A 144179-nucleotide genomic window follows, 5' to 3' on the forward strand; every position below is an offset into this window, starting at 1 on the left:
CGAAATAAATGGCTTTATTATTATTTTATTAATATTAGATTTGGATAGGAGGTGTATTAAATTAAGTTATTTAATACTTTTCATATTTTGAAGTCGGTTTTTTATACAAAGTTTTTTTTTTTCCTTTTTAGTGTCGCTAATAGGTCGGTTGTAAACTAGAGTAGGATTTTTTAAAATAATAACAAAAAAATATAACATTTCGTTGCTTCTTACTATCAAATATTGCATAGTACTTTTTTAGATAGCTACCTTAAAAAATGTTGTCTAAAACTCTATTTCACTTTTTTTTGATGACGTGTAACCTAAGACCCACTTATAGGGACGGGAAAATCATAATTTATATATAAATAAATTCCCATGTTTACAAACTGCGTCGTCCGTTTAAAACACTCGCAGTTATGAAATATGCCGGCAAAATATAAATGGTCTTGTTACTTTATAAAGTGCAACAACATTAGATAGACAATTCAAACGCCGTGTACAAAATTCCGCTGCAAAATGTAGTTTTCAAAAAGAAAACTAAGGTGGCCATGAATTCTGATGTTCAGGACTCATGCGAACTACAATTGGTATAGAGAGTATTACGTAATGAGTATTCTTATCATAAGAAAGTATAGCCCTGAGAGCCCAAAGGCCCTATAATGCCTTTAGAACAATATTGTGATATAATATTAAATATTTATTGACACTGACAAAATAATCTTTCTGTTGTCTTTGTCTTTCTAAGAAGAATTATTTGAGGGTGGAAATGTCACTCAAGTTTGACAGTTGCAAATAAATAATTTGAAGATTTTTTTATTATGTCTTGATGAAAAATTTGAAATTCAAAGTACTCGCTTTTCCTTTTATTTGTACCTACCTTTTTTTAAAGGCTATGACTAAAAGCAGTGTATATATAATAGTTTTGATATGCTAAAATTATAAAATGCGTGTTTATTAACAATGGGCAGTTAACAAATCGGAATAAGTTGATAGGAAACCTCATTCTCGCAAGTTCTTTAAACAATAAGGTGGTAAAATGAAATGTAAAAATGAAAAAAATATTTAAATATGTCTTATGATTTACCTGGGTACGCTGCCGTGACACGCTACACTCGTGACGTGCATTGTGATTAATAGTCTAAATTTGTCTTCGGGGCTTACTAATGAACATGGGCCGATTCGGATCCAGCACACGCCAGATCCAGCCATGGCACACATTGATATGTATTATGCTTTTATCTTAAGACTTCATGGTACCTGATTACTGAAATAAAGTCTGCTTTGTCCAATATGTTTTATATCATGGTCACCCTACTGGTAGAAAATATAGCAATTCAATGAGTTGTCAATTTGCCCAAGGCATATTTTTTAACAGTGAGCTTGTTTTAGAGTTTGTAAACGAACGACGCCGTTTGTAAAACGCTAAATTATGCGATTTGCCTGCGACATTTTCATACTATATCATTAAGTTTAAACTATTCAGCCTTATTAATAGAATCTTAACAATAAGCTTACCAGTAGGAGGCTCCTTTGCGCGGGATGCCGGCTAGATTATGGGTACCACAACGGCACCTATTTCTGCCGTGAAGCAGTAATGTGTTTTGGTCTTAAGGGCGCCGTATCTAGTGAACTTACTGGGCAAATGAGACCTAGCATCTTATGTCTCAAGTTGATGAGCGCAAGTGTAGTGCCGCTCAGAATTTTAGGTTTTTCAAGAATCCTGAGCGGCACTGCATTGTAATGCACAAGGCGTATCAGTAACCATCAGCTGAACGTCTTGATCGTCTCGTCCCTTATTTTCATAAACAAAAAATAAACATCCGATCACATAAATTTCTCTAAAAATAAAGGTCATCCTAGTGTAATCAAATTAGAAGGTATACAGGGCATGTGTAAATTAATTGAATGATTTAAATTAACTTGTTTCACCCAAGGGCGTGTGAAACTTTGCTCCTAAACTTGTCTAATATTGTATATGAAACATCAAACAACACTTCGTCCGTAATATAACCAACCCTGCTTTAGCTTGAATGAATTTTGCCCTTGGATTAGTTAAGCCTTGTTTTATTATATTTATAAGATATTTATGTAGAACGTAGCTCGATGGATCATATTATAGATTATATGTGTGCGATTTAGTAATATAGCACATAAAATAATTGATTTTTATATGAAAATTAGGGATGAGACGAGCAGGACGTTCAGCTGATTGTATTGGTACGCCCTGCCCATTACAATGCATTGCCACTCAGGATTATTAAAAAATCCAAAAATTCTGTGCGGCTCTACATTTGCGCTCGTCACCATGAGACATAAGGTGTTAATTCTCATTTGCCCAGTAATTACACTAGCTACGGCGCCTTTGTGACCGAAACACAATAATGCTTACACATTCCTGCTTCACGGCAGAAATAAGCGCCATTGTGGTACCCATGATCTAGGCATCCTGTACAAAGAAGCCTCCCACTGGTTAGCATTGAATCTGATGTTGGAATCTCGTAAAAATAAAACATATAATCAAAAGATGAATATTTTGATCACATCTTAAAAATTATCAATTTGGAAATGATTTAAAAGTTTTTAATTTCTGTCTGCATGTCAGGTATGTTTGAGTAAATTATTTCATTGTTAGGACCTGTGGTTAGGACGTACTCAAATAGATAGCTGATGTTACAGTTTAAGGGTTTCACGTTCAAGTACCATCCTTGACAATATTTGTCAAAAATTTGTCAAACTCCCCTTACATTTTTCATTACTTAAGCATTAATTATATACAATGTTATCTAATGATGAGTAATTTAGTTATAAGCACAAATGTTTATTAGTAACTAAAATCATGTATCAATTAAAACAATAGGGAAGGATTTCACATGTATGTAGACCTACTTGATGGTAAAAATGTCACATCTGTAAAGTCTTTTTCAATAAGACATATTTTACTGAAATTTTGAGACAACTTTCTGAGACAAAGTTGTTGCACCAAAATAGGTAACCAATTTACAAACTTTGCAAATTAGTCTGTAACTCCGACCGGGTTACTCGCTCACCTTCATAATAATAGCATAGTTCGTTAACTCGTGATTTAGAAATTGCTTCAACAACAAAGCCTCCTTCTACTTAAAATCTAAGTGAAGATTTCTTACAACTTTGTAAAGGTTCAAGAAAAAATTTAATTAACTTTGTTAATTATATCGCGATTCATTTTTGCCTCTTTGTTCTTAGTACATGAAAAGGAGTTTTATGTGAATGTCGTGATTTCTATTTAATAACTTATAATGCAATTATACATTTAATGAAGAAACGATTACCGAAATATATTTACTGAAATCATTTGCGAGTTAATGAATAACACGCTTATTAATAAAGTATAACATGAAAACAAAATTTTACGAACGATGCGGGATTCAAACGCGCGACTTCTCGTGTTCCATGCGAGCGCAATTCCAATTGTGTCAACCGTACGAGAGATGTATCGTTGATAAAATCTTGTATGCTTTGTTCAACTCTCAGGTTGTGTTCTCTACAGGATCTACTTTACAGTTGATAACTGCTTAACCCCAATATTTGCATAGTAGGAAAATTACTTGAGATGTCGCTCCTGCAAATCTAAACTATTTTTAATGTTTTTAAGGTTAAATAACACTGTTAAGTATAGCACATTATTTATTCAACACTTAATTTTTACCTCTTTATTTATTTGACACTGGTAAATAACACTATTAATTTTTACCTCTATTTATTTGACACTGTAAAATAACGTGGTTAATAACACTGTTAAATAACATGGTTTATAACACTGTTAAATAACATGGTTAATAACACTGTTAAATAACATGGTTAAATAACATGGTTAATAACACTGTTTAATAGCACTGTTAAATAACACTGTTAAATAACATGGTTAATAACACTGTTTAATAGCACTGTTAAATAACACTGTTAAATAACATGGTTAATAACACTGTTAGATAACATGGTTAATAACACTGTTAAATAACACTGTTAAATAACATGGTTAATAACACTGTTTAATAGCACTGTTAAATAACACTGTTAAATAACATGGTTAATAACACTGTTTAATAGCACTGTTAAATAACACTGTTAAATAACATGGTTAATAACACTGTTAGATAACATGGTTAATAACACTGTTAAATAACACTGTTAAATAACATGGTTAATAACACTGTTTAATAGCACTGTTAAATAACACTGTTAAATAACATGGTTAATAACACTGTTAGATAACATGGTTAATAACACTGTTAAATAACACCTTTGATTTTACCTCTATTTATTTGACACTGTAAAATAACATGGTTAATAACACTGTTAAATAACATGTTCTCGAGGAAAGGTGATGCGACCTTAGAACGGGTCCACATATAACGAATGACAGCGGAAGAACGATGGAAGGAACGAAAATCATTTACTTGGTGTTTTGAATAGCGCAGAACTAATTTGGGCTCATTGTTTAAATCCAATATGGCCGTCACTTATAGCTAGACATCCGTCCCGAGGTTCTTGGAGTAGCTTAGATCGAATTAAAAAATGTAAATATATACATATTATATTGTAGGGTTCCGTGAAAAATTACGAAGTCATTTTACGATCATTACTCATATTTCCGCCTTCCTGTCTGAAAAAGTATACCTTTCTCATTTTAGTCCATTCGTACCAGTGGGCTAGTTATATATTTTTTAGTGGTTATTGGCTTATATATTTTTTTAATTTTAATATTCGTCGGATAGACTTTGGATACCACAACGGCGCCTATTTCTGCCGTGAAGCAGTAATGTGTAAGCATTATTGTGTTTCGGTCTGAAGGGCGCCGTAGCTAGTGAAATTACTGGGCAAATGAGACTTAACGGCATATGTCTCAAAATGACGAATGAATGGTTTTCAAGAATCTCGTCCCTTATTTTCATTAAAAAAAAAGTAACATTTTGTTAGTATAATAAAAATCTGGTATATTATAATATACCAGATTTTTATCTCTCTCAGTTCTCTTTCAGTCTCACTAATTACTTATTTAGAATTATTCGAGAGCTCTTGTGTGTGATTACGTCACAAACAATGGAAAAAGTAAGTATTTCTTTTATAATGTCAGACCCTTATCATGGCATCGTGACGTGAACAATGTGAGTCAGATGGTCATTTACTTAGAGATATTAATGTGCTGCTTAAAAAATAATTCACGCGTATGTGTTTTACATTTCGATGTAATTAACGTGAGGACATATGAAGTTTAAGGCCGTGTGTCCACCGCAACCGGGACGTCACCGAGAGCGAAATTATTTCTTGCCGAGATCAAGTTGACATGACGGTGATCGTTTGTCCACTGCGACGATCTCGGTGGTTTAGTCAGTATCAAAGAACATGTAAACACTACCTAATAAGAGGCGCGACTGCCTAAGTTAAAATTGAAATTTAGTTTAGTATGAAACGTGCATTGATTTGGCTTAAGTTTGAAATAGTTATTACAATATTATGTTGACGAAGTATAATCTGGCTAAGTTTGAAAGCGAACAGTTGCAAGACAGTTGCTTAAAACGTAGTGGATTTCGGCTATCTCCATTTTCTACGAGATTACTGCCGTCATCTGTCAATCTATCATTGACTGTAGGTTTCATACAATAGAGCAATTCGTTTTTTTCTTAGAGAGTTTCGCTAGGCTGTTCAGAATGCTGTAGTTTTTGTGCGTAGTGATAGTAGACATAAAATAAACCAAGGAATTGCTGCGTTTAACTTACTTGTATGTATATGTAGATGGACACGTTAAAACGTTTTTTTGTATTGCCGCTACTTTGGCCCGTCATAATCTCGGGCCGAGTTCTAGCGGTAGCGCCGTACTAACCCGCCGTCATCTCATCTCTTTTTCATATCATATCATCTCTTTATCAGTGATGTCTTGGTGACGGAGGCGCTGGACAAACTGTCTTAAGTTTTCTTGAATGTATAAGTGTGGTATTATACATATATTTATTATAGGAGGTCTCGTTGGATCTATTTTAGCCCGGTACACAAACATTTTACTAATACCAAGCGTATGGAGAATTTTGAAATTGAATTTGGCTCCATACCTACTTCGTCTAATGCATTCACAGCGATTCGGTTCTCTTTATCACCCCACATTATTTTAATATAGCGAAATATTGTACAATGTATTGGCGCTAAGATGAGAAAACTCAATGAACACAACAAATTCCAAATTCAAATGTAATATTTTGTTTATTTTTAATTGTAATAATATTTATGGCGTATATCTTGTTTGTATTCGTAATATGTCTTAATTTTAGGAAGTAGCGTTATTCATAATGATTCTCAATTATTGAAACTAGAAGCATCACGCGCACTTTGTGTCGCATACTAATTGTCAAACTAGGAACTATTGGCAGCTTATTTATACTTACTTTAGTTTAGTATGGTTTTAGTCAGTTACCATTCTATTCTAGATTATTATTGAATTAATTTTATTTTCAATACTTATTATCTACTGTAACATTTATGGTGTCAAACATCTTTTGAGTTATTAAATTTTTAGAATTAACATGGATGTTATAGTATTGTGTCCTATGGTATATGGCTATGGGGCAATGCTGCCGATACCAATACCATATTTGTGCTGCAGAAGAGGGCTATTCGCGCTATTTATAACCTTGGTTCTAAAGAATCATCGAGGGCAAAATTTAAAGAAATAAACATCTTGACGGTTGCCTCTCAATATATTATTGAGTAGTTTTTGACTTTCAATAAATGATATAATATCCAATTTAGAATAAAAATATTTGAATTTGAATTTAAATGTTTTGTCTTTGAAGGTAGAATGAATAGCAATCTGTATCACCTGTAAATATTTATCGTCTTTATAATGTGGTATAAACAAATATTATGAGATTCTAATTATATACTATATTATGACTGAACTTCAAATGTGAACGATGATCGTTCGTTTTATAAAAGCATCGCTCTCTCATTCAAACAAATTCAGAAGGATATTTTCCGTCGTTATTCTGACTCCTCTATTATTGCTCCATCGGGTCAAGTTATTTTTATTTTAACTTCCACAACGTTGTAAAAATGTTTCGCTGCTATTATATTGTTATCACGTGGTCGAAATGAATAATAATCATGATATTCTGCTATACATTATGAAATTTGAATAATAGTTGTTTATTATTGTGTAATAAGGGGTATTAAAACATGAATGTGGGCTTAGATAATAGCATCAGATGAGTGTTTTCATACCTAATTATCAACAGTTTGATGCAAGATTTATACCATAACATCATCCAAACGAGTGTTGTAATGAAATTCAGTACAACATAACAACATTCGTTTGGATGATGTAATGGTTAATAGGATAATGGGTGTTTTAATGTTGGCAATAAGCTAACTGTTTTAGAATCTTTAATAGAGGATTTGAAGCATTGTTGTAGATAAACTTATTTTCGACATGGATTTCAATTCTGTTACAGACGCACCCTTACCAATTCCAAATATTCAAACCTTTCACCATCATCGTTATTTTGCTTGAGATTGTTGGTTGTTATGATTATTTTTCTACTCCTAAAGAGGAGTAAAGTAAAAGACTTTTTATTTGTCATTTCATACAGCCATAATCAAAGAGGATGTAAATACTATAAGAGGCCGAATTGCCTTAGTAAAAAATTGAAAGACGAAGTATAATCTGGTTAAGTTTGAAAGCGAGAACGCGGACAGTTGCTTAAAACGTAGTGGATTTCGGCTATCTCCGTTTTTTACAAGATTATAGCCGTCATCTGTCAATCTATCAATGACTGCACGTTTCATACAATCGAGCGAATCGCTTTTTTCTAAGAGAGTTTCGTTAGGCTGAATAAAAGTACATACATGATTAAGTCTTTGCAAAATTCGCTATATGGCCTAAAAAAGTATTGTTTACCGTACTACAATGTCGCTTGAAAAGCAGAGTTGTTTGGTGCCACAGAGAACTTAATGTAGGTTAAGTATAGTAGGTTCATACAAATAATAGGTAATACGTAGTACATGGATGGTCTATGCGTCAACTAGTGAACGGGAGCTGCTTTTGGTGCCAGATAGACCTGTTATACTATACATATATATTGTCAATGTTGGATGCAATTGCGGACATTCGCCAATCTAGCAAATAAATTTCATAATCATTTTATGATAATTTTCTTCTTATAATACCTATATAGTTTGGTATTTTAAAATTTCTTTCTTTATACTATTGTCAAGCATATTGAGGTTACCTGTGCTCTATCGTACTCTATGAGGCTTTAAACACGCCTCTGTGCTCGATAAACCGACTGTGAAATAGTTGGGTTTTCGAGTCAACATACCTTCCATAGACACCCACGATCAATCTTTATAGTAGCAATAATAGGGTATATTTACCCTATATTTCACGTCTTCAGATCCCCAAGATCATGTCAATACTTGAAGTTGAAACAATGTTGAATACTTGAAATCCTCGACTAATGGTCTAAATAAATCATCTACCATTACTCTTGTACTCCGTTTAACTTCACATTTTTTGTATAGATATAATATTATAAGAATTATAATAAATATGATATATGATAGTAATAGTAATAAAATCCTTTATTTCAACCAACGAAAGGTTATAATGTGTTAGTACCTAACAAAGCAACTTAAAACCTATCATCACGGGCAAGATACACAAAACTATAATAGAATAGTCGGGGACCCAGTGCTCTGTGAACGGCATTTTGCGTGCCGTAAAGACGTCGCTTCATTGTGCGTCCTCTACCGCATTTATCACGGGGAGTGTTCCGAAGAGCTGTTTAACGCAGGAAACATCCTGCCACCGAATTTCAGCTTCGCATGACACGCTACAAATGAGAATATCATCCCCACCGTCTGGATGTGTGGCGTTCCTCCACAGTGTGATTTTCAAGGAGCTTTCTTGCACGTACTACGAAGCTGTAGAATGAGCTTCTTTGTGCGGTGTTTCCGGGATGATACGACATGGGTACCTTAAAAAAAGAGCTTATACCTTCCTTAAAGGCCGATAACGCTCCTGCCATTCCTCTGGTGTTGCAAAAGAATGTGGGCGGCGGTGATCACTTAACACCAGGTGACCCGTACGCTCGTTTATCCTCCTTTTCCATAAAAAAATTAAATATCTGGCAGAATTTTCTTGCTAGATAGCTAGGCTGATCAGTTGATTCAAATAGCTTCCACCGCTTGGGTTTCCACTAGCTGTATTGAGGCGCGTAGATAGTCGAATACTCTTCATTAAATAACTTCTGCCCAGTAGCAATTTTCGTCCACAGACAAATCAAAATCTAGTAAATATTCAACTCATTTCAATTCAAATTCAAATCAAAATACATTTATTTTCTCTTACAATAAAAACTTAGTAAACACATGTTATTAAAATCTATATTTAAACATTGTTTCAATTGTGAGAGACCGGTGCTTGAAATAGCTAACGAATACCTGTGCTACAAGTCACCGGGCCCCCAAAGAATATGGAAATCAAGTAAAGGATACAAAGTATAAATGAAAATAAATTTATATAATAAAATAAATTTATTATAATAAAACTTACCTACAAAAAGAAAACTTATTATTACATCTTATTACTACATTAATAGAATTGCGTTCAATTTTATTAACTTTTAAATTTAATCTATCATGCAATTCAATAGTTCCTATCGTCAATGAAAAACAAAAAGATTTTATTCATTCAATTATTTCTGCCACAGAAATACAAATGCTTTGCCAAATTGTCTACAGTTGAAGTGTTTCAATTAAGAAAGCAATTACAAAACCATTTTGTTTTACGACGTAGCGCTAATTAGATCTAGCACCATTTTAATGTTGCCCAGAACAGCTATTACCATTATTTATTATATCAAAAGTAAGTTATTATCATTTTAAATTTATCGCTTTACTGTACTAAAGAACAATATAGTACTAAAAACAAAATATTATAATATTATTGAGTTTACTGGACTGTAAGTTAACTTAATATATTTTTGTTTATTTTTCAATCTTTAATCCACTCAAATTTTATGACTACTTAGTAGGACTTCCATAGTAGCATTAATAAATTAATTGTTTTGTTATCTATAAATACAAACAAACAGTATATTTCAAATTGGGTATATTTTATTCCAAAGACCAAAAATATCTATGGCACAAAAATGCTAAGTAGTATAGATATACCTAATATTTTAAGCATTTTGCCAGATCTGTGAAATTTATATGAAATGAATGGAAAATATACAGAGTTATAAAAAAAACATTTATAGAACAACCATATTTATGTGAAGACTCATGAAAATATTAATATACAATTATTTAATATTTATAATTATAGTAATGTAACGCTGAAATCGCGAGCGACAACTTCCCAGAAATTTTATTGCATGCTTTGTTTTGAACAATAAATGAAAAAAAAATAACTCGTTAGATCCCATAACAATATTTTAAGTTTTTGTCTGAGTGATAGTTTTCGCTAATGTCAAAAGCGACATAACGTGCGAGAGAAATAAATAATATTATTAGAATTCGGCTACTAATCTCGTTTAAGGCGCTATAGTCCTAAAAAGTAACATTTTAAAAAATCTACTAAAATACTACTACAAATACTACGGTTCCAATTTTTTGACATGTTTATCTTCATTTCTTTATCTAAATTATCGCTGTTTCGAAAACACGATTACGAAAAAAATCTCGATGGATTTATTTTTTGAAAAAAAGTCTTTTTTATTTGAATTGTTTATATTAGCATAAAACTATGATAGTAATAAACACAAAACTTATTTTATTCGATAGTTTATTAGTATTTATAAGTTTTCACTATGGGATTTATCAATACGCTTTGTGAATTATTTTATATTAATTTTTTTCGTAATAAACCAAACGCTACGCCTTGGTTGCATGCTCGCTCAAGGTAGCAGTACGCCCGTGACCACTGTCAAGGAAGTTACTGTATTCGTGTCTCTCGTGCTCACATCACGTAAGATTTTAGCGAACAAGTACAAAGCGGGAATCATAGAAAAAAAATAATGATTTTGCGACAGCGTATTTGTTGAAATATATAGGTAAATGTAAGTCGGAAAGTACTAAAATAAAATTTACGTAATATTATTTTGAATATTATGCCACGCGGGATTTTTGTATATATGTACTTTAGGGAAGAAAGATAAATCCAAGATGACCGCCGCACAAAATTATGATTTCAGCAATATGGATATCGTGTCCGAGGTTCTCGGGGGTGCAGAGAACGATTTTGGGATCATTTTTGAAATCCAAGATGGCTGCCGCACAAAATTATGATTTCAGCAATATGGATATCGTGTCCGAGGTTCTCGAGGGTGCAGAGAACGATTGTGTGATCATATTTGAAATCCAAGATGGCAGCCGCACAAAATAATGATTTCAGCAATATGGATATCATGTCCGAGGTTCTCGAGGGTGCAGAGAACGATTGTGTGATCATATTTGAAATCCAAGATGGCAGCCGCACAAAATTATGATTTCAGCAATATGGATATCGTGTCCGAGGTTCTCGAGGGTGCAGAGAACGATTGTGTGATCATATTTGAAATCCAAGATGGCAGCCGCACAAAATTATGATTTCAGCAATATGGATATCGTGTCCGAGGTTCTCGAGGGTGCAGATAACGATTTGTGATCATTTTTGAAATCCAAGATGGCCGCCGCACAAAATTATGATTTCAGCAATATGGATATCGTGTCCGAGGTTATCGAGGGTGCAGAGAACGATTGTGTGATCATATTTGAAATCCAAGAGGGCCGCCGCACGAAATTATGATTTCCGCAATATGGATATCGTGTCGGAGGTTCTCGAGGGTGCAGATAACGATTTGTGATCATTTTTGAAATCCAAGATGGCCGCCGCACGAAATTATGATTTCCGCAATATGGATATCGTGTCCGAGGTTCTCGAGGGTGCAGATAACGATTTGTGATCATTTTTGAAATCCAAGATGGCCGCCGCACAAAATTATGATTTCAGCAATATGGATATGTGTCCGAGGTTCTCGAGGGTGCAGAGAACGATTGTGTGATCATATTTGAAATCCAACATGGCCGCCGCACAAAATTATGATTTCAGGAATATGGATATCGTGTCCGAGGTTCTCGAGGGTGCAGAGAACGATTACGTGATCATATTTGAAATCCAAGATGGCAGCCGCACAAAATTATGATTTCAGCAATATGGATAACGTGTCCGAGGTTCTCGAGGGTGCAGATAACGATTTGTGATCATTTTTGAAATCCAAGATGGCCGCCGCACAAAATTATGATTTCAGCAATATGGATATCGTGTCCGAGGTTCTCGAGGGTGCAGAGAACGATTGTGTGATCATATTGAAATCCAGAATGGCCGCCGCACAAAATTATGATTTCCGCAATATGGATATCGTGTCCGAGGTTCTCGAGGGTGCAGATAACGATTTTGTGATCATTTTTGAAATCCAAGATGGCCGCCGCACAAAATTATGATTTCAGCAATATGGATATCGTGTCCGAGGTTATCGAGGGTGCAGAGAACGATTGTGTGATCATATTTGAAATCCAAGATGGCCGCCGCACAAAATTATTATTTCAGCAATATGGATATCATGTCCGAAGTTCTCGGGGGTGCAAAGAACTATTTTGGGATCATTTTTGAAATCCAAGATGGCTGCCGCACAAAATTATGATTTCAGCAATATAGATATCGTGTCCGAGGTTCTTGAGGGTGCAGATAACGATTTGTGATCATTTTTGAAATCCAAGATGGTGCCGCACAAAATTATGATTTCAGCAAAATGGATATCGTGTCCGAGGTTCTCGAGGGTGCAGAGAACGATTGTGTGATCATATTTGAAATCCAAGATGGCCGCCGCACGAAATTATGATTTCCGCAATATGGATATCGTGTCCGAGGTTCTCGAGGGTGCAGATAACGATTTGTGATCATTTTTGAAATCCAAGATGGCCGCCGCACAAAATTATGATTTCAGCAATATGGATATCGTGTCCGAGGTTATCGAGGGTGCAGAGAACGATTGTGTGATCATATTTGAAATCCAAGAGGGCCGCCGCACGAAATTATGATTTCCGCAATATGGATATCGTGTCGGAGGTTCTCGAGGGTGCAGATAACGATTTGTGATCATTTTTGAAATCCAAGATGGCCGCCGCACGAAATTATGATTTCCGCAATATGGATATCGTGTCCGAGGTTCTCGAGGGTGCAGATAACGATTTGTGATCATTTTTGAAATCCAAGATGGCCGCCGCACAAAATTATGATTTCAGCAATATGGATATGTGTCCGAGGTTCTCGAGGGTGCAGAGAACGATTGTGTGATCATATTTGAAATCCAACATGGCCGCCGCACAAAATTATGATTTCAGGAATATGGATATCGTGTCCGAGGTTCTCGAGGGTGCAGAGAACGATTACGTGATCATATTTGAAATCCAAGATGGCAGCCGCACAAAATTATGATTTCAGCAATATGGATATCGTGTCCGAGGTTCTCGAGGGTGCAGATAACGATTTGTGATCATTTTTGAATTCCAAGATGGTCGCCGCACAAAATTATGATTTCAGCAATATGGATATCGTGTCCGAGGTTCTCGAGGGTGCAGAGAACGATTGTGTGATCATATTGAAATCCAGAATGGCCGCCGCACAAAATTATGATTTCCGCAATATGGATATCGTGTCCGAGGTTCTCGAGGGTGCAGATAACGATTTTGTGATCATTTTTGAAATCCAAGATGGCCGCCGCACAAAATTATGATTTCAGCAATATGGATATCGTGTCCGAGGTTATCGAGGGTGCAGAGAACGATTGTGTGATCATATTTGAAATCCAAGATGGCCGCCGCACAAAATTATTATTTCAGCAATATGGATATCATGTCCGAAGTTCTCGGGGGTGCAAAGAACTATTTTGGGATCATTTTTGAAATCCAAGATGGCTGCCGCACAAAATTATGATTTCAGCAATATAGATATCGTGTCCGAGGTTCTTGAGGGTGCAGATAACGATTTGTGATCATTTTTGAAATCCGAGATGGTGCCGCACAAAATTATGATTTCAGCAAAATGGATATCGTGTCCGAGGTTCTCGAGGGTGCAGAGAACGATTGTGTGATCATATTTGAAATCCAAGATGGCCGCCGCACGAAATTATGATTTCCGCAATATGGATATCGTGTCCGAGGTTCTCGAGGGTGCAGATAACGATTTGTGATCATTTTTGAAATCCAAGATGGCCGCCGCACAAAATTATGATTTCAGCAATATGGATATCGTGTCCGAGGTTCTCGAGGGTGCAGAGAACGATTGTGTGATCATATTGAAATCCAAGATGGCCGCCGTACAAAATTATGATTTCCGCAATATGGATATCGTGTCCGAGGTTCTCGAGGGTGCAGAGAACGATTTTGTGATCATTTTTGAAATCCAAGATGGCCGCCGCACAAAATTATGATTTCAGCAATATGGATATCGTGTCCGAGGTCATCGAGGGTGCAGAGAACGATTGTGTGACCATATTTGAAATCCAAGATGGCCGCCGCACAAAATTATTATTTCAGCAATATGGATAGCGCGTCCGAGGTTCTCGGGGGTGCAGAGAACGATTTTGGGATCATTTTTGAAATCCAAGATGGCTGCCACACAAAATTATGATTTCAGCAATATGGATATCGTGTCCGAGGTTGTTGAGGGTGCAGATAACGATTTTGTGATCATTTTTGAAATCCAAGATGGCCGTCGCACAAAATTATGATTTCAGCAATATGGTTATCGTGTTCGAGTTTCGCAAGGGTGTAGAGGACGAATTTGGGATCATTTATGAAATCCAAGTTGGCCGCTGCGTAAAAATATGATTTCAACAATATGGGTATCGTGTCCGAGGTTCTCGAGGGTGCAGAGAACGATTGTGTGATCATATTTGAAATCCAAGATGGCAGCCGCACAAAATAATGATTTCAGCAATATGGATATCGTGTCCGAGGTTCTCGAGGGTGCAGAGAACGATTGTGTGATCATATTTGAAATCCAAGATGGCAGCCGCATAAAATAATGATTTCAGCAATATGGATATCATGTCCGAGGTTCTCGAGGGTACAGAGAACGATTGTGTGATCATATTTGAAATCCAAGATGGCAGCCACACAAAATTATGATTTCAGAAATATGGATATCGTGTCCGAGGTTTTCGAGGGTGCAGAGAACGATTTTGTGATCATTTTTGAAATCCAAGATGGCCGCCGCACAAAATTATGATTTCAGCAATATGGATATCGTGTCCGAGGTTATCGAGGGTGCAGAGAACGATTGTGTGATCATATTTGAAATCCAAGATGGCCGCTGCACAAAATTATTATTTCAGCAATATGGATATCGTGTCCGAGGTTCTCGGGGCTGCAGAGAACGATTTTGGGATCATTTTTGAAATCCAAGATGGCTGCCGCACAAAATTATGATTTCAGCAATATGGATATCGTGTCCGAGGTTCTTGAGGGTGCAGATAACGATTTTGTGATCATTTTTGAAATCCAAGATGGCCGTCGCACAAAATTATGATTTCAGCAATATGGATATCGTGTCCGAGTTTCTCGAGGGTGTAGAGAACGAATTTGGGATCATTTATGAAATCCAAGTTGGCCGCTGCGTAAAAATATTATTTCAACAATATGGGTATCGTGTCCGAGGTTCTCGAGGGTGCAAAGAACGATTGTGTGATCATATTTGAAATCCAAGATGGCAGCCGCACAAAATAATGATTTCAGCAATATGGATATCGTGTCCGAGGTTCTCGAGGGTGCAGAGAACGATTGTGTGATCATATTTGAAATCCAAGATGGCAGCCGCATAAAATAATGATTTCAGCAATATGGATATCATGTCTGAGGTTCTCGAGGGTACAGAGAACGATTGTGTGATCATATTTGAAATCCAAGATGGTAGCCACACAAAATTATGATTTCAGCAATATGGATATCGTGTCCGAGGTTCTCGAGGGTGCAGAGAACGATTGTGTGATCATATTTGAAATCCAAGATGGCAGCCGCACAAAATTATAATTTCAGCAATATGGATATCGTGTCCGAGGTTCTCGAGGGTGCAGATAACGATTTGTGATCATTTTTGAAATCCAAGATGGTGCCGCACAAAATTATGATTTCAGCAAAATGGATATCGTGTCCGAGGTTCTCGAGGGTGCAGAGAACGATTGTGTGATCATATTTGAAATCCAAGATGGCCGCCGCACGAAATTATGATTTCCGCAATATGGATATCGTGTCCGAGGTTCTCGAGGGTGCAGATAACGATTTGTGATCATTTTTGAAATCCAAGATGGCCGCCGCACAAAATTATGATTTCAGCAATATGGATATCGTGTCCGAGGTTCTCGAGGGTGCAGATAACGATTTGTGATCATTTTTGAAATCCAAGATGGTGCCGCACAAAATTATGATTTCAGCAAAATGGATATCGTGTCCGAGGTTCTCGAGGGTGCTGAGAACGATTGTGTGATCATATTTGAAATCGAAGATGGCCGCCGCACGAAATTATGATTTCCGCAATATGGAGATCGTGTCCGAGGTTCTCTAGGGTGCAGATAACGATTTGTGATCATTTTTGAAATCCAAGATGGCCGCCGCACAAAATTATGATTTCAGCAATATGGATATGTGTCCGAGGTTCTCGAGGGTGCAGAGAACGATTGTGTGATCATTTTTGAAATCCAGAATGGCCGCCGCACAAAATTTTGATTTCCGCAATATGGATATCGTGTCCGAGGTTATCGAGGGTGCAGATAACGATTTTGTGATCATTTTTGAAATCCAAGATGGCCGCCGCACAAAATTATGATTTCAGCAATATGGATATCGTGTCCGAGGTTCTCGAGGGTGCAGAGAACGATTGTGTGATCATATTGAAATCCAGAATGGCCGCCGCACAAAATTTTGATTTCCGCAATATGGATATCGTGTCCGAGGTTATCGAGGGTGCAGATAACGATTTTGTGATCATTTTTGAAATCCAAGATGGCCGCCGCACAAAATTATGATTTCAGCAATATGGATATCGTGTCCGAGGTTATCGAGGGTGCAGAGAACGATTGTGTGATCATATTTGAAATCCAAGATGGCCGCCGCACAAAATTATTATTTCAGCAATATGGATATCATGTCCGAGGTTCTCGCGGGTGCAAAGAACTATTTTGGGATCATTTTTGAAATCCAAGATGGCTGCCGCACAAAATTATGATTTCAGCAATATGGATATCGTGTCCTAGGTTCTTGAGGGTGCAGATAACGATTTGTGATCATTTTTGAAATCCAAGATGGTGCCGCACAAAATTATGATTTCAGCAAAATGGATATCGTGTCCGAGGTTCTCGAGGGTGCAGAGAACGATTGTGTGATCATATTTGAAATCCAAGATGGCCGCCGCACGAAATTATGATTTCCGCAATATGGATATCGTGTCCGAGGTTCTCGAGGGTGCAAATAACGATTTGTGATCATTTTTGAAATCCAAGATGGCCGCCGCACAAAATTATGATTTCAGCAATATGGATATCGTGTCCGAGGTTCTCGAGGGTGCAGAGAACGATTGTGTGATCATATTGAAATCCAAGATGGCCGCCGTACAAAATTATGATTTCCGCAATATGGATATCGTGTCCGAGGTTCTCGAGGGTGCAGAGAACGATTTTGTGATCATTTTTGAAATCCAAGATGGCCGCCGCACAAAATTATGATTTCAGCAATATGGATATCGTGTCCGAGGTTATCGAGGGTGCAGAGAACGATTGTGTGACCATATTTGAAATCCAAGATGGCCGCCGCACAAAATTATTATTTCAGCAATATGGATAGCGTGTCCGAGGTTCTCGGGGGTGCAGAGAACGATTTTGGGATCATTTTTGAAATCCAAGATGGCTGCCACACAAAATTATGATTTCAGCAATATGGATATCGTGTCCGAGGTTGTTGAGGGTGCAGATAACGATTTTGTGATCATTTTTGAAATCCAAGATGGCCGTCGCACAAAATTATGATTTCAGCAATATGGTTATCGTGTTCGAGTTTCGCAAGGGTGTAGAGAACGAATTTGGGATCATTTATGAAATCCAAGTTGGCCGCTGCGTAAAAATATGATTTCAACAATATGGGTATCGTGTCCGAGGTTCTCGAGGGTGCAGAGAACGATTGTGTGATCATATTTGAAATCCAAGATGGCAGCCGCACAAAATAATGATTTCAGCAATATGGATATCGTGTCCGAGGTTCTCGAGGGTGCAGAGAACGATTGTGTGATCATATTTGAAATCCAAGATGGCAGCCGCATAAAATAATAATTTCAGCAATATGGATATCATGTCCGAGGTTCTCGAGGGTACAGAGAACGATTGTGTGATCATATTTGAAATCCAAGATGGCAGCCACACAAAATTATGATTTCAGAAATATGGATATCGTGTCCGAGGTTTTCGAGGGTGCAGAGAACGATTTTGTGATCATTTTTGAAATCCAAGATGGCCGCCGCACAAAATTATGATTTCAGCAATATGGATATCGTGTCCGAGGTTATCGAGGGTGCAGAGAACGATTGTGTGATCATATTTGAAATCCAAGATGGCCGCCGCACAAAATTATTATTTCAGCAATATGGATATCGTGTCCGAGGTTCTCGGGGGTGCAGAGAACGATTTTGGGATCATTTTTGAAATCCAAGATGGCTGCCGCACAAAATTATGATTTCAGCAATATGGATATCGTGTCCGAGGTTCTTGAGGGTGCAGATAACGATTTTGTGATCATTTTTGAAATCCAAGATGGCCGTCGCACAAAATTATGATTTCAGCAATATGGATATCGTGTCCGAGTTTCTCGAGGGTGTAGAGAACGAATTTGGGATCATTTATGAAATCCAAGTTGGCCGCTGCGTAAAAATATTATTTCAACAATATGGGTATCGTGTCCGAGGTTCTCGAGGGTGCAAAGAACGATTGTGTGATCATATTTGAAATCCAAGATGGCAGCCGCACAAAATAATGATTTCAGCAATATGGATATCGTGTCCGACGTTCTCGAGGGTGCAGAGAACGATTGTGTGATCATATTTGAAATCCAAGATGGCAGCCGCATAAAATAATGATTTCAGCAATATGGATATCATGTCTGAGGTTCTCGAGGGTACAGAGAACGATTGTGTGATCATATTTGAAATCCAAGATGGCAGCCACACAAAATTATGATTTCAGCAATATGGATATCGTGTCCGAGGTTCTCGAGGGTGCAGAGAACGATTGTGTGATCATATTTGAAATCCAAGATGGCAGCCGCACAAAATTATGATTTCAGCAATATGGATATCGTGTCCGAGGTTCTCGAGGGTGCAGATAACGATTTGTGATCATTTTTGAAATCCAAGATGGTGTCGCACAAAATTATGATTTCAGCAAAATGGATATCGTGTCCGAGGTTCTCGAGGGTGCAGAGAACGATTGTGTGATCATATTTGAAATCCAAGATGGCCGCCGCACGAAATTATGATTTCCGCAATATGGATATCGTGTCCGAGGTTCTCGAGGGTGCAGATAACGATTTGTGATCATTTTTGAAATCCAAGATGGCCGCCGCACAAAATTATGATTTCAGCAATATGGATATCGTGTCGGAGGTTCTCGAGGGTGCAGAGAACGATTGTGTGATCATATTTGAAATCCAACATGGCCGCTGCACAAAATTATGATTTCAGGAATATGGATATCGTGTCCGAGGTTCTCGAGGGTGCAGAGAACGATTGTGTGATCATATTTGAAATCCAAGATGGCAACCGCACGAAATTATGATTTCCGCAATATGGATATCGTGTCGGAGGTTCTCGAGGGTGCAGATAACGATTTGTGATCATTTTTGAAATCCAAGATGGCCGCCGCACGAAATTATGATTTCAGCAATATGGATATCGTGTCCGAGGTTCTCGAGGGTGCAGATAACGATTTGTGATCATTTTTGAAATCCAAGATAGCCGCCGCACAAAATTATGATTTCAGGAATATGGATATGGTGTCCGAGGTTCTCGAGGGTGCAGAGAACGATTGTGTGATCATTTTTGAAATCCAAGATGGCCGCCGCACAAAATTATGATTCCAGCAATATGGATTTCGTGTCCGAGGTTCTCGAGGGTGCAGAGAACGATTGTGTGATCATATTTGAAATCCAAGATGGCAACCCCACGAAATTATGATTTCCGCAATATGGACATCGTGTCGGAGGTTCTCGAGGGTGCAGATAACGATTTGTGATCATTTTTTAAATCCAAGATGGCTGCCGCACAAAATTATTATTTCATCAATATGGATATCGTGTCCGAGGTTCTCGGGGGTGCAGAGAACGATTTTGGGATCATTTTTGAAATCCAAGATGGCTGCCGCACAAAATTATGATTTCAGCAATATGGATATCGTGTCCGAGGTTCTCGAGGGTGCAGAGAACGATTGTGTGATCTAATTTGAAATCCAAGATGGCAGCCGCACAAAATTATGATTTCAGCAATATGGATATCGTGTCGGAGGTTCTCGAGGGTGCAGATAACGATTTGTGATCATTTTTGAAATCCAAGATGGCCGTCGCACGAAATTATGATTTCCGCAATATGGATATCGTGTCCGAGGTTCTCGAGGGTGCAGAGAACGATTGTGTGATCATATTTGAAATCCAAGATGGCAACCGCACGAAATTATGATTTCCGCAATATGGACATCGTGTCGGAGGTTCTCGAGGGTGCAGATAACGATTTGTGATCATTTTTGAAATCCAAGATGGCCGCCGCACGAAATTATGATTTCCGCAATATGGATATCGTGTCCAAGGTTCTCGAGGGTGCAGAGAACGATTGTGTGATCATATTTGAAATCCAAGATGGCCGCCGCACGAAATTATGATTTCCGCAATATGGATATCGTGTCCGAGGTTCTCGAGGGTGCAGATAACGATTTGTGATCATTTTTGAAATCCAAGATGGCTGCCGCACAAAATTATGATTTCAGCAATATGGATATCGTGTCCGAGGTTCTTGAGGGTGCAGATAACGATTTTGTGATCATTTTTGAAATCCAAGATGGCCGCCGCACAAAATTATGATTTCAGCAATATGGATATCGTGTCCGAGGTTCTCGAGGGTGCAGAGAACGATTGTGTGATCATATTTGAATTCCAAGATGGCAACCGCACGAAATTATGATTTCCGCAATATGGATATCGTGTCGGAGGTTCTCGAGGGTGCAGATAACGATTTGTGATCATTTTTGAAATCCAACATGGCCGCCGCACGAAATTATTATTTCCGCAATATGGATATCGTGTCCGAGGTTCTCGAGGGTGCAGAGAACGATTGTGTGATCATATTGAAATCCAAGATGGCCGCCGCACAAAATTATGATTTCAGCAATATGGATATCGTGTCCGAGGTTCTCGAGGGTGCAGAGAACGATTGTGTGATCATATTGAAATCCAAGATGGCTGCCGTACAAAATTATGATTTCCGCAATATGGATATCGTGTCCGAGGTTCTCGAGGGTGTAGAGAACGATTTTGTGATCATTTTTGAAATCCAAGATGACCGCCGCACAAAATTATGATTTCAGCAATATGGATATCGTGTCCGAGGTTCTCGGGGGTGCAGAGAACGATTTTGGGATCATTTTTGAAATCCAAGATGGCTGCCGCACAAAATTATGATTTCCGCAATATGGATATCGTGTCGGAGGTTTTCGAGGGTGCAGAGAACGATTGTGTGATCATTTTTGAAATCCAAGATGGCCGCCACACTTAATTATGATTTCAGCAATATGGAGTACCTCGGAAACGATATCCATATTGCTGAAATCATAAGTTTGTGCGGCGGCCATCTTGGATTTCAAAAATGATTCCAAATTCATTCTCTGCAGCCTCGAGAACCTTGGATACGATACCCATATTGTTGAAATCATATTTTTACGCAGCAGCCAACTTGGATTTCAAAAATGATCCAAATTCGTTCTCTACACCCTCGAGAACCTCGGATTCGATACCCATATTGTTGAAATAATAATTTTGCGCGGCGGCCATTCTGGAATTCAAAAATGATCCCAAATTCGTTCTCTGCACCCTCGAGAACCTCGGATACGATACCCATATTGTTGAAATCATAATTTTGCGCGCCGGCCATCTTGGATTTAAAAAATGATCCCAAATTAGTTCTCTGCACCTTCGAGAATCTCGGATACGATATCGATACTGTTGAAATCATATTTGTGCGCGTAATATAACATTTCTCTCATACGTCGATAAAAAAGATTTACTTCAAAAATGCATAAAAAATATTATCACAGTAATTCCGTACTCTAGCACAACTGTAAGTTTTAAAAAATATTACGCGGTCCTTCTGGGGCGGCGGTCGTTGACCCGCGTCGCTCGGTTCATTCTCAGCCATGCCCGACGCGCGTGTCCGTGCGTACCTATCGAATCTAACGTTCGCGCAATTTTTACCTAAAGTGTTGGGAAAACCTTGCCTTAAATGAAAGTAATAACACGAAACGGACTGTCTAGATATTATTTGAGTAGGGCATAAAGTGATGAAAGGTTTCTTAAACGGCATCGTTAATCGCTTAAAACAACAGAAAGTTCAGCTTGTTATTATTACGACAAATACCGCATTATTAAGCAATATAGCATGGTTAAGACGGCATTTATATTGCTTTCCAGAACATAAGCTTGCGCTTTTTTACCATAAAAATTTGTTTTGTTTTGTTGCAACCAGACAAAGGGAAAGGGCTACCCTCCGCGATAACGATGGGTGGGAGGTGGTGAATGCTCATGCATACCAACGCAGCCTAAGTCTGCGTTGGTGATGTGGGCCTCGCATACCTAACCTCATTGTCCTACCCACTAAACCCCACCTGAGGTTGGCTATGGTCTAGTGCCCGCTAAGCCTTCATCGAAGGCGAACTTCTATTGGGGAGAGAGAGACACATGCGCAAGCGGCATTCCCTATGGAGTATCTGTTTGTACATACAACCGATTATAAAAATAACGAAAACTTTGTAATCAAGACAAGAAAATAAATTAATTTCAGATAAAAACATTTCCAATATATAAAGTAGAAAAAATTGGTGTTAGGAGTTTTTAAAACCTGGACATAATGGCATAACATTTTGAAAATGCTAGATTTCTAAAGCTAGATTTGAATCAGGCCATTTTAGAGTTTCAATTATTTATCTATAAGAAAATCAGATTCAAAGTCAAAATTAACAGAGGTTTTTCCAAGTTCAAGTATAGAAATTAACGTTTTTATTTTAGAATTTGTATAATTCCTAATAACCTAAAAACGTCCAATTTTTGTTTTAGTTTCCGGTGAGCTAATATTACACAATGAACATTAAATAGCACAATGACAAACTGTTTCCCAAGCAAGCGTTTATCCGAGTGTCGGTTCCATTCTGATTTTCTATTTTTTGCGTTAGCAGTTTTCCAAATAATTCAATTTTCAATAACTCTATTGGCTTATTCTTGAGAATCCAACAAATAGTATGATATCTATATATATAAAAGGAAGTCGTGTTAGTTACACTTTTTATAACTCAAGAACGGCTAGACCAATTTTTATGTTGTTTGTTTTTTTGGATTTCTCTTAGTCCGGAATAGGATAATAAGTAATAAAATATCGAAAAAATCACGAAAAAATATTATTATAAAAAATAATTATTTTCTGATACATTTTGTATGGATTGACATTTTGATGACATCTCGAGAATGGAAAGAATACAATGAAGTTTTTTGTTAGTTTCACGCTACATGAGTAATAAAATACAACTGACAGTGCACGTCATGTTATTCAAGTTGACTGGTTGGTGTGTTTGTTTCGAGTGTGCGAGTGATTATTAGCTTATTGTGCCGATATTATCATTAACAATGTTACGACTAAGACGATCAAATTATTCTTGACAAAGACGTAATGCAACTAGGATTCGAAACACTGCGAATGATAGGACTGAAGCAAAGAACCACGTTAGTAAGGATCGACGTCGTGGTATGAATCACAAGAGCAAAGCGTAGCAGCCCGTAAAACGGATCGGCTGGCAATACGAAATCGTCCAGTAAAACCTCAGAGATCAACAACTTATAGACTTAGATAATTTTCGACGCACAAGAAGAAATTTATGAATTTTTGCGTTTTGATACGATTGCAGCACTTATACTGTACTGTAGTACTGCTTGCATACTAGCTTTCACATTGGGCCGATGGACTTTGTTTGCGAGTATTCTGCGGAGAAACGCAAGAATTGTGCTGCCATTTTCTAGAAAACACTCAAAAATACAATGTTTGTTTCCCAATGACCTCATTTGGGAACACATCTAAGAATGGGGATTTAATCCGACATTGAAGGTATTTATTTATTTATATACACACAATACAGTAGAAGAATAACATACCTACTATACTTATTCCTATGTATCGTGTATGCTAATTCTAAAAAAAGTGTTTATAAATCAGTAATACGGGTTTTGCTTTTGATATTGTAGATATAAGAACAGATGATTCACCATCGTATTCACCACAGCTTACATTTTTACAATTATACTACATGGGCAACATGGACAAATAACTTGATCGATGTCAAGAGACCAATGCAGCAATGATAATAGCAATTCTTCAGATCTGCAGCAACAACTTAATGAACATTTTACATGTTGAGTTAGCCCGCAAATATTTAATTTCCGATCCGTCTCGCATTCGCACTGACCATTCAAACCTTAAGGCCAATCCTTGAAAGTTTGTGGTCTGAATCAAGACAATCCATCCCATGTTCAATCTATATATATATAAGAGATTTCCACGTATATAGTCACTCATCACGATATCTCTGGAACCACTAGAGCTAAACCCTTGGTAGGAATATTCTTTTCACCGAGTAGAGGTCAGCTAAGAACGGATTTTCCAAAATTCCATCCGCAAGTGTCGGGTCAGCTAGTAAATAAAATAATATTATTGTAAAGATTTAAAATTTGTTATAAATTCGATCGAATTATTGAGGCCATCAGAAAAATTAAGTTCAAATACTTTTATTTTTCAAAGTCAAAAAACAGCACTTCTTCGTCCTTCACTCCCCTCACTTTCTTACGCGAGCTAGACGAGACCAACTAGAACACACCCAGAATAACAAAAATACAAGATTTTTCTAGTATTACTTAAAAATTTACATGAAAAATGTGAAATAAAATCACTTATCATAAAAATCTTTATTATTTATTAAATAATTCATTATCTATGATCATCATTTCATTGTATTTATGATTTAACTCATGCTTGTGCATATTTATTGTTTAATGTAACTGAACCGAGCAGAGCGTATATTATATATGACGTCAGACGAGCGACACAGCACCTCACGCTAATGCCAAAGTTTTCCAATTTAACTTCATTTAACATTAAGAATTACACTACGAGTACAAGTGCACTAGCTTCTACTTCGGCCAGTGAACGCCTATAATATGCGTTCACTGATTTAGGCACACTTACATAGAGACAGTATATTAAATTGGGTACGAATTGAATTAGCAATTACTAAACATTAATTGCCAACGAATATACACGTTAGAGTGAGTACATTAAAAAAAGTAACAAAAAATCTTCTTCTCAATTGGTCAATCTTGTCAGCGTAATCGTGGCCGCTAAGATGATGCGATAGTAGTCGTCGTTGGTCTCCTTAGTGTTGGGTCGCACTGCCTCCCCCGCGATGCCTCTCCACTTCTGGCAGTTTGTAGCATTGCGGGATCACTCCACCACAGTTTTCTGGGTCTAGATTAGATCCGTCCATCGCATGGGTGATTATTCACACAGGTCGTCCCAATTTTTTCGCTCCACTTGGCCCTTCACTACCAACCGCTCAATCGATCCTTAATATCAGGAGATGTGGCCAAAGAATTTCAGAATTTGTAGTAGCATAGTCAACGATAGCCTTTCTTTTATCTTCAGTTCTTACAGGATGGCATTGTGAGTTCGGAAAGCCGTTGGTTGGTGTCTTAAATTTCGAGTACCGAAAATACCTTTAATATGAAAACTATCAACAACGGCTAGTCTTAGGTCCTGTGAGTCACGGAAATGCTTTATTCAGATGGTCATTGAGAAACATCGATCGGCGTCATTTAGGGGTATCTTTCGTTACTCGGCATCCAAATGTTGGACTAACATCCTGACCTCACTGGAAATTTAAACAGTCTATCATTATTTTAAATGAAATAACGACAATTTATTTTACAAGAGCAAAGAGCACAAGAAAGTTTGGCTCAAGATATGAGTGTATTATAGGTTAGGTTCAGGTTTGGTCTTAATAAATAAGTGAATTGATTAGCATCCGAACTATGTAGTTATTTGTAATCATAGTCATTTTTATACATAGGTAGGTATTTTCTGTCTGGTGCTAGGTGTTTCTAATTCATTTGACTTTGTTTTAAATTGTAATAATGTTCTATTTTTAAATTCAAAGTTGTACCTTTCACATAATAATATATCAAGTTTAATGTAAGAGTTACGTAATTGTTCTTTGTAAATTGTTAGTGACTAAAATCCTATAAATGCTCATAATTATTTTGACAGTAGACAGATAGTTGACGCTTGAGTCGTACCAGAGAGCGAGTACCTTGTGCTTACGCTTTTTTCACAAAAAAAAATTGTTTATTTATAGCGTATAAATGTTGGGACAGTTACAAACATGGTCGCAATGGCTCAAGCGGAAGATAAGCGCTGAGCATGCATAATATGTGTGTCAGCATACGCCGAGCTTGAGCTTATTTGCGGCTAACGTACCCAGTCTTTGTAATATATATGTTATGTTTTATTTATAATTTAATTTAATGATTGTTTTATATTTAGTGATTTTTAGCAGCAAATAAAATATTTCATTATTATTAAATATAACCCGGTTTCTTTTCACTTTGAATATACCTTATGTTGTTTTTCTATAAGTTTAGGAAGATCATTTATATAGATATGGAAGAGGAACGGTCCAAAAATAGACCCTTGTGGTACCCAAATACTAACATAAGATCGAGCGCAGTTCCTTTTATGCCATGGTAACATTGCTTCCTGGCCAGCGCTGAATGCTGAACACAATCAAAGGCCTTAAATAAATCACAAAAGATACCAAGTGCATTCTGTGATTCCTCTCATCAATAATATCAATCAAAAATATTCTTAATCAGTTCAACACCTGCAACCGTTGTTGAACGTCCTCTGGTAAAGCTAAATTGTTTCTGAAATACTTGAACATAAGCCTCCATAATTTTTTATAAAAGTTACCAGCAACATACGCATTTTCACTTTTATTTAACTATATAAATATATTTTAAAACTATTGTAATATAATGTAATATGTTATACCCAATTATTATATCTCAAAAATGCGATATCTGAATATTTCGCGCATATTGAACAAGAAACAAAAAATATATGTCCGGGATTTTTAAAGTAAACGGCCATTACAGAAAACCGCATTTCGCGCCAAACCTAAAGTTCTCTGGCCTTATTAAGTGAGCAATAAATTATAAAGATATGTAGCAGCCAGTAGGGTGTTGGAGCGAAACTTCCGCGCTGTGAACTTTTATGAGTCTCACCGTGTTACGACACGCGGGGGAGTCAGTGGCTTAACTGAACGACTAGTTATAGATAAATGTAGATTTTACTTTCTCAGTCATACAATCACTTTGGCAGAAGATATTTTTTGTGGACTATATTTATAATAATAATTTATGTTCTTATAATTATATCTGACTGTATTGTATGAACATTTGAGTGGGCCATAGTAGCCAAAATAAAGAATTCTGATTCAAAAAATAAATATTATCAACTATTTATAAACCTACATTATACAAAAAACACAATTACAGCAATCCAGTTAGCAACGAAAGTAATACTGACTATCGTCTACAATCCGCTTTGTGATTGATGCAAGACTTTGTTTAATTATTTTACTCATTATTTTGTAAGCAGTACTGCGTGTGTGACTGCCTATTTTATATTTTATCTCTATTGACTCGTGCTGATCTTCACCTGACTTATGGTAAGTGTGCTATGATCGGCACTACAATTGCGCTCATAATATGTTAAGTCTTATTGGCCCAGTTATTTCACTAGCTGGTCTCTGAAATGGAAACACAATAATGTTTGCAAGGTATTTCATAGTAGAAAAGGACTTTGCTTTTGTGGTTTGGTAGACACTCAATCATTTTCTCAAGTATATTTCAAGACATGAATTCATCGAGAAATATATATTACGTGTATAAATATTTTACATAATTTCTCAGTCGTAGCACCAATTAAAAATAATAAATAAATAACACTTAGCTAGTTTCGTAAGTTTGACGTACGTGTCTGGTACCGTCCTCTAGTGAACATATTTTTACCGTGTACGTGTTTGACGTCCTTATGCGAGTTGGGGCCGATTCTTTCAATATTCAGATAAATTAACAGACAACTATCGAGAGAATAAAATTAACTTGCTGTTTATCTAACGATCAAGAGATTTGAATTTTTTATCGCTTTTTATCCAAAGAATAGTTGTCTGTGGTATTTTCGAAGGAGTTGAAACACATAATATGTGCGAGCGAGATGGACGTACATATCATTTAACGCAAAAGACAGAGAAAGGATGTTTGTTTGACATTAGACGTTTATCGCAAAAATAATTATCAATAAACCTCGAATTCACTTGAATGTTCAGTTTGTAACATATTTAATATGCATTTTGGTGGTTCTTAGTGCTTAAAATGAACGAAAAAAAAAATGACCGTGCTAAAACCTTCAAAAATCCGAAGTGAGCCACTTGACCGAGCTAGTAATAGCTGTAATACCGTTCAGTTAAAAAAAAAATAAAAAACTGACTCCGTGAAAGATAATAGCTGCTGTACCTGTTGAAATTATTCTTATGTGAGTGCCATCCCAAGCGGCAATGAATGTTGGAAAACCTGGTATTATATAAAATCTCTCTTGTATGGACAGGATGTCTTCTCGAGTTCTAGGTACTTAAATGAACAAAACTTGTTCGCATTGATGCAATGGCGCCTGTCTCCCTCTTTACGATTTTGCAAAGTGTGGAGAGCTATGTATTAACCCAAAATATCCAATTGCCATATAAAAACTACCAGTTGCATAAAAACATAAGGTTAGTAGTTGATGCATTGGACATAATGTTTCCTGAAACAATGGGTAAGGTATAGGTACAAAAAAAAACATTTTATTCTTAAATGTTGTTCTACATAAGAAATTCGATTGAAGCTCTCCTGTTAGGAAACACATTACACGATTAATAAACGATCATGTATGAACTAAAAAAGTAGATAAGTAAGTACTTCTATAACCTACCTAGATAGATATTAAGCACAGAATACTTTTGATATTAAACCATGGCGTACCGAGTAAGTCAATCGAAAGTGAGTAATCCAAGTGAGTCAAACAGACGCAATTAGAAATACGCACGCCTCATCCGATTTCTGGTTTTAGGAAGTGCTATTTCCCTTTGAACTTAATAGAATAAAGGCGAATAAGGTAGGTTGAACAGGAAGATTCAAACTCTCTATACAAATAATGTATGTAGGTATGTATCATTAAAAATACTACAAACTTTTGCTTTTCATATTTAATTTTATTCTCAATCAATGAGAGTCAGTAAGCAACAGTATCTTTTTTTAGATGAAATCTCCTGCAGCACTCATTATCATCCCAGATAATGTCGTGGTCTGGTCACTCTCTCACAACTCTGGTTATTCTGTCCGGAGAGTTCACAGAGTAGAAGATTTTTTCGTCAATTGTCTCAAAAATATCCATTGATTATATTGGACACGAGAATTTTATATATTAGAAGTAACTAGAACATATTTTGCACAGCAAAGGTATCCTTTTAGATAAATCCGTCCCTGTTAAATACCTGCCTTTTAAATTACATGATGAAGTAATATTCTTCCAATTTCAGGAACGTTCGCAAAAATTAAAGGTAATTTATATCCCAATGTACACAGACGGGGCCCGTTCAAGCTTTATTAAACAAACAAAGTAATGAATTGGCGATCCCTCGTAAACAAGCATGCGGAAATTTGAAACTTTAATATTTACACTGAGGCAATAACGAAACAGTAAAGGTTTCTGTATAGCAAGAAAAATATTTACAAAAGCGATATATTTCGGTCGTAAAAGCTACTACTATAAATATGTAATCAGTTAGTAATTCAGTAAATATATGTAACTATAGTAAAATTTAAAGTTTCAATGAGATATCAAATCAAGAGATCCGCAGGTGAACCAAAGTCACCGACATAGCACAAATAATTGTGAAACTGAAGTGGCAGTGGGCAGGGCACATAGTTCGACGGACAGATGGCCGTTGGGGCAGTAAAGTCCTCAAATGGCGACCAGGAACCGAAAGTCGCAGTGTTGGTTGGCTCCCCACAAGATGGACCGACGATCTGGTCGAGATCGCCGGAATACGTTGGATGAGGGCAGCGCAGGACCGATCGTCGTGGAAATCTTTGGGAGAGCCTTTGGCCAGCAGTGGACGTCTTCCGGCTGATATTGATGATGATGATAGTAAAATTCGTTTAACTAGGTTAGATCATTTGTTACGTACCCCAGAGGTATATTGATTTACCACCAAAGTATTCAGATAATATTTAACTTTACCCAAGAGTATTTGAAGTTGATTTCTGGATGAACTAAATGGGTACCTTCGTATAACTCCCGCGGAAAGTAGAGATAAGACGAGCAAGATGTTAACCTGATGGTGAGTGATACGCCCTGCCTTTTCCAATACAGTGCCGATCAGGCTATTTGATTGAACCCAAGATAACTGTAAGTGGTTTTTTACGAAATTAAGGGACGAGACGAGCTGGACGTTTAGCTAATGGTAATTAATACACCCTGTCCATAACAATACAGTGCCGCGACGATTCTTGATATATATCACAAATATCTGAGTGGCACTACAATTGCGCTCGTCACCTTGAGACATAAGATGTAAAGTCTCATTTGCCCAGTAATTTTACTACGCCGCTCTGAGTTTTTGGGTCTTTCAAGAATCCTGAGCGGCACTGCATTGTTATGGGCAGGGCATATCAATTATTAACATCAGCTGAACCTCCTGCTCGTTCCGTCCGTTATTTTCATAAAAAAAATGGTCCAGTAGAGCTTGGCATGGCCGTTTTGAGCTTGCTTCGGAGCATACTTATAATATGGAATTCAAAATATGTTATAGTTAATATACAATGTCAAAGTCCCATAATTTATTCAAAAGTACATCATTTTACCCTAATGGAAGCATAAAAGATTTTCCTGCAGCATCCGTGGGTCTTGTATGTGTACACAAGAATGGCTTTGTATATTGAATATTAGCGGTTCATCGATTTTCAATTTGTATGAAGCATACAGCGGTGGAGTGGTACAACTAAGGCTCAAATATGTAAAGGCCGGCTACAGCTAGCGGTACAAAAAAATAAACAAAATATTACATTTGAATTTGGAATCTGTCATATTTATATGATTTTTCATCTATTGGCCCCAATATAAGTTTTCTCATTTTGGGGCCAATAGATGGTACAATATTTTGCGATATTAAAATGGAGTGGGGTGACAAAGAGAACCGAATCGCTGTGATTGTATTACACAAAGTAGGCATGGAGCCAAATGCAATTTTTAAAATTCTCGATACACTTGGTATTAGCCTAATTTGGAGCCTCAAAGACATTCCGTACGATTTGCAGTGAATAATTTTCCCATGGAATGAGTGCGTGCTTATATTGATAACTCGCCTTAATGTTTAAAGGACCGTATTGCAGATAATGGAGACTTTTATATTTATGTAATAAACTAACACACTGACGAACTCAAGAGTAGATATAGTTAAGGGCTAAATTCGAAGGGCAGTTCTAGATTTGGCTATTCAAACCGCGGTCTGACGTTTTTACGTTTACGTTTACCAACACCACCACCTTACGTTTTACAACAAAAGCGTGTTTCGGCCTTTAGCTTACAAATTTATTTACAGAGTGGCTACCTACCTTACCGTAATCATAAAAAAAATATTTTAATATTAAACTAAATAACTGAAATTCTGAAATTATCAAACAAATAAATTATTTGTACATTTAGAAAACAAATTTTTAATCAACCTTACGTGGGCGCTATTCACCTACGAGCTTATAAACTAACAATGTGTGTCTTAAGATGGAACTCTAGCTCCACATACATTTCAATAAATTATTTGAGTCATATAAAAGCTTTCGTTGTAATGTTATCCTTAATGTGTTGCGGAAGATGAACTACACAGAAACACCACATTGCAGTCGAATAAGTTTTCCAATCTAACTTTGTTCCCATAAAGAATTGCTTCCTGCTTGCTTGGTTGCAGCTGTAGTTTGTTAGTTAAGAAATCTACTGTTTTTAATGATCTTAGGTGATGGAACGACAGTTTTTCCCACCTGATATTAATATAAATGATATTATGTCAATAACAGAGATAATATGAACTCAGGCGTATCACAGCACAAATCAAAATATTAAGCCGATGCCATTTGATGCGATCAAAATCAAATCAAACCAATTCAAAATCACTTTATTTATGTAGGTCACGGAAATGACACTTATGAATGTCAAAAAAATATTTTTCTTATTGAATCTACCGCTACTTCGTATAGGGTTTAGCTAATGAGAAGAAGTAGCAAGTAACTCATTGCCACTCTTTTATATCATGATATACATTTTCTTCGATTTACAAATCATTTCAATTACAATATAATATAATACGCAAAGTGATGCAACAATCATCGATGCAATGATCAAATTCGCCTATTATAAAGTGCGTGTAATTAATCCTTTTACAAAACTTCCAGCGCTGTTAAAGATAGCACACAAAATAGTATTGCTATCTTCAATATACATAGCACCTGGGTATTTTATTGTACAAAGTGAAGCTTAGCATATCGGTTCATTTTTATTTCGTTACGTCCTATTTCTATTTAGTTTTACAGTTAATTTTTTATATGTTAGGTTGTTTGTGAATTTTAAAATATGCTATTTATGATTCTTTTTCTAATCGACAGACCTAGAAATCATGTTCAATGAACTCGCAATAGCAAGTCAAAAGGTCGGACTGTCATTGAACACAAAGAAGACTAAAGTTTTGACTAACGGAGTACCCCGAAACATAATTGTAGCAAATAAAACAATAGAATATGTTAAAGAATACGTTTACTTAGGACAAGTAATGTCATTTGAAAATAATACAGAGAAGGAAACACACCGACGGAAAACTTTAACCTGGAGAAAGCATTGGCGGTTAAAAGAAATAATGAAAAATAATACAATAAATATAAATATTAAAAAGAGACTTTTTGAAGTAGCAGTACTACCGTGTCTTACATATGGTTGGCAGACGTGGTCATTAAGGCAAGAGGACGAAAAGAAAATTTGTGTATGTCAGCGAAACATGGAAAGGAGTAGTTAAGGTTGTCCGATAAAATTAGTAATAATATAATAATAATAATAATAATAATATTGACACACTTTTTACACAAATTATCTTGCCCCAAGTTAAGCATATATAGCCTGTGTTATGGGTTACAAGACAATGACATATTTAATACAATATACTTACTTAAACATACATATAAACATCTATAACTCGGAAACAAACATCCATATTTATCATATAAATGCTTGCACCTACCGGGATTCGAACCCGGGACCTCTATCTAGCTTGGTAGGTAGGATCGCTAACCACTCGGCTATACAGTAAAAAATCCGACAAAAATAGTTGATGCACAGAAAAGAATAAGGCTACTTAAATGGCACTGGGCAGAACATATTTTTAGGATGGAAAATAATAGATGGACGAAGTACTTTGTAGTCATAAGAGAGAACCACGAGAGGAAAAAAGGGAGACCACGTAAGAGATGGAGAGACATCTTCAACAACAGATGGATCCCATTGGATGCGGACGGCACGAGAAATAGATGTTTGGAAGGATTTAGGAGTGGCCTACACTACACAAGCGACTACTACTTTTAAATATTAATAAAATTACAGCTACCTATTAAATTTATTAAAAATCATATGTGTTTATAGTTCAAACTAAAGTAAGATGTAAAATATTGTTGTAGTAGAAAAATAAAGGCTATTTTTATTTTTTTATTATATTTTATTTATTTATAATTATTTTGGTTTGGATTATTATTATCTTTCTATAATATCAGGTGTGTTTAAATTTTGTGAAACTTTTAAAACATCTTTGACAGATTTATTACGTACATCAATTATTCTAATTACCAATGCATAGCGTCTTGAACTCGCGAATTTTTTACCGAGAGTAATTAATTATATAAAGGGCATAATATTAGCATTATCCTTAATTATTTCTTTACATTTTCTGATATTCATAGCGTTTATTTGTTCATTGTGTTTCTGGTGATCATTACAGGTCTACCTACCTGAATATTTATTGTATGTTGTTTACCACCACGTACATTTGTCACCGGGCGGGCGGTCACCCTTCCAGTTTCCTCACAGATGGTGATACTATTAACCTCCGTTCATGGTAATAGCGTACAATTTATTTCAAGATAACTGATCTTCTACATGGCTATATTTCGGAGATGAGCTTATGAATAATTTTGAGAACGAAAGATCTTGAATACTAAAATAATAGCTAAATAGTGAAATCACCACACCCAGTGTAATATTTATTTACGAGAAGAAGTTATAAGACGATCAGATAATATTTATAATTTAAAGGTACATAAAACATCAGTGGCGCAATAGGTTGAAATTTTTACTCTCACCACCGAGCTCCCGGTTCAATCTTAGCCTGTTCGATTTTCGAAATCATATGTGCGTTCAATTTCAATGCTTTATAGGGTCTGCAACGCTCTTGTGATTCCTCTGGTGTTACAAGTGACTATGGGTTGCGGTGATCACTTACCATTAGGTAACCTCGTCTTCTGTAAAAAAGTACACCTGAAAGAAAATGATATGCCTTTCTTAAGTTATGCTAAATCGCCATTTGAATCAATTATTTACTTAAGTTCCTGTATCCCCTAGCTGGGGATACAGAAATTTTAAATTTATATTATATTAAGTTTTTTAGAATTAAACTTTGCTATAAAAAACCCCTATTGATCTTATTTCCTAGAATATATATAGTAGATAATATTAGACGATAATGATGCATGGTTCTTGTCATGTTCTGCGCAGGTTATCAAAAATTGTACAATACATAGTAGAGGTTATACTAAGTAGGCTTAGTTGTTGTATGTTTTAAAAAATGTCACTCCTGTTGTTGCCACTCCCTCTCGTAAATAAATATATCTCGTAAATAAATATATTTCTTTGTTACAACCGCGCTTTGCACTAAATTTTTTTTGATATATATAACCACTTTGGGGAATAACTTAGGGACCCTTATTTTTAAAGCATATTCCCATCTCAAAGGCAATGCAACTTGACATCTTGACCTGTAGTATTATAATAAAGTTTTATTTTGTTTGGGCTTGGCACCGACATCAAACCTATCAATAAGTAACACAAACAAATTATATTAATATTAAAGGTAAGTTTTGCATAAGAGGTGTATTAAATTAAATCTTAATAAGTTATTTTATACTTTTTAGTTTTTGAAGTCAGTTTTTTAGACGTAGTTTTTTTAAATATAATGTTTAACAAATATTTATATATTTAGCTGTAGATTTAACACTCGCAGCTAATATCTATAAAACATAAACGTGACAATATTTTGAGTTATTATTTCACTGTTCTATATTTTAAAACTTATATATAAAGTAGCTAAAAATACCACCACATAAGCAGATTTAACTTAATTTAACACATATCAATTTCAAAAATGGCAATATATTATAACCTAGCCTCACCGCCGTACTTGATATTTCGCAATATATTGCAGCGTGCGCGACTAATAAAATGACAAATAGGGGATACAGGTACACCGTGCTGATTCAAAGAAAAGCTTATTTCGTAACAGAACCTTTCGTTTCTGTTCTTTATGGCAAGCAATAAAAACCAGAATACGTCTTAGTTGTACTACGTTGAGATTTATAATAACCCTCTATATTTTATACAAGTCATATATTTATTTACTATTTAGTTATATAAGCAAACATTATTGCATTTCTATTTTACAGATTACCACTTTAAACTAAAAACATATATAGGCTAAATTAAAATGAAATAATAACACAAATAATAATAATAATATTCTATAGATTGTTTTAAGTATAATTTTGATTATATAAGAAAATAAAAAGAAGTCGTTAATAGTATGTGCTTGTGATACATAATTATTAGTGTTCTGAGTATATGACTAGTGTGTAGTGTTCAGTCTAATGGGCATCGTTCTCAACTTGAGACATGTGCTCGATCACTAAGTTAATAAATTTATTACGGCTGACGATAAAAGGGGGAAATCTTTTAATTGTTTTTTTTTATAAGTTTACTATCATATGCAGAACAGAATGTCTGCCATAATTAGTACGCGGCTGGCCAACGTCGAATAGGTGTCTACTCCATGTATGTGCTATACTAGCCCACATTCCGATCCGTTTTGTCAGGAGCGAACAATCTATTACAGAGTTAGCCACATCGTATAATAATTTTACCAGTGGGAGGCTCCTTTGCACAGGATTGACACTATTTCTGCGGTGAAGCAGTAATGTGTAAGCATTATTGTGTTACGGTCAGAAGAGAACCGTAGCTAGTGAAATTACTGGGCAAATTAAACTTAACATCTTATGTCTCAAGGAGAGGCGCACAATTCTAGTGCCGCTTAGAATTTATAGATATTTAAGAACCATGAGCGGCACTGCATTGTAATGGGCGTATCAATTATCATCAGCTGAACGTACAGCTCATCTCGTCCCTTTTGTCATAAAAAAAATGTCGGCCATTTTCCGTCTATCTTTAAAATATGTAAATATATATGTCTATCCTTTCTTCTTTAACGTTTTTTCTTAGTGGAACATAATTCAGGGGTCGTCTAAAGGACCGCTGAATGGACTCTAATTGAGCTATGTAAGATGGGGACTGTTATACATTATAGCTTTTCAAAAACTATCTGCTTATATAAAACTGGATCACGCTATCCAGCTAGCTATGAACACAGTATTTACTAATACATTCAACAAGTACAAATAACGCAGGATAACAATTATCAAATGCATCAGTAAAAATGAATTCTCCAATAAAATATATTCAGAATGCCAATTCATTGTGATCAGTAAACTGATATATATATTAACATCTGTTTATATACATATAAGTAGAGATTCATAAAATATACTCCTATATGCATACAATGCTGTGTAAAAATTTCAATTCGATCGGGGAAGAATTTTAGGAGATTTGCGATTTTGTGACAATGCAGCAAACGAACATTACATTTTTATATGTATTAGTCTATATCTTTAAAATTTGAGTGTCTGTTTGTAATATTGAAATAAACGTTTTTTACTATATGTATGTGAATATATATACGCTACATACACCAAAATAACCATTTTTTAAATTTTTGTCTGTCTGTGTGTCTGTTTGTTCCGGCTACTCTCTCAATTGGCTGGACCAATTTCGACGGGACTTATATTTCCAGGTAGCTGATGTAATAAGAAGTAACTTAGGATATGTTTATTTTAGAAAAAAAAAATGTTTTAGAAAAATAAAGTAATGTTGCAATCCAATGTTGTCCAAGAAACGGTCTAACTCTAAAAATAATTTATATGGAAAAACAACGTTTGCCGGGTCAGCTAGTTATAACATAATGTTTGTTGTATAATAATGTGATGTATCAACCGCATGTTTCATATTTGTTAAAACACATAATTAATATTAACGCACATAACATTGATTCATACTGCGCACATTTTGTTTTTCAATTACAGGCATCAAGGATTGACACAGTTACACTAAACGGAGTCATATTCTATAAGAAATTTAATCATAGTATATCTGAGACAAACAGAGACAGTATTACGAATTTAATCTCGCAGAAATGTGGTGCAGCTGATATTGTCGTAACACGGCTTGTGTTTACAACGAACGGCTGGAGCGAGTATCGAGGAAAAATTTAAAACATTTGGAGGGTTGTCTCTACTCGACATTTATGTATGGTTCATCTTAGCTTATAATTTAATTAAAGAAATTGGACGCAACTTATAGATAATAAGCAACGTTAGTTTAGTTTGAACGTATTTTGGCCAACTTTATATTTCTAGCAGACATCTTAGACAAATTTGACCTGATGCTAATACTTAAATGCTTCATGTTATGTGAAGTTTATGAGGGCAGCGCAGGACCGAAATCGTTGAAATCTTTGGGGGAGGCCTTTGTCTAACTGTGAACGTCTTCCAGCTGATGATGATATTGTGACGTTTAACTCATATGTCTAAAGTCATTGCCATTGCAATACGATAAGCTAGTCAATATTTCGAAGTGTTGGTGGAAAATTGACACATTGGTTAATTGGTTTTGTCATCAGACTCGTAAATTTGTAAATTTGTTATAGAAAATACCTTTTGATCTTATTTATTAAACTTATATTCGACATTCCAAATAATCTAGTCATGTAACTTTGATAAGCGGGCCCGGGTACTTTATTTAGATGGCAAATCAACGTTGTCGGGTCAGCTTGGAATCTAATCAAACAATTGACCAGTGCGAGGCTCCTTTGCACCGGATGCCGGCTAGATTATGGGTACCACAATGGTGCCTATTTCTGTCGTGAAGTAGTAATTTGTAAGCATTAAGTGTTTCGGTCTGAAGGGCGTGGTAGCTAGTGAAATAACTGGGCAAATAAGACTTAACATCTTATGTCTCAAGGTGACGGAAGGAAGGAATATAATGTGCACAGCACTTATATTTTTCTTCCAATCACGTTTCGGTATATGTCTTACGGCCGTTTTCAATAACGCATCTCTAGTTACGGATTCATTGCTGTCACCGTTTACTGACAAGATATTATCTATCCATAGTTATGTCTAATATCGTTATAGTCAAATGCTTTATGCCGATAGGTTATTGAAATGTAAGTAAGCGTAAAAGGATAGATTTGTCTAACTCTAGTAAGTTAAACTTGCGAAAGATAGGTAATTGAAAACGGCCGTTAGTGAGTTTGGTGAAAGATGACCATTCGTTTACAGATGTCATTAAAATTGACCATCATCTCATTTATTTTTCTTTAATTATGTTGCAAAACAGATTCTGTGCAGAAGGAGTGTTTTTATCTGACTCTTAAACGGACTCGTTAATATGGATTGTAAACTTTGAATTAACTTTATAATAATATATTGCCACATTAAATTTACCTCAGCTAGAGCGACGACAAGTCAAATCGAAATTAAATTTTCCATAAATTTTAATGCTGTATTGCTATGCTTATTAATTTAGTTTCAGTAACTCTTTAATTTTGCTACTTAAAAAAAAATTCATTTTCAAAACTTTAATAATTACTACCGAATGTGAATTTAAAGAAATCAGCGACCTGAAAGGAAATTTAATTCTTAGCGACTACATTAAACTAATTGCTGCAATTAGGGAACGGTGTAATTCTCCTTATCCCCCTCTACACCCAAAGGTTTTCAAGCATTTCTTAAGACTTAACAAAATTGAAGTACTTGGGACACTTAATTGTTGCAATTTAGTATTTAGTTAGATTGTATATCGTGTTACACTGCTCTTTAAAATTTGTAGGGTTATATTTATTTATTACTTGATATAGATCATAGTTTCGAAACTGCAGGTGACACGTACTTGTACTAGGATGCCGCAATCGCTCGTCATACCGCTTCGCTGAGGCGTATATTTGAGCGAAGCTAGAAGGTAAACTAAGTCTGTGTATAAAAACAAAATAATATTTATCCAAACAAAAACAATAAAAATAATCGTTTGTAATTTAGCGCCATATTTAAACATGAGGAATTAGCGCCTTATTTGGTCACATGAGAAACTTATGCTGATTTGCAAATTCAATAACTAAGAACCTGGCAATCGAATCACTCTGGATTGATTGATTTTGACCCACTTTTAGCGGCCAGATTTCATTCAATTTGCAGTGCAAAATATTTATTTTACAAAAATGTTTTCATTGATAGGTTTTTTCTCTTATTAACTAATTTGAGCAAAGGAATAAAATAAAACAGAATATAACCTATATCTCCGCAAGGTTCATTGCATATTAAACAGGAAACTAAAAAAATATTAAATTCTGAGGAAATAAAAAGATAGGTAACGGGCTTGCAACACTCAGTTCCGTGCCAAAAGTTCTCTAACTAAACCTAATTACTCTCGTGCCTTATTACGTGAACAATAAATTATAATTTTATAGTATCTAGTACGATGGTAGAGAGAATTTTTTGCTCTATAAGCCTTTATGAGGCTCGCCTTATACGACACAAGGGGGAGTTATTGGTTTTCGAAAAGTCTAGTCATAGAGAAATGGAGATTTTGCTCACAATCATGCAATTCTTCGGGAGAGAACGTATTTCTTCGTGAATTACTTTCCTGACATCTCACTACTTACTTCTGTGCTCGAATTTTTATCACGCGTACTTCCCACTGGTACAGTTCACGGCACCGTCTTTCCGCTTTGTAAGGCTTATACCTTGTACGTGAGGTACAAGATCAAAATTAGGATACATTGTAACTTGATGTTGTATTGTAGATACTTTGTTTCAGTAGCTTGGAATTCTCATGGAGCTGTTTTATTTATTTATTTATTGTTTGAAATAAACCATATTACACGCTTTTCATTAGCTTCACCTGTACGTATGTTTGTTTGTAACCGACATATTTGGGCGCGATTTTGACCCACTTTAAACGGTCAGATTTCGTTCAAACTTCGTAGATTTATCGAGAACTGATGACAATAGATTAATATGATAATTTTTTTACATTTTCACAAGATTTTGTTTATTTATAATTATAATTTTCTTCCATCATCTATATGATAGGAATTGAGGTTAATTTAAAATTTCATCCATTATCTCAAACCGATTTATCTACTATTAGGAAATTATCGAATACCAAAGAGAACTTTTAATTCAACAATGCAAATTAAGTACAAGCTTAAAAAATAACAGGCTTTTTTAAATAAACCAAAGTAAATTTCCATAAAAGTTTTTTAGTTTTTTTTAACTACTAATTAATTCATTTATGTTTGAAATAATGTAGGAGTGCCTATAATGACGGTAGGTACCATTGCACATTGTACTTTTTAAATATATTATATTGCTTGAAGTGAAATATAATAATATATTGTAATAGTTTTGAAGATAGTAAAACAAATTCTCTCTTTTTACTTAAATACTGAAGTAATATTTCCAACATTTTAAATTTTATTTCAAATCCCTAAGCTTATAGCCGGTGTCCGTTAAAGCTGAAGATGGTGGTGGTTCCTTTTTCTTACTAATAACAAAAAAATTAGTAACATTGAATTCTGTAGATCGTTCGACTTATCTTGTTCTGTTTTCATGTTTTTATAATATTTTTATTTTATTTTTTATAAAACATATAGAACAGAAAGAAAAATTATTAAAGTTTAAATTCATTTGAGAAAAGTCACCAAATATGCTATAGTATCCTAATATAGAATACCTTAATTTCTCCAAAACTTATAAGTGTGATATGCAATACATGACGCGATGAGTATAAGTAGTTGACTTGAAACGGAAAACCTGGGATGAAGAAAAATGGCAGAAGCTATAAAATTCATCCGGTGAAAAATTGGGATATTTGAAAGCAGAATAGCAGTTTCAAGTGAAGAACAAGTGAAATAAGTTATTACTTTATTGACTTGATTGATTTAACTGATTACTTTACATGTTTCTTAATAGATATTGTTAACCTAGATTTATGATATTATGTATTTATTATAAGGTTATATTTTTCTTAAGTCACTTTAGCCACATCATAATTTATTACAGATTTAGTTTTTTAGGTGCATTAGTCTTTTGTTTTTTATATGTCAGTCATATTATAACAATCAAATACAAAGTCTATGAATATTGTTTGGCTTGACCAGTGACGTTATAAAAATTTAACAACAACGTAATAAACGTTAAAATACGATAAAAACATTTTATAAGTTATTTATTTAGCTTCACCAGCGGTAATTACAATATTACATTTATAATTATGCTAAGTTTCGAGTATCTTAAGGTATGCCGCTAAATTATGTGTGAAATAGTTATACAAACAAAGTATTAGTTTTAAAACAACCATTCTATGATGAAATGAAATTAGGAAATTAACAAAATCTACCAAACAAGTCAAGATAATTGAACTAAACAAATAAAAAATACTTATTAATTATTTATATAAAAATATAGTAACACATACCAAGATTCACTATCAAATATTTGTCCAGTACAATTTATATCACTTAACTAGCTGACCCGGCAAACGTTGTTTTGCCATATAATTTATTTTTAGTACTAGACTGTTTCTTGGACATTGCAACATTACTTTATTTTTATCGGTCCACCCATTTCAGAGATTAGCCGGAACATACAGACAGACAGACAGACAGACAAAAATTGTTAAAAATGTTATTTTGGTTACATAATATATGCTACAGTATCCGTTATTTCAATATTACAAACAGACACTCCAATTTTATTTATATGTATGTATAGATAATGTGAACTTACTTCAAAACTATTAATTATTTCATGAATGAGATAATTTATTATATTTGGCCTAGTTATAGTAACCTCTCGTTATATTTTACAAGCCTCCGTGTACTCGAGGGTATCGTTACGAGCGGTACTCTGATATTCGTGGTCCTTATTACATACAAGCTACAACACGTTTCTGTGTTGATATTTATTTTGCCACGTTTACACTAGTGACCTTCATAAACTTTTAGTGGTCGGCACGTAATGTGCGTTTGGTGTACAAATAAGTTTAGTTGGTAAATGAGGTTTAATTGAATAAATAATATAAAATAAATAAAAATGAAAAGAGCTTTATTATTCTTATACACATATTTTTACACACAACATAAACAACAATATTATTTTATTGTGATTATTTGATAAAATGTTGTTATAAACATTTGCTTCTTGACAACATTTAGTCATAATTAAAAAGTCATGCATCTCTCAAACGGCTCTATGTTTTCAATGGGCGCTAATATTAGTATATTCATAGCTTTTACTTTGCTTCTGGTGTTTATGTCTGTAACCAAATTATTGAATGTAACTTTCTTTAAGACAGATGTCAATGTATTACCATCATTAACTACTATAGATCTTTATTCAAACAAAATCACGAGGATGATTAAAAAATATGGACACACATAATTTAAGGAAAAAATTGGGTATTATTTTCTAAAATTTATAGATTGAGAGACTAACTAATTGCGCTCAACTCAACAACGGTGGACCTTTCATAAAAAAAAGGATTGTGTGGTTTTATTTTCATAAAACCACACTAAACTTTTACAGTGGTTTCCCACTGTAAAAGTTTTTTTTTTTCACATTATAGACATTTAAGTAAAATTATTGGAATAATATTTACATTAAACACTAACGAAAACAAACAAAATAGCGTGGAGTACTGGCACAAATGAGTAGTAGTCTATACACTACACGGTCATCTGCTGCGAACTATAGGCGCCGCCCAACCGTCACGCGACATGCAACACAGAGACGAAAAAGTTTGAGACGATGTAATAAGAGTTTCACTTTAATAATATTAGGCTCAAACATACAACAAAACGTAACACTGTCACCATTGTAGCCAAAAAAATAACCTTATGAGAACTGCCAATAATTCTTTTGGTATATAAAAAAACGTAATACTCTATTCGATGAGAATTTCTTAACGAAAATAATGATGACAACATTATGATTCCACGCGACCGACAAGAATTTTTTATTTCGCTTTTCCTTATTTGAATTTATTTACACAGATTTATTGAACAAATTATAATACAAGCTTACAACGAAAATATGCCGACACACTTTCAGGAAGCTTTTCTTAAACAACAGTTCTTATCGAAGTGAAAACTTCTTTAGCATCGTTGTGATTTGAAAGTCGATGAAACGAAAAAGCGACAGTAAAAAAAGATAAGACACAATAAATTCATAATTTAATGTGGGAGAAAATGAGATAAGTTAGTGTTTATACAGTGTTTTGGAACCAGGCGATCATAGTTCAAGAAGAGATTGTCTTATCTACGACGCGAGTAGTACGTAGACACAAAGAGAATATAAATATCGTAGCGGTAATAGAAATGTGAAAGGCATACTATTACCGCTACGATATTTATAAACGGTTGAAATCATGCATCATCCTAGCAACATGTACCAGGACTTCATAATATGCAATTTAGAGGTTCATGCACGATGCAGGGTTTCACTTCTATACTTGGTCAGTTTTTTTTCTCAAGAAACCTTAACTCACGGGCTCTGAGCCGACTTCTGTTACACCGCGATTCCAGATTACAGATTCATTAGGTTACTAGTTCTTTTTTAAGGAACAGGAGGGTCAATTAATGTAAAATGATATGATATAAGTTAATTATAGAAAGAAGTAACAACTTTCTTCCGGTACTCGTCGACCATGGTCCAGTACTGTGATCTTTATATTATCTATTGGAGCAATCCAACATCATTTATCTGTAGAAAAAGCATTGTAGGTGATGGCAGACAGTCGTGGGGAGTTCTACGTTTTATGTCGTTATATATTAGTTTATTTATATACTTTATAGTTTTGTTCGGTTCAAATATATACAACGAAGAACTATGTAACTATCAGAACTTTGATAACTATCATAATAACATTATTGTCTTTCAGTCTGAAGGACACCGTAGCTAGTGAAATTCCTGGGCTAATGAGACTCATCATCTTATGTCTCTAGGTGACGAACGCAATTGTAGTGCCGCTCAGAATTTTTTGAGGTTTTTAAGAATACTGTGCAGCATTGCATTGTAACGGGCAGGGCCTATTAATTACCATCAGCAGAACGTCCTGCTTGTCTCGTCACTTATTTTTATAAAAAAAAACTTTAGTATAACTTTAACTTTCTTTCTTATTTCAATCAACTATCTTAACGAGGCTTAGGTTAAAGTTGGCATATTGTGTTATTGTGTATCAATATTACTACAACATAAATGACTTTCTTAATGATACCACAGATTGGAAATGGAGCGACATCCCTCAGGCTATTAAATAATAAGTTTTATTGTAAGATATTGCGTTGTAATCACTTTCTTTATGAAAAAAAAACCCACTGAGTTTCGTTACGAGCTCAGGTCGTCGTGATCAAAGTCGTGTCAAATAAAGTGTTGTTTTAGACCATTTTGATTACAAAAACTTCTGAATTTGCTCAGATAATATAAGTATGAAGACCTAAAACAAAGCATTAGTCACCTATAATATAACATAGATCCAAATGATCACCATCACATTTCACTCACACCTCACAGTTGAACAAGCAAGGTATATTAACATCATTACTACTTGTATATGAAATCCTTACAGTTTAATATTTTAGTTATCAAATATTGCAATATGCCACTGATGCAAGAAGTTTGATCATACGCGGAGTGCAAACCCGGCCAACGAGGTGTTATTAGACGCATGTTTCATTCATAAGGAAATGTGGCTGCGAGTGAGTTTCGCGAATATTTCACAGTCGGTTTATCGCAGTATGAGCGCAGAGGCGTGCTTAAAGCCTCATAGAGTACGAGCACAGGTGGCTTGAATATCGTTGCCAATACTATAGAGACGTGATCGGAAACCAGAACCGCTATTTGTAGCTAGCGATTTCCTCTTCAAATAATGAAATTTTGAAATATCAGACTCCGTTCTATATTATTATAGAACATGATTTTCCATATTTATTTGTTAGGTGGGAGAGTGGGTGGTATCTTTGAACTCTTTATAATATTTTTACTTGTTATATTGTTACGGGATGCAGGAAAATAATGGGATGTGTGGATTAGATCTTCTCCATCCAGAAGGACTACTGCGCTTTCACAGACTTGGAGAAGGATTATGGTACGGTTCAAATGGTAGAAGATTAAAAAATCCAAATTGATAATATTAAAGATAAAATATATAAAAATAACGATTTTGGATTAAATATTTGTATCTTGCTGAGCTAATTCTCTTTTATATTGAAACCTGACACAAATAAAATATTACAATCGATATAAGTATTTTTTATTTTAATCATTGTAAAAATATTTGTGTCAGATAAAGTTATCGATTTTTTTTATAGTGTAAGATCAGAATTCCTACCAAACTAAAAATGGACCAAATTTTGATCAGCCATTTGGAAAGTTTAAATATTTCAAGCAACCAGTTCCTTGGTTTTCTTTCAAGTTGCACATTTTCCCATGATAGAAAATTAAAAAATAAAATAATAATATGATAATAAATGAAATTCATTGGAAAAATGTACAAATATTCGGGCGTGTTAAGGTTACATTGAGATCGCAAGCTTAATCATCAGTATTTTCAACGAGCAAGTATCTCAACTGGGTAATTAAAACCAAATCGTTGGTTCTTGGGTACGTATGCAACGTCTAAGGGCAATGAATGTGAAACCGGCCTTGAAAGTGTGAGTATCCCCTTAGATGGAAGGTCTCTCAGTCATTTGGTTTGGGAATACTGCACCAGCAGATGAAAATTTTATATAAAATTTTCTTCAAAGATAAAATTAACCTGATACGTGGTTGAATGGTATTGAACCTTCCATGACATGAGCCCCATAAACGTGTGTTAACCTCAAACATATGATAAGAATATGATCTGAAACAAGTTCACTCAAATTTTGATATTCTTAAGAGAAAACTATACTCCACTTTTTGAAGGACCAACGATTATTACTATCGAGGGGTCGGTCGAAATAATAGAATATAATTATTTTCAGTATTTAGATGCTGCGAAGTATTTTCACATTATGGTAGAAATTATAATGAAAACACTCGGTGTAGTAATAGACGAGTCAGAGTGACGACTGATTATATTCTGTAGTTGTTAGAATGGGGTCGTTTCGTATTATAGTCTTATATTATTATCTTTTTTATCAAAAATAATATTTTATTATACAAAAAATATTTATCGACTGGATAGTATAAGGCGATGCTGATGGTATTTTCTTATTCAACAATTAGCTAAGTAATTATGTAACTTCTAATCCAACAGAATTATTATAACAATAGGTCGGAATACATCATTTTTTACAATAATTTCATAACTTTTAATATATACTTAACATAATAGGTTTCTTATTCTTTGAGGAAGGCCTTGGTCCAGCAGTGGACGTCTTTCGGTTGAAATGATGATGATGAAGGTTTCTTTATTCACCGATAGCAAAGAAAAATGACTTCTTTAATTATTTAGTATTGAATTCTATCATCTGCCATTTAAAATTATGCTCTTGTTGGACATTGTAAAGATTCACGCATACAATGATCAATTGAACTAATATTATTTATTATTTTGTAATACTGTTACAGTAGTATTATATGTCTTAGCATTCTGCACTTCCTCTCTAGGAATTGTTACAATGATAATAATAACATTGTAATTGTTAAAATAGAATATAAAGTTTTTAAATATTACGTATAAACATTGAGATATACAATTAATAAAAATAGACATTTAATTAATTAATTTAAGTGACCTATATGTGCATTAATTGCTTATTACTTATAGCATAAATATGTACAATCGTTTCATCACGTGAATTACTTTCGCAATAAACACATCAATATCTCAGAGTTAGTGACCTCCTGACTCACATTGTACATGACACGTTGTCATGATAAGGGTCTGACGTTATTAAAGAAACTCCCATTTTTTCCATTATTTGTGACTGTCTCATGTGGTTGATTTTGTGATACTACAAGAGCCTTTGACTAATTTAAACTAAATAGGATATTTACAAAGACAATATTTATTCATTACTAGTTTTGATTGGCTAATCAATTAAAACTAAAGCCTCAATTTTATACATTAAAAAATATGATAATACTTTTGTATATTTAATTACAATTTACGAATAATAATTATAATACTTGTATATTTTAATTTATCAATCATTTTTTATTTATAATTCGTAACAAATTTTTAATGCTTTTTGCAGTTTGTGTCAAATTAATATCTGTAGTAAAATGAGCACGTCATCTTTACAGTCTGTATAAATTAAAGTATGTAATTCATTTTTTATCAAATTCAGCAATGACGTTCTATACATAAACGACATTGAAATTACATGGTGTATCTATTACCGTAACTGAAACCTCTGTATATAAATATATACTTATTATATTGTGTATGTCTCAAATAATGTAAACATACACATGCATGTTGGAATTATTTGAGATAGAAAAAAATTATTAAATTCACGACACTGTTATCGTTATCGTAATCAAATACACATTAGTAAAATATATTTCCTGCAGAACAAAATATTTCCTGGCGATTCAAAAAAATATACACGTAATTCATAAAGCAGGTAAGTAGGTATTCCCGGAGTGCCACGGTTTCTTTTTAAATGAAGCTCTTATCGTTTTGACTCTAATGATATGAATAAATATCTTTATAATTATGTATCACATTTAATTTTGTTATTTCACCTCAAAGGCCTCAGTCTTTTTTTTCATTTTCAAACTTTCATAGTAATAATCACAAAAGGAGTTGGAAAGTTCCAAGTCGTCTCCCAGACTTTCATTTATAAGAATGAATTTTCAAATTGAAACTCTCCCTGAGCCATTTCAGCTCAAGAAATTAATAACTTACAGCATTTAAACTTCTGTAATTGTATTATATTGTGAGTAGCAAACGAGGAAGTGTAAAATCCTTGTATTACATTAAATTCACGAGTCCCGGTGGTTGTTACCAAACTCCTCCGAAACGGACGAACCGATTTGTATGAAATTTGAAAAACCCCTAAATATTTTTTGTTATTTGTCAATTTTTTTTATTTTTATTTTATTATGATTCAGCATTGAAAAGTACATACAACTTAAAATTTTCGCCCTTCTACGATCTAGTTGTAGATCGTTTTTGTATCGTGTTTTTTATATTATTTTGTTCCATCCATAAATCCGCTACATGGTTGCAAGATGACATTCGAATACAATAATTGTTGTACGATATATTTGGTAGGTCTGTGAATCGATTGCATCTATTTATTATACCCCAAAAATTTTTACTATTGAATTTTTTGTATTACTTTATATGGCAATACAAAGTTTGCTGGGTCAGCTAGTATTACTATAGAAAGCCTTTAGACAGTGATTGATAAACCAGCAAATTGTAGTTTATATTAAGTTACAAGATTAAGTAAAATTGCGTGAAGGATAATCGTTTCAATATAAGCATGTTGTTTAGGGTTCCGAAGCCAAATGGCTAAAAACGGAACCCTTATGGATTGGTCATGATTGTCTGTCTGTCTTTCCGTCCGTATGTCACAGCCACTTTTTTCCGAAACTGTAAGAACTAAACTGTTGATACATCTTAGTATTCGATGAAGATGCCGGCTAGATTATGAGTACCACAACGGCGCCTATTTCTGCCGTGAAGCAGTAATGTGTAAGCATTACTGTGTTTCGGTCTGAAGGGCGCCGTAGCTAGTGATATTACTGGGCAAATGAGACTTAACATCTTATGTCTCAAGGTGACGAGCGCAGTTGTAGTGCCGCTCAGAATTTTTGGGGTTTTTCAAGAATCCTGAACAGCACTGCACTGTAATGGGCAGGGCGTGTCAATTACCATCTGCTGAACTTCCTGCACCTCTTATCCCTTATTTTCATAAAAAAAAACATACATCAAGTAATCCATCCAGCTATGTCCGATAACATAATAACACTTAAAACTAATTCATTTGCAAAATTTATGCGAGCCAAAGCTAGATTGGTTACGGACAAAGTTTTGTTTGATGTTTCATATTATACAATATTAGACAACTTTCGGAGCAAAGTTAGTGCTGGCTCTTGGGTGAAGCATGTTAGTGTAAATCATTCAATTAGTTTACACCTAGTTCAGATCAGATTCAAGCGTAGCATGAAAATTCTTCGGATAATGGTCTGGAAAACTACAAACATTATTCCAGCAAGGACTTGCAAAGTTGAGAATTTCAATCCACCAATACATATAATAAGCCTGATAATTAATAGTCTGAGAGCGGTAGCTTCATTCACAATCTGTGGTATCATTAAAAAAATCATTAATTATGATATAGAAACCTTTACCACACAATTCTTTTGAATTTCGTAATACATTTGTTTTTAACATTTTCTGGGATCTTGTTGTAAAAGCATATACATCGCCGACAAAAGACTTACTAACTCGACTTGGCCGAGTAGTAGGCATTATAAATTTATGTCTATTCCTGGTGTTAACATTATGGTTATGACAGTTTCTAGCATATTCACTATGCCTTTGTGCATATACATATATGAATACATAATATTATTAAGAATATATTGAGAAACAACAGTCAGGATGGTATATTTTTTGAATTTTGCTCTCAATGATTCTGTAGAACCTAGGTTATAAATAGCGCGAATAGCCCTCTTCTGCAGCACAAAGATTGTATTAATATCGGCAGCGTTGCCCCGTAGCAATATACCAAAGGACATAATACTATGGAAATAACTAAAGTAAGCTCGTCACGCCGTATCTATGTCAGTTAATTGTCTAATCTTTTGACGTAGTATACGAACCAATAGTCAAAGTTGATTTTCAAAATCCATTGAATGAAAAGGGTAAATTATCATGAAGATAATATAATAGGTTTAAAATAATATATGAGTATAAATTATTTAATTGGATGCACAAAATTTTTTAATTATTGTTTTCATATTTTTTGAAGTGAAACTTCTTTAGAATAGTTGTGATTCGAAACTTGATGAAACGAAAAGCGAGACGATAGAGACAATAACAGGTAAATAAATAATAATAATAAATATCTAATTATTGAATACATTAGAACACGCAAGTAAACCAGTGGTAGGCTCCTTTGCACAGGATGCCGGCTAGATAATGGGTACCACAACGGCGCCTATTTCAGCCTTGAAGCAGTAATGTGTAAATATTATTGTGTTTCGGTCTGAAAGGCGCTGTAGCTAGTGAAATTACTGGGCAATCGAGACTTAACATCTTATGTCTCAAGGAGACGAGCGTAATTGTGGTGCCGATCAGAATATTTGGGATTTTCAAGAATCCTGAGCGGTACTACATTGTACTGGGCAGGGCGTATCAATTACCATCAGATGAACGTACTGCTCGTTCCTTATTGTCATTAAAAAAAACAAATTATAATCATCGTTCACCATATATTATTTATTAATATCGTATCATTTTATTTCAATATATTTATAAAATGATTGAATTATTTGAATGTGATTGTGTTATTATATTCAGTAAGGAAACGTTGAGATTATGCAAGGTATCCTTTATTAACAATCATTTGCTGAGCTGTTGTAATAAATACGTCTGTAGGCATATTTACGTTACCAGGGAAGAATCCAATTAAGATAACGCTGTTCCTCGCATGAAAGTGTCGCATTTATGGTAAAATATTAATGTATTTCAATTTGGAACATCTACGGACCTCCATAAATTTAAGTTACGCCTGGATCTAGTAAGACGACTAAATGTTATTTGAATTGAATGTTATTATTTGTGTATTCGAAAATCTAACTCTATACATTTTATTTCATTTTCTTTTATTTTTTCATCTCATATTACTGACTTTATTTATTTACATCGGCTTACTCACGCTTTATCGGTGTTGGTTTTGAATCATTCGGGGGCCCTTAATCAGGGTGAGTGTTGGCTTTGGGTTCTCGATAACATCCCATCCCATACTCATACTTACCTACATATTTTAAATATGCTCAAAGTTGCCAGTGCAAAATTTTCTTTAATGTTGTTTGATTAACTGCTAGACCAACGGTGAGCGCTGACGTTGGTCGATTCGTAGCCAATTGGACCAATGCTATGTTTAGTCACAGTAGACATAATATGTATGTACATATGTCTACTGTGGTTTAGTGCTCAGCCGGCAGCAAACTTGTAAGTTTACTATCAGCTGATTGCAGTAAGATTTGGTGTATACAATTGCGAAGAAAAGTAAATCCATTTGTAAGCTCTTTTGTATGTGCGCACTACTTGCGAAAACGATTACGAAATAAACGACGAGAAGATATCATGTTTACCCAATTATTAAAGAGCTAATTGAAGCAGAAATTCTTCTCTATTGTATAAATCTAATTGTTATGGTTAAAAATCTTATAAATTAATATATTTTTTATATAAATAATACCTGATTCAACATATCACGTCATGTTCAATAGACTTTTGTTTACGTTACTGTTTTCGATCATAGCCTACTCTCCTCATTGCGTACTCGCATTTGTTATAAATCCTATTCTCATAAACTTTTAACCAACTTCAAAAAAGAGGAAGCTATATTTCACATTAGCGGAGAGATAAAAGAGTGAATCCAATAATGGTAATAGTTTTGGACAGCCTATAAACTCCTACAAATACTTGTACATTAGTTTTGATTGCGTATAAGCTTTGCATCCAAAAATTATAACTCTATAAAATCATCAATACAAATACCACGATACAAATTATCTTCGTACACGGCGATGAATAACAAAGACATATTTGAAGATGGAATAGATAGAAGATAAACAAACACCGGGTTAACTTCGATGTGATAAATCCTGTGGAAAGCGATTTGCGTTCGTTATTTCTGGAGCTTTGCGATCGTACTTTCTGAATTGTGTTCTACGATTTAATACTTCTATCTACTGTCTTTATATTATCTGAAATGTATATTAATCTTTTTATGCCTTACTAAACATAACTTACACTTAATTTTTCTTACTTTTTATTTTTTCGCATTGTGTTTATCGATGCGTCGAATCGTTCATTTAATTATTAAATTAATCTTGGAATGTTTTGATTAGAAAAAAAAAATTTCCTGTTTAGTGTCTGTAAATAAATTTGTCTCACTGTCGTGAACAGAAGATGCTACTTACCCTCAGGTTCATTCCATCACAATATATTCAATGTATAAAATAAAAAATGTATACAGTGGTACCGGGAACATAAGATTAAAAAAAATACTTTAATGAAAAGTAAATGCAAATACAAACTCAATCGCTATTTTGTTTTCGATAGAACGATCGCACTGTATTATAAACAAAATTTATGTCTAAAAAGATTTATATTTCTAAGACAAGGTGCGAAAGGCCGTAACATTAAATATACAATATTTTCCCCGCTTTTAATTTTTACGGTTTGATTTCTACCATGAAGTGCTTTGTACTCTTCCTAGTTTTCGTTAAATTCAGAATTTAATTTTTATGTCATAGCCACATAAAACGATATTTAATTTTAATTAGACAGGCACATATATAATTAATATTATTTTGAATTTATGTCAGAATATCTATTTTGTTATTATATTTCAAAGCTGACAGCAATTACTTGATGGCTGTTAATACTATTGAGCCACGCACTTTAGATTGATTGATTAGAATACTTTAAAAGCTTAGATTAAGGATTGGTCTCCGCTGCGCTCAAAGTGTGGCAACTAATACTACGCCCAAGTGAGCCTACTCGAGGCAGTCTCCAACAATCACGTGTGACGATGACATGCTACATCTGCCAAAACTTTGTAAAAATAATACTACAAGAAATATTAAAAAATCTTAGATCAGTAAGCATTTTGCATTTTATTAATTCCAATGTAAAATAACACGAAGCGTATGTTACAAAAATTGAAAGATGCCATTAAGTGTCAAGATGCCATGCACACAAGCATCTAATAGTTGCCGTAATAAAAAAGCTATTTTTCTTAGGTTAATATACGTTAATACGCAATTATACCCATTTAGCTTGATCCTTTAGTATTTTTAAATAAAAAATAAATAAGCTACAAAACGCATGAAGCGTGATGTATTTACTAATCAGCACCAGGCCAATAATTAGCAGAGTGAGTCTAGTTTCAACGCATCCAGCACTGCTCCCCCGAATCAGTCGGGATATTTTTTTTACCTGACTGTAGCAGGCACCAATATTATTATTGTTGTGTTACTTCACTACACGGCTCCTATTTAATTAATAATTCGTTCAGAGTTCTCTAAGTTTATCCAATAAAGATACATCAACACGGCGGGATATTTATTTTACTGTACTACTAATTTATACTTCTACTTTGGTCTACTATCGTTTACTTTTGTCTGGACAATGAGACTCTTTATGGACCCTATGTATATTATTTTTTTAAGTAAGCGGCAATGAGGTTCACGGGATGGGAGTGGTGATACAACTGCCCATGGACATCCGCAACAACAGGTGTCAAGTTATGGACAGGACTCTATTCTTGAATAATAAATAATTTGTCGAATCAATTGCCGGAGAATTACTCTTTCTGGTTTTCGATAAATTCAGAATTTCATTTTTAAGTCATAGCTATACTTAACGAAATTTAATTTTAATTAGACAGGCACATATATATAATTTTTTTTTTTAATTTTTGTCAGAATATCTATTTTGTTATTATATTTCAATGCTATCACCAATCACTGGTTGGCTGGGAATACTATTGAGCCACGCACATGAATAGAATACTTTAAGGGCTTAGATTACGGGTTGGTCTCCGCTCTGCGCTCCTACTAGATACCACAGGAATAGGCAAGTGAGCGTACTCGAGCCAGTCTCCAACAATGTGTGATGTTGACGTGCCACAACTGCCAAAACTTTGTAAAAATAATACTAAAAGGTACAAATGATTTAAGTCTTCTTTAGTGTTAATTCCGCCAAAATTTGTTATTAAAACAATTCGACACGTGTTTCGTCTCTATCTCTATCAGTCAGACTGATTTTGGTGAGACAACACGTCCTCGTGTAGAGGCGAAACACGTCTCGAATTGTTTTAAAAACAAATTTTGGCGGAATTAACACTAAAGAAGACTTAAATCATTTGTATAATTATGGATTTCCGCAAAGTAAGGCCTAATTCAATAAATACTAAAAGAAATAAGAAAAAAACTTGGATCACATAATATCATCAGTACCTAAGTATTGTATTAATTTGAATGTAAAATAACACGAAGCGTATGTTACAAAATTATAAAGATGCCATTGTGTGTGAAAATGCCACGCAGACATGCATCTAATAGTTGCCGTAATAAAAAAGCTATTTTTCTTAGGTTAATATACGTTAATACGCAATTATATCCATTTAGCTTGATCCTTTAGTATTTTTAAATAAAAAATAAATAAGCTACAAAATGAATGAAACGTGATGTATTTACTAATTCAGCACCAGGCCAATTATTAGCTGAGTGAGACCAGTTTCAACGCATCCAGCACTGCTCCCCCGAATCAGTTGGGATCATTTTTTTTATCTGACTGAAGCAGGCACCATTATTTAATATTGTTGTGTTACATCATTACACGGCTGCTATTTCTTTGACAATTCGTTCAGAGTTCTCTAAGTTTATCGAATATAGATACATAAATACGGCGGGATATTTATTTAAATTTTTTACTAATTTATACTTCTACTTTGGTCTACTTTCTTTTACTTTTGTCTGGACAGTGAGACTCTTTATGGACCCTTTGTATATTTTTTTTATATAAGAGGGGGCAAACGTCAAAGACGTTCACAGGATGGGAGTGGTGATACAACCGCCCATGGACATCCGCAACAACAGGTGTCATGATATGGACAGGACTCTCTTCTTGAAGGTCCCTAAGTCGGTTCGGGAAAACCGCAGCCGGTAATTGATTCCACAAAGTGGCTGTGCGAGGTAAGAAATTTATATCGTGTATATTAGGTTAGTAATTATATTGATATTCATTCCTACAAATATTATTCTAATATTATATTTATACTGTGTGCTCATAATTTTATCAGACGATTTTACTTCCTACTTTATTAGTACCTTTACCAGTTACCTGGGTTTAAAAAAAATATTACGAGATTGTTAGGCGCCAAATAATTGATGTTCTTCTTATTTTTTTTCTTCTTATTGTATTCTTAGTATCACGGAAGCAAAAACTGTGCATATTATTTATTTATTGAACAACTACTGGTTGTCCTATAAATAAATAAATTAGTCAAATGAGTGATGTAAACAGAAGATAAGATGAAAAGATAATATCGATGATCGATATTCAGATACACAACCCTTGAGCGATAGAAAAATGTCAGTTGAAGAACTGAAAGATCCACGTTGAATTTACATGGTAAGTAGGTCTTTAGTGAACGTTTCTATTCTGTTTAAGTTCGCTCTATCGATATAACAGAGTCATAGTAAGGAAATATGAATTTTTGCGATGAATTCAATATCGATAGGACCACAGTTTTAGATTAAACTTATTCCTTGCATAAAACTCACAAAACAAACAAGTTTTTTTTTTTATGAAAATAAGGGGTAAGATGAGCAGGACGTTCAGTTGATGGTAATTGATACGCCCTGACCATTACAATGCAATTCAATCAGGATTCTTGAAAAACCCCAAAAATTCTGAGCGGCACTACAATTGCGTCATTGTCACCTTGAGACATAAGATGTTCAGTCTCATTTGCCCAGTAATTTCACTACCTACGGCGCCCTTCAGACAGAAACACAATAACGTTTACACATTAATACTTCACGGCAGAAATAGGCGCCGTTGTGGTACTCATAATCTATCCGGCATCTTGTGCAAAGGAGCTTCCCACTGGTAAAGTATGCACAAAATCTAAAAACAACGTGTTAAAAAGGTATGAATTGAAATTAACTACGATACGCTGAATTATTGTGAAGGTTGTCTAATGTGATCTATCTATTTTATAAAATATTTTCGTAGTATTATAAACCTTATGAAGCTTCTGTGAAGATTACCTGAGGAGGCTGGGGGATCATCATCTCCTCACCATAGAGATACAGACAGTCTTGTACGAGCCCTTGCTAAACATTTTTAAGTTAACCAATGTTTGTTTTTTTGCTAACATTATCTTCTAAGTCATACTCATTTTGTAAATTAATTGCAACGTCCGACCAATGACAGCTGGCAGGTAGTGAAACGTCCGATGACGCGATTAAGATTATCCGTGGGCGAGCGCGAGATTCATCATTATTAAAAGCGATATAATTACATAACGACTGCACCTATGGCTATATAAAAAATACATTCACGTAGTTAAAAGTATAGAAAAATCAACGTGTAAAATCATAAATTATGTTTTTGAACCCAAGTTTTTAAATAAAAGGTTAAAGCTCGAGATTATAGGTAGAAATGTGATAAAATTTTCATTATATTAAGTTTTTATGTAAAATATTAGCGCGCACATTAATAAAACTTGATTATTATTGAAATAGACTATATTACCTATTTTTTGATATTAATATGTCATTACTTCGACTTACGGGATTGTTGCATTAAACTAAAATAAAGCACCCATTCTTAGTATATACCTACAATTTATCTGCGGAATGCACAAGTAAAACGTGAAATACTTGGTTGTCTCAATACATCCAGATTGTTGAATATTATAAACATTATATTTATGATATTTTGTCTCTATTACAAGCAATGATTTACTGTTAATTAATTGGATTACAATAAAAATTTGATATTTAAACCAAATCGATAAAGTAGTATCGATCATACTGTTATAACTTGTCGATTTAATGTCGCAAGAAGAATTTTATATGTAATTTGTAGATAAAATCGGAAACTAGATATCATGAGGATTAATTTCATATATAAAACAAATATAATACGTAATTAAAATATTACACTTACATGATACACAAAACAATAACAAAACACTTGACACTACAAAAACAAACAAATGACAATTCCCCCCGCAAAGCGATTTTCAATAAATTATTTCTTTTAATTTTTGCTCGGATACTTGATATTTAAAGATAAGCCTATTACAATTACTTACCATAGAGTCTTAAAAAATCGTATTTGAGTTACGTTGTCTAAAGAATCGATTAAAGTTTGTTAAAATATAAACTAACATCTAATCAAGTTATTTTGTTGATACGAACAAAAGTAATTAGCTTCAAGTAGCAAGTATCGAATACGTGTCGTATTTAGAAAAAGAAAGTAATTGCTAAACGGCAAATTTGAATCAAGGTATTCAGATGATCGTGGAAAAGGCGGGAGATCTGAACGACTTTCAATAGGAATTGAATTCTGCGGTTCATTGCTTTTCAATTCGTTGCAGGGAACGTTGCTTGACACTTATCGACTCTAGAAAGTAGGTATCTTTTCTAGAACTCAGCGGATATTACTGTGAAACTTTCTCTTATCTTTTGTGTCATATTTATATTACTAATTCGAGATCTAAGTAGGTTTTCTGTTGTTGCATTAGATAATTTCATTGCATTAGAAATTTGAAAACAAAATTTATGAACGATGTGGAGCTACAACCTAAGAGTTGAACAAGACATACAAGATTTATCAACGATACGTCATTGGCGCAGTGGAAAGAGCGCTCGCACGGAACGGGAGAGGTCGCGGGTTCGAGTTCCGCATCGTTAATAAATTTTCTTTTCTGTGTTAATTTATATAATTTAAACCAGAAGTGAGGGTTATCACTTTAAAAAAACATTTTTTCTTATAATATCATCAATATCATATCAAAGATCAAGTAAGACAAACGTAAAACGTAAGTAAAACTACCACAGTTTGTAAGTACCTAAGATTTGTATTTGATTCAGTGATAATTTTTAGTTATTACTAATAACTATTGTTTTTGAGGAGATCCAATACATATCATATATATATTATATACATATTATATTGTATGTATATTATTATGCATGAAGTTACGACCAGTCATGCTTTTGTTTGCACTGAAGGTTGGATTTTCAAATTTAGACAAAGTTAAGTTTACTTATGTAAATTATACCTACTACCTCAGTGCTATAAACAGCGAAATACTAATTCTATAATATACGTCGTGTAGGAAAATACAAAACTGTGTGAGGAAAATGAAAGTGAGTTGAACTAGAACTAATAATTCGCTATTAGTTACGCTACTAACTAAGGAAAAATAGAACATAGCAAGGGTATGTATATTATCTTATTCTTTTTTTACTTATGATAGGTAGATCTTTGGGTATTCCTTAATACCTTAAACTTGTCTATTAATTTATTTACAAATAAGAAGTGTTATTATGAAAAAAAAAAGATTTAAACACTGCTTAAACACGTGTTTGGTTAAACAGTGACCTAACAAACATGACGTCTACAATGGAGTTTCTCTAAAACGTCGTTAAGCACAACATAAACTCTTCAGTACAGGAACAATTTAAGGAACCGAACGCAATTTTTTTCAGCTGTCATCTATCTGTCATCATTATATAATCTAAATCTTATTAATATGATATATCCGTTAGATACACCTCAGACAAGTTTGATTCGTGTTTAAATATAAGCAATGTTTAAAGATTGTTGAACTCTAAGCAACAGAAAGACACAGATTCGTAATAGAACTTTTTTAAAACAAGTGTTCAATAGATGTTTAACTTTTTTTATAAAAAAAAATGTTTAATAAGCAAATCTAAACACTAAACATACTTGAATATTAGCATCATCAAAAATTCATTGTAAATGACATATTTACAATCTGTACTTGTATTTATAACGGTTTCTAACAATGCAATAGAAGGTCCTTTTCAGTAGGATACACCACGCCATAATATACTGCGAATATAACTGAGAAATATTATATAATTACACCTACCACTTCAAGCTTGAATATCGAGTCTCTGTGAACTTGCAAGTTTAATAAATCGAGATTGTCAGCGATTTCTTTTCGCTGCAAATATAGTTTTTTTTTCATTTTATCTTGAACTTTGTGTTTTTATACTTTCATAACATGACTAATTCAACATCGTAGAGCAAAATATAATATACTTAATATATAAAAATTATGTTATTATAATATTATGATACTTTTTATTAGAACATATTAATATTAGTAGATATATTTAAATAGATCTTAAAACTATATTTACAATACTACGACTACATAAAATTAAAACTATCATTACGTGGAAGCGTACCAAGAATACTGGCAGCATTACCGCGTCGGATAGCAAGGCTGATCCATTGACCGAAATAGCTGCCAGCGCTTGGGTTTCCAGTAGCCTTATTGAGGCGCGAAGATAGTATTTTGAACATTCTCCGCGCCTCTGGGCCCCACGGGCCAAGTGGCTCGACACCAAACGGCACAAAGATGTATGACTCACTGAGACCAACATATTTGCGACGCTTGCTAATGATTTGATACTTAAATATAAAAATTAATTTTAAAAAGTCAAAGTCAAATAGACTTTATTCAATTTGGCTCAAACTAAGCGCTTTTTAATAGTCATTATAATTTTTTTTTTATTTCTTTTAAATTAAGATCAGAAAAAATTGTGCTCATGAAAATAACATGCAAGACATGAATGCATCTTAAAGAATGTGACTAATAACTTAAATGATGATAATTAAATTAAATTAAAATTAAATAAGCCATTTACTTCTTGCTTTTACAAAGTTTTTTTAAATATTGTAAGTAAATTAATAGATATATACTATAAGATTAATATCTAATTATAAGTAAATTTGTTAGCAAGAACCCCGGATTGGGTAAAGGCCTCCTCCAAAGATGCCCAGGCGTCTCTATCCTGTGCTACGTCTATCCAGTTAGGGCCAGCTGTCCGTCTGAGGTCGTCTTCCCATCTGGTTAGTGGTCTCCCTCGGCTTCTCTTGCCCGCTGGGCCGCTCCAAGATGTTACTATCGCAGTCCATCTCTGGTCTGTACATCTCGCGACATGGCCAGCCCATTTCCATTTTAGTTTTAATGCAAAAGTTAGAGCGTCGGTCACATTGGTGGTTTTTCTTATTTTAGTATGTCTTACTTTATCAATCTTTCTTATGTTGAGCATACTCCTCTCTAGACCCCTTTGACAGTTCCTGATTTTATTTGTGGCTTTAGAGGAAAACTTCCACGTCTGGCACCCATACGTCACGCATGGTAAGAGACTCAAGTTCATAACTTTTGTTTTGATATCTGTGGGCATATTACTTTTGAAAATGTCTTTTAGGTTCCAATATTTATTCCATGTTGATTGAACCCTTCTTTCTATTTCAAGTATTTCGCTGTTTTTGGCAAAACTTAGCAATTTTCCCAAGTATATGTGTTTCTCAACATGTTCTAGTGGTTCTCCATTGATTATTATAGGGTTTTTCCAGCTGTTGTTAGTCATTATCTTGGTTTTGTTACGTTCATCTCAAGTCCAACCTTGGTACTGGCATGGTGTAGAGACACTATCATGTTTTGCATCTGGCTGGCCGTCTCTGACAGAAGTATTAGGTCGTCTGCGAACCTAAAATGACTCAAATATTCACCTTTTATATAGAGTCCTAGTCTGTGAAAATCCAGCTTGCCAATGATATTTTCCAGGATTGATATAAACAGTATTGGGGAAAGGGGGTCCCCCTGTCTTACTCCTCTTTTTATGGGAAAACGAGGGCCGATGGACTCGAGTTTGATCCTTCCTACGTTGTTGTTGTATATACTTTGGATAGTTTTTATATATACTTCTTCAACTCCTTGCTCTGCCAAGCTTTCCCATATGCTGTTGTGCGAAAGGGTGTCATATAAACGGTTATATATAGAGTTCTCTGCTGTTCTTGGTATTTTTCTATTATTGACTCTATTGTGTGGATGTGGTCCATTGTTGAAAACCCTTTTCTAAAGCCCGCTTATTCTACAGGTTGTTTTGTTTCTAGTGTTTATCTTATTCGTTTATTAATAATTGTAGAGAACAATTTGTAGAGGCTAGAAAGTAGGCTGATTGGTCTATAGTTACCAATATTTTTATGGTCTCCTTTTTTATATAACAATATGATGTTTGCTTCCGACCACTGAGACTTTTTTATTGTTTCTATAACTTCGGTTTCATTGATCTCAATATAATCTTTAAATTGGCCTTCTTTCCTGTTGTTTGATATTTTTATGGGGTTTTTATTGCTACTGTATAGATTTCTATAAAACTCCGTAGCAGTATTTACAATATCGTTTCGTTTGTATACATCTTTGTCTAGATTTTAAAAAACCTTTTATCCAGCAATTGTTTGTTCGAAGCTCCTTAAATGGTTTCTTCGTGCTACCGCAAAGCTGTAGTTGTCTCATTATAGTGTCTTGTCTATATTTTAAATAATCTTTTTTTATATATTTGTTAACTATTTTGTATAACGCAGAGAGTTCATTTTTCATGGAGCGAGTTTTATTTTTGGTTGATTGTAGTACTTTTCTTCTTTGCAGCAGTTTTTCAGTTTTCTCTTGTAATATTTTATGTTTATGATTTCTCTTTTTTATTTTTGCAAATTTAAGGCTTTCAGAAATAGCATTACTAATTTTATCATAACAAGTATTTACCGATTCGTTTGTTTGGTAATTTGTTGCCTCAGATAGTTTTATTTTAAGGTTGTCCTTAAACTTTTCTATTTCCTGTACACTTCTAAGTTGGTATCCTTGTTTATTGGTAAATCGGGCTCTGCTTAGTTTATGTTTGGAGAGCTTTACTGTTCCTCTTATTGCACGATGATCAGACGGGTAGTTCGGGTTCAAAACTTCTAGGTTCTCAAATGATTTTGGTTGGTTTGTGAGAATGTAGTCAATCTCGTTTTTGTGAAGCCCATTCGGCGAAATCCAAGTCCATTTTCGATTTAGATTTTTCTTAAAGCAGGTATTTATTATTGTTAACTTATGTTCCAGCGAAGTTTACGAGTTTTTGTCCTCTATTATTCCTTGTGCCGTGTCCATGTTGTTTCATGACCAAATCTTCGTTTTCTTTAGGTGCTCCTACCTTAGCGTTGAAATCGCCCATAAGGATGATTTGTGTGTGCGCCGTTGTTAGTGCTTTCTCAATTAACTCATATAATTCGTAAATTTCAGGTTCTTTTGCATCTGCCGTAGGGAAGTAGACTTGCAGAATGGATATCTTGTGGTCTCCTATGTCTATGTTGAGTATGGCTAAGCGCTCTGATATACCAATGAAGCTCTCGATATTGTTTTTTATTGCCTTGTTTATTATGCAGCCAACCCCATGTTGTCCTGCTGTCTGTCCCATGTAGCAGAGTATAAAGTTTTCATATTCTTTAATTTCTAACCACGACGTCTTACTTCTGAGATTCCCATAATATCATAGTTTATAATATTTAAGCATTTTTCTAGTTCCAATAAACGTTCATATGAAGATAGAGTCTTGACATTGTATGTTAATATTTTTAGTAGATGATTTTGTTTGGTGTTTGTGTTCGTTGAGATTGTATTTTTCTTTGGAGGGTTATGGTCATAATCCTCCATGGTGACCAACCAGGTTGGGGGATATTTTATGTTTTTTTGTCTTGAAATATTTCTTTGTTGGATCTGTGTGGAGAGAAGCAGCTAATTGCTATGCATTGTTTTTGGAGATTTGTTTATTACTCGCTGTGTTCCGTATTTTTTATTTGTTAAGAAATTTAGCATGCCCGGTTTGATTACTCCTTCTGAGATGCTGTGTGTTCTTCTCACCGTGGGGTGGTGCTGTTGTGATTTGTTCTTTTTGTTTGTTTGTCTGTTTATTTCTTTTGGCTTGTACTCGGTAGATTTTGTTGGTGAAGGAGAAGGAGAAAGCTTTCTTTTAGATAGTTGTTGAGGTATGACCAGTTTGTCATATTTTAGGAATGCCATGGTTCCTCTTTCTCTCTCTATTTTTAACTGTACTTGTAGTTGTTTTCTCTTTTCCAAAACGTGTTTAGGTGTCTTCTTTCATATAGTAACTGGTGTATCGCAGTGCACTTTTTTGTTTAAAGATTTTTATCTTTATGCCCAGGTTTAAGAAAGATACCACTACTGGGCGTGGTCTATCGTTTTTCTTCACTAACCTTTTAACTTCTTGTAGGTCACTATAGGATAGTTTGACTGAGAAATGTTGTTCTAACCATTTGAGCATATTTTTTTCTAGAGTATCATATGAAGATTCCAGTTCTTTAATACCGAAGAAAACTATATTTCTTTTTCTCGCCTGCTTTTCTAGGAAGTAGATTCTTTTCTCCTGATTATCTACTATTTCCTTAATTTTTCATGTTTCTCTTCTAATGCATAAATTTTTCCTCTAATATTTTATTTATATTAAGAGTAATTTGTTCTGTCACGTTTTTTCCACTTTCTCTGATCGCTCTTTTATGATCATCTAATTCCAGTTGGATTTCTTTTAGAGCTCTCATACTTTCATCCATTATTGTTATTAAGGTTTTTCAGTAATAGTTTGTTTATGTGTCGCCCTCTACCGGCCTGTCTTATTTTAAGCTGAACGTTAGATCGAGGTGATATTAGATCGATACGCTGTCTCAGAATCCAAGTAGCGTTGTCAGACTTTGAAGTAGTGCGTGCTTGTTTTAACAGATGGCGTTGCTAGTATCAGAGTCTTGTTGGATGACTTTGAAATCGTAGTTTCGAATTCCAAAAGAGATTATGTTTTGATTAAAATGAATTTATTAGCACTATTGTTCGTTCTTAATCACTCCTGAACACCAAATAATGATCAGAGACCGGCCAAAATATCTTATACTTACTAATAAACACGAAAAATTTACACGAAAAAGTTCACAAGTCACTGGTGTTTTTTGTCGTTTAACTTTCTTCGGATATTGTCTTTGTTGGTATCTTCAATATATAACGATATTTATCAAATTTCCTTCCACAATATCACTTTCTTATGATTATATATACTTTTTAAATATTTTATTTTGAATGTTTTTAACGGAATTGATATAAGCTGTGGTACTGTAGCGCCCTCTCCCAAATGATGATAATATGATGATTTTAATAATGTTGATTTTGATTTTTTTCGTTTCTAGCTAAGTAAGAAATATAAATAGATAAGCAGATTATTGAAATGAATAAAAAATCCCGAAATCAAATAATGCTGTTATTAAATCTGACATTTTTATACTGAGATGAACAATTTTAGTATAGGAATTTTGTAGAATGAGAAGGGAGGAGAGGGTTGAGATATCTATAAGACGATGTCTCACCGGCGTCAGGGCACTTCCGCTGCAACCGCTTACGAGTTAGGGAATTATTCTGTCCAATTTTTGTTCGAATATTTATTTAGCCGTAACTCTTAGAAGCTTTGAATATTATTTTATTTTGGAATTAAATTATTTTTCTACTGAGTTTTTCAGTTTAATTACACTGGCCTTCAAAAGTAAGTATCACACTGTTAAAATTGGGATAACGTTTTAAGTTCGCAAGATATAATTTCGAAATAAAAAGGACTCCAAAGAGAATTTAATTTTGTACATAAAAACTTTATAGTCGGTAACCTTCTTTTAAGAATTGGCTGAAAAAAAACTTCAAAAACAAAACCATTCCTTTTTCAAAGTGGATGTTTCCGAATTACAATTTTACCATTCACATTTTTCTTTCTGTTTTAAATTTTTTCAAGATCGATGGGTCTTGTTTTAAAAATTTATACTAAAAAGCACATAACATTTATTTATCATGCCTCTTTCAGTTGAAGAATGTGCTAGGATCATGGCTTTTCTGGAACTAGGCATCAGTATGCGTCGCACTGCAAGAATGGTGGGTGTGACTGTACGAACGGTCCAGAAGTTAAAGCGAAGGAACGAAGAGACTGGACACCATCTGAGGAGACCTTGTAATGGCAGACCCAGGTGTACCAGAGCCCGAGAAGATCGTTATATTATTTCCACTGTGTTAAGAAATAGCCACCAAAATGCAGTTGAAGTCCAGCAACAGCTACTTCAGACCCGGAGGGACTACATTAAAGACAGTACAGTGAGAATAAGACTTGCTGAAGCATATTTGAAACCCCGAAGACCAGCGAGTGGCCCAAAACTCGAGAGACAGCATCGAGTAGCGAGACTGCGATACGCTCGTGAACACATGCAGTGGGATGAAGAAGAATTGTCAAGAATTTTGTTTGCAGATGAGTCTCGATTCTCCCTTTACACTTCTGATGGAAGGCGAACCTGGTGAGCGATACCTTCAAGCCTGCATCTCAGAAAGAGTCCAATACGGTGGTGGCAGTGTACATGTATGGGCTGGCATATCTTCAGAAGGTCGCACAGAGCTAGTAGCCATAGAAAATGGCACCCTCACTGGGCAAAGATATGCTCAAGAGATTCTCAATGAGTACGCAGGGCCGTATTTAGCAAATATGGGTGATGGATCGATGCTGATGCATGATAATGCCCGGCCACACACGGCTCATATCGTACAAGAGTATATTCAGGAGGTCGGTATCAGCGTGATGGCTTGGCCATCAAGAAGTCCTGATCTCAAGCCGATTGAACACGCCTGGGATGAGCTTGGGAGCCTAGTCAGAAATCGCAGACCACCACCTTCTACCCTCAGGGCACTAAAGCAGGCCCTGGTAGAAGAATGGGAGAATATTCCCCAAAATCGGCTCCGAAACCTAGTGTTCAGTATGCCAAACCAGTTCGAAGCTGTAATCAGAGCTCGAGGAGGCAATACCAGTTATTAAAAATTAAATAACATGTAATACATTTTAATCGCCCTGTGCTGCCCCGGGGCGTAAAAAGAATAGGGTAGTCCCAGGTCCAAGGGTGTCGTAAGAGGCGACTACGGGCTTTTTGAAAGTGGGAAAGTCACGCTGCTGTCTTATGACGTCAGCACAATCGGGCCAGACTCGTCCGGGTTACTTACCACACTCGCACAGAATACTGGCGTGAAGTAGCGGCCTAGTGCCGCTATGTTTCGCATAGGTTAGTGCCGAGGACCGGAGGCCATTCCCCCCCGTCCTTTCCCCCCCCCCCCCCAACAAAATATGAGAGCGGTCCTAAAAAAGAAATTACCCCAGGAGGGTACCGGCTCTTGTAGAGCCAGAGAATCCCTCCCCGAGCATTCGCGCTCGGGCTGCCCCTCGTATTCTGGGGAGGGCACAGTACCGCGTATGTCACAGGACAAACAGGGCAGCAACACCACGGCACCCCGCTCCACGCTTAATGTGGACTTTTGTAACATCCGGGGAATTCACTCCAACTTAAACGCCGTCCACCACCACCTTGAGACGGCGCAGCCGGCCTTGTGTTTCCTCACGGAGACGCAGATATCTCGACCTAGCGATACGTCATATTTAACGTACCCCGGGTACAAAATTGAGCATAATTTCATGCCTCATGCCGGGGTATGTGTGTACGTTAGGGAGGATATCTGCTGTCGCCGTCTCGGCAATTTTGAGGGTAGGGGCCTGTCTACTCTCTGGCTCCGCGTAGATTTAGAGGACCGCGTCCGCATCTATGCGTGTGTCTACAGGTCCCATAGTGGTAACGCAGAAACAGATCACCTCATGGGCTGCGTTCAAGCGGCATTTGATGACGTGCTTGCTCAGATCCCCTCCGCTGAAATCGTAGTCTTGGGTGATTTCAACGGGCACAATGCCGAAAGGCCTGGTTCACGTACCACAGACTACGCAGGGCGATCTGTGCATAATTTTGCATTGGCGTATGGTCTGTCCCAATTGGTTGAGTCGCCGACGCGGCTCCCGGATGTGGATAGCCACATGCCGTCCTTATTAGATCTTCTGCTGGCTACACATCCCGATGGTTACCAGGTCTCTGTCGACGCCCCTCTCGGAACGTCCCACCATTGCCTGGTCAGGAGTGTAGTGCCTATCCGACGCCAACGTCGCAGACCACCAGCGACCCGCCACGTTTGGCACTACAAGTCAGCAGATTGGGATAGGATGCGTTCCTTTTTTGCATCCTACCCTTGGGGCAGGGTTTGTTTCCCTTCGGATGATCCTAGAGCCTACGCCGTTGCAGTAGCCGATGTGATACTGCAGGGCATGGATATTTTTATACCAAGCTCTGTAATACCGATCGGTGGCAAATCACAGTCCTGGTTCGATGCGTTAGTTAAAGCAGCATCTGACTGCAAAAAACAGGCGTATCGAACTTGGGTTGCGGCGCTGGGCTCAAAGGATCCGAACTACAAAATTCTGAAGAAGAAATATAACCGTGCCTCCAGATTTTTTAAGCGGCAAATCGCCCGTGCGAAATCGAAGCACGTCGTCAAAATTGGCGAGCAGCTTTCCAGTTACCCGACCGGAACACGCAAGTTCTGGTCGTTGTCGAAAGCTGCTCTTGGTAACTTCAACCAGCCGTCCATGCCGCCGTTGCACATGAGGAATGACACCCTGGCCCATACGGTAAAAGAGAAAGCCGATCTCCTGTGCTCTCTTTTTGCCTCCAACTCGACTCTTGACGACAACGGAAAACCACCGCCGACCATCCCGCGGTGTCCGAGCTCCATGCCTGAAGTACAGTTCCGACAGAAAACTGTTAGGCGAGCTCTGTTTTCGTTGGACGTCAGGAAGTCGAGCGGGCCGGATGGCATTTCTCCAATCGTGCTTAGAATGTGTGCCCCTGAGTTGACGCCGGTGCTAACGCGATTATTCCGGCACTCTTATTCAAAAGGCGTAGTCCCTGATTCATGGAAGTCAGCCCTTGTCCATCCGATCCCAAAAAAAGGAGACAGTTCGGATCTGGCAAACTACAGGCCTATTGCTATTACCTCCCTACTCTCCAAAATCATGGAGAGCATAATTAACCGCCACCTCTTGGTATACCTTGAGGGTCACCAGTTGATCAACGACCGGCAGTACGGCTTTCGCCATGGTCGGTCGACTGGCGATCTTCTGGTATACCTAACACATAGATGGGCGGCGGCTATTGAAAGCAAGGGGGAAGGCCTGGCAGTTGGTCTGGATATAGCGAAGGCCTTTGATCGTGTATGGCACAAGGCGCTCCTCGCAAAACTTCCATCATTTGGGCTTCCTGAGAGCTTATGCAAGTGGACCTCCAGCTTCCTCACTGGGCGCAGCATACAGGTCGTTATCGACGGTTATTGCTCGAATCCCAAGCCCGTGAACGCTGGAGTGCCCCAAGGCTGTGTGCTATCTCCCACGCTGTTTCTTCTGCATATCAATGATATGTTGGACACCGCCAACATGCATTGCTATGCAGACGACAGCACTGGTGATGCCGTATACACGGGCTATGCAAGTCTCTCTCGGGAAAACGTCGACCAGTGCCGGGAGAAACTTGTGTCTTCTATCGAGTCCTCTCTCGAGAAGGTCGCGGAATGGGGTAAGTTGAACCTTGTCCAATTTAAACCCCAGAAGACTCAAGTTTGCGCGTTTACCACTAAAAAACCCCCATTTGCCGTATAACCGCTCTTCGAGAACACTTCCCTTAAAGCCTCGCCTAGTATCGGAATACTGGGTCTCAAAATCTCGAGCAATTGCCAATTCCGTGGCCATCTGGAGGGCAAAGCCAAACTGGCTTCAAAGAAACTGGGCGTCATAAATAGAGCACGGCAATACTTCAAGCCGGCCCACATTCTAGCGCTCTACAAAGCGCAGGTCCGGCCTCACATGGAGTATTGCTGTCATCTCTGGTCTGGCGCACCCCAGTATCAGCTTGATCCATTTGACCGCGTGCAACGCACAGCAGCTCGAATTGTCGGGGACCCAGTACTCTGTGAACGGCTGGATCACTTGGCGTTGCGTAGAGATGTCGCTTCATTGTGTGTCTTCTACCGCATTTATCATGGGGAGTGTTCCGAAGAGCTGTTCAACCTGATTCCTGCCGCCGAATTTCACCTTCGCACGACACGCCACAAGTTACGATATCATCCCCACCATCTGGATGTGTGGCGGTCCTCCACAGTGCGGTTTCCAAGGAGCTTTCTTCCTCGTACCACGAAGCTGTGGAATGAGCTTCCTTGTGCGGTGTTTCCGGGACGATACGACATGGGTACCTTCAAGAAAAGCGCGTACACCTTCCTTAAAGGCCGGCAACGCTCTTGTGATTCCTCTGGTGTTGCAGGAGAGTGTGGGCGGCGGTGATCACTTAACACCAGGTGACCCGTACGCTCGTTTGTCCTCCTTTTCCATAAAAAAATAAAGTTGAATTTTTTACACTAAACTAAAAATATCTATTTTCATTGTTTTATCTTTTTTAAGTTTTAAATATTACTCATGTATAATTTTAATTTCTAAGAATTAAAGCCTATAAAATTTGCAACAAAACATTTTTAATCTTAAATCTCTACCTTCTATAGTTAAGAAAAAAAAATAATTTGAAAAGTGTGATACTTACTTTAGAAAGTATTAAAATTTGTTATAAAAAACCCCTTTCGGTCTTTGATAAGCATAATTTTTTTTTATGATAATAAATTGCGAAACGTGCAGGGCGTTCAGCTGATGGTAATTGATACGTCCTGCCTCTCATCTCAGGATCCTTGAAAAATCCATGAATTCTGAGCGGCACTACAACTGCACTCGTCACCTTGAAACATAAGATGTTAAGTCTCATTTGCTCAGAAATTCACTAGCTACGGCGCCCTTCAGACCAAAACACAGTAATGCTCACACATTACTGCTTTGCCGCAGTTGTGGTACCAACATATGCGAGCCTACTACCACAATACTACAAGGTATCATACAAGGTAATGCATCAGTACATCACAGCCATATGCTTTTATAAAATTGTCACTCTGTTTTCACACACAACAAAACTACAATTTTATGAATGTCAACCTCATTTAGAGATAGTCAATACACGATCAAATTTTGGTTTGTTAATAGTTACGCGGTCCTCCTATAACAGTAATGGGCCTCGTGTTGTCCACAATACCCAGCTGTATATAAATTACACTCGCTATAGTAATTTACTCTAGTGGCTATCAGATTATTTTATTTAATAAGTATTTAAGTATAATAGTGTTTATGTTTAATCAAGTTACATGTGCTGGTTACAAGTTACTTGTATAATATATGAACGAGATTTTTTTTCCGACGAGTTGCTTGATTTTGATCCCCGCTAGGTAGACTGCAGCATTTTTTGTCTAAAAGATTTTTTTAAATCACAATAATTATAAACATTCATTAACTAAACCGTAATAAAAAAACATAGTTCATGATTCCCATTTAGTAACTACCTCGAAATGAATAAATCTAAATTGATTGATTATGATATTAAAGTGGATTTGGTGGATTGTCGCATCTAAATGCTGTTGAAACTATTAACCAGTTTCTTAGAATAGAAGACCGTCTATGTGGGTATGACAACAGCGCCTTTTTCTGTCACCAAGCTGTCGTGTGCAAGCACTATTTTGTGTTTTAAATTGAGGGACGCAGAGGCTACTGAGATATCATCTTATGCCTCAAACTTAAGAGCAAAATGGCGGTGGTGCTCAGAATTTTTTTTCAAAAAAGAGTGCTATTATTAAATCATTCCTATAATCAATCAAATATTATTCCTCAATAATGAGCATAAAAAAAAAACTTAAAGTCTGCCAAAGATAAATTGAACAAGTATAATGAACGAAAATTACTGTCAGACAAACTACGGAATTCTCTAATAAGCAAAATAACCAAAATTAATAACGTCACATATACAATTCACAAGAACAAATGGAGCTGGACAGGACACACATTAGGGGGAGCCGAGAAATGAAATTGCGGAGGTCAATACAAGAAATGTGAGGACGATATTAAAAAAGTTGCAGGTTACTAATAGGCGTCAGTAGCTAAGGGAAGAGATGACTAGAAAAAGTTGGAAGAGGTCTTTGTCTATTCAGGACAAAAGGTCATTTAGATTTTCAATTATATTAGTACGTAGTACATACCGGTAAATATTTGTCTCATGGAATTATTCGTGCTGAAATAAAAATTGAAATTAAAAATATTATGGGTCACGAATCGAAATTAAAACGATCATATCTCTCAAGTTGTATAAACTTTGTCAATACAGTTTTGCGTTTCCACTAGCCGTATTGAAGCGCGTAGATAGTACTTTGTACATTCTCCGCGCCTCTGGGCCTCACAGGCAAGTGTCTAGACACTAATCGGCACAAAGATGTAAGACTCACTGAGACCAAAATATTCTCGACGTTTGCTGTCTTGGGCAGTCGATACCAGCACCAACTGTCGTAACTTGGACATGAGAAGGAGCCTGAGTATCGAAGAGTCCTATACTAGTGCCCTTTCCCGTGCCCAAGCCTCTAGGGTCATGCCGTCATGACGCTTGCCATCGCGGCGGGTAATACCATCAGTCTCTAAAACAGCTGGTATATTAAGGGCAGCAAATACCCTGTGGATGACTTCATTAATGCTGGCATGACGACTGATATGGCCTGCCATTTTAGGCACAATAGCCCCTGATGCCCAAGAGCATCTACTTGCACGTTACATCAGCATTATTAAATCATTTTTATTAGTCATTCACATTTCTATTACAATGAAGCCGGTAGCTACTCTTCGTGCATAAGAACAATTATCGATGTTGTTGACAAGGTGAGTGTAACCTGTGAGCAGGTATTGTTGTACTCAACAATACTCTTTGTTGATAACATTAACAATACAGGTTCGAAAACAACCCTCTTTTGCTTCTTCCTCTTCGTTGAGCTTTTATTGGCCTCACAAGGTCACGTTTGGAATGATATTATACCCTGAGCAACATACGATTTGAAACGGACTCGACATATTACTTTAAAATAAGCTAACATCATATAAATTTGGCGGACCAAAGTGCAACTGTAAAATAAGTGGGAGCATTTTACCTAAAGTATCCTGTAAATCATTATTAATTGGTTCCACACTGAAGCTTTTTAACACTGCGGCAAATTAAATACAAAACAATTTTATTTAAAAAAAATGTTTTTATTATATATTTTTTAAGTTTATTAATATCTTTGTAATTATAATGATTGGTACTCACGATATAATATATTTTATTAATTTGCTGCCGATATTTCGATCCAATTTCATGAATCGTGGGCGCGGCGGAACTGCGGAGGCGGCGAGAAACTCTTGACTCATTTGCCCAGTAATTTCACTAGCTACGGCGCCCTTTAGACCGAAACACAATAATGTTTACACATTACTACTTCACGGCAGAAATAGGCGCCGTTGTGGTACACATAATTCAGCTGACGTCCTGTGCTAAGGAGTCTCCCACTGACCGTGACTGTCAAATATAGTATCATTATAATGACTACGATTTCAACAGAGCAAAATGGAGGCATACAATGTAGTAATCGCGTCGTAGATGACTACTTCGTTGGGCTACATGAGTAGCCCAACGAAGCTACGTAGTAGCACGCAATGTCGGCACTACACTATTTATATTGCTTTGTGTCAGTACATGTTAGTGGGGTGCTACGTTACAAACTTAATAGGTAAAATGGTAATCCTGGTAAATGTTTCGCGGTATAACTACCGCATCATTTAGTCACAGGAAGAATTGCATTTATTATTACTAAAGTAATTTATTTAAAACATTTATATACAACTAGCAGTTGCCCGCCACGTCGTCCGTGCATAATTTCTGATTTTCTATGAAATTATTGATGGAAGGGCAATCAAACTTATCGGCAAAAGTCCTACCCTTGGTAAAAACCGCACTTCATAATTCCTAAAGAGGGCGGATTTCATATTTTTTTTTTTGAATAAACAGCTGACAGTTCTATTTTTTCCAAACTTCCCCGTAAACAAAATTTCAATTTATATAATATTGTTATAAGCCTCCACGTAAGTACAACTAGTCGTGAAAGAAACAATTTCTGTGATGTACACCGGCTCTTTTCAAAGTTTGATTCGTAAGATCATCGAGTAGCATTATTTCTTAACCTGAAATTGTTGGTATGTTAAAACTGCAATTGGTAATCCGATGGTATGGAAAAAAAGAATTGACATCCCTAATTTTTTTAAAATTCCCTGTAAATAACATTTCTTGTTCTTCTTTCGGGTTGAAGAAAATCTGGTGAACTGAATCTGGAGCACGCCACAAACAACTGGCCATGCAAGAAACTATCATTTCTGAGATCTATACAGACTAGTTTCAAAGTTTGGCACTGTGCTTTGTTAATTGTCATCTCATAGCATAGTTTAACCGGAAATTGCAGACGTTTCAATTCAAATTGGTTATCCGATGGAATCCTAGGGATAAAGACTGTTTCCCCTTGGTTGATGCCAGTAAAAATGGTGGCATCGATCACGTGTTTATGCAAGGTCTTGACCTAAAGTCTGGTTCCATTGCAAAGTTTTAGAGGGTTTAGATTGCGCATTAAAATAATTGGAGCGCCAACTTTGAGGTGGCAAAAGAGTGTGAAGAAACTCTATAGGATAATGCACAGCATCATCAACCTCCAATACACTAAAGATTCATATTTTATTTGAACTAGGTAAAAATTTATTAATACTGTTGGCTGAGTCGTTTCTTGGAGAAAGAATAGCTCCTTCTTTCAGCCATCATATTAAATAATATGGGGGTAAATTCTGTCCGTTAAGCTACTCAGATCCCTCACAACATGACCAAGATTACTGGAAATGTTTATTTTACATCCCTCCTCCAAAATATTTCCTTCACCAATATCTAGCAAATTGGAGAACTACTCCGCCTTTGAATCATGTTAAAGAAAGATACCCATATTTAATTTTTAAGAACAAAATATAAACTCTATGCCATTGAACTGATGACTTAAGGCAAGCCTTCACTTCATCTACACGTGTCCCTCGTGAGCAACAGGCAACGTCTGTCTGAAGTCACCAGCCAATGGGGTTGGGGTATAGTACACTTATCCCATGCAATAATTTTGGCTTTTCGAAGCATGTGTTCAGGTTCAAAGGTAATCTGAAATCAGAACGAGCCGTCTTGACTCCATCAAGCAATCCCTCTTCTAAATGGCTAAGTATAACATATTTTTTTTTATATTTATTGAATAATTTTATCATCGAAAGGCATAGGTGTCATGGTACTTTAATTATATAGGTACCTACGTACCACTACGGCCGAACTTCATAAGACTTTCATCCAACATTTCAAGCCCAATTTCATCCCCTTAGGAGAGTTTTCGTATAATATTTTCTTAGCTAATGATCATATATAATGATATAATCAATATCACCTACTCCCTCAAAAGACCTACCAAACTTCAAATTTAACAATAATTAAAATTTTCCTATACAAAATTCATCCCCTTTTTAACCGCCCTTAAGGGGATAAAATAACGTATAGGTAGAGATTTACATTATTTATAGCGAGTAACCTAAATTACGAACTTTACGTCTCAAACTTCAACAACATAGGACTTTCATCCAACGTTCCATCGTTCATCCTATTTCACGCGATTTTTTATTTAAAGCTAATAATCTAAATGTCGATTTTCACGTCTCTAACTTCAAAAATAAAGGACTTTCATACAACTTTCGACCCCCCCTTTCTCCTGTTTGGGCTGGGAGATTTTCATAGCATCCTTTTTCCTTGCACTTGCTCCCTATAAAGAACCTACATTTCAAATTTCAAGTTGTAATAACTAAAGTTACAACTTTTATAAATACACTTAACCCCCCTATTTTACCACCATTAAAAGGGTATTGCTCAAAATAACTTATACAGATTACTCTTATAAAGCTAATAACTATGTATAGGTAATATATGTAAATTTTCACGATTAAACTTCAAAAACATAGGAATGTCATACAACCCTTTCATTTCATTCGATCCTTTCACCCTATAAAAAACATATATAATTAATATGTAATTATTTAGTATTTTAAATATTTTTTTTTTATGAAAATGAGGGACGAGACGAGCAGGACGTTCAGCTGATGGTAATTGATACACCCTACCCATGACAATGCAGAGCCGCTCAATATGATTGAAAAACTAAAAAAAATTGAGCAGCACAACAACTGCGGTCGTCACCTTGAGCCATAGAATGTCAAGTCTCATTTGTCCAGTAATTTCACTGCGACGGCGTCCTTGAGACCGACAGAAATGCTTACATTACTGCCACGGCAGAAATAGGCAAAATAAAATGTTATCAAATTGAAAAATATTTCATTTTCTAGCGTTAAAGATATCGTAAAAGTTATTTAAGCCGCTAAAATTTTCACCTCTCGCCATGCAGCTACTATAAAGAAATAATAAATAAATTAGTTCAACATAGTAGTGAATTTAAGATTGTGGTAACGGTTTCAGATGTATGACTTTGTTGAATGATTGGCTTAAGTCCAACCAATGGCGGTGCAGACAGACCTCGAATACTGTTCTTATCATAATAAGTGCGAGGCATGACGTTATTTTCTTGAGAATACAAATGTCGTGCCAAATTGTCTGCCATCGAATTAGTCCAATTTAAAAAGCAATATTGCAAGCTATTGGTTCACCGATTACAGCAAGTAATATGTATTTTATATAAATTCGAAATATGTATTTTAGATAATTTATTGATATTTTTAACCGACTTCAAAAAAAAAGGAGGAGGTTCTGAATTCGTCGGTTTTTTTTATGTTTGTTACCTCAAAACTTTCGGTTGCAGCGGAAGGACACCGATTCCAAAAATAACAATAATCGTAACTAGAATTACATTAATTAAATATATTTTATAAAAATACGCAATTATTTTTGTACTTTTTAGTGGACATTATATAAATATTGTTTTGGAATAGTGTTTTTGAAGGCGGTTGTTTTTTTGTTAAGTTATTTTTTGGTCGCTAACCATGGGCCTTATGAGGATGCTTATTGTCGCTCAGAGAGCAATAGAGAGGGCTACGCTCGGAGTTTCCCTGCGAGGTCAAATCAGAAGTGAGGAAATCCGCAGGAGAACCAAAGTCACCAACATAGCCCAAATGATTGCGAAATTGAAGTGGCAGTGGGCAGGGCACATAGTTCGACGGATAGATCTCCGGTATCGGAAGACGGAGTGTTGGTAGACAAGACGCAGTGTTCGTTGACAAGATGGACCGATTATCTGGTCAAAATCGTCGGAATACGTTGGATGATGGCAGCTCAGGACCGGTCGTCGTGGAGATCTTTTGGGGGAGGCCTTTGTTGGAGTGGACGTCTTCCGGTTGATGATGATGATTGATATTTTTAATTTTATTCTCCATCCATATTATTATAAATACTCATTTTACTTCTTTTAATAAACCACCAATTTAAGTTATATGCGTATAATAAAGTATATTTATACTACATAGTAATATTATCGTACCCATGAAATTTATAAAAAGAAATATTTAATACGAAATTGGCTAAGCTGAGAAAAACATGTGGCACGGCCGTACCAACCTTTTCTTGAAGTAGATCAGGCCATTTTTCAGGCTTTAATTAGGCTTGAATTTAAATTTCAGTCAATTTGAATCAGTAGTTAGTAGAATTACGTTTATAATAATAAGTCAAAAATTCTTTATTTTGTCATTCACTGACTTACCGATCATCTAAAGTTTGTTGCTTCTAGCAGACAAAGAAGCTTCAAGTTTAGAAAAGTATTAGTAATTTGTGTACAAAACAAAAAAAAAACAATTATTTTGCAATTTCAGTCCAGTTTTCTAGATACTTTAACTGCATAACTCACTTCGTTATTCTTTATATTATGTATCAGATTACAAAGTTATTTATACAGTTGGTGTTTGTGTTGCAAGTTTACGTGGTACTTTCAAAAGTCACATCTAACTAATGTCGACTTTGGAAGTATTAAGGCGCAGAATTTCTCAATTTGTGAATTCAATGGCCTATTTACCGTCCTGATTTATGAAAAATTTTAACATCAAAGCCACCGAGAAAAACCCATACAGACAATGATGGGATTTGAGAAAAACTGTAGCTGAAACTCAATAAGTAGCACCAGAAAAGAAAAAGAGAAAGACTACTGACAAAAATGCCCTTATGCAACCTATTTCGATGATCTGACCTTGAACATGAAATTATCCGTATTTATTGCCCCATGGGTTTTCAAAGCGCGATTCTAATAAAATGTCTTCCTAAAACATTTCTTATAATCTCAAAAATAATGTTTATAAGTTCGTAAAACAAGTTTCAGATAATTATATATATTTAAAAGGACAGGGGACTTAAGTTGAAAGGAATGTTACTTGATAAAACAAATAAAATACATTGTGACCACATATGAAGTTACATTAACGGAGGGACAAACAGGCAGGTGTCAGCAAGTTATAAAATGTGGAAAGTTTTAACAATTTAACGAAACTACGTTTTGTCCATATGCCATTTATTGTACAAGCTTTTCCAATGTTTGAAGTTTATATATTTTAAACGTTAATAAATAATGAAGAGAAATTAGTCGCCTCATTAACGTGGGCTTCTCTCATTCATTTTCAACACTTTTTGTCTGTGGCTTTGGTTATCCAGTGCGATCCAAGTCATTGAATGAATTAAATTATCCGAACAATTTGAGAAAAATCCTATCTCTGACGTCCTCGTAACCATGTATCAACTCGCGGGAGTTCGAAGGTACCTTCTTTTCTAGTCCGATGGTAGAAATTGGTAAAATTACGCTTAGGACCATGCAGATCTGCACATATTATTTAATTAAGCATGACACAAACATTAATACGACAAAACTTGTTGAAGAGTTCAACATTATTTTCAAAATACCTTTCAAATTTGATTCACGATACTAAATGTATATAAATAATAAACATCAAGTAGCCCATAATGTTACCCAATCAATTTCAAAAGATTCAAAGAGAATTGCTTTAATATATTCAAAAGACACCCACATAAATATTATAACTAGAGCAATTTACATATCTAACATAACTTGATAAGCGACTGCAGTATCGCTGTCTATCTTATATGAAATAGATTTCATCATCGTCATCATTACAGCCGGAAGATTTCCACTGCTGGAAAAAGGCCTCCGCCAAAGACGGCCATGATGGTCATGTTAGTGACTTTGGTTCTCCTACCTTCTCATTTCTGTTCCGATCTTGCTGCATCCAAGCATAGCCCTCTCTATTGCTATTTTTACCAAAATTGTACCTGTCCAACTAGATTATTATTCCAAGGTAGACGTACTCGTTTACAATTTCGAGAGGACAGTTCCCAACTGTAACGGGAGTAGGTTTAGGTCTTATCCACGTTCATTTTGAGACCTATTCCTTGGGAAGCTGTATTGAGGCCATTGAGCATAAGGCCGAAGTTATCCATGGTCTCAGCCATGATTACGATATCGTTTGGGAATTAAAATAATAAAAATAAATGCTAACGTCAAATAAACTACAAGTTCCTACATCCCTTATATTACATAGGCAGTGCGACATTAATCTAATTTTATATGATTTAATTACATTAACAAACCTAACGAGCTCACTGTCGGAATTCATGATTTGCATTCAAAAGAATTACGAAACCGTTACACAGACTCAGTTGTACCCAGCGGGCGTCACCATTCATTAATATTAATTATTCTTGCAACACCCTCCAGTCATTGTCCTCTCTTGCATAATTTGAAATTCGCACCACTGTTAATTACGATAGCTTGGCTTGAAATTTGTTTTCTTATCTTCATTTTGCTATAAGGCATGCTTCAAAAACACAAATTTAAATTAACTCCACCAAAATAAAAGTCTTTTTTCTAACGCATCGAACCAGGACTGTGATCTGCCACCGATTCGGTACTACAGAGATTGGTGTAAAAATATTCATGCCCTGTAGTATCACATCGGTTACTGCAACGACGCAGGTACTGGGATCATCCCAAAGGAAACAAACCTTGCCCCGAGGGTGTAATGCAAAAAAGGAACGCATCCTATACCAATCTGCTGAATCAATCTACTGTAGTGCCAAATGCAGCGGGTAGCTGGTGGTCTGCGACGTGAGCGTTGGATAAGCACTACACCTCTGACTAACATTCAACGTTCATACAGGGGCGTCGCCAAAGTCCTAACTATCAGGATGTGTAGTCAGCAGAAGATCTAATAAGGACGGCATGTGGCTATCCACATCCGGGAGCCGCGTTGGTGACTCAAGCAATTGGGACAAACCTTACGTCAGTGCAAAATTATGCACAGATCACCCTGCGCTGTCCGGTGCTCGACACTAATCTATGCAAAACATATCAGCTCTAGGCCGCTACTTCACGCCGGTATTCTGTGCTTGTGTGGTAATTAACCCGGACGATTCTTGACCGATTGTGCTGACGTCATAAGACGGCGGCTTGACTCTCCCACTTCTAAAAATCCCTTATTCACCACTTCCGATACCCTAGGGCCTGGAACTCCTCTATTCTTTTTGTGCACAGGAAAATTGTAAGATATTATATGTTTCGTTCAATAGTACATTGTTCACCAATGAAAATGTTGGTTAGACGTACGTAGGGTGTACTCGTATACTCAATACACCTGATAGGAATCGTACTTTCTCCCGCCTGATAAATAGTGCTTTACACGGCGACTGAGAGGAAGGAAAAATAACATTTTTGACAAAAATATATTAAATAGTTTAATTACAAAAAAAACACATCCTAAAATAATGAGTTTTAATAAGATGTTTTTTGGATGTAGCTTAATACGTTTTTAATTCGATTTTCATACAACTATTCTGCCCAGATATTTCTAAGAAATAAAAAACGCAGTTTCTGCCCGGTTGTCACATCAAAAAGACATTAGGTACTAACCAAGGAGGTGTAGCATAAAACATTTAAATAACCTTCCAAACCATTTACAGAATGACTTCAAATTTTGTTGTGCCAACATTAACACAGTAGCCAAAATAGGTATCAATAGAAAAGTCACGAACGACGGAACACAATAAAATGAGTAATGATTTAACGACGAGCAGGTGAAATGTTGTGAAGGAATTTGTAGAAATTTGTAGCGTCATATATTTTAATGGCGGTGAGTAAAACAAGCTACAAGACGGATCGTTATTTCTATAATTAATTATAGTGGGTCTAGCGCATTAAACAAGGAAAACTAAGACCTAATTTCTGGGCCATAAAGAAACATGAATGTTAATTGTTATTGGTAATTTATGTTAAATAGCTGACCGCGACTTCTTCCACATACACACATGACTGAGCACAAAGTGCTTTTAAAAATAGTTGCTTCTTTAATAACTTGATATGAAGATATTGCAATATGTTTTTTTTTAGAAAAAAGCCAAGTGTCTGAGGAAAATATTTAGAAGACTTAATTGAAATCTATGCTAGATTTTCCGTGATGTTGAATGTTAATTGTCAGTACATATTTTATGAAAATTTAATATAAATTCACAAAAATCGTCACCTTTATGCTCTTAATAGTGATTCTCATTATTATAACACTAGAAATAAGGGATTGCTTGTATTTAATTCTAGTAGGCTTCATGGGATACATAATAGCTTTAAGTGTAAGTTTATACACTTTTATAATAAAGTCCCAGCCACTGTTCAGACATAAACTATAAATAATTTTTTTTAAAAAAAGTCTCTGTTAAATCCTACCACTCCACAGCTGAATATCTAAGTGATTAGACAGTCTGAGACTAGATTATGATTATTTTATAGCAATAAGAATGACAGTACAATATTTGTATATTTTATTAAAAAGAGCGCAAATAAAGAATGCTGGGAGAGTTTCTTGCGCCGCTTCTTCCTTCTCAGAGCGCCATTTGTTTCCGAAATCGTCGTAGTATCTAGTACATTTGAAATAACATCAAAAAGAATTCTAAAGGAACCAATTTTGAGAAAATAAATGCCTTTTATGCCTTTTGTGCGCACAAATGAATACATCTCATTTTGTTTATAATATAGATAATACAAATGTCCTGCATGCTACAAACTTTAATTTGAAGATATTATTTGTATGTACAATATTGTATATTTTTATTAATAAGAGCGCAAAAAAAGAATGCTGGGAGAGTTTCTTGCGCCGCTTCTTCTCTCTCAGAGCGCCATTTGTTTCCAAAGCGGTAGTAGTATCTAGTATATTAGATATGACATCAAAAAGAATTCTACAGGAATCAATTTTGAGAAAATGAATGCCTTTTTATTAAGCTGTAGGTGGGTATCCAAATTGGTCTCGTATAACATTTTCTTTAACTAACTTCATAAAAAAAACATACTATCTAAATTAAAGAATATTTCTGAATAAATATTTAAATGTGATTCACCCTTCAGTGTTTCAGTACATCAGGATAACAAAGAGGTGGTGATATTTTGAGGAGGCCTTCACCTCATAGGAGTATGTTCCTAATACTAATTACTAAATTACTTTAGTGACATAAAGATATTGTAAGTGATCGTTGTAGACAGCTCCTTTGCACAGGATGCCGGCTAGATTATGGGTACCACAGCGGCGCCTATTTCTGCGGTGAAGCAGTAATGTGTAAGCATTATTGTGTTTCGGTCTGAAGGGCACCATAGCTAGTGAAATCACTGGGCAAACGAGACTTATCATACTATGTCTGAAGGTGACGATTGCAATTGTATTTTCGATCAGAATTTTTGGGACTTTCAAGAATCCTGAGCGGCACTGCATTGTTATGGGCAGGGCGTACCAATGACCATCAGCTGAACGTCCAGCTCGTCTCGTCCCTTATTTTCATAAACTAAATAAAATTTAAAATTCAACTATCAGTAAAGTCCTCGAATTGCGACCACGTACCGGAAGACGTGGTGTTGGTAAGCCCCACAAGATGGAGCGACGATATGGTCAAGATCGCCGGAATACGTTGGATGAGGCCTGCGCAGGACGTATAGGAAATATTTGGGGGAGGCCTATGTCCAGCAGTGGACGTCTTCCGGCTGATGATGATGATGATGTGACAGATTTCTTGACTATACCTAATGTGGTTGCAGCATAATAAGTTGAAACAATTTTAAAATAACTAACTCTAATGTACTGTGACACCATGATTACTAAAGTTGCTCGTTATTATATATATTAACAGGTTTAACACTTACTATATACTTAGATCATTTATACGTTTAGATAGACTGCTACAGCTGCAAAAACGTCGAAAAACCGTGACAGTTAACCTCTATTTTTAGGTACTAACAAAAAGTGACATAGCAATCGTAAGTGTAAGACGTAGCTAGTCACGCACACTAAAGTAATAAACCTGACCTATTTTCATCGGTTGTCTAGCAACAAGAGGCTCTATCTGGATGTAGAAATTATCAAAGGCTTCATAAATATCTTAAATATTCACTTCACACTACTTGGTTAATTCTAGATTAACTTTTAGATGTCCGTTAAAAATTACGCTGTAATTCCGCGTCGTAAATAAATTCACAATCATCATTATTTCCAAGTTTCGCCATAAGAACTATAATAAAATATACTCGTAGCTTCAAATCTTCCTAGAAAAGTTTTAAGATAATATTATTATCAAGCAGAAGAATCAACAGACTAAGAGCAAAATTCGTTCTGGCAGATTTTGTGACAGAAAATATGTAAAATATTTTGTGGATTTCCGCATCAAAGTACCTTGTGGTTATAACGCTGACCTGTTTCAGTAGGTTACAATCTTATTATATTTTATGAACCTATTGTATTCGCTCTTCTATATTCGCCGTATAAAATCTTTATTGTTATGTATCTCAGAAATACTTTGTTTTTGATTGATGAATCTAGCCTTTATTTTGAATAAACATTTGTCCATAATTAATTAAATTACAAATTTTTTTTATTTTAAATTAAGGGCTTGTGTAATCTTCTAAGTGGCAATTTACTTTTACGACATAGTAATTTAATTCAATTTAAAGATGCGGTCGTAAATTATAGCAGCATCTGCTATTTTTTCGATAAGATCTCATTTTAATAGAAATAACACAAATTGGTGTGGGTCAGTAGGCTTGACAGCGGATATCGAGTCAGTGAAAGATTCCGACAGTCGGTTCTATAAACTGATAAATCATTTGTATATGAATGTTGCTGTTGAAAAATCAATAATAATTATTAGATCGATATGTAAATAATTCTTTAAGGAATTATAAAAGAAAATAATCCATAATTTGCCTATACTTATACAAATATATAAAATATGACGGCTAATTATTACTGTTGTGTTACTATTAACAAGATAAATATAGAAAATTAATTGAAGTAGGCGTTACTTTGCGGAAATCCATAATTATCCAAATGTTTTGAGTTTTCTTTAGTGTTAATTCCGCCAGTATTTGTCTTCAAGCAATTCGACACATGTTTCGTCTCTACCCGAGGCATCCTTAGATATTGACTCGCCAAATTCTGGCACCAGAATCAGCCTCACGTGTCGAATTGTTTGAAGACTGGCGAATTCACACTAAAGAAAACTCAAAACATTTGGTACATAAACATAGTTATAATATGTTTTATGAATCTTTTTCAAAAATATAAGTAACTAAGATTAATTCATAAGCAAAATTATTACAGTTCATTTCAAAATTAAACCCAAAACTGCTAAGGAATTAAAGACAAAGTTGCTGCAGCTACCAACATTTATTCTGTATTTATATTTAAGTAGGTAAAGATTTGAAAAATAGAATACTTAGTGATGCGTAGGAAAAGTCGCAATGCTGTAATAAAGAGCCTTTACTTAAGGGGGTTATAACTCTACATGCGACATTTATCCGGACAGTAGATTCAGTTAAACAAAATAAACAGGCTTTGGTGTAAATTTCCCTAGAGCTTTTATATTCCTTTCGCAAAATGCAGGTAAAAGCACCAGTAAAAAATAAACAACTTGACAAACATTATATTTTGGATCATGTATACGTGCACGTAAATATTTAGAGAAATTTAATATTAACCTGGACAAAATATATGAAATGGCAGAAAATTATCGCAGTTTTTTGACGAATTAATTAACCAACCAAAAATTTCTAAATTTGAATTTGCAAAAATACCACAGAATAAAGACGACAAACATATAAACATATTATATTATTATAGAAATTATGTTTTTGGGATTTTTTTGTTTGTACCTGTTTTAGTAAAATATTTCTTAATCCACGAAGAGGAAGAATTGGAGTGTAACCATGGATTCATCTATGTTCTCTTACTGTTACAATGTTATACTAGTGCAGGATTCATTCAGGCTCATCCTGACTTACGGTGTATTGGAAAAAAAATATTTGTTTTGTTTAACTCATTACTTGTTTTAGTATTTCTATGACAAAATTGCGAGACAGTTGCAAAAATTTGTTTGAAACGTTCCTTGATCTGATTAGTGAACAGCCTTTTATCAGAAGAAGCAGTAGAAGGAATAGTCGTAAATACTTCTTCTAAACACTTTTATTTTATTTTCTTTCTCATAATTTCAATTTTCATTTTAAAAAAATTCCTTGATCGTGATAGAACAGAAATAATCTTTACTTATACTTCAGCAGACATTTGTATTTTATCACTTTGTTTTGTGCTTAGATAAATTATACGCCTAGATAGAGTCTCTTGTTGTTAGACAACCGATAAAAACAGGCCAGAAATATTAATATATGACAAGCTATGTCTTACACTCGCGATTTGTATGACACTTTGTGTTAATGTACGTGAATTGCTCAAAATAGAGGCTAGTTCGAAAGTCTATTTTTTTCGACTTTTCACAGGTTTAATGTATCTAGACGTATAAATGATCTAACATCTAAAATCCTTCGTACCACACATAAAGCAGGCTTTTAAAGTTTATTCCCTTTGTGGTCAGCTGTGCTGAAATCAGTGGGAAACAATGTAGCTACTAAGCTTTAGGATTTACGTACTCAGTTTATAGCTTTGTGAGTTGTTGGTGTAGTTTTGGAAATTAAATGTTTAATTTAGTTGTACTTCCTATTATTATAATATCAAAAAATGTTCAATTTTAATTTTGGTTCAATTTGAAAAATAGGTGCTAGCGACTCTCAGCCTGGGGAGATTTAAAATAATTTATTAAAAAAACAAAGATAGCTAATATACTCGTATATTAAAAATATTGATAACTTCTCCAATAAAATTTACAAATTACTAATTTCAGAACAAATACCGAGCCATTATGTTGAGCATCAGTTATTTTGCTGGCAAACGTGAGGAATATGTTAAATGTATAGGGCTTCCGGGGCGTCTCAAGCTCAGGGATACCTGAGATAGCACGAATGCCAAACATGATGGGGATACGCCAAATGCAGCTTTGCACAAACCCAAATCAAACATTATAATATAACTCTACGTATATGCTGCTGAACGCTATCGAATTTAATATTTGTATAACTTCACGCACAATTTACTATGTTATTATACTACGAACGTTATTTTATTTTATTTAGTTTAGAAAAAATGATACTAGAAACCTTAATATTAATTTAATATGAATCAATGGATACCTCAAAAAAAAGGGTTTGATGAAAAAAAATTTGAGTTTCACTTCTAATTTTATTTTTATATAAGAGGGGGAAAACTGGCAAGAGGCTCACGGGATGGGGAGACGTGAGGCAACCGCCCATGGACACCCGCAACATCAGGTGTCAAGAGATGCGTTGCCGGCCTTAAGGTGGGAATATGCTCTTTTCTTAAAGGTCCCTAGGTCGTATCAGTTCGGGAAAACTTCAGCCGGTAATTAAATCCACAAAGTGGCTGTGCAAGGCAAGAAATTTCTTGCAAAACGCGCAGTTGTGGAATGCTAGACGTCAACGTGATGTGGGTGGTACTTTAAACGTAATGTCCGGTGGTGGGATTCGGCCGCTGGAATCAACCCGTACAGCTTCTCTGAGCACACCCCGTAATAAATGGGGTATAAGATGCAGAGAGAACCCACATCTCTACGCAACGACAAAAAATCAAGCCGATCGGAGATAAATTTACGGCGATGATTCAAGCCGCTCTTCGTTGTATGCTGTCAACTACTAAGTACTACTAACGGAACTAAATGAATTACGTACTTACGTTCTAGCCGGGATCCTGTGCGAAGGAGCCTCCTACTGGTGCTACTCAAGAGCGTTTGTCGGTGTATATTTTACATATTAAAAATATTATATTATATTTCTTACTTCTAATTTAATTATAAGTGATTTTAAATATATAATAATAAAAAATAAATTTAATGAATATCTATATTTTATGAATATATCGCGCTCCCTGAGGAACACGTAAGTATTTCGAGATACTAAGTAGCGTAGTCTCTGACAAATTATCACAAGTTGGTGATGATAATGTAATGCTTGAATGCGTAACAAAAAAATATTTGCATTTATACCAAGATGCATATATAAGAAGTGGGTGGCTCCATTGCACCGGACGCCGGCTATATTATGGGTACCTCAAAGGCGTCTATTTCTGCGGTGAAGTAGTAATGTGTAAGAATTATTATGTTTTATTCTGAAGGGCGCCGTAGCTAGTGCAATTACTGGGCAAATGAGACTTAACATTATGTCTCAAGGTGACGACACAGTTGTAGTGCCGCTTAGAATTTATGGGTTTTTCAATAATCTTGTGCTGCCCATTCCAATGCAGTACCTGCTGCAGTATTGGAATGGGCAGGGCGTATCAATTACCATCAGCTGAACGTCTTGCTCGTCTCATTCCTTATTTAAATAAAAACCATTAGGATTAGCAATGCTGTACATGCTTCTATATTAGATGTATGAGTATGTGAGAATAAATTTTGTAATGTTTCCTTTTTAACTGATACCTAATTTAATTTAAAGCGCATGTACTCGTAGGTCAATTTTACTAACAATTTCCAACCACATTACCTTCATGGATTTGCTCAGTCAATGTAATTTTATTCATCTAACTTGCATGTTTTACGGCCTAACAAACTCTCACCAAACTACCTTTGAAGTATTGAGTTATCCGTAAATTTGACGCATACACACTTATAGCAAATTTAAGACTAAGATCTGCACTAAGTATAATGGGCGCACACGGGAAGCACCAGCTTTCAAATAAAAAAAGAATTATCAAAATTGGTTTATCCAGTCGAAAGTTCTGAAGTGACAAACATAAGAAAACCAACGAAATGAGAATCTCCTCCTTTCTTGAAGACGGTTAAAAGGAGTATAATAAGGTGACGAAAAGCAGGATTCGCTATCACAGAATGAAGGCTTGCTTCTTTAGTTGAGAGATGACGATATCAGAGAAGAAAATTAAAAGCATCATAAGTTCTTCATGTCAAACGATATTATTTACAGGAATTATAAACAAATTTCAATCAAAATTGAGTTGCGTCTATTCAGGCGGGCTTAATAGTTTCAGTCCCCACTTAACTTTAAACATTCTTTAATTTTTTAGTTATCTCGTTATTAAACTAATCGTTGAATGTACCACATCAGATTCTAATCTTTGGAGTAAGATTATTCAGAATCCATCTTGAATCTGCTTTTTGCCACGTCCATCTTAATTTCCAAATCCATACGGCATAAAAAATGCTTGTCACACAAATACAAATGTAATTAAATTATACTATAATTGGTAATTCAAAATCCTAACGCAGGTAACGGTTTCAAATAAAAATCTCCGATTGCCATTCAAGGATTGCAATTTGGTGTGATTTTAACAAATTTTATAAATTATTGCTTGGTACCATTGCACCTTTATGGTAATCTATTTAATATTAGTTGCACTTGCTGTGAAATATTGCCATATCACTGCTCTTCGACAACACTTCCCTTAAATGCATCGCCTAGTATCGGAATACTGGTTCTCGAAATCTCGAACGATTGTCAATTCGAGCGGTTACCTTCAAAAAAAGCGCGTAAACTTTTCTGACTGACAAAGGCTGACAAACGCTCCAGTGGTTCCTCAAGAGTTGCAAGACAATGTGAGCGTCGGAGATCAGGTGACATTAAGAAGATAATGCCAACTTTCAACGGCACCATGTTATTGAATAATTTTCAGAATATTCTAGAAAGTTTTACAACAACATTCGGAAAATTGTGCAATCCCAAATGCTATCCGATTCGACCCTTTCATGATTTATGAAAATAAACAAGACTTACCTTGTTGATATAGTATACATAAAGAATATGTGAATCGATAACTATTTAAAAAAAGCATTCAGTTATCTTACTTTTAAAACGTTTGATGGACATACATAGCGTTGAATTGATTAGTCATAATTAAAACACCTAAAAGGCATAAAAGGCATTTATTTTCTCAAAATTGATTCCTTTAGAATTCTTTTTGATGTCATTTCTTATACTACTAGATACTACTACCGCTTCGGAAACAAATAGCGCTCTGAGAGAGAAGAAGCGGCGCAAGAAACTCTCCCAGCATTCCTTTTTTTTGCGCTATTTCAATAAAAATATACAATATTGTACAGTCATTTCTATCGCTATAAAATAATCACAATCTCGTCCCAGGCTGTCTGATGATTTAGATATTCAGCAGTGGAGTAATAGGATTTACGACAGAGCCATTTTTTTATAAAACATTTAAATTTATTTATAGATAATGCCTGAACAGTGGCTGGGACTTTATTGTAGAAGTGTATACATTTACCCTTAAAGCTATTATGTATCTTATGAAGCCTACTAGAATTAGTTACAAACAATCCCTTATTTCTAGTGTTATAATAATGAAAATCACTATTAAGCAAAAAGGTGACGATTTTTGTGAACATATATTAAATTTTCATAAATGTACTTACAGTGAACAGTCATAATATTTATTTCTTTAAATTTTTCTTTGAGAGACTGCTGATATATAGCACGAACTTTGCAGTGCAAACACTATATCAACGTCAGCATGACCCCATAGTAATATACCGAACGTCATGTTGCTGTGAAAATAACTAAAGTACACTAATCTAGCGGTCACAATATTCGTGTACTCTATAATCTTTCTAACTGCATATGCTGTAGAGCTGAGTCTGTCTGCTAGATGGGCAATATGTGGACTCCACTGAAGCTTTTTATCTAACGTGATACCCAAGAAGACCTCAGTGTCCACAAGTTCCAATCTCTGGTCATTTATAAGTACGTTGGTTTGTACCTCCGCTGTGTTTGGTGTAATGAAACGTAAACACTTTGTTTTTTTACTGGTTAAGTGCAGATTATTCGTCTCAAACCAACGTTTGAGAGTGCGTTGTTTACCTCGTCATCAATATCCGCACATCGCTTCACTTTAAAAATAAGTGAAGTATAATCAGCAAACAATACAATATCAGGGCTATCATCTACCACAAATGGTAGATCGTTAATATATATAAGAAACAAGAAAGGACCGAGAATAGAACCCTGTGGAACACCTATTCCCACAGGTTTACCTGAAGACCGTGTGCCATTATTATCGACATTCTGAACTCTTTCGCTTAAATATGAGTTTAACAGATTTAGAGCTCTATATTTCACTCCATAATGTTTTAGTTTTAGGAGTAAAGTTTCATGGTGGACGTAGTCAAATGCTTTGGACAAATCACAAAAAATGCCCAATGCATCCTATGAAGAGTCATAGGATGCATTGGGCATTTTTTGTCCAGGCGTCAAAGATGTGCTCAATGAGTCTAGTACCCGCATTAATTGTTGATAAGCCCCTAGTGAAACCAAACTGATTTTTGTTCATTAATTTACAAAAATGCATTTGTAGCTGTTGAAGCAAAAGTTTTTCAAAAATTTTACTAAAAACAGGCAGCACTGAAATAGGTCTGAAATTAGCAGGGTCAAAAGAACTGCCCGATTTAAACAATGGTATAACTTTGCTGTATTTCATGAGGTCAGGGAACACACCCTCATCTATGCATTCATTAAATATTATTGCTAATTCAGGTGGTATAATGTCATGTATTTTACAATATTAGTCAAATCGCCCCATAGGTGTTTTGTATTTTTTAGGTTAATTAATTTGAATATTTTTATTATATCGCTACCTGTAACATACTTAAATTTCAAATCAGTGGAAGATACTGGTACGTGTAATTTAAGCATATATATATATATATATATATATATATATATATATATATATCATATGCTGCTTTTGGCGAAGAGTTAAGGTCTTTGGTCGTGACAATCGGGATTTCGGAGAAGTATTTATCAAATTCATTTGCAATTTCTATTTCCGAATTTATAACGCGATTATTAATATTTAAATAGATAGAGGTGTTACGGCAATTCAATCTACCAGTTTCATTGTTAATTACACTCCAAGTCGCTTTTACTTTATTATTACTGTTTTTAATTTTATCTGTAATGAAACGTGTTTTCTCTTCATGACAAACTACTTTAAAGAGCTTGGAGTATTTTTTTACATATATTTTAAATTCTTCACTATTATTGTAATGTTTCTGATAATAAAGGTCATCATTAAAACAATGCTTGTTGTTTACTGTCACCGTTACTGGAGTAAAAATCCTGTCGAATTACTCACAGAAGGAATTGAAGACTAAGTTATAGTGAAAATTAGCAGTTAATACCACAGTGTAAAAATGGTATCGTATTTACCAAATTATTTCTAAACCTCTCAAGACGGCTAACCGTAACTGGTATAATCGTCACCTTTTTTGGTCTGACATTGCCCAATCTTGTATTTACTTTTATAAGTTTCCCACTATGGTCGGAGTGAAGATTATTAATTATGAGTTTACTAGTAATAGTAACATTATATAATTAAATATTATCTAAACAGGTTGCTGTTGTAGAAGTGATTCTAGTAGGTTCCCAAAATACATTGAACAAATTAAAACTTTAAAATAAATTTTTAAGGCTAGTACAATTGGCCGAAGGTTCAAGCAAGTTTATATAAAAATCTCCACACACTATAATTGACTTGCTGGTTTTGCTAAATTTTTATAGTACCTCCTCCATTCTATGTTGGAATTGTTCATATGATGCAGTGGGGGGGTGGTATACACTTACAATAATAAATTGCTCTAGTTCTATACAAGCTATCTCAATTAGTTGTTCTATAGAGATATTAACAATATCTCTTCTATTTTTACATTTTAATCTATTATTAATAATAATTAGGGAACCTCCATGTATTGCCCTACTTCTACAAAACGAACTGACTACTATATGTTCTCTAAAACTAAACTGGAGCTGATGACTCTTACGCCAATGTTCTGTAATACAAAATATATCTATATTACAGCAGCTCAAAAATTCCTTACTTGAGATACCTTGTATATTCTGGTGAACAATATTTATGAGCTTTATATTATGATTATCCCTAGAAGTAACATTTATATTTGGTGAATGTTGCCTATTTTGTATGATATTGCAAGAGTTGTCCTCCCTTGTCAAATATTTTTTTTTTAATTTCAATTTTTAATTGACTTCTTTTGAAATCATAAACTTATACATAAAGTATAATATTCTACAAGAACTTAAATAGCTTCAAACAATCTCATGTCACGTATAGCATCAAAAAATACGTAACTGAATTCTATTTCATTATCTAAAAGTACTTGACATCCTTTGTGAAGTCACTTTAGATAATCGAATAAAGGCGACACATATAGCTAGTAAATTGTTTTATCTACAGTGGATCCGATTAGCTTCTGGCTGCTTTGCGACGAGCGCTTAAACGTGCTCTGTGAACTAGCCCTGACTTTTGCGAAACTTGTTTTTTTGTGTAAATAACTTCTTTAAATTTCCTTAATGTTTTTTGAACGGCTGGATCACTTGGCGTTGCGTAGAGACGTCGCTTCATTGTGTGTCTTCTACCGCATTTATCACGGGGAGTGTTCCGAATAGCTGTTTTACCTGATTCCTGCCGCCGAATTCCACCTTTTTCACTTCACGCCACAAGTTAGGATATCATCCCCACCATCTGGATATGTGGCGGTCCTCCACCTCCAAAGCTGTGGAATGAGCTTCTTTGTGCGGTGTTTCGGGGATCTTCGCGGTCTATGATCCAGTTGATTTGCGGTGCGCTGAGCGAGCGGTGCCTAGTGATTCATTAATGACTTGCGGTTATCGCGACGACCGGCAGATAACTGCTCTCGGAGTTGAATGCATGATTCACTCAGCCAGTCAACGACTCATCAACGGTTCGCGTATCTTCAGTCCCATTCATCAACCGGATGCGAGTGAAGTCGATACATATTATAGTGTGCTTGCGGGAAAAAGAGGGAAGATGAATTACGATTATGACTATTAGATAATTGACGCAAATAGATAGGTTTATTAGACGTCTTATAAGGTCGACAACGCTCTTGTGATTCCTCTGAAGTTACAAGAGAGTATGGGCTGTGATAATCACTTATCAACAGGTGACCCGCATGAATCTCGTTCCTCCTCTTATATAAAAAATGGATTTATCCTATATCTCGGAAATCGGCCTCAACGATTTTAATGAAATTTAGTATACAGGTAGTTTCGGGAGCGAGAAATCGATCTAGCTAGGTTTCAAATTTTATTTAATTAAAAATGTAGTCTAATCAGTGTTTTGATGAGAAACTGCTACAATGACTTTAGAATGCAAAGGTCGCCACTATATACAAGACTATAATAGCTCAGATGGGACATTGGGTGATCCGGAAAGCAGAAGGAAATCGAATCCAGATGTCGTATTAGTATTTATTTTGTTCAAGTATTGTACATTCTTAAAAATCCAAGCAAGGCTCGGTCGTCCAGATATTATTAATTATAAGTAAAAATAAGGAATCGCAAATGTAAGTAATAAGTGCGAAATGCAGTACTAGTTTATTGATATCTTACATGACGCAGTCTTCAGTAACAAAACTGTTATTAGCATTGTAGTGTTCACCACATTAGCACCATACCTGCTATTTACTCATCCACACTTACGTGTCTCCCTCGAGAGTCTCATAACAGAAGGTGATATCATGATATTATTAGTTTTTGCTTTAACTTGTTCTATGATTAGAAAGATATCATTAACTTACAGATAAAAGTGTTATTAATACTTCTCTTATATTTTGGCTTTGTCGTCAACTATATATAATATGTATTTGACACCAACATTATATACATTATTATTATTAATTGAATAATTAAGATAGTACTTAATTATTTTGTCCAAAATCAGAGAAAAAAGGGAGTAACTTACTGGCTTGGTTTTCTTTCGGTATCCCCGAAACTGACCTACAGGTGTCCATAATTATTGGCAATTTTGATCAATCCAGAGTAATTTGTTGTCGGTTCAGATTTATTTAATGACAATCCTTTGTAAGCTAATTACTTGTATTTATTCCTTGGGTGTTCCAGTCTAGGGTTTAGGGCATATAATTTGAATTATTTCGGAGTGTATGGCTTTTCCAGCTCTATAAGAAATTCTTTAAACTTTTCTGGCGCAGTGCTTCGAGCGTAACTTTATTACAGACTTCCCAAAGCAGGCTCCCGAAAAGTTTTTTATACTTGTAATTATCGAAAATTTTGGAAAGCCATCGGCTTGCATGCCTGGAGTGTTTGGGAGAAGTATTTGGTGACCTTCCACATCTTGCAACCGTACAGCCCATAGTATTGATGTTGTGTTGGAATATTTTCAGCTGTTATATTGGTGTCTTCTGAACTAACACAACAATATACTGAATCAGCTCCTTTTAGCAGGGAATCACGCGCCGCACAGTGGTTTTTATTTTTTTTATATCTTAAAATATTTACGCCTATGACTTCAAAATATTTATTGCAATACCTGTTAAACGAAAACCAAAGACTGTCAAAACCAAAACTATTAAAATAAATATGAGTGATGTAAGTTGTTTATTTCTTTGAGATGGCTAAAATGTATTCCTAATTTAAACTAGATAAACTTTGGGAAAGATTGGCAGCTCTGCTATTACGTCATTAAGTGATTATGTTGGTATCAAGATATAGTGCGCGTTTCATACAAGCGACATTTCTCTCATTTTCTATGGCACTCCCATCTCCTGAACGTAGTGTTTAAATTCTCTTTGATTACTACGTAATAAGAGGCGGGGCTGCCTAAGTAAAGAGTAGTATGAAACGTGCAGTGAGATTTCACATAAGTTTGAAATAGTAATTACAATATGGCGACGATAATGCGGCTAAGTTTGAAAGCGAACAGTTGCTTAATCGTAGTAGATTTTACTATATCCGTTTTTCACAAGATTATAGCCGTCATCTGTCAATCTATTAATCACTGCACGTATCATACAATCAAGAGAATTGCTGTTTTCTTAGAGAGTTTCGAGAGAGAGAGAGTTTCGCTAGGCTGTTATGATATACAGTATCAAGATATACAATAAAGTTGTTTGTAAAAGCAAACGTTTCGCAAACAAATCTCTGGAGTTAGACAAGATAAAGCCAAGTCTTGTTATTATAAGATGTGATGAAACATAAAATTCTTATCGTATGCAATTACTCCCTTTCTTATTAACTTGTGACAATAACAAGCTAATCAAGGATCGATCCAGATAACTTCTCTCATTATTTTTCCCTATCTGCGCCCATGAATGTCCGGCTGTTACAGATGGCATTATATGTATAAGGATATAAATGTATTATACATGTCAAATCAAATCAAATCAAAATCAGTTTATTCAAGTAGGTCACGAAAATGACACTTATTAATGTCAAAAAAAAATTTTTTCTTATTGAATCTACCGCTACTTCGTAAAGGGTTGAGCTAATGAGAAGAGGTAGCAAGAAACTCATTGCCACTCTTTTATATCAAGATTTACAGATCATTTCAATTACAATAAAATATGTAAAATGGTGCAACAAACACACAATAGTCAATGTCTTACACGAGTAAGTCAAAAAAATAAATGTAAATGAATACAAAAGTTATTGAGTACAGTAGCTGCATAATCCACACACACCATAAATCAATAAAGGTATTCTGTGAGCATTTTATAAGCGATTATAAATAAATAAACATGAATATATCCATACGTATATATATATATGTAGTATCGGAATTAATTGGATAGGATACTCAATGTTTATTAAGATGTTATAATTAAGGAATCACGGGGCGGTTAATTTAAAGTGAGTATATTTATTAGAAAAAATTGACAGAGTTAAAGGACAGAGGTCTGTCGTACATCGAAGTTAAGTAGGAACTGCCCGCTTGAGTTCCATACAATTATATCTTACTTACTACCTTCTCTTCGCTTTCACGAAGTATGACTGATGTCATACAGTCATACTTCGTTCTTACACTCTCAGTACTTATTATGTACATTTTTGCCACGAGACAAAACTATACTTACGTTCCCACGCTTTCTAAAATATCTTCACTAAACATCTGTTATTTGGGAATTTTCCTCAATCCCTTAATTTACAACCTTTTGAAATACTTACTGCTAAGTATAAAGGTGCAATAAAACAATAAAATAGAAAACATAAATCTAAAAATGACCATTCCACATGTATATACACAATAACTTTTAAGAATCTGAAACCGAGTCCCCGGCAACAGGATCACCCCGCCTACACAAGCAGCGCCCGTTCACGAGCATGATGAATGAGCCAGCCATCGCCTCCCTAAACCATATTTTAGGGAAGGGGACGACCCGTCCCATGTCGCTGCCACAAGCAGTGACATTTACTCAGCAAACAATAATAAAATAATCCTGATACATCCATATAATCCTACATATCATGCAATACTCACCAAATACCTCTACTTACAATTTGACAATTCTGCTTAAACTTGTAATTAATATTATATTTTTACTTACAATAATCAAAAGCTCAATCCTTTAGGGTAATATAATCAAAATCACCTTATTCAGGCAGGTCAAAGAAATTACTTTTCTTTTTATATCCACCTCCTTTGAGGGTTGAGCTTTAATAAGAAGTGGCAAGAAACTCTTTGTAGCAATCACTCACAAATCATTTCAGTTACAATATATGTAAAGTGATGCGGTAATAATACTCAAACTACAAATACTCAAAAAAAAATGTAAATGAATACGTAAAAAACAAGAGATATTGAGTACATTCACGGCCGACTACTACTGTATCAACAATAATACCAGGCCATGGTACAGTAGATGCATCAATTTACACACACCGTAAATAAATAAAGGTATTTAGCGACTATTTTATTAGCAATTATAAAAAATATATTTTTTTTTATTTTAAAACCATGAGGTAGAGTTTCCGGCTACAGGATCATCCTGCCACCGCAAGCAGCGCCCGTTCACAAGCATGACGCATGGGCCAGCCATCGCCTCCCTCGACCATATTTTAGGGAAGGGAACGACCCGACCCACGTCGCCGCCACAAGCAGTGACATTTAAGCGAGCATGATGAAAACCGTCACAGGAACTAAACCAAATAACAAAAAACGAAAATGTACATCTAAAATATATTCAACAACACTCACTAAACACCTCTACTTATAATTTGACCATTTTGCTTTTAGTATATATATATTATCAATTTTTCAAAAATTATTCATAATTATAATAGTAATTATATTTAATTAAGGGTAACTAAAGCTCAAATCTTTTAGAGCAATTCATACCCATGCTTTCTTATCATCTAAATAATCCTTTAAATTGTAATATGATTTTTCCATAAGTTTATGTTTAATATAGGCTTTGAACTTGTTGAGGGACATTTCCATTATGTTCTCAGGAAGCTTATTATAAAATCTAACGCAATTACCGATGAATGACTTGTCGAGTTTACTAAGCCTAGAAGTGGGTATTAACAGTTTATTTTTGTTTCTAGTATTAATATTATGTTTTTCATATACCTTTTGAAATTTATTGCCATTTTTATGAACATACACTAAATTTTCATATATATATTGGTTAGAAACAGTCATAATTTTAAAGTCTCTCTTGGTCCCATTGATATCCACCTTTTGTATTCTACAATTTAAATAGGATGTCATCAAGTCCAATGCTTTATTTTTAATACTGTAATGGTGAAGTTTTCTAACTAATGTTTCGTGTTCAACACAATCGAACGCCTTGGGTAAGTCACAAAAGACGCCAAGTGCATCACGAGACTCCTCCCAGGCTTCAAATATATTATGTATCAAGTCAATACCAGCATCGGTAGTTGAACGACCCTGGGTGAAACCAAATTGTTTGTTTTTTTTTTATTAGTTTGTCTTAACATAACTAATTAATGTCTCAATGTTTGGCCATAAAAATGGCGATTTCGATAACTAAAGATGATATAACCAATTTTACAAGTTTTCAAGTATTGAAAGACATTTCAAGTATTGCTGCTAGACAACCGATGAAAATAGGCCAAGTTTATTAATTGAATGTGCGTGACAAGCTCCGTCTTACACTTGCGATTTTTGTGTCACTTTGTGTAAGTGTTCGTGCATTCCTCAAAATAGAGGTTAACTGTCAACCTGTTTTAAAAGCTGTCACCGAAACTCTGCAAGGGCAAGTGAGACAAGGCTATTTTCAAATTTAATTGCATAAATTACATTTTGGAATAGAGAAATATAAAATGTAAGGAGATATTCTCACACTCATTGATAAATAAATTCTTCTACCAAAATTGTAAACTTGGAATCACAAAAATATCAAGGAATAAGGCCCCGATAACTCATACGTCTAGATCGAAATATGACAGCTGTAAGCTGTGAACACGTAGAAGCTGTGAATACATATCGTGAGTGTAAGACGTAGCTTGTCACGCACCCTAAAGTAATAAACCTGACCTGTTGTCATGCGTTGACTAACAGTAAGAGTCTTTATCTAGACGTATAAATTATCTTATATATAAGTTTATATTATGGTTTATCGTATACCAATCCGCTACGGATGTTTGATAGAAAAATTATAACCATTCTGAAGTACTCAAAGTCTGACGATTTAGTGAAAAAAAAAATAATAAATAAATAAGATGGCGCAATATACAGTTATGTTATTGAAGTTATACTTCTTTAGGCGCGTTATGAAAAAAATATGAGAGTGAAATTATAAGATGCGCGCGCACCACCATAACACAAAAGTAACAGGGTGAAGTTGGTTCCTAAAATTTTCTGACGTATGCGACATTCGGTATTTTTTTTTTTTGGTTTCTTCATCCATTATTAGGGACAGCCAAAAGGTATTCAGTAATTCGTTATTTAATCATTATTTCTCAAAGTCATCTTTGCATGACTTTTACTAAATTGTTCTTTCAACAAACGTAGAACAGCTGGAGCAGGTGCTCTAAATCATACGATGGTACGATCCTTTCTTGAATTTGTGGTATACAATTATATTCTACAGTTCCTTTTCAACTGACTATAAGAGGAATTGGATTGACGTTGCCCTGTACACACCTCTTAAATTTGAAAAATCGGTCAAGCCGTTATGAGGAGTTCACTAACATACACATGAGCAGGAGAATTATATTTCATGGACGGAATTGAGAATGTAAACCAATCTTAAATTCACTGAAACACAGAAGAAAAACAACAAAATTGGTCCAGCTGTTTAGAAGGTAGTTCAATTGTGAATTCAAGCCATTCTTTAATCCACCTGAAGACACAGAAAGTTTCATTAAAATTGGTCCAGCCGTTTAAGAGTAGTTCAGTTACAACAGACACATAAAAGAAATATATAATATATTAAGATATGATTCTTATAATATTAATTATGTTTGTGTTAAGTGTTCTCAGGTCTGGAAAGGACTGGAAACTTATAAGCAAACCTACTGTACCGCTGAACAAGCAATATGTTGTATAAACTGTACGTTGCTAATAAAATGACTAAGAGGGGTTTCAGTTCCATGCGGGCTGCTGATTTAACGCGGGCTTTATTTCGTACCCTACCTTTTATTTCTCTAGTTTTATTACAAGTGATAAAATTTTCACAAAAAAAACAACCGACTTCTAAAACACTATTCCAAAATAGATATAATATGCCCTAAAAAGTATGAAGTTTATTGCGTATTTTTATACAATCTTATTAATTAATCTAACTCTAGTTAAGATTATTATTAGTTTTGGAATCAATATTGTTACAATATTGACCACACGGGAAGCACCAGCATTCAAATAAAAAAATAATTATCAAAATCAGTTCACCCAGTCAAAAGTTTTGAGGTAACAAACGAATTGAGAACCTCCTCCTTTTTTGAAGTCGGTTAAAAATAATTGAAAACAACAATATGTTGCTCAGCACTGAGATTCGCACTAATATAATATAATAATGACCTAAATCTTTACTTTGGTTTGCATAATCTTTATCATTTAATCCCTATGATATCCTTTTTTTTCTCTTTTCAGTGTTTCGCTCACTGCTGAGGATCATGACTCATATTCAGTCGGTAAACGAGCTGTCTCCGTGAGTTTCATTTTTTCGCTTGGTGGTGTGTGGCACTTATGGCGATTTTCAAGCTTTCGGAAATTTGATACAACAACCATTAGGATTCGAATTTTATCTGTATTTTAATCAAATTCGAATGCTGTCGACCCATGAGCCACAGCAAATACGAAGAAGAATTCATCAAAGACCAAGAGCTGATACTTTTTGGTATTTATATTGATAAAGGGCTTCTGTTTCCGCAATTAGACTGCTAAGTTGGGTCCATTTTGCGTGCGGTGTTGGCCAGTCATTCCAACCACCCCAGCTCCTTCCAGAAGTCCAAAACATTCCTGAGGTGTTCCCAGACTTCCTGGAGCGACCGTTGGTTGGCCACTCCAGCCATTCCAGGATTACATGAGTCACCATTTCATCCTCGGCTACTCAGCCCCTGCACTTAGGACTGTCCGTTACGCCTATTGTAAATAGGTGCTTGTTTAGTGATGTGTGACCCGTTAAGATTCGGATGTCATGTCTTTTTAGGCTTATAAGTCGACATATCAGTTTGGACGGAGCCGGAGACATTTGTCCATCGGGTTTTGTATAGGTTGTTGGTGAGAGAGCGTATGCATGAGCGCATTTGTCTAAAAAATGCCCACAAATTACAAACCCGTGGTGAAATTGAATCACTTACAATCTCCCCTAAAAGAACAATGTACTAATTATTTATTAAGGTTCTTAATATTGACTTACTAGGAAAACAGTATTAATCGAATTCATATCATATTTAACAGTATAGAGTTTATTGACATTCAATAAGCTGGTTGTAATATGTTATATTATGTTCGCAATGTTTAGCTAATTTGGTATGCAATAGGCGTCAGTATTGACTCAGTAAAATTGAATGGGGTTGTATTCAGATTGGAAATAAACAAACATATTAAGGCTTTCTAGTTATTGACATGTATCCGGGCCAAAAAGAGACGATACAACGAATTTTATCTTTAAGAAATAAAGTTATAGTATAGCTGGTTTTATATGATGTTGTTAGAGCATCTGTCTCGGTTGAATATTGAGGAAATATTGAAAACAATCAAGGGATCGTATGGAAGTAGGTCGTTGAATGAACTGTTTGGAGCTCAGTTCATTACAGTACAGTTTATTTTAGTTAATGTACAAGTTACAAAATGCATGATGACTCAATGCGCTGGTTGAAAGCTTGAGTAATGCCTATAGTGTAATTCCAAACGTAACTGAAGACATAATACTAATCTATATATAGCACCATGTACAGGAGGTAAAGTACTTGAAGTGCACGGCCAGAAAAGCGCGAGGGTGTTTTTTTTTATGAGTATCGCTCAGGATTCTTGAAAACCCCAAAAATTCTGAGCGGCACTACAATGGCGCTCGTCTCCTTGAGACATAAGATGTTAAGTCTCATTTGCCCGGTAATTTCACTAGCTATGGTGCCCTTCACACCGAAACACAATAATGCTTACACATTACTGCTTCACGGCAGAAATAGGCGCGCCATTGTGGTACCCATCATCTAGCCGGCATCCTGTGTAAGGTGTCTCCCACTGGAGAAAAAAGGTTAACAAATATTGAAATTCTTTGGTGATTTTTCTTGGCCTAGCCAGTAGACATTCATTGATTGATGAGTTGAACACATAGTACCATGTGAAATGTTGACAGTAGATGCTATAATAATATCTTCGTTTTGATCTGCAACATTTGATGGTTTTTTATAATAATTTAAGGAGAGCAATTACTTGGTCAGTTACTGCAGATTAAACGAATATATAGGTATATACCATAGAGCTGAACGAGTTCTCCCGATTTAAAGTTTGTCATGGAAAGTGATGAGATATCTTGTCATATCTTAAGCGCTCCACACTAGATTAATTTCCAAGGGAATTGTTTAAATCCTTGACACCTTGGAATTACATCCCCAAGACTAACTGGGTCATAGAAGTTTGCATACAATAGACCGAATGAAGGTAGCAGGTCCACGGGGATATCCCTTCTCTAAGCCCATATAACAAAAAATGGGAAGTGTTTGTGAACTAAGAACATAAATATTATTTTATAACAAAGGAAAAAATCAGTCCAAATAAAATAAGGTTAGTTCCGCACTAGGTACTGCTCTGCTCAGTATGTCTGACACAAAAAGGATATCGTGTGGAAATCCCGTTATTTGATGGATAGAGGGCACAGAAAAGCACGTTATAATCCATATCGTGTTATTTTACTTTACATTGGTTGATATCTGATAAAAATTACATTACTTATAAAAATAGTAATGAGTTAATAATCGTGACCAGTCCGCTAAAACAAAACAAATATTTAAATTAATGCCTAAAGTACATTGATAATTAAGAAAAATTAATACTTTATTAAATATACAAATGATTTAGACTGAAACTAGAGTCTCGTGCCAGATTTTGGCGAGACAACACGTCCTGAGGATGCCTCGTGTAGAGGCGAAACACGTGTCGAATTGTTTTAAAAACAAATATTGGCGGAATTAACACTAAAGAAAACTTAAATCATTTGTATAATTATGGATTTCCGCAAAGTAACGCCTAATTCAATAAATTTACTTTATTAAATGTTTTAAGAAGAGGGAAAATTAAAGCAATTTCAACATCAAAAATAAGAAAAATAACTGTGATATATTAATTATTTAATATATATATTATAACTAATATTTTAATTTATTAAATATAAATAATTAATTGTTTCTTATTTATATAAAATTTAATATTAATTATCAATTTCCAATAGCATAAGGTAAATATATAATATACGAGATGATGCCCGCGACTTCCTCCGCGTAGATAAAGGGTTTTTAAAAATAGTGATCAAATTCGGAATTGAAGATTATCTCATGTACTTACTCTAGTTCCGCTTCCCGTTTTCGCTCCCGTTTCCAACATCAAATGAATTTCATCTCAATGAGGTGAATTTCAGTGGAACAGCGGATGTTTCCGGGATAAAATGTAGCCTATGTCCTTTCGCAAGCTCTAGTCTATTTTTTTTATGAAAATGAGGGACAAGTCGAGCAGGAGGTTCAGATGATGTAATTGATATGCCCTGCCCATGACAATGCAGTGCCGCTCAAGAATCTTGAAAAACCACAAAAATTCTGAGCGGCACTACAACTGCGCTCGTCACCTTCAAACATACGATGCTAAGTCTCATTTGCCCAGTAATTTCACTAGCTACGGCGCCGTTCAGACCGAAACACATTAATGCTTACACATTACTGCTTCACAGCAGTAATAGGCGCAGTTGTGGTACCCATAATCTAGCCAACATCCTGTGCAAAGGAGCCTGCCACTGATAAAGTACTATATAAAAAATAGTCTATCACTGTACTAAATTTTATCAAAACCGTTTCTTTATCTCCGGCATAAAAGCGTAACAAACAATTACATTCACATTAATAATATTAGTAGGTATATAAGAAAGTAATCACATTAGAAGTGTCACCACAATAGCCAAGATCCGACAATATTGAAATAAGTAAGATTAGGAAACCACTCAATATAATTAAACCAATATCTTACTTAACATCAACCCACATTCAAGTGGTTTAAATACGAGATCCGAAAGTCTGTCCTGATTTGTTCAGTGTGGTTAAGTCTTCACACAACGCAAGTAATTTCCTGAAGCCCCCATCGGGTGGGTGTTGAGGGTTGACTGAAAAACGGGAATCAGATCATTCGCTAATTGCAGCAATCAGTTTAATGTAGTCACTAAGAACGAATCCTTTGGATTGAGGTCGCCTTTCTAAGTTTACAATTCTACAGTGAGGGTTAAAGATGTATTTAATTTCATTGATTATTTGTATTACTTCTGTAATTTGAATTTATTACTTTCAATTATTACGATTAAAGATTATATATTTAAGATTTGCTTACATTTCATTTACTTAATTATTTCAATTTAATCCTAACTAATATTGTAAATGCAAATTTGAGTTTTTTTTTGTTAAAAGCAATAAAATGTAATTTACTCAAAATTGATACCTATAATTCTAAAGAAAAAAATAAAATTGCCTATTTGATGTTATTCCAACGCTACCAGCGCTTCGGAAACAAATGGCGCTATGAGATAGAAGAAGCGGCGTAAGAAACTCTCCCAGCATTTTATTTTGGTGCTCTTTTTAATAAAATATACATTTTTTTAGTGACATTATTATTGTTGCAAAATAGTCTTGTCCCAGGCTGTCCCGTCACTTAGATATTCAGCTGTGGAGTAGTATAATTTACGACAGAGCCATTTTTTAATCAAACATTTAAATTTATTTATAGATAATTCCTGAACAGTGGCTGTGACTTTATTATAAAAGTGTATACATTTAGCCTTAAATCTATTATGTGTCTTATGACATATCTATAACATCTTATGCCTCAAGGTGACGAGCGCAATTGTAGTGCGGCTCAGAATTCCCCACTTGACCGAAATATTTTACTTGATATATATTTCTTATAGAAAAGGATGACAAACGCGCCTACGGGTTACCTGATGTGCAGTGATCACCGCCGCCCACATTCTCTTGTAACGACAGCGGAATTACATTAACAAGATTTTATGTAAGTGAATTTACGTTTAAAAGTAGGTAGGATCGCGTGACTCTGTTCATTCAACAACGTCGATACACTAAACAATCAACAACTGACGATAAGGCGTCGAAAATTATTTCCTTTCTTTGATTTATTGTGCATTTAAAATATTATGAATGCAAAATTTATTTTCTTTTGAGGTTGAAGTGATTGCAAATGGAAATAAATCACTGATGGTGGTCGATGATTGCTACATACAAATATAAATAAGACACAATTCTTCCAATCAACTTAAAACTCATCATGGAGATTTCTAAAAATAGGCAAAAATCATCTAGGATAATATGTAGATATAGATTGTTAACATGCCTACGACATTTACACAACAAAAGTTAACCTCAGTTGTTTACTTCTACTTACAGTCACTTCGTTTGTGCACCGAGTATCTTTAACACGGTACATTATACTTGGTTCTCGCATTTAAGACCTGTTTGCCATCGATCAGATATATTATGTTCCTGCTTTCCTGTCACTTGCAAGCGCTCAATATGCTTATGTATTGGTACCAATTGTACTTATTTTGTACCAACATTTATGGGTGATTCCCGAATAACTCTAACCCGCGCCTTTCAAGTTCTGTCCGAGCACCCCTACCAACTGAGCCAACCGTCCGAATCGATCGTAAATCTTGATAAGTCTTGTTTAACTCTCAGGTTGTTGCTTCATCTACAGGATCTACTTTACAGTTAATAACCTGCTCAACCGCAATAATTGCATAATAGGAAATTGAGTAGTCACTCTTACAAATCTAGAATATTTTTTAATATACTAGGCAACTTGCTTTATTTTCATTGGCCATGTGAAAACCAAAAATATTTATATCTAAAAACACATGAGACTTATGATTGATTGTCGCAGATTTTTTGTATATAAAGTACGAGTGGCTGCCCTCGACTCAACCTGTTCGAATTTTTGTGAACGTTGGACATACTGACTATCAAATCAGATTTCACTTACACTTTCAATTGTAATTTGTTTTTTAATAAAACTTACCAACCAACATAAGAGAAAATCGTCAAACAATATTAAATGGGATTCTACAGTTCATTGGTTTTCAATGTGTGAGAGAGTGCTTTGACCAAATAAAATAGATGTGACGAAACTTTTACTGTATAAACCAATGAAATATATAGATTTAATTTGTTAATTTATCAAGAAATGTTATAAATTTTTTAATCATTTATGTGATACATTATAATTTAAACAAAATTGTAATGAGACTTCTTAATATGCGTTTTATTATTCGATAAGATCAAATCTTTGACTTAACCATTACTCTACCACATAATTAATAAATAATAAATTACATTTAATTAATTGAATGCTTATTAAATATCTTATACTGATATTATATTCAAACTTAGCAATGAAAAATTACTTGAAGGTTTTATCTTTAATTGTAAAATCAACATTTACAGTTGTAATTAGAAAGACCACAAGAATATACGGTGCGATAATTGAAAAGTTCTTATTTTCTTTACCAACTCTCTTAATTAAACAACGAATACAAAAGCATAATGCAAGTGCAGGTTACCAATGGGGAGACTGAAGTACTTGATATTCAAATGCCAGGGGATTAATAACCCCTTCTTTATTATGCTGTTGTACAAATGATATCTGGTATAGTAAACGAAGAGGAAAAGAACAACTTAAACTATAATATGTGGTGATTATCTTTTTCTGAGTGTATGGAAATGAAATGAAATGATTTATTTGTATGAATCGTGGTAACATAGTTGTTAACAATTAATTGGTGTACAGCACAATTCGCCAATATATCGGCATACAAATATTTGATTGGAGGATTTATACATGGCAATAAAGAGAGAAAAAAAAAGAAAAGAAAATCCTACATTTAAAAATATTATCCTGAGTCAAGTATGAGTTTGATTCCATCGAAGATGGGCCGAGTGCTGGTATGGGATGCAACCTGTTCAGATACGCTGGCCCCTTCCCATCTACAAAGAACTAACAACAGAGCTGGTGCGGCTAAATACAGGGGTCTAGGCTCCGAATATGACGCTCCGATATTTATTTGTGTATAAATAAATGCATTTCAGTCAAGTTGAAGTTATTAATATAGGAAAATGTAAAGAATGTAAATAAGAATAATGACGATGGTGAGATGCGTGATGGTATGACGTAGATTCCCTAGGTCTTGAGAGTCTTCTTGCATCAGATGATGATGAACTCATGTGGACACGCTAGTTTCCACCTGTATACTCAACGCAACTTGAAAGCACGTCTTACGGTTCACGGCGAGGCCGAAGAGTTTAATAAGATTAATAAAAACAGAGTGAAATATGTCGTATTACCAAGAGATCCATTTCACAAGAGAGGAATATCACAATAAAATCTAGGTATATTATATATAAAACTAACGAAAAATACTTTCGTATTTAAAGTTATTAAACTTCATTTCAAACTTCCAATCGCTTACTGTTTGCTTAAAGGACATGATTGATCAAAGTGGTCTAGCAATATTACATGTTGCAAAATGAAAATAAAAAGGCATTTTGCAAAAGACTGATTCCTTTAGAATTATTTTTGATGTCATTTCTAATATACTACACACTACTACCGCTTCGGGAACAAATAGCGCTCTGAGAGAGAAGAAGAGGAGCAAGAAACTCTCCCGGCATTCTTTTCTTGCGCTCTTTTTAATAAAAATATACAATATTGTACTGTCATTGCTATTGCTATAAAAATAATCATAATCTAGTCCCAGACTGTCCGATCACTTAGATATTCAGATGTGGAGTAGTACCTAGGTTTTACGACGAGCCATTTTTTAATAAAACATTGAAATTTTTTTATAGATAATGCCTGAATAGTGCTATTATAACGAAAATTACTATTAAGAGAAAAAGGTGACGATTTTTGTGAACGTTTATTGAATTTTCATATTTTAAATTTAAATTTTTCTTTGAGCGACTGTCTATAAACAAGCTGATATATAGCACAAATAATATGGAAATTATGTTCAGATTCATTAGAATATTATTTAAAAAGAAAAGAGTAAATCAACTCGTACGTAACGTAGAAAAAAGCTTCACAAAAATAAATTAAACTAATAAATGGCCAAATAATTGTCATTACGTTTTGCAATGTATTTAAGGCTGGGGACCGAGCCAACGGCCTTGAGGAATGGAGCGGAGCTAGGTTACCTCTCTCACACAAGATCACCATAGATTTAATTCAGAATAAGAATAATTTTTAATTTATTACAAACATAATACAATTTTATTTATAAAAATAACAAAACTATGTCATGTTAAATAGTATTGCTACAATAAATAACTTTTCATACAATTTTTATCTAGATTGAATTATTAACATGTGTTAAAAAATGCTCCAAAAGTAAAAGTTAGGTGTTATTTATTAAAGATGGAAATGTAAAGAAAAAATGAATTTTCTTGTCATATTCAGTAAATATATTTATTTTTTGTAAAAATAAAAGGTTTATACAAACATTTGAGAGATGGTTTCAATCATGCTCTATTTTGGCGATTTCTTGGGATAGCGGCCTTAATTGATATTTTATGGTTCTGTAACTATAAGGGGAATAATAAAAATATATATAGCATTTGATCTTGCCACTTCTTTTCATTAGAGCTCAATCATTTTCGAAGTGGCGGTATACATAAAAAGGAAAGAAATCTTTTGACATTTAAGTGTCATTGCTTTGACCTACACGAATAATGATTTTGATTTGATAATAATTATTTTGTTGCGTTTATTACCTTATAACAAGCGCACTGGTTGCCTGATTCAATAAAAAAAAAGGTTTTCAACCATAAATTAATCATCTATCTACTATGACATACTTTCAACATTATTCCCCTTTGCAACAGCGACTCATTTAATTCATCTGTATAAAGCTATTCTGTATCCCTGGTATCCCAAGTTGGAAACTTGAAATTAATACTGTATGATTGTAGATCGTATCGAGTTTCAGTTAATATAATATGTAACATCCAGTCGTATGCTGAGCTAATTTAGAACTGGTGGTGTGATATTATAGTAAACAATACCAATCATCAAAATGTCTATATGATAAATTATTTGCAACAAACACTGCTAAATGTAGATTGTAAGTTAACAACAAAATATTATAGTTAAAAGCTTGCTGAATGAGTTGTGAGGTAAATACAAAACCTTGAGCTGAATCTCAATAACGCTAGGTTGAGTACTGCACTTAAGTGATGAAATAGCGCATTCATTGTTTTAAAATCTTAAAAATACGATTATTTCAATATAACTGAACTACGACTGTTAATATAATTACTATGGACTGTATTAAATTTATGTTCATTTATGATTTGCAATCTACACAATTTGTTATTTTAAAGTGATATCCCTCACTTCAGGGATAAATTATACAAATTATATTTGTAACCAAAATTTATGAACGTTGCGGTACTCGAACCCGCGTCTCGCGTTCCGTCCTTCCGTCCGAGCGCTCTTACCAACTGAGCCAACCGTTCGAGTGACGCATTTATCGTGAATCTTTGTATGTCTTACTCAACTCTCAGGTTGCGTCTTCATCTACAGGATTTATATTACAGTTGATAACCTGGACAACCCCAATAATTGCATATTAGGGAAATTGACTTGAAATTTCGCTATTTCAAATCTAAACTCTTCTTAATCTAATCTTACCAACTGAACTAACCATTTGGGTGACGCACATTTCGCAAATTTTGGTAAGTCTTGTTTAACTCTCAGGTTGTAGGTTCATGTACAAGATGAATTATACAAATTAAATTTGTAACCTAAATTTTTGAACGAGTGCTCGGACGAAAACCGATAGACGCAGGTTTGAGTCCCGCATCGTACAAAAATGTTGGTAATAAATTTAATTTGCATTAATTGATGGTACGAATAAAGAATTTGGAAGCTAAGAACAGATACTATATTATACATGTAATAAAAAATCGACACTGAGAAGGTTTGCAAAACTCCGAGGTGTCTAATATTCACGTTGTAATTTGTTAGATATATTGTGGTGTTTTTCACACTCTAAATTAAGTCTCCGATATAAAGGCCAAGCATAAAGGTTATACCTTTATGCTCGGATATAAAAGCAATGATCGCATTTTGTTTGATATGCTTTCACCGCATAAAAGGCATTTATTTTGTCAAAATTGATACCTTTAGAATTATTTTTGAAATTTTCTAATCACAGTTTAAAGAGATTTATCTGTTCTGTGTTTCTAATATACTACTACTGCTTTGGAAACAAGAGAAGAGTGCCATACTCTGAGAGAGAAGAAGCAAGAACCTCTCCCAGCATTCTTTTTATTGCGCTCTTTTTAATAAAATATATAAAATTGTACTGTCATTACTATTGCTATAAAGTAATCACTATCTAGTCCCACGCTGTCCGATCACTTAGATATTCGTGAGCTGTGGAGTAGTAGGACTTACGATAGAGCCATTTTTTTTTCATAAAACATTTAAATTTATTTATTGATAATGTCTTTACATTCACCCTTAAAGCTATAATGTATTTATGAAGCCTTTAAAACCTTATTAGAGTAAAGAACTTAATCCAAAAATATTATTATTATCTTACACATAATTTATAAGCTTTCTAATGGCTTTTGATCCAAAAAGACTAGACAATAAAAGTAGAAGAATTCCTTAAATACAATTATTTATTATATAATCATAAATTATCTAATTTTATGTTTCGGTAAAATAAAACAAATAAACAGTAAGCCTTTTAATAAAATACAATAGATCCAAGTAATTACAAATACTGGGGCAGAAAAAATAAACCTTTATTCTTAGCTTTATGGTTTAGCCAGAGTGTTAATATTTAAATGTCGTACTTGATTTTTAATTATTGAAATATATTGCTTTCTATAACCAAACTATTCAGCCTATTAGCTATAATTTTATTTTGCCGTTTTTCCTTTCTAATCGATACAAAGAAAAAGCGGCGTTTTTACAAGTAAATGACACTTACCGCATCAATTATGTATGGCTGTCTATCTCTGCTTTTTTTTTAATGTAAGAAGGGGCAAATGGGCAAAAGGTTCACGTGATGAGGAGTGGTAGGTCAGCTAGCCATGTACATCCGCAAAAAGTTTGCTCTTTAGCCTTTAAGTATGCTCTTTTCTTGAAGATCACTAAGTCGTATCAGTTCGGGAAAACAGCAGCCGGTAATTGATTCTATAAAATGGCTGGGGGAGGCAAGAAATTTCTTGTAAAACAGGCGGTTGTGGAACATCCGGTAATGTCCGGTGGTAGAATTCGGCCGCTGGTATTAACCCGAATTCGTCCGAGCACTCCCCGTGATAAATGCGATAAAGGAGGAAGAGAGAACCCGAAATTGAAACTTTTATATTAACTTGCTATAACTAGTTAAAGTCAACTTATAATTCAATAATATGGAAAATTTATAAAACCATAACCATCCATCTTATTCACACCTTTATCCATAACAAACAAACCAATAAACAAAAGTATTTTATTTCGTAGGTAAATTGCATTACACTTGAAATATGTCATTTTTTCATACAGCGCGTTCAGAAGGCAGATTTTCTTAGAGAAGAAACTCTAAGGTGGTTCTTTTCAAAACAGAATATAGTATAGTATTACAGGTACTTATGTTCAATATAATTTTAAAACACAAATAAAATTTGAAAAAAAAAATTTTATGAACAATGCGGGACTCGAACCCACGACCTCCGGCGTTCCGTGCCGGTGCTCTAACCAACTGAGCTGGTTGTAACTCATCAAGTTCGAGTCCCGCATCGTTCATAAAATTTTGTTTTCCAAATTTTATTTGTGTATTAAACCTAGAAGTGGGGGTTATCACTTTAAAAACATAACATATTGCTTAATTTTACAAATCATTTCAATAACGTCAATTACTAAATGCCTTACACGAGTAAGTCAAAAAAATGTTAATAAGTACATATAACAAAAAAATAAGTAAAAACATAGTTATAGTTATTGAGTACATACTTAAAGTACAATACATTAGATGTATCAACCCACACATACCGTTAATAAAATACTATACACTCATATAGTGACTTTTAAAAATTTTTGACAGTTAATTAAAAAGAGTAACCGCAGTAAGTGTGAAAAGACAAGTCACGAAAGTGAGCAAACACAATAAAATTAATAATGATTGGACGAAGAGCAGGTGAACTGTGTTGGAGAGTTTTTGTAGAAAATGTGTAATGACATTTATTGAAATATATTGAACTGAAAAGCTCTTTGACTATACTTCTGGCAGTACCTTACGGGATATCAAATAATGCATCACTTAATTTCAAGTTCAGTAAACTAGTTACCTGAATAAAATAAAATCTTTGAATAAACTGGTTGTTATCAACAGAGTGATATTATGCTTCAATGCGGCGTACAATATACTAATTTAAAGTAGTTATTTTAAAAGAAATTATCATCACAGGTATGATGGTAGAGATGAATAAGCAGATACTTATCTTTCCTTTTATCTCCTCCTCCTCATATAAAACAGCTTAAGTACGTATAAAATATGCACACAAAATTAAACAAAAACAAATATGCTATACTAAATCACTTGAATCTTGAGTTCCGTGTCATAATTAAAATTGAATCGATGTACCTACCAATTGTGGATTATTTTATTTTAATGAACGACATTCATTAACGAACTCTTATCTCTTTGCAATTTATAATGATGTTTTAAATATCAGTGCCATCGAACGAGGTGAAAAGGATTTTGTTGTGAAAATAATGGCTCTTGTGAATCACTGCTGACGCTATCGCGTCATCCAGATTTTTCGCATTAAATATTTTATATATTTTTTTCATTTTCGTTATAACAGTTCGCTTTATATTCTTTAGTAGAATTAAAAATTGATTATAAGTACTTTGTTATATTTTATGTAAAGTTTTTAACATATTTAATTTTGAATTAAACGGAATTTTATGAAGCATACCTTTGGTTGTCAAGTCTTACTTTTGTTGTAGCTTAATGTACTAATTTTCTTACCAATCTTTAAATATTTTCTAAAGTTCACTGGCAAAACTTCAAAAGGAAAAGAAATCTTCAAAAAATATACTCAGGTCGTCACCGGTGACAATATTGAATACAGCCAATGAGTGACCTCCGTTTTATTTTATTATTTTATAGCAACCAATATACACGCAGTCGTTTCCGGTTTTCAATTAAAAAATACGGTATCCGTTAAGTTCAAATCTTCCGAAGCCTCATTGTATCCCACACGCAAAATATTATGCCTTTGCTCATACCAAGGCAATTTTTATCTCAGTTTTTGAAAATCATAAATCATCAAGACACTAATTTACTCTCGAGTTAGATTAATACCACAATATAATCTTGCTACAATGTTAAAACAAAAGACAGACACAAAAACAATAATAATGGTACCTTCTCTACGATTGTTACATTTTTATACACAGTAATACTTTTTAACCGACTTCAAAAAGGAAATTCTCAATTCGATCGGTATTTATTTTAATGTATGTTCACCATTTACGCTGAGATTTATGATCCGATTTACGTAATGTAGCTACCTATGGATATGTTTGAAGTCGGTGCCAAGCCAAATGGAATAGCAGGTACCTACACTCGCCTCGTGTGACGTTGAGCGGGATAGCTTCGACTAGAGAAAACACCCCAAGCGGGCAAAAACTGACCTAAAGCCTATCAATAGGTAGCACAAACCAAAAAATTTATTTTATTAATGTAAAGGGTATAAGATTTGCATATGAGGTGTATTAAATTAAATCTCTATTAAGCTGTTTAATACTTTTGAGTTTTTAAAGTCGGCGAGTGCCGATACATTTGGTATGTCTCACGCATATGAAAGTCGTGTAGCTATGGGTATATTCAGTATTAATAAGTAGGCCAAACCCAATTCGATAAATCAATAACATAATAAAATGATAAAGATTACTTTAGAAAATTAAACTCCGAGAACGGGGATTGCTTGTAATTTCAATCTCATTTTAGGGACGTGTTCTCATTTTGGTGGATAATTTAAGTAGACTTACGAAGAAAACCACTAGAAAATTGCAATTAGGGAAATTGAAAATAAATAAACCATGACATCCAATCCTACGTTTAAAAGATTCGTACTGGGAAAAATGAATTTTTTTTACAGTTAATGGGGAGTGTAGTTAAAACAATAGAATAAATTAATTTAGAAAAAATAATGATTTCTAAAAAATTTTTTCAGCCTTCAAAGATGTACGCCAAGTGATACTTTAAAACAAGGTGATTATAAGCTAAAATATTTTTATAATATAATTTAATGTTCGTAACAGATTAACAAAGAATTACGACAAGCTATATTATAATATTATATGTTTTAATATAGTATTGTTCTCAAGTAATAATTACCAAGAACCTCCCAAAAGTTGTTATAAAAGTCCAAAGGGAATTGTTCAAAGCGAGTTCATTGACTGTAGAAAACTGTTATTTGACACTAATGTTACGGTAACTGATAATTGTAAAAAAAACATGTGTGTGGTGGAAGTGAAACCTTCAAAAATTTTGGCTTCAAGATAATGACGATAAGACGAGTGTAAAATTACGGGAAGAGGATAATTGTAGGTTAAAGTGATGATCATAGTGATACAAAGTTTGATAATTATTTTACATTTTATTCGTATTACATAGGTTTATTCAGACTCAGAGCTTACATTTTCGATAAATAATACACGAGGCTAGGTAACTAAAATAAGAAATAAATACTTTAGTCTTAATATAGTCCATATATCTTTGAAATACTGCATCAATTACTGTTTTTGATCGTGTTGTTTATACAGTGCTTCCCATTTTCAAATGGCGTCTATAAACTCAATCAAGTACCTAGTACCAAAACACTGTATATAACTTCCTATATCATTTTAATGCAAATGATTTGAGTTTTCTTTATTGTTAATTCCGCCAAAGACAAATGTCTTTAAACAATTCGACACGTGTTTCCGACACGAGGCATCCTCAGGACGTGTTGTCTCATCTCAATTTCTCCCATGTCAAATCTTATGAATTTATTGTCTGTCTCTTTTTATTGTCTCACATTTTCGTTTCATCGATCACAAATCACAGCGATGCTAAAGAAGTTCACTTCAATAAAAGCGAATAAAAATATAAAAGCATCTGCATATTATCATCAAGTAGTGTGAACAGTCACTAATTGTAACGTAAGACAAAACATTAATGTTAGGGAATTATAATATAATACGTGTGCCCCTGAGTTGACGTCGTGGATATGTGGCGGTCTTCCACATTGCGGTTTTCAAGGAGCTTTCTTCCACGAAAAAAAAACGCCTTACTTAAAGGCCGGCAACGCTCCTGTGATTCCTCTGGTGTTGCAAGATTGTGTGGGCGGATGTGATAACTTAACACCAGAAGACCCGCTCGTTTGTCCTCCTATTCCGTTAAAAAATATATTTATACTTATATAAAAAGGTTGCACATGATAACAACTCCAATGAGCCAAAACACGGCTAGGACATATAGTTATATTAAAATAAACTCACCTGTTTCTTATTACAAATACAAACAAACAATAACAAAAGGCTAGGTTCCACGATCGACTCATTTGTAATATTCAGTCTACAATGTCGTAATATGGTGTTGAAGAGAAATCGCCTCGTTACTCGACATGTGGCGGTAGTAAAACCCTCGGAGCCTTTAATGTAATTATTATTTGTTTTAATGCATGAGTGGAGTTTTCAAGTACTATCAATATCTTATTAAGTATGTAGTAAAAATTATTCAAATGTTCCTCTCTGCTATGTTAAGCAAAACTAAATAAACTAAACGTAAGAAATTTGTTCCTATATATTAATGTTTTTATATTTTATTTTACTATACAATACATAACCCCAATTTTGAATATATAAAAATATTTCGTATTCTTATTGAATATTAATAACGTATCAAATATTCACATCACATACATCTTTCCGCTGACAATTGTAGAATAATTTTTGTTGACCACATATTTTACGCAAACGTTTCCATACAACATTCTGATACCGCGGAATAAATTTTATATTTATGGATTCTCCAATAGCTTCATCCACTATCGTGTTTATTGATTCAAATTTTATTTTATACATAAAATACAACCACTAGGTATAGATATTAATTTATATGTATTGATTAATTTAAAAATCATTTAAAATTGCATTTGATTGTTGCTGGGAACAATTATCAATAACAAGTTTTAATATATATATAGAATAAATTGAGCGCATAAAAAACTTAGTACATATAATATATTTACAATTTATTCCTTAAAACTATGTTAAATCATCATTTGTATTTCATATTATAATAACATAATAAGTGGCAAGGCCAGACTACATTTAATATATTTTTTAAATAATAAAATTCTAGATAAAAAAAATTGAGCGTATAAAAATCTTATTATATACAATATATTAACAAATTCCTTAAAACAATGTAGAATCATCATTTGTATTCCATATAATAACAACTTATCTTATCTAAGTGTATAGTAAGTAGAATTTGAAAATGTGGATCAAATAAGTGACTACTGTCGCCGTGTGGTGTTTAAATGGACGTCACTTTGTTCTCGAACAATGCTACTATAAACTTTTGTTCCATTAACAATACATTTGCACTGAAATTAAAAATATGTACAAGAGAAAATTACGCTCAGAATTTGCGTAATACTTTGGCCAAATGAAATGACATAAGCAGTCAATAAGGAGACGGGGTAGTATAATTTATTTACGTTATAACTTTTGGTACGCTTTAAGCAATATACTATTTGACGCATTTTAACATATGGGATGTCATTAGATTTGTCTGATTTAAGGAATGACATAATTATAATATTATATGAATGGGATGGTGAACAATAAAGTTTTAGATCTACAGTAACGAATTTCGTCACGTGATCTCCGTGATGAGTTTGAAAACCCTTAAACAAGATTTGTTTGTAGGGTTTTCAAACCAAAAAATTACAATTTGTTTTTATTTCTTATGAAATCTTTGTATATTATTGTTTCATGAGCTATGTATGCTGCGTTGGTAAACTGTGAAAAAGAGCACGTACGTAGGTCACACTAAAAGTTTTGCGTAACTTAAAAAAACAACATGTTATAACCAAAATATTATGTTTATTGCTTTTCAAGATAGCCTCGTTTACATTTTAAACATTTTTTCATGTGATGGAAGTATTTTTTAAAACAGGAGGCATGTTTTCTACGTGCTGACGCTATCATTGCCTCTTCGGAATTGGTAAAAGCGAAACCCCTCATCAAATCTTTGATTTTGGTGAAAATATAGAAATCACAGGATGCTAGGTCGGGGCTATGTGCAAAATGGGTGACGAGTTGTACTTTTTCGGAAGCTAAAAATGACTTAATTTTGTTGGCCGTGTAAGAAAAAATGTTGCCATGTTGTAGGAGAACGCGGCTTTTTGGTCGTCTTTCGCGAACTTCTTTTTACACCCTGGGTAAACAAATGGTAGGATTCCACTCGGGATTAACACTCCTTTGGTCTTCCAATGGAATTGTGCAGATGGAACCCATAGCTGATAAAAAAATGCGACTATTGTTTTACCAAAGTTTCTCGCCTGCCTCACTTTTGTTGGCCTGTTCTCATTTTCAAACACCCAATTCTTAAGATTGCTGTTTTTTTCGTGTTCAAAACAATAAATCCACGTTTCGACTCCTGTGAAAATGTCATAAACAGCATTAGAATGTCATTATGTTCATTAGCATCTGTGAGCACCATTTCACTCTAGCCCCCTTCTGCTCCGCTGTCAGTTCATGAGGGATCCGGAGGGACGACAACAAAGTTTCCGAACTTTAATTCTTTGTGTAAAATTTTCTGAATTTGGCTCATACCAATCCCCAATTTCAAGTAGCCGCTTAACAGTAGCCATATTATTTTCGCTGACGGCAGTTGTAGGCCGCCCTTCACGAAATTCGTCATGTAAGGAAAAATGACCTCTCTCAAATTTAGCAAACCATCGCCTCATGATGCTCGAGGTGCTTCTCTCCCAAAATCATTTATATTACTAAGATGGTTGCAACGTTTCTAAAAATATAACATTCGAAATTCAAATAGTTCCGATTAGCAAGAAGTGCAAAAACGTTTAGTGCGCCATTTATATACATATACATACATTTAAAAAAAATTATACTGTGGTAATACTTGTACTGAACTCGATTAAAATCAAGTACAAAGTAAAACAATTGAACAACGCGCCGAACCAGTTAACTAGCCTGCAACTTAATCAATAATTATCCGGTGCAAAGATATTATGAAGAGTTTAAAGTCATCAGTACAAAGCCGGCAACGCAAATTCTCAAACACCTGAGGAAGATCATTAATAACTAAGAGAAAAAGAAGAGGCCTCAGAATCAAACCCCGACAAACCCCAGAATGCATCTGATAGGGAATGGACTCGAACTAAGATAGACATATGATTAAAGGTCTTACAACTAGTCCATGATTCGTTGCTGTGTTTTTGCAACAACATTTTGCTAACCCTATCAATCATTTTACCGAGGTCAAAGTAGAGCATGTTCTCTTGAGAGCTACGATCTTGTCTGCTAGAGATAAAATAAACTTGTGACAGCAAGTTAGTGTTTCAAACCCTCTCGGCAGAAACAACGTCCGCCTACGCTAATATTTACTTTCAATTATGCCTTTTAAAGCAAAGACAAACTGAAATAGAAAGGTACGCTGCAACTTTCGACTTAGCGCGTTAGAAGCGTTTTCGTATTGAAGTGGCTTAGCGCGATGACAAACAATATAATGTCAGTGATACTTTCTTGAGCTCACATACTCAGCTACATCGATTTCTATCACTCAGATTCTGAGAGAAATTGTGATTAATAATTTTATCTACACCCATGCTTTAAATTCTCTATTAAAGATTCTTTGAACCGTTAGCTTATTGCCAACATTAAAACACCCAATATCCTAATAACCATTACATCATCCAAACGAGTGTTGTAATGAAGTTCAGTACAACAATATATCATCCGTTTTCATAATAACACTCCTTTGGATGATATTATGGTTACTAGGACTGGCTTTTTTAATGTTAGCAGTAAGCTAACTTTTTCAGGATCTTTTATAGTGGATTCATATTATGGGTGTAGGTAAAGTCTTGTATGCAACTGTTGATAATTAGGTATTAAAACACTCATGTGATAAACCCAAATTCATGTTTAAATACCCCTTATTACACAACAGTTGCATAAATAACTAATGTAGCATTCATATACCAGTGGGAGGCTCCTTTGCGCAGGAAGCCGGCTAGTTAATGGGTAGCACAACGGCGCCTATTTCTGCCGTGAAGCAGTAATGTGTAAACAATACTGTGCTTTGGTCTGAAGGGCACCGTAGCTAGTGAAACTGGGCAAATGAGACTTAACATCTTATGTCTCAAGGTGACGAGCGCAATTGTTGTGCCACTCAGAATTTTTGGGTTTTTCAAGAATCCTGAGCGGCACTGCATTGTAATGGGTACGGCGTATCATTAACCATCAGCTGAACGTGCTGCTCGTCTCGTTCCATATTATCATTAAAAAAATATATTAAAAGTACGTGAAAATTTAACAAAAACAGCGGCCATTTTTGACATTTGACTGAAATACTTTAGTTAGCATACATTTGGTCATTTGTAAGAAAACACTTGAACATTACCATAACCAATGCTGGCGTCACTTAAGTCTGTAACCTTAGATTTAGGATTGGTCTCCGCTGCGCTCCAACTAATACCGTACTACCCGAGAACAATAACTTTTTTATTACGGCAACTATAAGATGCTTGTGTGCGTGGCCTCTTGGCATCTTTTTGTAACATACGCTTCGTGTTATTTTACATTGAAAGTACTCAAAGACAAAATAGTTACTGATGATATGTGATTCCAGTGTCTTACTTATTTGTTGTAATATTATTCTTACAAAGTTTTACTACGCAGCATGTTAGTTTCAATTATTAGCAAAGCTTAACAGAACACGCTGAAAGTCAACGTCACACATTGTTCGAGACTGATATTTCAATGGTGTAAGAGTAAGGAGACTTGTACAAAATAAACAAAAACTATTATAACATTTTAAGCTTTTGCCATGTGAATCTCTCGAGTGCTTGAAATTAAAATAATTTTCAATGGAGTGTATACTTATTTATAGAAAGGAGGAAAAACAAGCGTATGGGAACCTGGTAGGTGATCATCGCCGCCCATTGCCTGTTGCAACTCCAGAGGAATCACATGTATTTTTTTGCGGGTGGACACGCTTTTATTGATAGTATACGCCTAGACTATGTTATAAAACATACGTGATTAATTAATAAAAAATATTTTTTATAATAATTTTAATTAATTATAAAATAACACAGAGCATAATATAATGACTCGAGTCCACGAAAATCACAATTAAAATAATGTTATATAAGTTGTAAATATTAATAATTATTCTAAAAGCCAATACAGCGCTCTGCGCGTCCAGTATAATAATAACAGGGTACTTTTGCGCCTGCAACGATCCTGTAATGCATCGGGGATGTTTGCCCATGTGTGGATGGATTGGTTTTACACAATAATGCGAAAACTTCTCGTCCGTAAGGTGTGGGACATTTGAAACAGTATTTTGATTTCATTCGCATCATTTCATTATCATTTCATTTTACCCCGTAATTAACTCACATTAACTTTCAAACCCATGTTTGACACTTAATTCACGACAAGAGCTAGACAGATGATCAGGACAACACAAAGAGCCATGGAGCAAAGCATATTGAAAATAAGGAAAATACACAAACGTAGAAGTGAAGAAATTAGACAAAAACCAAGGTAGTTGCCCTCATGCAAGCCCTTAAATTAAAATGACAATGGGGTGATTACGTAAGTTGCTATAAAGACAGCAGATAGACTCTTAGAACAACGCAGTGAAAGGATCTTTAGGGAAACGATGAGTATGCAGATCAAAAAGAAGGTGGGCTGGTGAAGTAATAGAAATAGCCGGGAAAGACTGGCAAATAATGGGTATAGACAGAGACGCGTTGAACATGTTGGAGGAGGTATTCACCCGAGGAGAGGTTCATATTATCCAAAAATAGCACATACAAATAAGTAACACGTACTAACATAAAGATATTAAGAAAAATATTAACTAACACTAAATAGCATCATCTGAAATGTACATATAATAAGGATGTGAAATAAAAAGGCTTTATTATTATTATTATTATTAACTGACAAGCAAGTATACTTACAAGTTTATACTATGTTATGAATAAAGTAAAAATATATGTATTTTGTATTATTAACCTCGCCATGACACTCGGTATTATGAACACACCTTGTTTACTTAATATACACATTGTCTTGCCTTGAAACACACATTTTTATTTTACCAAGTCGACGACACCAACGTGTTCTAAATTAGCACTTGAGGGCGCTGACAGAAAAGCAATATATTGCTTGTTAGCTCCCGGGAAAAAGAATAAAACCTTAATTACCTGCGACCTGTGCCGTTCATTTTGTTCTTCGTGTTATTAATTTTGTTACGGTGACAAGTTGAGTATTTTTTATCAAAATTTATCTTGAAAAATATTAGAAACATTTTTGTTTTATGAGCAAAATTAATAATATAATATTGTGATTTTATGTGTAGAAAATTACTGGTTTACGCCAGAAAATCTTTTTATTTGTTAATCCAACGAAAGAAATTGTGAAATTTAAAAAAACAAAAAATTATCATAATAATGTAATTTTATTGTAGACATAGAGATCTATAACTTTATTGTACAACAAAATATTGTTGCGTAGCAACCCTTCGAAGTATATGACGAGAGTTGTCAAACTTCAAGAAATTGTTAATTTCAATAGCTCCGTCAGCAATACTCGTAGCTCAGCGGAAAAGTGTTTACTTTAGACGCTGTAGACCCGGGTTCGATTCACCTACCAGTGTATGGATTTTTTTGGGTTTTGTAAAGTTAAAGGAAATTTCTAGTAAGTTCAGGATCAAATCGAACAGAAAAAAAGGGATGGAAAATGTGTAAGCAGGATAAAAATAGTTAAAAGAATTTTCTAGTACAATTTAAATTTAAAGATGGAATGGAAGAATCATTTTGAAAATAGAACGGATCCGGGGGTAAATAAGCCGTACTAAGCGTGGCCTACGGCAGTTCTAGTTCTGACTCGAAAGTGTAAAGAAGAAGAAGCAGAAGAAAAGAAGAAGCAGTGAAAAGTGGAAGTGTTCCAAGAAGAAGAAGATAGAAGAGACTTAGTGTTCGGTGCGGTGTGACGCGTTGAAGGTACCGCCGCCCACAAGAGGAACAGCGGCAGACCGGCGAAGCGCAAGTTCAGAAAAAGTGAACGCAAATAAAGACTCGTTCCTATAAGCGGAGTATTATTTACAATGCCTGACCCACTCCCGTGTCAATATAATATAATAAATAAATAAAAGAAATGTATACAAAATCAAAATAATAAATTTTATTTAATTTACTGTCACTTTAAAATTATAATTTTTAGTTATTTATTATTATAAATATAATTATAAAGTATTAAGGCCTTAAGCAATAAGTTTTTCACACATAAGTGGCTATCTTAACTTAATTTATTAGGCAACCATATTAATAAGTTATATTGTGAACATATATTTAAAAATGATATGCAGAAAGTTAAAGAGTTTTGATAGTAAATTTGTTTATTTAGCCCCAGAAACAGAGTGACTGGTTTTAAATTAGATTGGTGCTGATTTGAACAAATATCATTATTGCAAAATAATTTCGTGTTTAGTATTGTCATTACCTTCCTTCTGACAGGAATGGAATAAGCTCTAGGGAAATCAATTCCATAGCTTATTTATTTTGTACACCTGATTCAACTGTTCAGATAAATGTCGCGGCTAGATTTACAACCCCCTTAAGAAAAAGCTCTTTTATATCGCATAGCGGTTGCGTATGTATACTACTCTACTGATGAAGTCTATTTATACGTTTTTTATTGCTTACCTTGTATAGGAAACATTAACGTGATTTCATCCATTTCAAGAGGACCGATTTCAAAGTCTTATTAGTCTTATCGGTTCGGTAAAACTGCACCTGGTGTTTGATTCTGCAGAGTGGCTAAGGTGCAGTGTGTAAGGCATGAAATTGCTCGCTAGAAGATAAAATGATGAGGCTGGAATTTCGCATTTTGTCGTGACGTTCAGTTCTGTAGCTGGTATCAACTTGAACAACTCCACTAGAGCACTCCGCGTGACTTATGCGGTAGAAGATGCAGAGAAAAATTACATCTCTACGCAACGCCAAAGAACGAGGCTCATCTGAGATGACTTAAACGTCGACCACTATTAATTGTATGTCATTAAAATGAAATTTATTTATTACATCGAATATAGTGCGCATTATAGTTTATAAATCTATAGCAGTGTCTTTTATTCGGCTTTTATTTCGGCAACGGTGCCTATTTCTGCCGTGAAGCAGTAAGCATTACTGTGTTTCGATCTGATGATGTACCTAATGAAATTACTGGGCAAATGAGACTTGACATAAGTTGTCTTAAGGTGACGAGCGCAGTTCTAGTCCCGCTCAGAATTTTTGGGTTTTTCAATTATTATGAGCGGCACTGCATTGTAATGGGCATGGCTTATCGATTACCATCAGCTGAACGTCCAGCTCGTCTCGTCCCTTACTTTCATTAAAAAAAAAAAAAAATTAAAAAGTCCTAAACACTGCATGAGGCTGATACTAGGTAGCGTCTGACTCGATGTGAGGCCGAATTTGTGCCTTGAAATAAAGTACCGCCTCGCCTTATTGAGAACATGAAGCTTCTTAGAGACCTATTTGGCCTTCTCTTACAAGTGACGGAACTGAACATCGCTTGATATATCAAAGGCCAGTATGCCGATACAAGTTATGGCAGATAGAGGAGTGATCTCGAATCAAGGGAATACAACAAAGGAAGACTTTTTAGCGCTAGATGCACAAACTAAATAATAAGCTTCTTAGGGTTAAACTGGACTAAGTTTTGCCGGCCTGATTCTGAGACACACCCATAAACATTGATATATAAAAATTAATGGCTGGATGTTACAGTGGAGATACAGCAGCTCACTTTTTTATTATATATTTATATCTTCATCGTTTTACAAATGATTTCTATTACAATAAATGTAAAGTGATAAAATAAAGATACTCAATGTCTTACACGAGTTAGTCAAGAAATTTTTAATTTAAGTTACTAAGTGAAAACAGAATTAATTGAATTTAGTAGGCACATCAATCCACAGAGACCGTAAATAAATATATTATATTTATATTCCTAAGTCCATGTTCGTAACAAATCATGTCTGACATCCAATATAAGATAAAACTATTATTACTGATAATAGCTCTAACACATTCATTTATATTGAATATTTGTCTAAATCGTTGACCACAATGTGAATCCGTTATTAAAGTACATTTACATACCTACATTACTGTTAGATTAATGTTATCATACTGAAAGCTTTGTTTGTTAACAGGAGAATTATCATTAACAAAAGTTTGTGAAAATAGATTATTTTAGTGTCAATTGTATACGTCACTACACTGTATTGTTAGCAGTAATTAAACTAACGATTATTTCTTGTTGATCGTATAAGTTGGAAATATAATTGTATTATACATGTCAATTATGGTCAAACTTCACTCGAAAAGCCTATGTTACCATTAGGTTGCAGTATAATGATGCATACCGCATCCTAATGAGATTGCCTAGGTACTGTAGTGCGTCCAGCATGTTTGCAGACGACGGCATCAATGATTTCTTGGCAATTATTAGATTACGGATAGAATCCTTTTGGTCGTGTATATGCTCCTGTAGCAACAAAATTATTTCTACTTTGTCTGAGTATTTAAACAATCTCATTTTTAAATATTGGTTAAATGTACATCATAATAACAACTATAAATAGCTGTAGATATCAAATGTATTCAATTTCAAATTAATATCTTAATATTCATAAATAATTGTAATTCTTAATGATTTTTACTGATTGTAATTGTGACTTTGTAAAATTATGCAATATGGATGTGTGTCTGAAATAAACATTTATTATTATTATTATTATAAACACCTTGATTCACTTTTAACCCTTAACTGGTATCATAAATTTGAAATACATAACCGGTATCGTGGGGGCAAGCGATTCCCATAGTATGTTTGCTTCTAGCAGGTAATTTTTAACTATGTAATTGAATAAATAATGTAATCTTAATGTAATCAAATAGTTTTTTTTAATATATAAATCTCCTTACTTCAATCCTAGAAGAGATCATAAAATAGTATCCACATTTTGGTAACATTTCAACAAATATCAAGGAAAATTATAGTTATAAAAGTCTAAATCAAAAATAACATTATTTTACTTAATCTATAAAACGTAAACTAAGAAAAAAAAAACGTTTTAAAATCTCTAAGCAACATGAACATGATAAAATCAACATGAAATAAACCACTTCTAATCTTTAAGCTCAAAAATACTAATATGATACCTTGTTCAGTGTAGACTAGACTAGATCCCTGATTCGAAATAAGAATCTTCGTGTCAGAGTTCTTCAATAAATTAATCACTAAAGGCCGCGACATTATGATAAATATAAAAAATAATAAACATTGCATACCCCAGGTATGCAATCCCAGTAAGTGATACAACGCCGAAATTCTGGCACGTAATAAGAATACTTATAATGGCGGCTGCTCACGATGCTTAGTTAAAAAGGCATAAAAAGGCATTTATTTTCTCAAAATTGATTCAGTTAGAATTCTTTTTCATGTCATTTCTTATACTACTACTACCGCTTCGGAAACAAATGGTGCTCTGAGAGAGAAGAAGCGGCGCAAGAAACTCTCCTAGCATTCATTTTTTTTGCGCTCTTTTCAATAAAAATATACAATATTGTACAGTCATTTCCATCGCTATAAAATAATCACAATCTAGTCCCAGGTCATCAGTTTATTAGAAAACCAAGAAAACGATGCGTGGGGGCCGCCACGAAACAAGTTATGGGTTAAATATTCTATATCTATTAAGAATTCTATATCTAGAGAACAAACCAATCAAATTCTGAACTCGATTTCAACTGAAGACAATTAACTGTATGAAAGTGTGATAAAATATGTATTGGTATGTATAGGTAGATAATGTGTGTTAACAAAAGGTGCTAATACGAGTTTTTTCTATGGACTAGATGTCCAGCTTTATTGAATGTGGTCAAATAAATACAGCACGAGGTTCTAAGGCTCTTATTGTTGTTGTGTCCAATAAACGATAATTTATATTTACACAGTTTATTTTTTTACTAGTTATGAATTATTCAAAATTTAATAAACTTTTAACTGTGTTTCGATCTGAAGGGCGCCCTAGCTAGTGATTTTACTGCGCAAATGAGAATTAATATCTCATGTCTCAAGGTGACGAGCGCAGTTTAAGAACTTATTTATTTAGGTTAAATAAAAAACGCTTATTATTGTTGTTTTTCTGTATTTTCAATGGTTTAATTTAATTGTAAAAATGTCAGAATCTCAAGTTATAATCCATTAATAATTGCAACATTCAGAAAATCTGAGCCGAAAATATATGGCCAATAAAAACTTACTGTAAGCCTCGTAATATTAAGCCCTCGATTTGGGGCGTCTTTTCCATTCGTGCACGCCATCACCCATTATATCTAATTGAGATTTAATGGTCCTACGACGCCTGCAAGTTGAAATTCAAGGCAGATATAATATGCTAAGAATTATGTTTTTCTTATAGAATATGAGGCTTTATACGAGTTTGCAGGTAGAATGTTGGGAAATGGCTTATAATATGATATGATTATGTCGGTGTTTACGAACATCAATATTTTCTGGTCCCAAACACCACAGTGTCTGAAGTCGAAGATTTTCCACGAGTGTGTGTTGCCAGTGATGACTTACGGTACGCAGATATGGTCGCTAACTATGGGCTCGTGGTAGCTCAGAAAGCAATGGAGAGGGCTATGCTCAGAGTTTCACTGCGAGATCGAATCAGAAATGAGGAGATCCGTTGGAGAACCAAAGTCATCAACATAACCCAAATGATTGCAAAACTGAATTGGCAGTATGCAGGGCACATAGTTTGACGGACAGGTTGGACAAGTCCTCGAATGGCAACCACGTACCGAAAAACGCAGTGTTGGTAGGCCCCCCACAAGATACACTGGAATACGTTGGATGAGGGCAGAGCAAGACCGATCGTCGTGAATATCATTGGGGGAGGCCTTTGTCCAGCAGTGGACATCCTCCAGCTAATGATGATGACGATGAACGTCGTAGTCAAGAACGTCAAGCCAAGAAGCGAGTACGAAGATGATTCGGTATTCGTCATCACTCGGGTGCAATCGGCGTGCGGTGCGAGTGCCATCGAGAGGTGGTTGTGTCGCACGCGCATCCCAATAACATCACATCTACGTGTGAAACGTTTCTTGCTGATTATTATACCGTGTGTTTGTAAGACTGTGTTTTACTTGCTGTCGTGTTAATCTCCCACTACAACAGCCACGAAGATCCTGACCGCGTGACAGGCCTGGTCCCGTCATATAAATAATAATCCCTCTTACAACACCAGAGGAATCATTAAAGCGTTGCCATTTTTACCAGTGGGAGGCTCCTTTTCACAGAAAGCCGGCTAGATTATTGGTACCACAACGGCGACTATTTCTGCCGTGAAGCAGTAATGTGTAAGCATTATTGTGCTTCGGTCAGAAGGGCGCCGCGGCTAGTGAAATTACTGAGCAAATGAGACTTAACATCAAATGTCTCATCACATGAGTCTAGTGTAATTATTGTAGTGCCGCTCAGAAGTTTTGGGTTTTTGAAGAATCCTGAGTGGCACTACAACATAGTGGGCAGGGCGTATCAAATACCATCAGTTGAATTCCTGCTCGTCCTGTCCCTTATTGTCATAAAAAATTAAGGTGCCTGGGTCATAATCACCATAGCTTTAAGTGCATTCTATAGTTTAGTTATCTTTGAAGAATTGTTTTTAGGAACTCAATGTGTGAGCGCTACTAATCCAATTCTTGAGAACGATACAATTTATAAATTCAGTTTCTGTAACTAATTCTTATTAAAAGGGCTGTGTTTCCTTTGATTCAACAAATTATTTAATAATAATAATACTAATACACTTTTACACAAACTATCTTGCCCAAAACTAGGCAAAGCCTGTACTATGGGTACAAGACAACGATATATTTAATACAATATACTTAATTAAATACTTACTGCTAGTGCCATTCACAAAGTTAACGTCTGTGAAGTGTGAATTGGATTTTTCATTCTCACATTGTGATTTACCAGAGTGCTGACTTTAAAATAAACTTGAGTGTTGTAACAATAGGCAGGTTCCTAGGAATTCATTTCATATGAGCTACATATTCAAGTCAATTTATTTGCTTAATTCTCGTGCAACATTTTACTACTTATATCAACTATTGCATTGCAGCAAAAGTATATTTTTTTATGAAAATAAGAACGAGATGAGCAGGACGTTCAGCTGATGGTATTTGATACGCCCTGCCCATTACAAAGCGGTACCGCTCAAGATTATTGAAAAACTCAAAAATTCTTAACGGCACTACGACTGCGCTCGTCACCTTGAGAAATAAGATGTCAAGTCTCATTTTCTCAGTTATTTCAGTAGCTACGGCGCCCTTCAGACCGAAACACAGTAATGCTTACACCTTACTGCTTCACAGCAGAAGTAGGCGCCGTTAGGTACCCATAATCTAGCCGGCATCCGGCGCAAAGGAGCCTCCCATAGGTAAACAATAGGTGTAACAAGATAAACACACAAGAGCAAGGCGACTTACTTCAATGGAACACTATAAACGCCTTGAAAACTTTGATTTATAGTTCTCTCATGCAGTTTAATTGAACAACTAGTGTGTTTTAGAATTAACTTCACTGATTTCACTGTGATCCAATATCTTAATTGCAAAGTTACAAAAAGTACACAGAATAACGGTGCGTCGATAGTTTTTAATAAATAAATTTAATTCAATTCAAGGTATAAACAAAATATATGATTCTAAGATACTGTTTAAACATGCTTAGCCAAAATGTTCCTGATCCTTGTTAGCACAAATTTATGTAATCGAGCCTTGCTCGGATTTTTAAGAATGTACAAAACTTGAACAAAAAACAAAACTAAAAGGACATCCAAATTCGAAACTGAGCTGTAACAGTCTTGAATATAGTGGCGAAATTTACATATTTATTCTAATGTTATTGTAGCTGTTTCTCTTTAAAACAAGGATAAAACTACATTTTTTTAAATTGAAGCCTAGCTAGATCGATTTGTCACCCCCGAAATCCCCTGTATACTGATTTTTTTGAAAATCGTTGGAGCCGTTTCCGAGATTCAGTTTATATATATACAAGAATTGCTCGTTGAAAGATATAAGATATTTAGCTGTCATAAAATGAGCCGTAAAATTCTAAAATAAAAGGCACTGAATTTAATATCAGCGAGTAAAATTTTAAATATTAACAAACTTTTGCAACCACGGATACAACTTACGCCACTAGAACTTGTATATCAAGAGCCACTCCAAAGGAAACATTATTTTACAGTAACCTGGAAATCTGTGGTGTGAAATTACTTGGGATAAAATCCGCATCGGATCCAGGCTATTATGTGAAAGTTTAATGAAACTGCTACAGTAACGTATTCACCCCTGCCTGTATTTCGATTTCAGCCCACTTATAAACATGTTAGGTCATGCAATAAGAATTGATTAAGTATTCCACTCGCGTCCTTATGAGGGTCCAATTACTTACACACCTATTAGAGAACCGTTATTATAACTGCTTCTATAACTGGATAGTCATAGATTGCTTTACCTGTACATATTGTATTTGTAATCTATATATTGTACAAGCTGACCCGACAGACGTTGTTCATTAGTTAATAAAATAAATACTTATATTTTATAGGAATTTGACATTAATATTTCAAAACATCAAGAATTATTTCCTAAAAAATGCTCGCTGTTATTATAATGAAATTGTTTCACAGTGGAACTGTCAAACCGTGCGTCACTAAATTCACTTATAGAAAATATGTCCATACAAAACAAATATTGAAAATAAAAATAATTATAGGTCCCAAATCGAAATTAAAACTATCCTATCTCTCAAGTTGAACCAAACTGAAGTCCATGAAGTAATACCCATTAAAATCCGATCATTAGTTTAGTAGTCCATCGCGGACAAACAACGTGACACGTTTTTTATATGGTCTTTTTTGAAGCCTCTTTTTCAAGCCTAAACCACTGATTGTATCGACATGAAGCTACCATTCGATGCGAAATTTATCCTAGATGGCTTGTGGCTACTAATTTTTTTGTTGTATTAATTGTAATAAGATGAATAATTTAATTAATTTTCTTTAAAAAATTCGCCCAGAGAAGCAGTCGGGAACGATAGAGTATGTATCGTATTGTAACGTGGGTTGCTAAGTAAAATTAAAAATAATACTATTTACTTCGATTTTGTTGAAAGTTGATATAATTATTATCTTCAGCACTTTTATTTTAAGACGTGAAGAACTAATAAAATGTACAAATCATGTATCAAATAAAACACCATTTTAAGGAATCAAACTCGTGTAATTATAACATTATTCTTACATTAGTTTTGTGTAAAATATACATTTTTATTATTATTTTAGGTAACCCGACGTTTCGTTAACTTTTCAGATCACGTTTTCAGGGGGAACTGAACAGGAGAAACAGGGGGGGGGGGGTTATTTAAATATGTAATACTCGCGTTAATCCAAGAAAATACTACGTTGTATCAATTTTAGCCAAACTCGTCTCTTTGTAACGTTTTAATAAAAAAAATCGATTCAAAATTAATAAAGAAAGTAAAACTGATAAAGAATGAAAAATGCAGTAGAGACCGATATCACATATTTCACAAAGGTTGAATCACTGCATGACTTTATAAGGAATTTATAATGGCGACCAACTCTCGGTGTGTGGTGAATGGTGGAAGTACTCCCGGACAAATTGAAAATCAATGAACCGCGGAATTCAATTTGATATTGAAAGCCATCTGTCACTGTACCATGTGAGGCGCTAGAGAGCCTTGCACGATATCTTTGACTTCCTTTCACATATAAAACTGAATACACACGTTTAAAAGGCATTACAAGATATTATTTGCTCTAATGCAGTTTATGATATGAAATATATTTTCTTTTCATAGCTAAGTAGATGATTTATGTTTAACTATAAGTTCCTCTGATCTGAAAAATTAATCAGTTATTCAATGCTTTGGTGTAAGCAAACATGTAGGTATGTTTTTTTTTGTATGAGACGTAAACGGGCAAGAAGCAAGAACGTGGTGGAAAGAGAATCCAACTCAACCAGACACCTATGGACATATTTTACAATACCAGAGGTATTGTAATAATTTTATATTGCTGCTGATCAAGAGAACCCCAAAAAACATATATGTACTGAAAATTTACTCTTTTTCACCTTTTTTGTCATTGGCGAGTCCACAGCTCCTGAATATGCATATTATGTAAGCAGTTATGAATTTAAATATAGGTCCAATTTAAAATGATTTTCTTTATTATTTCATTAAGAACACTTGTAGAGAGTATTGTTAAAGGGAGATTACTATATGAGTTAATACTATATTTTCGTAAGAAATTATTACTTTAATATACTCAATTAATGTTTTTACTAACCAAGTGTTCACAGTATATACAATAAATTCTACATATACACTTTTGTGTGTGCAAAATTCGCTTCTAGCTTGTCCAGTAAGCCCGTTCTAAAAACTAAAATAATTAAGCGCCTTGTGGTCAGTCGCTTCCACCACTACATTTATTCTCTCCTTACTTGTGCTTTAGCTCACCATTAAACGGTATAGAGCCAAATGATTGTATTATTATTATTTTATAAAAGTCAAATAGGTTGTTTATACCGCAAACAAGAAGTTAACTGCTTGTTTGCAGACTTTAATTCTATTATAATTTCAAAGGAAAACAACACATCTTAACAACAAAATAAGGCAAGAAATCAAAGAAGGTCCTGTGCATTTTGCAGTCGTTGTGCAATATGAACCGGTGATGTCATGTTACGTTTCTCGAATTGGCACATGGACCTGTGAAACGCTAACAGTTTAATCCTTCCAGCTAAACGCACTTAATTTTGTATATTACTTTTTGGTGCTGGGGCTTTGGTGTTGCTTCAACTGCCGAATACAAATACCGAAAATGTGTCTCAGCGAGTCTCAAGACTCATGGCCTGGAGGGCCCAGAAGTACAAAGTACTATCCCCGCGCCTCATCAGAGTCATCCAAGCGCTGGCAGCTACTTCAGCCAATGCATTAGTCTAGCTATCTAACGAAAAACTACTGCCAGTATTCTTGTTACACTTCCTCGCAGTAATGTTTTTACTCGTTGTAATTATATTAAGTATTGTAAATATAGTTTTAGGTATTACTTAGTTTTTAATAAAATTTAATAAAATAATCTAATGCTTAATAGAAACAATTTGTTCAATGAATTACAAAACAATTTGACCCTCACATAAGAGTGTTATAAATCAGCGTACCGTACTGTAAAATATAAATTCTACAAACTAATTAGTGTGTAGTCGAGTGGTCCGGACCAAAACCATAGGCGAAGTGAAGTTTGATGTTGTGTTTACAAAATTAGGCAAGTTTAAGGTCGACAGACCACCCGCGTCAGCCTCGTTGGCAACTAGCTCAGTAACTAGTTAAATTAAGACACAGTTTTACTTTGTTCTTCAAGCAAATTAATTAAATAAAAGGTGTTTGGGACATGAGAAGCTATTTTACTGCTAATGGATTGTCCCAGTAACGAAGTGAGAAGAATTATGTTTAATTATAGCACAGAGTAATCGCTTCTCAATTCACAGGAATAATATACAATGTGACTGGTGAAACAGTAAAAATCATGTAACTAACGAATGTACTAATTCTGTAATAAAATAATATACTTAATTTTTGAACAAAGTTCACTATAAATAGATAAACGAACATCACCGCACTGCGCGTTTAGTTTTTGTTAGTCAAGCGCAAGCGCCAACAGATTCACATATTCACTTCCCTGTTCCTACTTCCACTCACTGCGATTATAGTCCGACAGTTATGCGCGCGACCGTTCCACGGGGTGACAGACGGTGGCGGGGACAGATAAAGATGTCAGCGGGTAGCGGGTTACGGCAGTCTCACGTGTTGCCCTATCCAACCACACCACCCGCGGTGACTGTGAGTTGACGTAAAGAATTACTTAACTTTCGGTTCAGATTACTAAGTAGACAATAAATATATTTTTGAAAATGTGATTTTTTTTCTTCCAAGTTGTGAAGTTTTTTTATGAAAATAAGGGACGAGACGGTCAGGACGTTCAGCTGATGGTAATTGATACGCTCTACCTATTACAATGCAGTACCGCTAAGGATTCTTGTGAAACCCAAAAATTCTGAGCAGCTCTACAATTGCGGTCGTCACCTTGAGCCATTCGATGTTAGGTCTCATTTGCCCAGTAATTTCACTAGCTAACCTTCAGACCGAAACACAGTAATGCTTAAGCATTACTGCTTCACGGCAGACATAGGCGCCGTTTTGGTACCCATAATCTAGCCGGCATCCGGTGCAAAGGTAAAGAGAAAAAAAAGAAAAAAAAAGAGTCTCAACAGTCATGATGTATCTTGCCTCCTTGCGGTATAAGCAAACTTATACTATAAAAAAAAAAAACTTTCGCTTGGCTCTAAGCCCTTTTAATGGCGAGCTATAGCACGAGTTAGGAGAGAATAAATGTAGTGGTGGAAGCGACTCACCACAAGGAGCTTAATTATTTTAGTTTTTAGAACCGGCTTACTGGACTAAAACTAGAAGAGAATTTTGAACACACAAAAGTGTATATTATAATGTTGAATTTGTGTATTATGTGAATGCTTGGTTAGTAAAAACTTAAATTGAGTATATTTATGTAAAGTATATTACTAAATTAAACAATATTAAGTTGAAGCCACAACCTGAGAGTTGAACAAAGCGTACAAGATTTTATAACGATACGTCACTCGAACGGTTAGCTCAGTTATAATAGTAACTGCTTACTGAAGATGTAGTAACTATTTATTATTCATCTATAATTTTAAAAATTAAACTCTCAATAGAGTTAAAGTAAAATTAAATCAAGTTACAGGAACAAAAATATGGTTATCAATAACCATATTTTAACTACAACCACAAACTAAAGACAATTATTATCTCTATACATAATGTATGGAATACCATAATAAATAACTAAATAAATGACGCAAAAAATGTAATATAATAATATTAATTTTTTTGCGTCATTCGTTATGTTGTTTTTGGTTTCTTCGTCCATTATTAGGACAGGCAAAGGGTTCAAGCCCATACAGCCGTATTCATTATTTAATAATTGTCAAAGCCATCTTTGCAAGAAGATTTTAAAAAAATTGTTCTTTCTAGAAATTTACTTGTTTGGCCTACATACACACACACACACTTTTTTTTCCATAAAAATTGAGTTGAGTCATAGCTTGATCCTATTTTAAAACAGCTGAATATAACATTTTACCTTAATTTTTCACCGGCTTAAATCGTTGTGACAGAAGAATACAATATGAAATATTGTTTTACGTCTGGTAGGTATTGGCTCACATATCTTGTTAAGGCAGTTTAATTAAACATTTGATAAATCCAACATGTGTGCTGTCGTGATGAATGTTGCATGAAATTTGGACCATTTTCATATAAATTCCATCCTCCCTTGACACGCATTGGAGCGAGAGGGAATGCCTACGATATGCCTTTGACTAAACGGACAAAAGCATCCTCGTCTGAATATGTACCATATTACACAATATTATTATGTTTTGTAATCATTACTATTTTGGGAATTGTTTTTTATATAAATACAATTATATCATGTCAGCAAGGGCTACCAACGTCATGAACTGCCATAATATCCCAATTAATAATTACATGTATTTAACAAACTCATTACTGTGTTAGTATGTTATTATCACTAATTAGAAATAACTAATAGCATATAATATGCAGATCTTTAGTTAAATTGATTCGTATAAATTAGTTGGCATTACAGCAGTGCGAACTAAAAGTTGGTAGCATCATCACGGTAGACGGTCGTGCCCTATAAAAGCCAGAGCAGTAGCTTCGAGTAGGAATTACTTATAGTGAATTGTAAGGGGACACATTGCCGTAATTGTCTTTTAATTATTAATAAGTGATTATTGTAATTCTAGATAGAAACTTTAAAATACAGATGTAACAGTTTTATTATGTTCGTTTAAATTACCAACTCCTTCTACAATCACGACTTGTTCTGTATATTTATACATTATTATAAACATCATCACCATGCTCCTTGGGAAGGATGCAAAAATTAACCCAATCTGACTGATGGCAACTGACAATGCAACTTAATTGAACGTTCCGAGAGTGGCGTCGACAGATACATGAGAACTATCCAAAAGTGTAGCCAGTAGAAGATCTAATACGGAAAGCCCAAGCCGAGTTGGCGACTCAACCAATTGTGACAGAACATAGCAATGCAAAATCATAGACAGATCGCCCTGCGTAGGCTGTGGTGCGTGACCCAACCAAATCGGCTGATGGCCCTTTGAAGTCAGCCAAGCCTACGATTTCAGCAGTCGGGATATGTTCAAGCACATCGTCATTTGCCGTTTGAACGCAGCATATGGGATGATCCGTTTCCGCATTACCCTGATGGAACCTTTATACCGGACCGCAGATGCGGACGTGATCCTGAAAATCTACATGCAGCAAGAGATTAGACAGCAGGTATCCTCTCTAACGAATACACATATCCTGACATGAGGCAAAATATTATGTTAAATTTTTATATGTCCACATTATGTGCCCTCACCAGAATAAGATGGGCCGGTACCTTTTGTGGTAAAATTTGTTTGAGAACCGCTGACACATTCTGTTGGAATACTAGTCCTCAACACTTATCTATGTTACAAAGTGGCACTATGTAGCTACTTCACGCCGGTTTTCTATGCTATTTCTATAAATTTTTCATCTCAACGTGTTGAAGTGTACGGAATATGAGTTTTAAAAAAAAACTGTCGCATCATATAGCGTAGATACTGACAATCAAATAGACTTTTTATCGTTAACCAAGAAAATACGACAACATGAATATGAAATAAAATAACTACAGTATCCTTAGCAAACCGCAAACTCTGCCTCCCTACGTTTTAATATTAACGAGTACAATACAATAAGTTAACATTTACAACGAGCTTTATCAAACTGGCTTTATCGTACAGATATGATTCACCGTAAACAAAATATCACAAGACTTAAATTGAGAACAATACGTAGGTACTACTGAAGTTTACAGCGGGATTCTGTGGAACAAATAGGGGTCCCACGATAAGGCACTCAGTTTAAATTCAAGTACTCCCATTGTTGTAGAACAAAGGATTCGGCTTCTTTTCAAAATGTGTTTTGTATAAAATGACTAACAAGCTTTTGAGATTGAATGGCTCTAGTGAACATTGACTATGGAATATGTTTCATATACTTCTATCGCAGTGTTAACTGTATTAAATTTTCATTAAATAAATAAACAAACGCACTGTCTGCATTTTTAAACTTTATTATAAATAACATTTTCACTCATGTTCAAAAAAAGGTTTTCAATTCATCCACGTGTTTTTACTTAACTAACGGTTTAATTGTGTAACACCTTAATTAATGGTAATAATAAATCTTATATATTTTTTGAAATAATTATAATAATATCTGTTCAAAACAAAACCGTGTTTTTAATTTTATTCCTATATTTTTGCCGTGAAGCAGTAATGTGTAAGCGTATTGTGTTTCGGCCTGAAGGGTGGTTTAGTAAAATTTCTGGGCAAATGTGACTTAACTTCATATGTCTCGTGCTCTGTGCCACTCAGAGTTTTTGAATATACCACCAGCCAAACGTCCTGTTCATCTTGTCCCTTATTTCATAAAAAAAAGTTACCCAGTAAAAACTATGACTACGAGTGAGTGTACCAATATTACTGGCAGCATTTCAGAGTTATATAGCTAGGCTTATCCAATGGCGGAAATACCTGCCAGCGCTTGTGTTTCCATAAGCCCTACTGATAATTTAAAAAGTACTATCTATGCGAGAATGCTTGTACATTCTCCACGCCTCTTGGACCCACGAGCTAAGTGACCATATAAGTAATGTAAGAGTCATAAGTCACTAAGACACACTTATTTCTGACGTTTGGTGCAGCAATTGAAGCAGCAGCCTCAGCACCAACTGAAATAGCTTGGACATGAGAAGAAGCCAGATGTTCCACGCAAATTGCATCCTACACTAGCTGGTTTTCCCGTGGCCACTAAGGTCATTCACACACAATGAGGTCACATTCCAAACCTAATTTAATTTTAGGTTGTTTATTTAAAAAAAAAAGAAAGGATGATAACGTATTTATGTTCACTATTAATATTTATTAATTGTAGATTTATTAATAACGTTTTGTTAAATTTTTATTTTCAGTCAGATTTTTTTAAGCGACGGATGATGAGCAGGAAAATTACAAACATGACATTTTTTGGCAATGGTATAGTTAAATTATTTTAAGTAATTAAGCTTTTTTATTTTATATTATTTTTGAGCCTTTAAATTGGTAGAGGGTTATTTGTAGAACTGTTGTTATTTTATTTTCTGTCTGTTGCTTGACGCTTGGAGATTTCAAATCTGGGCTAAAAGACAAATAATAAAGTACAATCACATTAATTACCAGTGACAATCAAATTCACATCATTTAATATACACACAGCATGCAGGGACACAGCAACTAATACAACAAATGTTAAAAAGCGTCTCTGAAACTTGGAAATATTCTAAGAGTTTCTATTGTGTGCATCCAAGAAAGATTTGTTCGTATAAAGTTCAAGTGTGGGTTTAGCAAGTTATTTGCTCCGACATTGAAATATGAATGCAATTTCCAAGGGATTATTGTTGAGTTTTCAGTCAATCCCATTCGTTAAGCTAATCTGAATGCAACACGCATATTTAATTAAGATAATAGTTGAAGTTATGGTAATGATTAACGAATATTTTTATTAAATACTGTACAGACGAGCATACGGAGTATAATTATGAAGGTAGATGATGTTGTAGCTAAGAATTTACATGCAGAAATCTCTTGCAGCATTTGGATCTATTGATATCATACTTAAATAATAAACACGTTTTTATATGAAAATAAGGAACAAGTCGAACAGGACGTTCAGCTGATGGTAATTGATACGCCCTACCCATTACAGTGCTGTGCTGCTAGGATTTTTGAAAAACTCTGAGCGGCACTACAACTGCGCTCGTCACCTTGTTAAGTCTCATTTGCCCAGTAATTTCACTACGCTACGGCGCCCTTCAGACCGAAACACAGTAATGCTTACACATTACTGCTTCACGGCAAAAAAGGCGCCGTTGTGGTACCCATAATCTAGCCGGTATCCGGTGCAAAGGAGCCTCCCCCTGGTAAAATAAATGCGTAAAGTTAAGGTAATGATTATCCAACAATTTTTTTTTCTAAATACTGTACTCGGAGTACTTGATGGTACTTCATTTCGTAGCGAAGAATTCGCCTGCAGAAATCAGCTCAATAATCTCTTTGGGCATTTCTATCTCTTGATTTTAGAATTAATTAATAAGTTCAGAAAGTCAATTTGAATGGTAGGATGGCAGAATGTCTCCTTTTTTCCCCCCTGTATGTATGTCCCCTTCCTCCAGAATTCAAAGTTCTGAGGGACATCCCAATAATTGCTCTCGTCGCTTTAAGACATGACATATTAGGTTCATTAGGCCAGTAATTTCGTTAGTTGCGGCGTGGTTTAAACCGAAAAGCAATAATGGTTGCGTGCTACTGCTTTGCAGTACAAAAAGGCACCACAACGTTCTAAAGGTACCGGCTAGGTGGGCACCTAGCCGGTATCTTGTGCTTACAAGCCCCGCCTGGTTGTTTGTATGGAAGAAGACAAACAATCGCACAATAATTATTCTAAGTTATTATTTATAATATGGGATATTAATGGGCAGGGCACATAGTTCGACGGACAGAGGGCCGTTGGAACAGTAAAGTCCTTGAATGGCGACCACGTACCGGAAGACGTAGTGTTGGTATGCCCCCCACAAGATGGACCGACGATCTGGTCAAGATCATCGGAATACGTTGGACGAGGCAGCGCCGGACCGATCGTCGTGGAAATCTTTGGGGGAGGCCTTTGTCCAGGAGTAGACGTCTTCCGGCTGATGACGATGATTGTGTTTCAACAAAGGCGCTGAAAGCTAGTAAAATATAATGACCCATTGAGACTTAGAATCTTATGTCACAAAGTGACTGAAGCTCAAAGTGATTTTTAGGTATCATCAAGAACCCTCAGCGCCACTACATTATCGGCCACTGCATATCACTTACATCATGTTCACGTCACTTTTTCTCATAAAAAATACAAAAAATGTATTCTCTAAAACAAAAAAAATACTAGATCTCGTATCAAGTTACCAATTAAACGTTCATCACGGCAGAATTTTATTAATTTGGCTTTATTTATGTTCATGTAAACAAATTAATTTGAAACAGGAACATTCAATAGCTAATGAATAATTAATATTCTACCGCCCACTCCCCGTCTGTACTGCAATTAAGCTTGCTACTCGTCACTAGAGCAAGCTATGGTTTCTCAAAGGCTAAAAGCCCCTAGTTAAACAGGTTTAATGACTGGGCTTGAGATAACATCCATCGAACAGCGTTACATATAATTAAAGTTCCCAAATCAAAATGTTGTTGAGAATGTTCTGTAGGGATGAAATATTCAAAGACGTATCACCTATTTTTGTAGCTATTAGTAAAAAATATTTATATTACAATCCCCGGGCACCGTTATTGTCTCTAAGCGTCATTCAATTCTTATCTTATGATAATTACTAGTTTCGCCTACATAATATTATAATGTACAATACTGACACGGGAGTGGGTCAGGGATTGGAAATAATACTCCGCTTATTACGGGTCTTTATTTGCGTTCACTTTTTCCGAACTTGCACTTCGCCGGTCTGCCGCTGTTCCTCTTGTGGGCGGCGGTACCTTTAACGCGTCACACCGCTCCCGAACACTAGGTCTCTTCTATCTTCTTCTTCTTAGAACACTTCCACTTTTCACTACTTCTTCTATTCTTCTTCTTCTTCTTCCTTACACTTTCGAGTCAGAACTAGAACTGCCGTAAGGCCTTTTTTTTTTTTTTTTTGCGCCCAAGCAAGGGAATGGGCTACCCTCCGGGATAACGACGGGAGGGAGGTGGTGAATGCTCATGCATACCAACGCAGCCTAAGTCTGCGTTGGTTATGTGGGACTCACGTGAAACCTAGGTGCCTACCCACTAAACACCACCTGCAGTTGGCTTTGGGCAGGTGCCCTCTAAGCCTGTAGGCTTAGAGGGCACACATCGAAGGCGACCTTCTCATGGGGAGAGAGAGGCGCAAGCGGCACTCCCTATGGAGTTTCCGCTGGGATGGGCCGTAAGGCCACGCTTAGTACGGCTTATATACCCCCAGATCCGTTCTATTTTCAAAATGATTCTTCCATTCCATTCTTTAAATTTAAATTGTACTAGAAAAATTCTTTTAACTATTTTTATCCTGCTTACACATTTTCCATCCCTTTTTTTCTGTTCGATTTGATCCTGAATTTACTAAAATTTCCTTTAACTTTACAAAACCCAATAAAATCCATACACTGGTAGGTGTATCGAACCCGGGTCTACAGCGTCTTAAGTAAACACTTTTCCGCTGAGCTACGAGTATTGCTGATGGAGCTGTTGAAATTAACAATGTCTTGAAGTTTGACAACTCTCATCATATACTTCGAAGGGTTGCTGCGCAACAATACGTTTTGCGTTAAAGCACGGTCATATCTCGAAATCCACAAAAATTGGTTTCTTATAGAATCGATTACAACATAACGCAATGAAAATATTCCGACGTAAAAAGAAGGTAAGGTAGAAAATAAAGTGCACAAATAAGGACTTAAACAAAATTTTGATCCAAATAGAATATTTCTATATAATTTGAAATATCCAATAAGAAACCTGGATGTTGCTCCCCAAAAAAAACTTTGGAGTAAAAAATCTCCGAATTTTCAGCTATAACAACGTTATTTTTTTTAAAGAATTTAATATAATTAGTACATTTCTAAAACTTAAACCGAACAATTTTTCGACTACAAAAGAAAATCAGTAAAATAAATGCCCATTTCAAGCTTAGCCACATGATCAACACAAATATTCTGGCGTTGGTTGTAGCGTTTACAATCCTGATTATTCCGGGCCTTAAGCGCCATCGTTCGCGTGTGTCTATAACATGACAGAATTACAACACACTCGAAACGCCTGTAGATACTAAGTAAGAATTATTTGTGTTAGCTCCTGCTGCTCACCACTGGCGCTCTTGCGCCTCACTGTAGTTTCAATTGTAGTATAGGAGCTGTATTTCTGTATATAAGCTAGTATTACAGTTGAGAGGTACTAGGCAAAATGCAATAGTAAGAATGACGGTGACTGTGACTCAAAAGTAACAGTGACAAATACCTGTTACAAAATAATAGTTGTTACTTTAACACAACCTGTGATAATATTAGCTATATTAGCTACTGTAATGAAGCGTATATTTTTCGTTGTTTGTTGTTACTTGTTAGCGCCACCTTTAACTTTTTTTATAACATAAGGGACGAGACGAGCCGGACGTTCAGCTGATGGTAACTGATACGCACTGCCTATAAAAATGAAGTGCCGCTCAGGATTAAAAAACCCAAAAATTTTGAGTGGCACCTACCTAGTACTTTATCTTGTAGAAACTTCGAATTTCTAAAGTTCTGTTTACTGTGGTGAAACAGAACTTACATAATTCTTTTAATAATGTCAACATTATTAAAAGAATTATGTAAAAAAAATATTAATTACATCAATGTAATAATAATATTATTCTTTTTCGTATGTTGAGTAGCTGCCTAAATAAAATATACGCTTCAATAAACAGCGATTATATTCTTGTAACTAAATTATTAAAATTTGTCCTTATTATAGAAATAATTTAAGAATATAGTAGAAATAAGAAAAAAAATTTACTATTCAGTGGGTACCTTAGATTATTAAAGTGGCAGTTACCATCAAATTATCAATATAAGTTTTTCTAACGAAGCTTTGAGCCATAGGTATTATGCTGCTCGTAGGTACAAAGGAACTGTGAATAAATAAAAAATATTTGAAATAAAAATCTCATTCGTAGTATCCATCCATAATATGTGCTATTAGCATGATTATTCGCGCTATGTTATTGGCGTTCGATGCTGTTAAGACGGGTTAAATACTTGGACGAATTAACAACTGGACTTGAAATGATGGACGTGTCTGCCTTAACCCTTCTACAGCCACTTACTGAGCCTTAGTTGAGCAATATGTCGTTATATAATACTATTTATAAAAAGTACTCATAAATTATTTACACGGTTCAAAGATGGTAGTTGTTAAGATAAGTAATTTGATTAGATTGTATGAATCACTCACACTTACATAATGTTTTTTAGTATAGAGCTTCAAGGTTTTCAGCTTTCATTATTTGGCAATTGTAATCCCCCTCAACCATTGAAAATAAGCCGATCGTGATTCTTGATATTATTATGTTCTTCTTGGGTTTCGTATGTAGTTGCTAATTTGCCCAAGCATTAGTATTTTCGGTATTTCAACTACATCTATCAGATTTGAGAGAGAGATTGAGTACAGAAGACGTAAAAAATGAGCCAACTGACCTAGAATATATACTAGCGTATAGACAAACAAAGTTAGCAATAAAGAAGAACATCTCAAACCGATCAAGTTAGAAAAGAAAAGATTTTGATTGAAAAGTCGTAAACAGTCGGCCACTCTTGGAATTACCTCCTTAGTATTTTGAATATTAAACTAGCTAACCATTAGCACTTACCACGAGCTGTTAGGTATCCCAAGTCTATGGAACTAATAGAACTGTGTAAATACAACGGTGATAATGGTCCTAAATTACTCAATGAGCACCGAATTGCAAGGCTTAGTTTAGCTGATCCGTCTTTTGATTGAGTCCATAGCACAATAAATATGGGAGATCGGAGACAATACTATATGGATTTTTCTCCAATGAAGCCAGGCAATCTTTGTATGTTGAAGACGTTGATAGGTACTAGGAAGGTAAGTGGAACTCTTTGTAGAGACATGCGTGGAAGAAATCACACCCTATGGTGTAATCGTACGGAGATAATCTTCATAGAAAGTATCACATTGCATAACATTGATACATAACGTTAGTTCTAATTCTTCATGCATAAACTGCACTAACTACTCTTGGGAGATTTTGACTTGATTTTGACTTGACAAGGACCACAATCAATGAGAAATTCTGAAGACTACATAAAATTATCAAATAAATTAATTTTACACACATCAAATGTTTTTTTTTATATAATATATTATCTAGGACAAAAATTTTGATTTTGATTGGCGTGTCTGTTTGTGTGGTCTTTTGTACACAATAATATCAAAACGGCTGAGTGCATTAGGATTTTCACTGATGTATTGTGGGAAGCTCCTCGTAACTAACCCCGTAAGGACTTTTCATGATTCTGTCAATTTCTTGAATCCTCAAAGGACTTTAATATTGTATATTTATGTTTCCATTAGCGAGCACTTTATAGTACATGAGAATGCCAACGGGGATATTGTTCCACGCAACAATGGATGCACTTAATGTAAAGCTCTTATTATCCTTCGAGTGCGTCGGTTGAAACGACACCAGACTATCAGCAGGTTACCTGATAGCATTGCATTGTTCACTTTGCATCAATAAAAGATCTCGGAATGCATTCAACTTTTTAACAAAGCTATTGCAGGAATTTAAAGATATAAAAATGAACTCACTTTTAGGTATGTAATTCAGGCAAATGAGTAACAAGACTGACAAATTAAGATGTCAGTTTATCTGTCCATCTACTTACGTTCTACGTACATTACTGCTTCAAGGCAAAAAAAGGCGTCACTGTAATGCCTAAATGCGTCCCACAGATTATAAGTTAGCTTTCATCCATTGTGCAGTCTTACAAAAAGCATATAATCCAAGAATTTGCACCACTTTATTTTCTTTTTTCGTAGAGGAGGAAAATACATTTACGCATTGAAGACCCCAAAACGGGGCCCATATGTCGGGCTTGGGTTTAAATACCCACTTCTGACTAAAACCCTACTCTATGCTGATAGCCCTAAAGGCTTTTATAGTGAATATGGGCTTGGAGCCCGAAAATGTAGCTTACAGTCGCGGGGCGTCTCGGAAGGAAATACGAACCTCGGACCGCCTGCTCACTAGGCTGGATGGAGAGAAGATCACCAACGATCTA

Source organism: Leptidea sinapis, chromosome 7 (assembly GCF_905404315.1).
Source record: "Leptidea sinapis chromosome 7, ilLepSina1.1, whole genome shotgun sequence".
Lineage (NCBI taxonomy): Eukaryota > Metazoa > Arthropoda > Insecta > Lepidoptera > Pieridae > Leptidea > Leptidea sinapis.